Source organism: Argiope bruennichi, chromosome X1 (genome assembly GCF_947563725.1).
Source record: "Argiope bruennichi chromosome X1, qqArgBrue1.1, whole genome shotgun sequence".
Taxonomy (NCBI): Eukaryota; Metazoa; Arthropoda; class Arachnida; order Araneae; family Araneidae; genus Argiope; species Argiope bruennichi.
The window spans coordinates 85,947,608-86,091,786 of NC_079162.1; the positions used below are offsets into that span (position 1 = coordinate 85,947,608).

At 29.8% G+C, this 144,179-nt stretch overlaps 2 protein-coding genes across 7 annotated transcripts; both read left to right on the forward strand.

The window, feature by feature from the left end:
* The first annotated feature begins 9,833 nt into the window (after nucleotides 1-9,833).
* Nucleotides 9,834-82,012, forward strand: LOC129958174 (FRAS1-related extracellular matrix protein 1-like). 4 transcript variants are annotated; one of them, XM_056070427.1, is made up of 19 exons: nucleotides 9,834-10,051; nucleotides 23,806-24,048; nucleotides 29,568-31,052; nucleotides 35,839-36,112; nucleotides 39,296-39,537; nucleotides 40,828-41,045; nucleotides 43,071-43,260; nucleotides 46,887-47,024; nucleotides 51,514-51,926; nucleotides 53,403-54,089; nucleotides 54,706-55,497; nucleotides 58,590-58,937; nucleotides 66,357-66,559; nucleotides 68,619-68,771; nucleotides 68,908-69,002; nucleotides 71,175-71,237; nucleotides 74,208-74,460; nucleotides 74,599-74,769; nucleotides 81,202-82,012. In XM_056070427.1, exons 2-19 carry the CDS (start codon nucleotides 23,833-23,835, stop codon nucleotides 81,420-81,422), a joined length of 6,162 nt encoding a protein of 2,053 aa, XP_055926402.1. In that variant the 5' UTR covers nucleotides 9,834-10,051; nucleotides 23,806-23,832; the 3' UTR covers nucleotides 81,423-82,012. The 4 variants fall into 4 exon arrangements, with proteins under 4 accessions (XP_055926402.1, XP_055926403.1, XP_055926404.1 ...); XM_056070428.1 differs by having other exon boundaries at nucleotides 71,190-71,237; XM_056070429.1 differs by lacking the exons at nucleotides 74,208-74,460; nucleotides 74,599-74,769; nucleotides 81,202-82,012 and adding an exon at nucleotides 73,103-74,162.
* Nucleotides 82,013-96,293: 14,281 nt separating this feature from the next.
* On the forward strand, nucleotides 96,294-135,121 carry LOC129958724 (calcyphosin-like protein). Of its 3 annotated transcripts, none has more exons than XM_056071379.1 (5): nucleotides 96,294-96,417; nucleotides 123,561-123,818; nucleotides 129,311-129,494; nucleotides 132,615-132,824; nucleotides 134,345-135,121. In XM_056071379.1, exons 2-5 carry the CDS (start codon nucleotides 123,670-123,672, stop codon nucleotides 134,444-134,446), a joined length of 645 nt encoding a protein of 214 aa, XP_055927354.1. In that variant the 5' UTR covers nucleotides 96,294-96,417; nucleotides 123,561-123,669; the 3' UTR covers nucleotides 134,447-135,121. The 3 variants fall into 3 exon arrangements, with proteins under 3 accessions (XP_055927354.1, XP_055927355.1, XP_055927352.1); XM_056071380.1 differs by lacking the exon at nucleotides 96,294-96,417 and adding an exon at nucleotides 96,470-96,488; XM_056071377.1 differs by lacking the exon at nucleotides 96,294-96,417 and adding an exon at nucleotides 122,359-122,795.
* Nucleotides 135,122-144,179: the final 9,058 nt, after the last annotated feature.

The window sequence follows — 144,179 nt, forward strand, 5'->3', positions numbered from 1 at the left end:
ATGCCCAATTCTAATTTTCGAATTTTTAATTCTGTTTATATGATTTATTAGCACAATTTGTATTTACTGAATTATTCGATTAAACATACAAAAATTTCCATTATTAGGAGTTTCTATTATTTTCATGGTTTCCACGAAATGAAAGGTTATTACATGATAAATATAGAATCATAAAAACAATTCTTTAAAACAGTAATTCAAGTCGTCCCCCCCCCCTTTTTTTTAATTGCTTGTTTGGTTTTCATCAACAGTAAAACATAATTTTAGTCTAATCAATAATTCTTTCCAACCAATAAAGGAATTAAAGTGACAAATAAAACATTCATGCTTTTGAATTACAATTTCAGCTTTCACCAGCTATTATAGCCACCTATAAATAGTGTAGATTGTTCATTTCCATTTTTTTTTTTTTTTTTTTTTTTTTTTTTTTTTTTTGAAAAATGTCGAGTCTTGAGTTTTCAAATAAATTAACCAGCTGCAAATATAAATTATTTTGTTATTACATGATAAATATATGGAATTGCTCCAATCACTAGTCTCGGATATTTAAGAGGGGCACTTAATAATTTTCCTGATTTCGAATCATATAGACTAGTTTCTCTTTCAATGTCATTTTTTTAAATGTAATTCACAGACCTACAGTAAAGGAAATTATTCGTAAATATTGACTTCCTTTAATGTTTAATTTAAATACAGTAACAAATATACAACATAAAACAATATATAATTATTATTGTTTACTCTCATGCTTTTATCGTTATGTTATATAATAAAACTTTACTATATAAACGTAATTATAGATATAATAGTAAATAAAGCATGTAAACATAATTACGGCAAATATTATAATTATTATTGACAATAATTACAGACATTATTACCTGTATTACGGCATTTTATAAAAACAATTCTTTTCATAATGCACTTGATTAAAATCACGAATAATGGATATTACTGAGCTGTTAAATTTCTAATGTGAGAATAAATGATTTTTCATTTAGAAACATTAAGCATTAGTTTAAAATAATTAAATAAGTTTACCCTACTATGCTGCGTCGGATAAAATCCTTCACGATGTATGGCACTGAACCATTTCTTTTTAAGCTCTTCATTTTTAGGAAAGGCAAAAACACTTACTCTTGGGCCATTCCTGTAATTTCCATTACAGTTTGGAACACAACAGATCAAAGGCATTTCTATTCCTTATTTTTAGTAATCCAAATGATTTTTCTTGCAAATAAGAAATGGCTCTTCCTGTCTACTCAAACACAGGAGGGCCACTGGCTAAAACATGGCGTGGGAGGAAAAGAGTTCGTTTCTTATCAGTAAACTTGAAGAGGATGAAATTCCTCCCTCGGTCCCCCAATTCGCACCCACTCTTGTAACCTCTCGGAGCGACGTCATTACTTTCTGTGACGTAAGTTTTCCGGCCTTGTCTAACGGGGGTTGTGGGAAGACACGCTACCCCTATGCCAGCACGCCGACGATACTTGATTTAAAGACTATATTCTAATACTTACAATTTTCTGAAAACATTATTATTCGAAGGAGTGTGATTATAAAGTAAAACAAAGCCTTATAAAGTCCACAAGAGTGCGGTAAGAGGGGTGGATCACTTGCGGTAGTCCCAGCTTGTCTCCACTCCACATGGTGAAAAAGGACAAGCTATATAAAAATAAAAAAAAATAAAAACATATGGACATACTGTCTGTCCACGACAAGAACACTGCTAGACATTCGTCTATGTTTACGGCGGGCGTTATAGAAACAGGTTACTGTAGGAAGAGTTCATTTCGCAGAGGTAGAAATTCATTCAAGTTTCTTACATTGGCACGTTTAGCGCCAAAGTGGCGATATTTGTTATTATTGCATTTAATTCTTGAAAACAAATTGAAAAAAAAATAATTCACTCAGCTGAAAATCATTTGCATACTCGGAATATTGAAAATATCTGGCATTCCTGTCATATGTATACAAAGAACAAAACAAATCAAATAGAAAAACTGAATAAATATTTGTATGTCTAACGACTGCACAAGAAGAAAAAAAATTAAGAAGTAAAATCATGCATGACAAAACATTAATCGTCTTCATTTCATTTGCTTTAAATTTATATAAGTTATTAATATCAAATTCTCAGCAGCAAAAGCGAGGTAATCTAATTTAACATAATTAATCGTAATTTAACATAATTAATCGTAATTATTTCATAAATTTTATAAAAGGCTGCTTTTATTTTGTTTTAAAGTAAAATGCTCATTGTTAAATATGTTTGAAACCTTTCCAAATTTATATTTATTTTTCTGATGTATATACTATTTCCCGAAACACCAAATTAACGATTACCATACTATCAATTTTCAGATTTTTAAAAATCAAACTTTGATTTGTAACTTATTTTCAATATGCACAAGCTTTTTACAGCATAATTAATTTCGCAAAGTTTATATGTAAAAGTATTCTGAATTTGAAGATAATTCAAGTGTTCATTCATGCACGTGCCAGATGTCCCAGACTTAAAGGAACCCAACTAAATAAGCCCAATATCGCTTTACATTATTCTACGAAAAACGCGGTAAAAGTTTGTTTTTGTATTCCAGATTACCATTTATTCATTTCCCCCGGTTTGAAAAAGAAATACAATTATTTCAAAGAAAAATTTTCTCACGAGCTGTCAATTCAAATAAGAGTGATAAATGAGATTTTCCTTTCAATGTATCCTCGAAGCAATAAAGGATCCAAATTCCTGCATGCATTTTATCATTTCGGGGTTGAAAATTCTTCACTCCTAATGTTCTTCACATTTCTATTCAAAGCCTATCAATGCCGTTTGAGAATACATATCTGCTACAGTTTTACTATCACAATCAGTGCACCTGAGTAGAAAGGAATCTCGTTAAATACTTTAATCCTTCTAACTCACATTAACGTGCATAAATTTTTAGATTCTTGGAATCATAGTTAAGAAGGAAAGCTATTGAAACTACAGAGAGGCGAGAAAACAAGTCTGAATAAATGACTATTTTTCTTTATTTTATTGAAAAAAAAGTAATGTGCTACCTATAATATAATATTTTTTCATACCATTATATAGTTGAATAATATTTAGCGATAAAAATTTAATAGAATTACTTCTTAACAATTGCATATACTCATTCAATTCCAGAAAAGAAATTAAATCGTTTTAATCTCTAAATATTTTCATATAACATAATAGAATCACTATTTTTAATTTCAAAGTAATTCTTTTTTTTTAAACTATAAATACAATTTCTCATAATTATTATTTAACACTAAGAGCAAAAGGTTAAAACAACGTTTTTTTCCCCTCCTTCTCATTTTTTTTAATCTTGACAATGATTGTGATAGTAGATAACTAAATTAATTATACTTGTAGATTTAAGGAAATTACTCAATAATTTCTATGAAAATAAAATACTAAATTGTGATATATACTTGTTTAAAAAATAATGGAATTCAAAGTTCCCTGCAAGAACTTTTTTTTAATAAATTTTCAATACACTTTTCAAATAAAAAATTCAAAATCAATGATCAATTAATTTTACTTATACAAACAGCTGAGTATAATTTGCTTTAAAAGTTTCAACTGTGCATTTTTTATAAATATAATCTGAAATGGATTTCTATATTTTCCAGTTCCATATATCGATCAATTCAAAAGGCGATCTTATTTATGTTAAAAAGTTAAATTCTAATTTATGATAATTATTTTATTAAATTTCAGTTTATAACATTAAATAAAAGTTTTTGATCCAGAAAAAGCTATAAAAGTATATATGTAATGATATTTTAAACTCTAATTTCAATTTAATTAATTTCCAAGGTTTTATCTTAATTTAGCCCATAGTAAGTTCATGCTAAAATATTCTATTATTTCCTGATAAATATTAGAATCTATTGTTTCTTTCTTCGTTTCACTTTCTACAATTTAAAGTATTATCATAACAATTATAAAAATTAATTAATCAGCAATTAACTAACTAAATTTCATGCTTTAAATTTAGTAAAATCTGCAAAATAAATAAATAAAACAGACCTTAAAAAATAAGGACAATCAAAACTATGTTAAACTGAAACTTTTGATTATTGACACAAACATGAATGGTAGAAATCAAGAACACATTAATGAAAAAGTAGAAAATAATAACAATGTATCAGAAACAAAATGTATTAGACTAAATACAATTCCATTCTGCTATAATCTATAACTGAATAATGAAAAAGAAATAAAAAAGCAATTTTAAAACTCACTTTTTATTTATAAAATATATTAATTATGATTAAAAGAATGCAAAACTATCTTATTTTAAAATGACAAAACTAGCAGAAACTGGTACGGAAATAAAATGAGGGTCAATTTATCTTTTAGGTTTCCTTAAAAGAACAACATGTCTATATCACGCGAGATGTTTTGTCAACCATAGCCAAACTCTACGATCTGTTTGGATTTATAGGTCCCGTTATCAGTAAGGTAAAAATACTTCTGTAAAGGTTTTGGTTAGAAAAATTAAACTGAGACTATCTACTTTCAGATCAACTTTAAAACGACTGGTATCGGTTTGTTGATAACTTAAAGGAAATAGAAAAGATTAAAACTAATAGGTATATTTCAAATTCGAAACAATTAGATTTCTGAATTTCTCCGACGCCTCTACACATACTTATGGAGCATTGTTTATCTTCACTGCCATCCGGAAGATAGTACTCTATTCTCCAAACTTCTCACAAGCAAATCTATAGTTTCTCCTCTGAAGATAATCTCTATACTTCATCTGGAATTATGTGCAAGCTTGCTGCTTATTAAACTTATAAAAAAGATTCTTCTGTCATTAAAAATGAACATAGACTAGGTAATTTTGTTTTCAGATTCAACAATTGCTTTAACTTGGATAAAACCATCTGCATCATCTTAGGACTTTTGTGAGAATTAAGCTTCTTAATTTCAATCAATGGCAGATCACCATCAGTGGAAACATATTTCTTTTAGTGAAAATCCTGCTGACCTAATATCTCGTAGAGTTGATCTTTCAAACCTCAAGTATGTGTTGGTCAGGGCATTAACTGCTATAAATGAAGCGATCATTGACTTTTTTTTCCAGTGAAGGCAAATTGGACTCTACCGAAAACGAAATATATTTGGTTGAATATAAACAGGTATAGATTCATAACTGTGACCTTTTTGAGAACAGTCAGCGAAACAACATCAACAAAATTATTTCTCAGAGTAATAATTTTCATAAATTAATTAGAATTCTCAGTTTCCTTTACAGATTCCTGTTCAATAGAAAAACTAAAGAAAAAAAGTTGCCTCTGTAACTGTTGAAGAATTTCAGCATGTTAAAAACATTTAATTAGAACAATACAAATAAATGCATTCAATATGGAAATTGATGCCATAAAGAATATGGAAATTTTAAAGGTACCAATGTAAGTAATTTAAATATTTTCCTTGATGATGATAATCTCATTCATGTTGGAGGTAGACTTATTCTGATTTATCATTTGATCGAAAACATCCTATTTTGTATTGCCTCGAAATCATAAGCTAACTACCATTATATCGGAACATTTTAATATAAAAAGTTTTCATGTTTGAACTCGAATTTTACTTCATCTTGTAAGGCAAGTTTGGTCATTAAATGGGAGAAATACTGCAAAGAATCACTTTAATAAATAACTTTTAGAAGCCTTCAAGATCAAGTATCAAGAAGAAATATTGCAATTACTATATTCTAATATTTAAAGGTTTCTAAAAACATCTTTTGTTCTTAAGAGTGTGGTTAATTGAACAAAACAAAACCTACTTCTCCCAGAAGTGCAATAAGCGGTGAGTGAGGGAGATTCCCTTGTGAAGTTTCAGTTCATCACCCCTCCTAATAGTGAAGTAGAGTAAGTTACATAAAAATTAAAAAATAGAAGAGCGGTAAACACATTATTAACGTTATAACGAGATGACGTTACTAGTAAACTATGCAGAGATGCAAAACAGAATAAAATATCGTTTTGATACTGAATGTAAATAGAAATCAAATGAAGATTTTCTTAACATCTATTTTTGTTTCTTATATTAGTTCTTAAAGATCGAACGATAAAATTACAATATAAAATTTAACTTGGCATGAAGTTAAAGTGAAAAATTTAGTAATCCTAACAATTCGAGATGGATTTTTCCTATTGGCTGACTATTAAATTTTTAGACATTATAAAGTTAATTTCTATGGATTTCTTGTGCATATTTAAAATCAATGACTAATGATATCTTGAAACACATATTCTATAATAAACTTTTCTATTCTTATATCCATTTTATGGAAGAATAAATATATGTGTATGCAAAAAGATTTGTATGCTTTTGTTACTTGAACTAGTGATGTTTTCAAATATTTGCAAAATGCCCTGGCAAATGCAAATGAATAGTTAGGTTTCCAAAGAATGTTTTGGCAGAAATTCTTTGGTATTGTTTTGAACAATCTTCAATTTTTCTAATTCACCGTTGTAAAGTTCTTTTTCTCAGAAACTATAGTATTAAGTTAATTTCTATTTAAATTATACATATAAATAACGTTAGAGAAGTATATAATATTCAGAAGTATTCATATGTGTGCAAAAAAAAATTATTTATTTTAGCCGTTGGAGTTTTCATATTAGCGATTTCTTTACACGGTTTTTGGAACTACTTAGAGGACTATCAGGCACTTTTCATGTTTATCATACAATAAAGGATCACTCAATTGACACTTTAACGTGAAAAAAGGTGTCCAAATTTTCTTTGATATTTACACTACTTATCTCTCTTAGGACAGGCACATATTCGTAATTTTTAACTGCAAACGTACCGGTATTTCAACGACATATTACAACTGCCATTAGAAAGTGCTTCATTTGACCTTTCGCGGTAGGTTTAGTGTTAATGGTGTTTGACAATTTAGTTGTAAATAAAAAGTCGTGGGATTAAGTTAGAAGCGCATACATCTAACTCAATAGATGTAAGATTAAACGTTTGGTTAAATGATTAGACAATTATTTAATAGCAAGTTAAAACACATTGGTTCGAGTTTGTATACGGATGTGCTCTACAAAACAATCGTTCATCGCGTCTCATTAGGAGCTGAAGGTCACAGCCAGAGCCCTGAAACTGACAAGCATTATAGCAAATAATACGGTGCTGCTTGAATGAAAAGAAAAGATGACTGTACTATGCTTAAAATCCTTTATTTATGGAAATTTTGAAATTTTACATATGTTTAATAACTTTGTAATTAAAAATCCTAAATGTGCTTTGTGATAGAGTACGTAATTTTAACTAATTCAATCCATTTTTATTGGTAATTCAAATGTTTTGCATTCAATAATTTTAATTTAAAATCCATAATTTGCATACTTAAATATTTATAGAAGTATATTCTAGGAACATAAATATCTGTTTCATGATAGAGAAATTCCTTAATTTTTTTTCCTTGTGAATATTGGTTTGAGCATAACTATTGGAAATTTATTATTTTATAAATAGCCTTCAATAAGTAATAATGCTCAGAGAGATAGTTATTTTGAATGAAATAATTTGAAGTTTGATTTGTAAAAATAAGCGAATGTAATTTATTACTGAATATTGATGCCTATGTAATCCATACATCTTTTCATATATTCTCTCGTCTTTTTCTCTTGAAGAATCACAGTTTATTCCAAACCATTTATCTTTTTCCTTTTTTACACTATTTTAAAAATTTTAAAACTTTGAATTCCTGTACAAAAGGAGGTTTTGCAAAAAAAAAAAAAATTTCTGCAAACTTGTTTCAAGCTGTTTGTATGATAGTGATTTTAACATGAAGGGAGATAAAAAGAATTTTGCTCATATTCTAATTTTTTATTTTCATACCTCTCTAGTTATGCGACTGGTCCTATTTGTCATCTAGTAATAAGAAAAAATAGGTAAATTACCTGCAACTAACGCCAATTGTACTCAAAGGGATTAAGCATTATAGAAACAAATAAAAAATGACAAGGAATTTAACATAAAATAAAACTGAAGTCGGCTTGTGTGGATATTTGTAGTTTAGCTTAGGGGCAGAGACAGTAGAAGAAAAGAAAAGGCAATTTGTTCCCTTTTCACCTGTCGGTGACTGCTTACCCCCATTCAGAGAGAAAATGAATTTTTCGGCAAAAGTCTGTACCGCTTTGAAACTGTAGTATAACGAACAGGGTATATGATAAATTAAAACCCATATCAGAGTTTAAACATTATCAACTATCTCAGCAACCTAGTAGCGGTTTAAGAAGGCAAAATAAATGACCCGGGGTTCTAAGTAAATAAGATGTCACACTTTTGCGGACTATTTTTGTTCGGTCAACTAAGAAATCAATGTGGCTGATGCTGGTGATATTAAATTGACAGATTATCAGACCTATAAATTAGGTGTCCTCCTTTCAGATAGCAATGTCTCAAGTATTAATCCTTTTCTTACAATTTTATTTTGTAGAAACTTTAGTTAATTTTCTTAAAAGTGAACAATCAAGAAAACTTTTTAGTTTATTCAAAATTTCCTTTAATTAAATGTAATTAATAGATTTTAATTAAATTCTATCTTTACTATGATAATGAATCAACAAGAGCATAAACCTATAAAATAAATCTTCGTTTTAGAATTTTTTAAAATTTCATATGACAATAAAGAATTATTTTTAGATGCATATTAAACTTCCTTAGCATATGAACACCTGATAAAAATATCAAATATGATAAAATATCATATTTCATGGCAAATTCTGGTAACAGATTAGCGCTGTTAGCTTAGACAAACCAGAACCAGCAAATGCATTAGCATGATCATCTCAATTGTGGAAATCTATATTAGAAGTTATTGAAATAGTTCCGAATAGGGATGACGAATATTTTCAGAGCGGTTATTACGTAACCAATATCAAAAAGTCACAAATACAAGTGATCAATACTTTTCAAAGAGGGGTGTGATTCAAATCCTTCATACGATCTTACTGATGATATTTCGATTACAGGTTTTGGATCACGATAGAAACTAACAATCGATACGATATCACTGAAATTTGCCGGAGCGGTGACGATACGATCTGTCCAATGGAAGCTCTCGAAAGAAATCTGTGATTGGATTGAAAAGTGAACGGACCGGTTATTGGAATTATCGTATCGTATCATTGAATTGCATATCACTGAAATTTATCGGAGAGGTGATTTCACCGGAAAGTGCGAGGCTTCACTGGAAAGTGCGAAGTCACCGCTCAACTTTACGGGAGTGACCGATATTCGTATTTGATGATGCACTATTCCATACAGATCATTTTTAATTGCTCGTGACATGATTAACTTTGATTAGATGTACTCTGTTTACTGCTGGCGCCATCTATTGGTAGAATATAGGACTAAAGTAAACATTTTAAAGAAATGACATATATTTTTAACTCATCTTTTTCAGAAAATGGTTCACTCTAATAAATTAATTAAATAAATAGTTTTGACAAAAAAAATAAAATTTAAGAAGTAAGCTGAAACAGATAAATTAATTCAATCACACGTTAATTAAATTAGTAAATTAAGTATTAATTACAATTAATAAATTTTATATTTAATATTAAGTAATAATTTTTAATTAATAATATGATTGAAATAACGGATATTTGGAACGCATATTTAAAAATAACAATAGCAATATTATTTGTTATTCAAAAAATCTTGGATTAGGCATCTCTAGTTCCGAAAGGCTGCACCTTCGCTGTGATTGGTTGATATACATATATGACGAAAAATAATCACGTGTTCACTTGAACCAATCACCGGGAAGTTGACCGAGGGCTAGTTATTTCTTCGGAACATTAATTTCAAATTTCACACACACACTATTATCAGTAAAATTAATATTTATTTTTTTGGCAACACTCACTATGTTTGTTTGGGTTAGCAGAAGTATCGAGTGTAGTGGTTTGTTTATAAATTCTGCAGTTCATCATTCATTCCGCGCTTATTTTGTTATCGGGAACACGATAAAATTCTTCTCGTTTGGTATGCTTCACATTTTAATTTTTTTGCTTAAAACAGTGTATAATTTATTTATGTTAAAATTCAGTTGATTTCCTTTAATGTAGGAAATTTTATAATGTATGCTGTATATATCGGTTTAAAAATATTGTTATTTGATGAAATGAATTTACTTATAATTTATTTGTGTTATTATTTGAGTTTCAGTAGCATCATTTTCTATGATGCGAATATCGGTTTCAAGAATTTAATTGCAATCACCACTTTCTTTATTTTTTCACCTTTTTAAAAATTTCTGTTAATGCAGTTCCATAGTAGTTATAGGCTGAGGTGCACAAGGGGTGTAAAATTACAGTATTAATAATAGTTTTTGCGGTTTAGATAATGGATTTGTTGGAAGAATTTGCCAAAAGTTTGAGCAATTATATCTCTAGAATTAACTTGATTTCTTTATATTGTGAGCCTCTATGAATTTGGGAAAATATAAAGAAAGAACTTTAAATATCTTTAGACTTTTCAGAAATATTATTGATCATTCACAGATTTTCAGCACTTTCCATATTTATTTACTATCAGTATATAATCAAATTTCTAGATGAATAGATTTGATTAATCTAATACACTTTTTTCATGTTTCTTTCTTTATATTTGGAGGAATTTGAGTACTGTAATTTTTAGACTGGTAAAAAAAGAAAAGTGGTCAATGCAGATATTAGCTTATTTATTTTAGTATTTACATTTATCCTTATTACATATCTACTCTTACCAGAAAATTACTTTTCATTTGTAGTATCTATAAATGAAGATGGTTTGTACGTTTGCAGACATTATAAATTCCAAGATTTAGTTTATTATTAGAAATCAAACCTGCAACTACTCTCTTAAATCATGATACATTTTTCTTTTGGTTTCAGTTCAAGCACACTTTGAATTTCATTTGCTTTTTCTTTCTGTGTTCTCAGTTGCTATTAGGATTTAAAAAACAAATGTAAAAAATATAAAATGAGAATATGAATTTCCTTTATTAAAATTAAGTTGTTTCATAAAAAATTTATTCTGATGTAAAATATGAAAATTTATTATGATGTAATGGCTTATAACCATTACTTAACTGTTTTTCTCATAAAAAATGCTAAAAAAATATTAAATTTTATTAAAAAAATTCATTTATTTGTATTTATTGTTCATGTCTGTTAGTACCTTGTTGCATGGGTCTGCAATTAAGACATTACTGGTGCATTTAAAATTATACTTTAATAGTTATCAAAATGTGTATGATTTTTATGTAGTATTTATTGTATTCTTTATATTGGAAAAACTTTATTTAATAGATAAGGTGAGACTGTCTTGTCAGTCTGTTGTTGACCCAAGAATGATCTAAATTAAAAACCTATAACTGGGTTACAAACATTGATTGATAACCCAAATAACAGTCTACAAGAAAATAATTCTTACTCTGATTATAGTATTTTTTATTCGAGTATAAAGTACTATTTGTATGTGACCTTTCTTAGTAATTTATGTAAGGTACTTTCATTTTACTATTCTATTTGTATAGTATGAACATGGAGAAATATTTTTGATGAATGACTCCCTTATTAACATATGTTCCTTTATCAAGTTCTTTTCTTAACAGTTAAAATGTAGCCAAATATTCCAGAATATATGAGGGCTATTTTATTTTGTTATAGTTTCAAAATGAATTTCTTTAACTCCCAATCAGATTTTCTTGGCATTTATGATAATTTTTGTAAGTTTGTTTTTACTGTGATAACTTCTAATGATTTCTTCAACTATTTGCTAAAAGAAAATTCATTTTTTAAAGCAGTTTTCTTTTAATTCATCTCTTTTAACTTATATGTTACAGAATATATAAAATATCATCTTTCAACTGATTTATCTAAAATGAGCTCCTCCCTTTTTTTAAAGAGCTGTTATAATTTTTAAAGATCTTAGGCTCTTCAGAATTGTTTTACTGATACCATTTAAGTAACATTCAACATTCTTCATGATTTTAATAATAAATTTCCATTAATTTTTAAATTTTAACTCTCAAATAATGGTAACCATTTAGGTTATTACATATATATAATTTGTAGACATCTTCTAAGAAAACATTACTAATATAAGAAAGCAATCATTTTGTAAATACAAAAAAACTTCTTATTGTAGCGTTCAAATCGTTTTTTAAATGAGGGAAGTATGATGGAAAATTAGATTAATATTTTTTTAAAATTATTTTTCCATCTTATGACCATTTTGAGAAAATCATGATTAAAGCAATTGAAGTTATTGGTAAATGTCAATTGGGAGAAATTAATTATAACTTTAGATGATAGAATATCTGAAATTAAGAATGCAGTTTGATAAGGAATTGCTGATTTTGAATTTTTAGAAATTCACAAAGCTCATTTGAACTACTGATGAAATGGGATAGTAAAAGTTAAAATAATTATAATTTGAAAGGTGTGAACAAAAAAGGAGTTATTACTTATACATAATTAAACTCCTTTGAATATATGACAGTTTTGTCTTTTCATTAAAATTTTAAAATACTTCTAATGATCATTTATTGTAATAATGGTATTAGAAAATGGTTTATTACTTTCATAAGTAAAAGAAAATTATTATTTATGTACATATTTTTTAATAGTTATATTTTTGGAATAAAAGTTTAAAAGAGAAAAAAATAATGATAATGTTTGGGAAGCTTTGCCATTTTCTTAATTATTGTAGATTAATGAGAAATTTTTTCTTAATGATCATTTCACTAGATACTTTTTCGGGTATGCTAGTTCTTACTACTATGATTAAATGTTTCTTTTGAATTTTTGGATATGTTTTTTTATTTGTGTATTTTGAAAAACTGCATGTATAATGACAAAAATCTCCTTCTCCAAATAAAAGACATTCTACGAAGCATTTGATACTCTTCTATCACCACAAGTGTATTTCATTATTATTATTGAAAAAAAAAAAAAAAAGGTATTTGCTTATGCATTTTCAAGCTTTCAGGTATGTTAATGATCTAGTAATCTTTAATCATGAAATATTTAAAACTAAGCCTTTCATAACTAGTTATATGCCATGTTTTCCAATGGCAGTTTCAATTTACTGTTGAGGTATCAATATATTATTATTTGGTAGAATATTTACCCTACAGTTTTGTTTCTTTAAAAAGTTGGGAAAAAACAAATAATTATTCATTTAAAAGATGAACTACAAATTAGTTGAAACCAGATGTATGGATCTAGGCATCAAAGATGACATAACATTTTCACTCGTGTTTACAATAGAAGAGATAATTTAAATTTTATTGTCAATAGATATCCTTCTTATTATCCAATGTTTCAAGAAAAATTTATAGAAACTCCATTCTTAATCATATAATTTAAATAAATATTATTTTCTCTATAAAAGTGTTTTTTCCCAGCAAATTAAAAATTTCAAAGATCAATTATATAAAATAGTATATTTCTAAATCTCACTGACAATTATTTCAATTCTTAAACTTCATCCCCTCCTCCCCCAATATGTTTTTACTTTATTTTTGCCACTCTTCAAAGACAATGTTATCTGAATAAAAACCATTAAATTTGTTTATTCAAATCATGAAGCTTGTGTAGAATTTTGCCACTTTTTGGAAGCATCAAAGTTGTTGATTGTTTTATTGTCCAGCTGCTGTTGATAATGGTGATTGATGAAATTGCATATGTAATTTAGTCTATTGACTGAAATTTAAACACTTTTTTCCTTAACTGTGACTGATTTTGTTGATCATAGCTAATCTTAAACAGAGAATGTTGTGTTTCATATGCTCCCCCCCCCCAAAAAAAAAATGAGAGTGAAATCTAGTGTGTGAGTCACTTATCCTAATAATCTGTCTACCAAAATTCTGTTTAAATAGGCTCTAATATCTTGATAGCATTAAGGAAATGCTTCATCCTGTTTGAAGTATAATTCTTTATTTCTGAGCATTTCTTTAATGTTTACTTACAGCATTCTGGTATATATTGAGGCAAACTTTACTAGTATTAAGAAAAGAAAAGTTAGTTTAATCCAGTCACTGACAAATTACATTTTCCTTTTACACCTAAGTAATATATATGTGTCTCCATTACCAAATGATGATTATTACTTGCCAGTTGCTACTTTTATGACAACTGAGTAATTTAATTTATGAAAAAATATTGAATCAAAGTATAAAAAATGATATGAATTATTATATTAATTAATTTGGTTTTAGAAATTTTCAATATTTTACAGAATTCTGTAATTGCATGGATTGATTTGAGTTATAAAACTTAAATATATGTTGCTTATGTAATAGTTCTTCGAAGTATATATATATATATATATATATATATATATATATATATATATATATATATATATATATATATATATATATATATATATATATATATATATATATATATTAGGACGCTCTCTATGTAATAATTAGCACTGACCATTTGTTTACATTAAAAAATTACCTGTGTTAGTTTCATGGGATAAAACTAACATTTATTAGGTAATTTAAATTTGAACTTAAATATTAATTTATATATATCTTTTTTATATAGAATTATTTTCATAATAAGAATATTTTCTATGAGTATCTACTACGAATTTCTTTATTTCAAAATCGTCTGCGTAAAATTTTCTAAAGAATTAATAAAAATTCAAAGAAAAATTGTACAAATTAGTATCATTAAAAAAAAAACTGAATTTTATCATTAGTTTTATTTATGATGGTATAAATTTTTTTCGGATTAATTTCCTCCGAAATTTCTGTGGGAAAAAGAAAAAAAAAAAAAAAAAAAAAAAAAAAAAGGCAAAATATTGGTTGATTTCTAGCAGGCTAATCCGGTTGCTATCGGTTCACTCCTGTTTCACTTGCTGGCAAAGTCTTTGCATCTCCAGTGTCCGTTTCAGCGATTGACTTATGCTTTCTTTTAGGTATTTTTAAATCAGTACGTTGAAAACCTAGTAAAAAGGTATGTAATCAGATGAAACAGAAATTTAAAAATAGTAGTAGAATAATTCAAGGGTATCTTTAATTTTAATGCGTTTAAATTTCTTTAAAAAGGAATAACAGTTGAAAAAATATTGTGCAAAAATGGAAGTGATATCACTGAAATGACAAAATTTTGACTTTTAAAAATGATATTAAAATATTTCTTGTAAGATTATTTGTTCCGAAGTTACAGTAGAAAAACGATAAATTCGTTGTGGTGGAATGAAGATCATTATGATCGGTGCAGTGGAAGCAAGATGACGTATGTTTTCAGGAACATTTCTTTAATGATCACATTTCACACAAAACAAACAAACACGAAAAGCAAGGCAAGACAAGATATTAACGCGCGTACCTTAACAGAACAGCATCTCAACTCATTATAATTACAATCGCAATGCACTATGGGATGCGTACTAATCAGGCATCACCATCTATTATCCGAAGGAGAAGATAGAGTAATGCAACTGCTACATCGTTTAAATTTTAATTAATTGAATATTCAATTAACTCTTACTATTTGAAAATTTGATGGTATTCTTTTTTTTTTTTTTTTAAATTTGTAAATTTTTTTTTTTTTTTTTGTCTTAACGAATAAGTGTGCAAAATTTGGTTGATATTGGCCTAGTCGTTTATGAGTAGATGCGGAGGAACATGTATATATAATTTTAATATCTTTTAGTCTAATTTAAATGCTAATTAATTTCCTGTTGTTGTTTTTTTAAATCTTAGTCCAAATTACTTTATTCTAAAAATTTTCTGGTATTTCCTGATCTAAATCCCACTTTTTATTTATTTCGCACATGCTCTCTCAGAAATGGATGACTAATACAACTTTTAAAATTTAAGAGCAGAGCTAAAAATTCCCTAACACCTTGGACATTCCTTCCAAAGATGCCGAAGATTCCCATTTCTAAATCCGCTTTTGTCGAAGAAATCTTTATAAACGCACTAAGGGAAAAACTTCTCTAACTTTCGTTCTTGTTCTCTGGTGCGAACAGACGTGTTCTGCCTACGGTTTCCATGTATAAACCATGTCCTCAAATGGAAACAAATAAAAGTTAATGTCAAATTTATCTTCTTGTCAGTCACTCATCAGCAAAATGTTACATACACAAGTAGGCACAATGGATTTATTTATTTATTTATATTCAGATTGCATCTCAATGTATTCAGTGTACAGAAGTAATGAAACTTTTACGAGAGTATCATTATGCTTAATATTTTCATTGAACACGAAAAATTTTACAGTTCTTTTCATTATACAGTGCAGCTAAAAATAGGTTTTAAGGATTAACAAGCAATTTTCTACTATCAAAACCGCATTCAGATTATTGTTGTAAGTATTTGAAAAGTAAGCATTATTCGAGAAAGTAACAAATTACTTTGCTAATGGTCTGAAAACTAAGCACTATTTGGAATTTCATGCACTTTTATAATTAAATTAAGAAATTAAAGATATTTAACTTAATAATAATATAATAATGAAGTCCTTCTATGCAATATGAGACAGGTATTCAAATGGTATCAATATTCAGAGGTGTGCAATATGAGACAAAGGTATTCAAATGGTATCAATATTCAAAGGCACGCACTATGAAACAGAAATATTCAAATGGTATCAATATTCAAATGAGTACAATATGAGACAGAGGTATTCAAATGGTATCAATATTCAGAGGTATGCTCTATGAGACAGAGGTATTCAAATGGTATCAGTATTCAGAGGTATGCAATATGAGACAGAGGTCAGTGTGAATGTTGTTTTTAAAGTGTCAGTAGAACATTGCTCTTTTCCAAATTCCTTTTCCTCTCTACTCTTGGATTTAACCACTGGTTATAACAAAATAAAAAAATATAATCAGATAATAAGTATTCTGTTTAATAAGCTTATTAGAAAATTTATTATTAAAATTTAAAAGTTAAACCTCGTAAAGTAAATAATCTTTCTCATGAAAAAAAGAAAAGGAAATCGTTGGTTTTGATATACATTTTTCAGTGGAATGATTGAATAGTAATCATTAAGTTAGAAAATTTTGGATAGTAGGAATCGTCATAGAGGTAGTTGAACACTAGCGTTCTATTTATTTATAACCACTTAGAATGATTTGAAGTCCAAGTGTGGCCAGCTATGTATTTTCAAATTATATGAAAAGAAGCTGAATTTAAACGCTCATTCGGTTGTAATCTTGTGGATTTTGAAGTTGCGTGAAAAGAAACTGGTTTTATAGCTTGAAAAAAAATGCTCATGTGGCCGTATTCTATAACCAGAATGTCTTATAAACTTGTAAATTCTAAGGAATCTGTAAGGATTTGTAATTTTTAATTTGGAAATAAACCTTAAAATAAGATACAAGATTTTAATTAAAGAAATCTAAGGCGAAGGACGTATAAAGAAAATTAGTCTTAATTTTAGAATGTAAATTTTTTGCTGTAACCTTTCTTTTAGAAACAAAATTATAGCCTAATTTGGAAATTCGAACAGTTGTTTAATTTTATAAATTGTGGATTTAAGAATTATAAATCCATACGTGAGATAGAATACAATTTGTTTAGAAACTCTCATAAAAAAAAAAGAGAAGAAAGAAATCTTTTACCAAACTAAATGTCATTAATTTAGAAGACTTGGCTCTCTTTTTAAAAGTTTTTTTTCTTCTTCTTTTTTTAAAATTACTTGACATTTTTTTTTGTAAGCTAAATTTTTTTTGTGTTTCCAATATTTAATTTTTTTTTTGTCATATGATGTGATTTATTTTGGTATTGGAGAATGAGCAAGGATCTCAAGGAGAGATCCTTGAAATCTTGAAAAAAAATATATAGCTGTGTTGATTCTGATATATAGGATTGCCGCGGTACCGGGAGAACCGGGAAAGTATTGGGAATTTAAAAATCATCTAAAATAAAGGAAAATTGCTGGGAAATGTGAAAAATTCCAAAAATGCGGGGAATTTTAAGTTCCTTAATTCCTTTTTTTTTATTTAAAAAATGCCGATCTCTGAACATAGCAAGAATAAAAGGTCGTAATCATAGCATCAAAAATGGAACTGATCGCCCCTTTTTTACACGTTCCCTCTTTTTTTCTGTATAGATCAGAGTAATTTCGATTTCAGTTACAGATTTATTTCCATAAGATTCCTGGATTGTAGCTAGTAGAATAAATTTCTTCGGCAGAAATAGCAACATTCAATCTGCAGAAGAATCGCAGTGGTGTTTAGTAACTCGCAAGTGAGTTTGTTGAATGGTTTGTTTATTATTTAAAAAATTGTGAGCTTATTCAGAGTAGATTAGAGAACTTTTTGTAAAATAATGAGCTGCTCAGAATCCATATTTAACACAGATTGGACGGATAAAAGCTAGTGGATATGTAATACTACTGATACTTAAAAAAAAAAAGACCCTTTTTAGCAGATTGTTTGGCAATTGTGAAGAATACTAAAAAAAATATATGAACGCATATCCAGAAATGTTACTGTTTTAAAAACAGAATCTTGTTTAAATCCACATTTATTGAAGAATCTTGCTTTTTCCACTTATTAAAATTATGGGGTATTGTTATCCCATTATATCTAGCTCATGAGTGCTATTTGCACATTTCCTCTTATTATTTATATACGTGCAGAGATTTTTTTTTTTCCAGATTTGAGTGGCAATTCTGGATATAAAGTTGCTTTGACGCTTAGCAGGGAAACTAATCTTCCATATACAGTCTGATTTGCGAGTCCTTCAATAATGTTTATGTCAGGTGTGCAGAAGCTAGTCATTTTTCTCGAGAGAAAATGGGATCGTAAACGCAATGGACGACAATTAGTCAGTGGCGGAGGTGATCTAAGGACAAGGAGCGAATTGAAGCCCAGGACTCGGGTCTCTTAGGGCATCATGGTGGCAAAATATTAAATTAAGTATATCATTTTTTGAAATAAAATATCATGAAGGGGCGAAAAAAGGCCATGTTTTGTACGTCTGCTACCCGTTGTACGCCACTGCAATTAGTATCTTCTCGTTTGAAGTGAGTGTATTGAAATTTGCTGCAGAATTATTTGAGGTACATACAGGATTGTTGCATAGATAGGACAGCTAATAATAGTCATAGATGGCATTGATTCATGCAATCTATGAAGTAAAAGAAAACGATCATGCAGCTCAGTGTTTTTATTTCTTATTATCGACAATGCTATCCAAATCGATGAATGCGCTGTCATCAGGCGTTTGGTCATTTGCACCAAAGATTATGTACAAAAGAAAACATTCAGAGTACAGGCACGTTCTGGTGGAGACCGAATGACGCGTTCAACTGTCATAGAAGAAGCGATATTGCGGAAACTTGAACATCCAAATACTAGTGCACTATCTATTTCGCGCGAACTTGACGTTTCGAGTATGCATTGCATAATGAGTCTTTATACTTGTATGGTGTTCAACGTGTCCAATTATTCGGTGCAAGTGATTATCCTCCTGCAACTATCATTTGTAGCTTGTTATTTTCCAAGAGCTTGTAATGCTGATCGACTTTCTAGCTTGGGTTTGTTCCCCTGACGAAGTTGCATTTTCAAAGCACTGCTGTGAATGTACACAACATGCATTTATGGGCGGATGGAAATCCCCGAGCAACAAGTCCACGTGATGCTCAAAAGCGATATATCATAAATGTTTGCACTGAAAGTGTAGGGGATCACCAAACATGGATGAACATTGAACACCCACGTTGACTCTTTCACTGAAGGTTTAGAGCTGATGAGTGAACGAAAGAGTGTTCTTTATCAAATATTTTCGAATGATTTATCTACCTTAATTTCTCTATAACATCTCGACAAGCATATGTGGTTTTAGCATATGAGTACATTTAGCTGAATTGTGCTAAAACCACATACATTTTAGTTGAATTGTGCGACTGTATTTCTTGCTTCTTCTATTTGTTCTTTATACTCTATTTGTAATTAGCATTTATACAAGGGTTATAAATAAAGTGATGGGAATGTAGTCCAGAAAATCTCAAAACATCGTGCATGTTCAAACAGATATCGGAGCAGTGAAGTGGCGCTGTTGTGTGTAGAGCATATAAAATAGGCGATCCAATAGAAAGAATTTCTACGTGGTGTTGAAGTGGATAATGTTTCTACCACTCTAAGCCATGTTTACAAAAAGTGGTCGTGTAATAAAGGCGAGTTTGTACATGGCAAAAATGCATCGCAGTGTTATCAAGGAATATCTGATTCCTGTGGCGAGAATGTGTTATCGTATATGACGGTTGCACGATGGGTCAAAATGTTTAAGGCAAGTCGGATTGAGACTGCGTATTTGCTCCACACAGATCGGCCATCCATTCCTCAACATCACGTTGACATCGTAAGTGATCTCATTCCCATAGATCGTCAATGGACTGTCCCAGAATCATCTTTCGAAGTTGGGCTTGGTTATCAAACGACGGGACACTACTGAAGAAAAGTCTTAACTTGCAGAAAATTGCATTCCTCTGGGTTCCACATCGACTCATTGACGTACGTACAGAAATGATACCGGTATGCACTAGCTGGTATCTACCTCGACAGATGCAGCAATGATGGTATCTCATACATTTCTGCGGTATATTGTAGACATTGATGAGACGAGGGCTCGAGTCTACAAGGCTGAATTAAAGCATCAGTTTAATGAATGGCATCTCCCAGGTTTGCCCGTCCACCATTGTTTCTTCAGGAATCCAGTCGGGTGAAGGTTATGCTGATTGTGGCATACAACTGCGAGGGTGTCGTTCTGACGCATATTGTGCCTCAAGGAGAAACTGTCAACGCAGAATACTATTGCTGATTTTTACTGCACCGTCTGTACGGTGCAAACGTTCACATTTATTGCGAAATATTCTCCTTATAGTGTTGCATGACAATGCCCATTGCATTTTAGACAAGCTGTAAATGGTCTTTTGCGACGGTGGTCTTGGGAGGTGTTGGAATACCCTCCTTTCTCACTTGACACGAGTCTTTGTGCCTACTACCCCTTTTCGAATTTGAAAGAAGGCTTTCGGCGCATCCAGTTTCCTGAAATGCCGTCTGTGAGGCGAGCGGAAGCGTGCTCCTTTGCTGATATGAACAAACAACAACTTGCCAACGATATCTCATGTCTTCTTGACATCTGGAAAAAGGTGCACGACTTTCCTGGTGATGATATTGAAAGAATGTAACGCAATTTTGCTTGTACGTTCATTAAATTTTTTCAGTTATGTTGTCATCACTTTATTTACAGTCCTCGCATGTTACGGTCCTAATTTATTCAGTTTTAAAGTATTTTTATAGGATCTTGGAGCATATTATTTCGTTACGAATTGATTGAAAATCATCATATTAAAAAAAGCTACATGTTATTATTGTTAATATATGAATTTTAATCTTCTAGGTACCCGGACTAACTTTTAATGTCTTTCATGGTTTTTTTCATATCTAGATTAATTCTATATTTAAAAAAAAATTCTATTGATAAAATACTCGTAAGATTTCAGGGTTCGATAATACATCAGAATTCATCCTAAAGGCTCATTTCTCAGAATTTAAAAATGATATGCTAAATAGTTTGCACCTTAAAATATTCCAAGATCGAGGGATATTATCAGTGACGTAAATGGGTGGGGCAGGTTGGGCAAATACCCTGGGCGCCATTACATGGGGCTTAAAATAGATGAATTAACTTATTACATTTAAGAGAAATGTACGTTTATTTAAACTTTTTTTATTTTCCATTATCTTAAAAATTGAAATGTGAGTTCAATTTAATCAGAACAAAATATTTTTTTGAATTCATCCAATCAATTAAAAAAATCCAATTTCAGTTGATTCCCAGGTTAAAAAAAAACAGCCTTTTTAATTTGTATCCTATATGCTCTCTCACATTTGACTGAAATATTCAAGATAATGGAACTTAAATGTTTCAATCAAGTGTGAGAGATCATATAGGATACAACCTAAAAAGGCTGTTTTTTCAACCTCGGGAATCAACTGAAATTGGATTTTCAAAACAAAATAACAAATCGATATCTTTAATAGAAATTTTTGCGCCCAAATTCTCATATGTGAAAGAGAAACTAGCTCAGGTTATTTCCAAATATATGTCTCAGTGAAGGGCGAAGGACATACGTGATCATGATCTCATTTTATCTTTGCTTTAAACAAATAATAATATAATAATTAACTCAACAGGCTATCTCAAAGTTTCTTACAGTAAATATATTATAACTTCCATATTTATACTGAATGGATATCGGTTTTTCTGAAGTTCAAGGCAGATAGTAAGAAAAATGCACCATTCCTTCTTTCAAAAAACAGAGTAAAATGCGGAAAGAAATAATTATTCTCGCTTGGTAATATGTAAAATATTAGTTTTCAATATTTAGAGTTTCTAAAAAAAAGTATTTTTCATTCTCTAGATATATTTAGTTCTGCATTTCGCAGGATTTAATTATATTTCGTTTAGGTGTTAAGACATCTGCTGCAGTTAATTTGTAATTTGTTTGTTATAATGTATTTATTACTTTAACTAGCTAAGCAATAATTAATTATTATATAATATAATTTACATTTAAATTCATAACTGATCAAATTGGTAAATGATTATGATTAAATCTTACACATTTTTGAATTTCGTCTTGTCTAAGGTTTTAAAATAATTAAATATAAAGGTCTAAATCAGTAACGTAATTAGCTACAAAATATTAAGTACGTTTTCATTTTGTTTTTACTTAAAAATTCAGTTCCAACAATTTTACCTTCTTTTTCGTCCACTAGTTCCTCTTCACCTGTATTTTTCAAATATTTCTTGATGTTTTTAGCAATTAATGCTTGCAGCATACAAAAAATTAAAGATGTTCAATAACTAAATTAAAGTTAGCTGCATTATGAAAGTAATGCAGTTAATTTGATAGGTGAACCAACAGGTTGTCGAAGGTTATTAGTGTGCAACATGTATACCGTTACATCTAAAAAATATTTGAGATATTTTTATTAAATTGCAATTTCAATTTTAATATAATAAAATTTAAATGTGGGTGGAGGATTGATATAACGATTGCAGGGGGCGTTATTTTGGTATTTTCCCTGGGCGCACCATTTTATGTATCTTTGCTTCTACGTGCTATGTATGTATTTGAATTTTAATGGAGTGTTAAAATATTTTAATGCATACTACTGCGGCAAATGCTTTCTTTGTAGAAACAGTATTAAAAGATATTCTTGTAATTTTCTTATCACTAATTGACTTAAAACAATTTTATTGTTTTTGATTTTAATGCGCTTTAATATTTAAATTTTGTATTATCAAATAATAAACATAATTTGTGTTTAATATTTTTAAATATCATTTGTTATTAATTAAATATATTTATTTTGAAATTTGCATTCATTTATTTCTCTTTACAAATATTTTTAAAAAGCTAAGTGTAAGATGACATAAAAAAAATAATTACTTAATCTTTTTTTAATTCACATTTATTAAATTTTCTTATTACATAGTTTTGAATTTTTTTGTCAATTTTATTTACTATTTTTCTAATATTTGACTTTGACCCATTTGATATCGTATACAAACCTATTGCTGAACTTTATAATGACATTCCATTTAAGCTAAAACATTGTTGTGCATGAAAAACATTTTGAAGATTATATTGATTTCAAATTCTGGCCTGTTAACAATTAAATGTATATTTGTTGATGTAATATTGTTTTGAAATTTTTTGTATGCTTTCTTATTTTCTGGTGCCTGATAAAAAATTTCTTTGTAGGAGCATTTTGAAATGTAGAACCACAAAATGGAGCTTTATCTTCTGTTTCCTTTGTTTATGTTTGTTCATGCGTCTGGTCACTTGCTGTCAAAAATTGAAGATATTCATGTACTCATTGGAAGGGAGGTATTTTTAAAACCAACGGACATACAGTTTCAAAATTTGACTAATGATTCTGTCTGCAAAATTGAAGTTATTAATAATGAGCCCATGACCCAACAAGTTGGTGTTTTAATCCCTCAGGTAATTATAGTTTTTTTTATGATCATATAGTTTTTATTTTTATGATTAGACTGATTTTTTTTTCTAAACATATTATATATTTAATCAACTTTAAATTTCAAGAACTGTTTTATCTTTGGATTCCATTTTCCTGCTTTTATGACAATTGTAAAGTCTTTTGAAATGGAACTGGTAGCAAGCTCTCTCTCTATCGATATACAGGTTTTTTTTTTTTTTTTTTTTTAACTGACGGTACTGAGAGACCTCTGTAGCTCGAACTATCAGCCGCAAAGCCACCAAATTTTGAACGGGGACTATTGACGACATGGGAAAAAGGAATCCACGAAAAAAAGTTAGTTCGAAAAGCTGCCGATAGGAGGAATGGGACGCTTTTGATTTAAATTTTAAGTTTAACTGCACGATAAAATTTTAAAACGCTACAGTAAACAGATAAATGATTAACAAAGAATTTTTCCACAAATATGCTTTATTCGAAAAAATAACTTCTGTAAATGGTAACAAATTTTTTTTTAAAAAAAGGAGATTCTATTCGATTTCCTTTTTATTCTTTCTTCTTTTGATTTTATTGAGTAGAATCGCTCTCCCGGTTAAGACATCGGCTATTTTCAATATGACCTCCATTTTCTTGGACTAAGCATTGCATTCTATACACCGTATTCTCAACAGCTGAATGCAACATTTCAGGAGACATGTTCATAACAGTCCGTGTTATGTTTTCCTTTAAAACTGATAAGTTCGAGATTCCACCAAGATAAACCTTCGATTTTAAATAACCCCACAGAAAAAAGTCACATGGGGTTAGATACAGGGAGCGAGGTGGCCATGCAACATGAAAACAGCGACTAATGACTCTTTCTTCTGTAAAGTGATGGCTCAACAGTTGCTGTATGGCTGTACCAATATATGGTGGTGCTCCATCCTGTATAAAGACAATTTTATCTAAGCATTGCCTTTGCTGAAGTTGTGGGATAATAAAAATACTCAGCATATCATGATATATTTGAGCGTTTACGGAGCAGGTCTGCGGTCCTGCTTTTGTAATAGTCTCAAAAAAGTATGGTCCGATGATAAAATCTGCTGTAAAACCACACCAAACAGTTGCTTTTTGAGAATTGAGTGGGGTTTCTTGAAATGCATGGGGTTTTTCAGATGCCCACATTCTAGAATTCTGAGTGTTAACAATCTCATTCAATTAAAAATGGGCCTCATCACTCCAGAGAATTGTCCAAGGCCAAGCCTCGTCGACCTCCATCCTGGCAAGAAATGTCAAAGCAAAGGTTAATCGAAGATCATAATCTGTAGGTTTTAATTCAGGCAAAAGGCTAATTTTATATGGTTAAAATTGAAGAATTTTTCTTAAAACTTTCCATACCGTTAAAGCACTAACATCCAGTTGTCGGGCAACTCCACGTGTGCTATTATTACCAGCAGTGCTCGTCTGATTCCTTTCAACGATTGCAGTTGCAGCATCTGTGATCGTATCCTCGTAACGTGATCGGAATTTTGCAATTTTGCCCGTGTTATGCAAAATTTTAGCTGTCTGAAAGTGTAAAGCGCCACATTTCCCCCTATCGGCAACTTTTGGAACTATTTTTTTTTTTTCGGATTTCTTTTTCCCATGTTGTCAATAGTCCCCGAACAAAATTTGGTGGCTTTGCGGCTGATAGTTCAAGCTGCAGAGGTTTCTGAGAAACGTTAGTTAAAAAAAAAAATCCTTGTATATATATATATATATATATATATATATATATATAAGTAATGATATTTTATCTCTAATTTCAATTCCAAATTAATTCCCAAAGTTTCATCGTAATTTAGGCCAAATCAAAGTCATTCTAAAATATACTCTTATTTCCTGACCCCATTCCACTTTTTCTATTTATTAAATTCAAGAGAAGCTTTGTAAAATGCTTTAGTTAGCGGTTCTCACGCTCCGAGTGAAAGGATAAAAATTGCTGATCTAAACAAATTCTTTTTTAAAAAGATCCCTGTGTTTCATTTGCTTGTGATTGACATGTGTCGGAAACCCCTGTCAGCTCCTATCAGAATTTTAATAGTATATTAGTACTGTGAAAAGATATTTTCCCTATCGATATTTCATGTTATATAAGACCAGGGATAATTAATTTCGCCCTCTTCTCGCTTTTTTCGCTTTTGTGCCGCGCTGTGGCCGGACGTGCGTTGTCCGTGCCTCTTGTAAATAAATTATGCCTTTCCGGGATGGATTAAAGCGAATTTAAAAATGCAAAAGTCTTCACTGTCTTAGAAACTGCCTTCTGCTTTTCATAAGAAATTAAATGTTTACATATAATTATATACACACAAAAAATGAATAAATTACTTTTTCAGTTTAGGAAGGAAGTCCAAATCCTTATAACAAATATAAACTCAGAATGAAAACGTTTAGGTAATTTTTTGAGTAGGGAAATCATGGGAGGATAGTTGTATTGCTGCATTAGCGCATTAATTGCTTAGGTTGTTATTTCTGTTAATTAAATTTAATTAATTCTATTAATTTAATTTTGTATCAAACTAATTATTTAAGATTGAAAATCATATTAATTGTCTGCTTTGTGTGGGGAAAAAAGATCTTATTTTCTTTATTGACATAAGGTTTAGAAGGCATTTTATCTTATATAGATTTTTTATTGTTGTTGCTTTCTGATTGTATCATATGTATGACGTAACTAGATGATAGAGCCCAGAAACTTTTTTTTTGGTTGAAAGTTGTATAAAATCAACATATTATTCCAATGCCAAAAGTTTTCTCACATTCTTCGATATTACGCCGACTTTAAAAAAGAAACTCCGTTTCATTGTTTGTAAGCTTCCGTTTACAAAATGATATATATTGTTACACGAAAGTTAAGTCGAAAAAAGAGTGGTAATTAATATTTCGTGTTGTAGAAAATAAGTCCGAATGGAATTTATTGTATATAATAGTAGTTTAGTTCAGATTGTAATTTAGATTATATGATGAGAAAATTGCTTAATTTACAAAATCAACTCCCATTATTAATTATTCTAATTGTTCACTTATATTATATTTAAGTATTGGGTAGGAATGAAATTAAATTCAACATACATGGAGCTTAAAATGATTGAATTGAGCAAAAGGATTTATCTCATGTTAAATTATTTTAAATCTGACAGAAATATCCCCCCCCTCTTCATTAGATCAGTTTTTGGTGAATTATATTTGTTGAAATATACAGGGTTGTTATAATTAAATTTCACCTCTTCATAAGGCTCTAGAGCCTATGACTCTTTAGCATTCTTCTGTCTCCGGAATTCTCAAATAACTAAGATTCTTAACAAAACATAATTTCATTAGCATGTAATGGAAGTGATGTGCTTTTGGAGACCGAAAATATAGTTACATTTTTCATTAACAAGTGGCACTGCGCCAATATCTAAGGGGACTTTTTTCAGACTGTTTTTATTACTGAACCAAAACTGAATAGTTCGTCTGAGTTGTTGTTGTTTTTTAATTACCCTAAAAACAATGAGGAGGATATCTCATTTATTCAAAACTTTGGCTTCGTGGGAGTAGTGATGTCACAACTTTGAAACTCTTAAGTACACTTCATGTCATCGTGCCTGTGATTCGTGTGATACGGAACAATTTTACTGTCGTTGAAAAGCACTAAACTTTACGCCTTGTGAAAAATGTCAACTTTGAAAAAAATATTTACTCCTAAAAAATTTTTTTTCTATCAAAAAATAATAACACTGTTGTAGCTCTTAGAGATTCCAGCAAACAGAAGACTAGTCGTGGCTTCTGCAAAATGAGTAAAAAATTTGAGACAGCAGGAAAACTCGTCATTCTTCCTGGTAGATGACAAAAACAAATGGACAATTCTAGCTTTGAAGATGTTGTCACTGCTCTGTAGCTTTATCAAGCCAACCGCCATATGGAAATGCGAGTCAGCTATTGTTAGTGAAGTCGAAGTGTCGATTTCCATAGTGAAAATAAGTGATGTGTGACTTATTACCCATACAATATTCAGAGAGTGCAACAGCTGCTAAGGATGATAAAGAACTCGATTAACATTCGCCCTACAATTCTAGAATTTAATACTTGAATGTATGTGAATGATTCTTTCCCATGAAATATTCTGTGAAACTCAATGCTCATTTTTATTTAAACGGACATGTAAACATAAAGATGTCGGAATTGAGTGAAAGAGAATCCCGATATTTCTCAAGTTCTATTGCATGCCACAAAAGTGACAATGTGATGTGGTTTTCCTGCTACTTTTATAATGGGGCTATATTTTTAGAGATCAGCACCCACTGGACGCATTTTATGTTCCACAAATATAGATCAAATGCCGCAATACCAGATACTTTCATTTAGAGGTATCTTTCCCTGAAATTAGGGTGAATGAAATGTAAGCCTTGTTAAAATCTTCTTTTGGAATTGTATACAAAGACGTGTGTTATCAAAAGGCGTGCGAATTCATGTCAACGGTGATCATTTTCCCCAATAATTTGCTGATAACTTATTTCAAAAAGGAAATGGAATCTTTACTTCAGATACTCAGGACGAATATATAGTGATGTAAAGTATTGGAAGGATTATGAAAACTCTACAAGAGCTGAACGAAGCAGTGTTTCCAAATGTGGCACAGTTCTTTATCCACCATGCATGGCTCTGTGCCAAACAACAGTTCTTTCCCCAAGAAACGAATATGCCAACGTTATCAGCAATGAACTTTTATAAGATTTGTTTAGTAATGTTCAAATTTACATCATATGTGATTCCAATGTGTCTTGTGATCCAGATACTTACGTAGATATGCATTGCTTGTACTGTTTGATGTCATCGTGCAATATGAGTTGAATGGTGTAACGAAATTTCTGGGCTTAGCAAATTTTGATTGGATGGTATCAATGTATTGATTAATAAATACCACAATGATGTCCAAAACAGTGTCATTGACACTTTATCACAATCTAGATAGTACTTGTCTGGTCTTTCTCAATGATTTTTTTCCCTTTCATATTCTGGAGATGGATTTTCTTTCAGTTGGGCCAATAAAATAGTGATAATCTATTTTATCGGTTATGTTATATTATGTTGTCAAAGACATTTTCTGGAACATTTTCTTCCGGTCCAGTTCTTTGGTTACATAACCCGAAGCCATTTTTAACTGATTTCAATAATGAAAGCAAATTATATTCAAGCTGTTTAAAGATCGTCTGTGCCTAATGGAGAATGAATAATGAATGGATCGTCTGTGCCTAACGGATTAATGTTGAAAGAATTGAATTACTACCACAGCATTTTATTAATGCACAAAATTGTTTGTTCATTATCTTCCTACCAATACCATTTCCAATGGCTCATTGCGATTTTTTTTGTCTTATGTATTAGAAATTTGAACATGAATTCTTATATTCTATTGTATGTAAAAGAAAATTTAATTAGGGATCAAAAAAAGATTGATGCTTTTATGCTTTGATGTATATATATATATTGCTCATTTTTATAATGCTGAACTTTTCTGTTTTAGGTATTTGACTGCGATTTTAACTCCAGAACAGTTAAATATGTGCATCATGGTTCCCCATTACTTTCAAATGACACTGTAAAATTTAGAGCATATAAGCTTCTCGAGCGTGATACAGTTTCAGAATATTTTGATATGCTGATTATCATTGAAAATGATTCATATGAAGTGGTACAACCTGGTCTTCCGTTGGTTATAAAAGAATTCTTTGGTATTACAGATCCAGTGGATGATGCAATTTTAAATTTTAATTTTAGTCGAAAGGATGGTGCTATATGTAAAGTCAGAATGTCTCGCCATATTAGCCATAGGCCAGCTCATGGTCAGGTCATTGTTGGAAGAGAAAGAAGATCTATTGATGTTATTAAAAGACGATGTGATGATTTTTTGCAGTTAGGTCTCCGTTATGAACATTTGAAGCCTCCATCGCCAAATATAGATTTTATATTCATTATAGTCGAAGTAAGTGATCCATATCTCAATGGTGGAGATTTGATTACAGAGTGGTATCAGATTCCAGTAATAATTGAGCCAGGTTTTCCTAACCTTCCTCCTAAAGCATCCTTTTCTGGCATGTATCTTATGGATGTTGACCAGTTTATTATAACGGCAATAACTCCGGCTGTTTTATCAGCTACAGATAGTGAAACTCCATCAGACCAGCTTGTTTTCAATATTTCAAAGCCTCTGCTTTTGCATCAAGGTAGTATAGTCCACCTCTCTGATCATACTAGACCAATAAATTCTTTTAAGCAGAGTGATTTAAACAATTTTGATATCGCATATAAACCACCAGCCAGATCTTTTAAAGATAGGCAAATGTTTGAAATTGGTTTTATTATTCGGGATCCAGATTTTGCATTTAGTGAGCCATTTACAATGCATATTGCCATTCGTCCAGCAATTACTACAGCTCCCAGAGTATCTATGAATGTAGGAATGGTTCTTTTAGAAGGACAATCAAGACCCCTTAGAATAAATAATTTGGAAGTTGTTGACAGTGATAATATTCATGATGTTAAAATTTTTGTCACTGGGGGTTTACATCATGGCCGTTTGGAAGTTAACGGAAAGCCTGCCGTGTCTTTCACGCAACAAGATGTTACATCCGAAGCTGTGGTGTATTACCATGATGACAGCGATTCTGTAAGAGACAGCATTCATTTGCGCATTTATGATGGATTCCATTCAACGCATGTGAAATTTCCAATAACTATTATTCCGAAAGATGACAATTATCCCTCTTTAGTAATCAATGTAGGATTAAAAATGAGAGAAGGAAGTGAAGTGCAGATTACCCCATCTTTACTTCGTGCTATAGATCAAGATACAACAGATGAGCATGTCAAGTTTGTTATTACTAAGCCACCATCAACTGGTACGATTTGGAAGAAGTTTTCATGGGAAAAAGCTGGAAATGATATTTTTGCATTCACCCAACAAGATTTGAACAAAGGAATAATATATTATCACCATAACGGCGATGAGGTATTTTTCATTAAATTATACCATTTTTGAAGTTTATTTCCAATATTAATGTATATTTTCTTTCAGAAGTTGAGATTTCGAATCCGAAAATGATACATCAGGAAAGGACGACGGAGATATTCATTTATACAGATTGGCAGCTGCTTAGGGCCACTGGACTGAGAATAATCGTCACAGACGGTGGTTGACGATTATATATAATGATTGTTAGAATTGTTTTTTTTTTACATATTTATTTATCAACTGTACTTATGACACTTTTTAATCGCCCTGCTTGGGATTAGTAGAGGTCCTAAGCTGCCACCAATTTGCATAATTGAAAATCTACCTCTGATGTAATTTCTATCTTTTCATATCCTGTGTCTAGACTTTTATCAATTTTTTTACTTTCTTTTTCATTTTATTGATTAATGATAATCTTTATTTTGAATAAATTGAATTGCATTAATCCTTTAAATGGCAAATAGTAAAAAGTTGCAGGAAAAGTATTTTTGGGTTCACTCACTAAGTAAGTAGAATATGTATATATTGTGTTTACATGTTCTTAGAAATTTATTTTTATTAATTTATTTTAATTATTAACTCAGAAATCCGTGTATAAAAGCATGCTTAAATTACCAGAATAGCCAGCCTAGAGGAAAAAGCCGCGAATCGTCAGGGCATTCCGGGAGATCGGGAAAAATCAGAGAAATTTATTACCAAACTGGAAATTTTTTTATAAATCGGTAATTTTTTATCAAACATGATAACTTGCTGGTATTTTTTCATAAGTAGAATGAAACATCGTTGTCAACTAATGAATATCAAACTTTTACTGATAGTCTAAAACAGAAAAGAAAGATTAACTACCATATCTAATATATTGCATATAGTATGCGTAAATATATATTTCCTCCGAAAGTTTTTATTTGCTTTTTTTTTCAGAACGTCAAGTTATCGACATAATTAGCGAAAATGGTTTTACGTGCTATGGAAAAAGGCAGTCTAACTAAAACCCAGCCTCAGTTACTATTATGATGTTAAGCTTTAATGTGTCTCTTTTATTTAAAAAGATATATAGAGAGCTCCCTCCCCCCCTTTCTTTCTTTCTTCGAATGTCAAATGGATCATACCATGTGTTACGAGAACGAAAGTATAAATTGCGGGTGTTAATATTCAAAACTGGATTATAATATTTACCCATTATTATAATTCTGAAACAATTTATTTTAATTAAATATTGACAATAATTATTTTCCCCCTCTTCTCGGAGATCTTTTTGTTGAATTACAAAGTATCGGACGTTATTGTTATTATTTCAGTAAAACATTTTTTTTGTTTATTTTTAAACATTATGAATACAGATTTACTAAATTCTTCATATGGATGGATGTTCGGACGGCGTTAATGAAATGGACGTTATTTCCAATATTTTCTTTTAACATTTTTTTTAATTTTGTGTTTGTTTGAAATTCCCATGCATTCAATAAAATGCTCCATAATTTAAAAATAATATTAAACACGAGAAATTTATTTGCTTGATACATTATAAGTACACATGCATTTTATAAATTTCTCAAAAAAAATTTTTTTAAAGAGAAGGGCAGCACTTTTCTTATGTATTTTGATGGTATATGAAACTGTTTGCCACAAAAATTTACAAAATTCATTCATGCTATCTTTTTCGAAATTTGTACCTCTGAAACATTTTTTTTGATGCAATAAAGAAAAAGATGATACGGAACAATTTTCTACTTTTCCCCCTCTATTTTACGAGTTAAGTATTCAGTCAGCATACAGGCGATTTTTTTTTTCTTTTGATAGTTTTGTGACTAAAAGTCAGTGCAATTTTGATATCATTGAAGAATTTTTCTCATTTTGTATTTGTAAATGCATTTTTTTTTCTGCTTGTAAAATTATTGTTCAGTTCTGATTGGCGTGTTGTTAAACAATACGGATAAAGTTGATCCCACTAAAAGGAAACAAATCATTCGATTCTTAAGCACTTCACCAATGTGCATATATTTTTGTACTGCATTTTTCGTGAGTAAATTTGACAAACAGTTCTGAGATATGACTGGTTGGTTAAAAGTCGGATAACATATTTAAAGGGTAAGAAAAGATAAACGGAAGGTCTTTACATAATTGAAGGTCATTTGAAATTCAGTAAGTTAAAATGATGGTTTTTTTTCTTCTGAGCATTAAATTTTATTTTACATTGATTTTAATTAAAAGAGTAGAAGAATTTTTCAAATCCAGTTAACAACGTATTGTGCAATAATTAAAGAGAATAAAATAAAGCGGCATCATTCTGAAGATATTAGAAACACCCGAAAAAAGTCGGGGGAGTTTCTTAAAAAACCTGGAAATGTCAGGGAAATTCAAACAGCAGAAATGCTGGCCACCCTGAATACCCAGGTAAAGCCTTTGGTGTTGTAGATCTCCCACAAGTCAATGAAAACGCATATTGCCTCTGAGCAACAGTGCCCAAATAAAGAGTTAATTAGTTGATTATAGAAATTATTTTTCAATATATTTGGTTTCTTTCTGCCTCTTCTGCTGAGAATAACATTACCTATAAAAATAACTGTATTTTTTTCATAAATGTTGAAGGAAATGTTATATTAAAGGCGCATGCTGATGTAACATGATAGTTGTTTAGAGACTTTCATGATTTTAAATCTCAATCCTCTGACAAGGTTTTGAGTTTAAAAAATATTATTTAGGACAAAAGTCAAATCATTCAATCTTTTGTTGAATGATTATGTAGAATAATTATTTGGTTATAAAGAGCATTCACTTTGTATTTATTTATATGAATTAAAGACACTTTTAAATTTATCTCAAAAGTGAACATAAAACCAGGTATATGATTATTCCGCGGGTCCGTGATTTTCCATTTGCATGTGTGTGTGTGGGGGGGGATTTCATCTTTTTCCTCTTTTTTAACGACGACAACAACAACAATAACATAAAGATACATTTATCGCTAATAGGAATTTTCTACTGCGGAGAGAAAGTAGAAAGGTTTGATTGCTGCTCATTCTGCCACACCTTATTTGGCAAAGCTGTCAAGTTGCAGATAAATATTTATCAAAAAAGAATGAGGCGCCAGGTCTCAAAAATTTATTTCACATCTGAATCTTGTACACAAAATGAAGCTGATTGTAGTGCCAATGTGACTGATGTTCAAACTGTGAAACGCTGATTGAGTCATGCTAATGAACGCGTTGTAAAATTTAAAAAAAACAACAACAACCAGTAATGTATCTGAGATTTGCGCAAAGATACATAACCCATTAAGGACATGTTTGCTGAAGTGTGCTAGTGAGATAAGTTATTATAAAATTCTGGCTTTCCCAACATATTTATTGTCATACTTTTAAATTTGCCCTAACAATATTCTTTTTAAAGTTTCTTTGTGACAATCATTTCCGAAATTGATTTGCTGTTGATTTCTTACCATAAATATTTTGAAATGAATATGAAGCCTTTGGGCTGTAGTTTTGATAATTTTTCCTGTGCATTAATTGTTTAATTCATACTTTTTGCATGTTTTTCCTTCGTGCATTGTTTCGTGACACATTTTCATACTTCCTCTTTTTTTACCTTTTGTGTAGTCACATTGCTGCATACAAATTTCTTTGGAAACAATTCAGTAATTGTTATAAAATCTACGAGCATTTAGGGAGAATTTGTCTTCAGTGTACACGTCATTCATAAAGATTTTGAATTTATATGGTATGTTATTTAAATTTTATTTATCAAAGCATTGATTCCGCTTTAACTGCTGCATGGCAATTTCGGAGTTCGAAAAGAATTTGAACAGGTGTAATCATTGCTAATGGATCAAAAAAAAAAAAAAAAAAAAAAAAAATTTTTTTTTTTTTTTTTTTTTTTTTTTTTTTTTTTTTTTTTTGAAGAAACTGGACCATTGTTCATACTGGAAGAGGAAGAAAATTCGTTTGAGAAGTGGTAGAGAAAATTACTTTGAAGTAGAGGAAGACAGAACTTCAAAGCACAATAGATTCTCCTCTAATGTTTGTTGAGGCTGCGGTGACCTGGTGGTAAGGTTTCGGCTTCGGAACCGGAGGGTTTCAGGTTCGAGACCTGATTCCACCGAAGAACCGTCGTGTAAGGGGGTCTGTTTCACGTTAAATCCGTCCTGACCAAACGTCCTCCCGCTGGTGTGGTGTGGAGAGGGGGGGGGGGCAGCTCAGGTGTCGTCCTCGTCATCTGACCGTGGTTCAAAATTACGAGGTCCGTCCCAAAATAGACCTAGTTTTGCTTCAAAGGGACGTTAATATAACTAAACTAAACTAATGTTTGTAAGTTTTATATAAAAAAATCACAGAGGGGGAGGTAAATTATCTATACTATTTGTTTTCCTGGTGATACTCTCACTGTTAGCCATATTGAATAGTTTTTTTAACTCATTGAATGTGCCCCTTCATATCTTTATTTAGCTCTCCACAAAATTTCCCATTTTTTTATGAATAATTTTGACTGTAAGCAGCTAAGAATAGGAAAAAATTAACTATTGATGACTTATATATAGACCATTCTGGAATATTGCATAAATACACTGCATGTTGTAGGCTTTTCATTTGCAATTAATTTGTTAATCTTAGTTATTTATTTTGAAAATATCTCCGTATTTTTTAGTAGCTATTTTTGCGATTCAGAAATGGTCGTAAATTATCAGAAATATAAAGAAACTATTTAATAATTTGAATTGAATTGCAGAATGTTGGTATATAAATACACCAGTTTAATGTGAGTGTGATCTAATAATTTTTTTTTGTAGGTATTTACAGATTCTTTTGAAATTATTCTACAAGATGCAAATAATCCTCCAAATGTATCCCCAACTTATACTGTGTTTGTCAGGATTATGCCAGTTGGGGATGACCCTCCAAAAAGAGATCCTGCCAGTTCATTTAGTCTTGAGGTTAAGGAAGTTGATATTGGCCATTTCAGCAGTCGTAATTTGCACTTCATGGATATAGATTCTCTTGACAATGAAATAGTGTTTACAATAACTACTTCTCCAAGATTTATTGGCTCGTTTGCACATTCAGGTATGTACAGTTAATTTATTATGCAAGAATTATATTTCTTTTATGCTTATTGTATTCTACTCGTGTGTCTGTGGATTTTAACATAATGATCATTATCATTGAATTACCTGCAATATCAAACGTTAGGATAATTTGAAATGTGTACTAATTGATTAAATGGAGGAATACTAGACCAGTGCATTCATTGAGGCAGAGTAATTTCTTTTATTATTATTTGGGTATATTAATTTCCCTTTATTTTATGTTTATTTCTTAATGATTGAGACTTCTTGAATTTATATTTCTCTTTAAACGCGATGAGAGTAAAATTTTCATTCGTGATTAAAACTGCGCGCATATGATGCGTAATTGAAATGGCATTATGAAAGCCGCTAGGAAGAGAGCCAAGTGTGTAACATTTCTGAGGGGCCCTTACTGTAAGAATAATAAGTGTAAAACCTAATGCATTCATGCTGTGTATTAGATACAAAACATAAGTTATAAAAAAATGCCATGTTTTATTTTTTCTATGAGACTCATATTACCTCATTTTACGAACAAATCTCGATAATAACTGGTGAATTTTGTATGACTGAGTATATAAGGGGAAATAGAAAAAATTATTTTGATTGCAATTCATATTTCTGGCTATCAAAAATTGGATTAATTCCATATATACAGTGGCGAATTTTGACCTTTTGCGGCTTAGGCAATACACATAATGAAGGTTCTCTTTAAAAGTCAATTTAGTCACATTTCAATATAGTTTAAAATAAAAATGCTAATAATGTATTTTTTATGTTAATAACTGTGAAAATGTATGTTTTTATTTATTATGAATTGTGACATCTGCGTTAGTTTACAATTATATTTAAGCAAACACTTGGTGTTTAAAAACGAAGACTGAAAATGAATGAAGCAGTAAATGCCAAATTGCAAAATCTATCTCCAGATCACTCACTACTGTACTTATGCCCCTGAAGTCATCTATCAATGCTTTTTGGAGCTAATCAGTGTTTTGCGGGCATTCACGTAGTTTCTCAGTTTGAAAATCTTAAGTTTTACCACGTTTTTGATGCGGAAAAACAAAATTTTGGCTATTACTGTAATTTCCGTTTTTATATTCGAATATTATAATAACTAAGTGAATGTGATGAACATGATCAAATTTACTCGACATAATGTAAATAGAATCCAAATATTTTATTGTTTATAGAATTTTCTTATAAATTTACTCTTTTGGCCACGAGGATAATGTATTTTAATAGGTGTGGCTGCACCCTCCTTCTTGCCCGGTGACAATTAGTAGCTGCATAATCGGAGATATGCAGAATTTTCTTATAAATTTACTCTTTTGGCCACGAGAATAAGGTTTTTTAATGGGTGTGACAATTAGTAGCTGCATAATCGGAGATATGCAGAATTTTCTTATAAATTTACTCTTTTGGTCACGAGAATAATGTATTTTAATAGATGTGGCTGTGACCTCCTCCTTGCCCCGTGACAATTAGTAGCTGCATAATCGGAGATATGCCACTGCAAATATAACAATTGGGGGAGAAGACAAATAACCATAGATTCTCCTTGGGGTTTTATGTCAATTTTGCTTGGAGAAATTCAGGGCCTCTTCTAAACTTTCTCAAATAGCATCCAAATTTAATAATTATGATCCTACTGTTCCAGCGGCATGAAATGGCTTTACCATTGATATTGTATTCATGCGATATCGAAACAGCGTAGTTCGAAATCATTTGTAACGAACTTTAGTAATCACAAAACCATTGTAAAATTCAGACATCACTGGAAGAAACTGTAGAAGTGGTTGCAATTCCAGATGAATAAATTGACTAGATTTCATATAAAAATAAACTTTTAAATATTTTTATATTGGATTAGAAAGTAAATATTTTTAATATCTAATTAAAGTCTTATCAATCGTATTTACTTTATCCGTCTTCCCTTTTATTCTCATATTTTGCAGGAAATTTTAGCATGTTAAATTTTAATTTATCGATTACACCAATGAAATCCAACTTCTGACTTGTATGTATAACTGCATGCTTTTTTTGTTATTTTTATATCTTTGCATTCATTCATTGCTTTGGTTTTTATTTATTTCCCTTTTTACAGCATATATGAAGCATTTTGAAATATTTGAAATATTTATTTTTTATGTGCATAAAAATATATTTATTTATTTTATATCTCTCTAGCATTATGTCTTCAATATTCTAATTTCAATTTTTCATTCAAATTTATGCTACAGCATAAATATTTATTCTCCATTATTTCTTTATTATGTTACTTAAATAATACTAGGTTTCGTTGCAAGTTTGATTTTCTGTATTATTTTTAACAGTTAATAGAAATGTTTTCGGTGTTTTTAAAAATATCCAAGGAAGTTTTCAAAATCAGTTTAGGGTATAAATTCTTTTTCGTATAAAATGCGAAGAACTTTTAAAGAATAAGGTGCATAAAACGAAAAGAGTATCATTTCAGTATACACTATTATTTGAGGAATAATAAACCCAAAAGTATTGTCGATTTTCATCTAGCTGTAGCATTTTTAAAGTTAATGTCAATACTAGTAGTGATCCTTATAGTGTTGAGAATTAAGATAGTTATTAAATGTCTTGGATTTATCTGCTTAAATGTGCATATTTCCAAAATTTACATGTAAATTGAAGAAATAACTGAAATTAAACTTAACCTGATGGCTTAATATATAAAAGCATTTTATTATTAATCCTTCATTTAACATCGTATGCATTATTTAATTCTGAAGAGTGTATTTGTTTCATTAAAAAATCTTAAGTGAAAGAAATTTGAATTGGAAATATATTAATCATATTCATCAATAATCATATCTTGAACCATCGTTTAAGGATGGTGTCTTATCAGTGTAAAAATATGTCGAAATTATTAAAAATTCTGTAATCAGTCGTTATTGTATAAAATGTCTGCAGATTCTGAATTTTTAATTCAGTTGTCAGTCTAGACTTTTCATATATTTATTGAGTTCACACAAATACAAAATTTACATATTGATGTTTTATTACATAAAAAAATATTGAATTGCACATGAATTTTTTTTAAATCATTATTTTTTTCCATATAGATTAATGATACTTTTCATGAAATGCTTTGTTTTATCTGAAACCTTTCTATGTAATTTAATCTATTTATATATTTTGTATTTGCTAGATCCTGGAAAAATTGTTGCCTTGCCAAATGATGCAGTAATTGCTGACGTTTTCAACATGAGTGCTATTAAGTCTTTTACTCAAGAGCAAATAAATCATCAGAAAATTGCTTATTTACCGCCAGCTGAAGAAATTGGCCCAAATCCATTATATTTGCAGTTTATGTTTTCTGTTACTGATAAAGATAAAAATACTGTTACAGATCAAGTTTTTAATATTACGATTTTACCAGTAAACAACCAGGTGAGCCATTTATTTTTTATTTAAGACTATATTACCTTACAATATAAATAAAAACCACTGTGGCTTTGTGTATATATATAAAGCATTAATTTTTGAAGGCAGAGTCGTGGCTGAAGACAGAAAAGACACTTTGAATTTTTAACTTCGTTTTATTTCATCTCGGGAGGCATGTTTTATTTTCAAGAAACGCGGACACAGAACACGTCCGTCCACAGCGCGGCACGAGAGCAGATTAACGTAAAAGAGAGGGTAAATAATTTTCCCAATGCTTATAAGCTATAAGATTTTGGTAGGGATTTCTTACACGTGTCGCTTTTGATAAAAGAAACATAGGGATCTTTTAAAAGAATGTTCTAGGCTTGCCATTTTTTATCCCTTCACTCGGAGCGTGTGAAAGTGTAACTTTAAGCATTCACTGCGCTTCTGTTGAATTAATTAAATATAAAAAGTGGAATGGGATCAGAAAATAAGATAGTATTTTAGAATGAAGTTAAATATGGGCTAAATTAAGACAAAACTTTGAAATTAATTAGAATGGAAATTAGGTTTTAAAATATCATTACACACACACACACACACACACACACACACACACAAATTTCATCTGCACCCCACATCTTCTTAACAACTAGGTCAATTTCAATCGCATTCAACATGAGAACGAATACTGTCGATTTTTCCAAGCACAGAAATTTATTAAATATTTATTTAATTAGAAATTAACAAAACATTTATCTTTTTTACACTTTGAGTTGGTATATCACAATTTTTTTTAATTTTTCGTTTATTTTAATATATCTTTTAATAATACCTTTATTGTTATTAAAGTAATGATTTAACTATGCTTAAAATTAAGTTTTAGTCAATTTTTCTTATACTTCAACATTTGTCAGCACAATTTGTGATACTAATATAGCAAATATTAATAATTTATGAAGAAAAGTAGCTAGCTACCAGTGGCTTTTAAAATCGTCTAGCTCAATTGTTATTCTAACTTTAATTAAAAGCAGACGATTAAAGGCTTTTCTAAAGGTTTTTTCTTTGATATTTTAACTATTATGAAATATATCTGAATTAGTTTATATCCCATTAAATGGCTTATTCTTTCCATTAAATGAAATATTTTATTTCCTTCTTGTTTGAAAAAAAATTCTAATTCTAACAAAAAATTTCTTAGTTAATTTAAGTTATGAAATGATAATTCTGTAACTGGTAAATGTAAATGCTCATTTAATAGCTTATGAAATGGAATGTTCTTAATTTTCTTTGTTATAGAATTTTGTTTCATAGGTTCCTCAACTTCATACTGGCGAATTACTTGTTGAAGAAGGTTCATCTACCTTGCTGTCAACAAATGAACTCTCTGTGTATGATCCAGATACACTATCTTCCGATTTGCAGATGAGTTTGTTTACAGTTCCTCTTTATGGTTCAATACGGAGAAGTGAACAGCCTCTTCGAGTTGGAGATTTATTGTCTCTTGATGACATTCTTACTTTGAGATTGGAGTAAGTTTCTGTTTCATTTTTTAAAATTTAGTTTTTACTTGTATGTGCTGTGCTTTAGTTATTAAAACTTGTTTGTAATAAATACGCATGTTCTGCATATTTAAGCAGTGGCGTTGCGAGGCAAGTGGCGCTATAGACATAAGATAATTGTTTCACCCCTATTGCTTTTGGTAGTGTTAGTGACATCCCAGGTAATGGCAGTATCTTTTCATCCTATCATAATATTTTACTCTAAAAAGTGGCACAAACGGACTAATGTTGGGACTCCATGGTGCTCTGCAGATTTAAGCCTGGGTTATCTTATGTCTCCTTTCCTTCTAGTCACTATTTTACTGTTTGTAATTTTTTTAATCTGAGATGCTTCTTTATGTAACATTACAAAATCATTGACTGTCTAGTTATAATCCCAAATCATATTACTTCTTTTAACATAGCTCTAATTATATATTTTTTTCGCTCAAAATTAAAGTAAAATCAGAATAGCAAATTTTTAGAGCTTCAGTCCAATCAGCCTATTAGATAAGGTGACCCTGATTATTATTGTTTTATTAAATTATGTGATATATCTAAATATAAAAATTCTGCTTCCTTGAATTATGCTCTTCTTATAATTAAAATGAATTTATTTTTGAATAGTTTGTTTTACACTTAAGATTATTTAACTAAGTACGAAGTGGTTGTATATGCTTTATTATATTAATAAAATTGGGTTTTTCATTTTTTTCAAACAATTAGCGAATTTTTCAATTAAAAAGTAAAATATCATTATCTTGAAAAGTATCATTATCTGCAGATGGTTTTTTTAATAGTTTCATTTTTTAGTACTTTTTCAATAATGATGTAAGTAAATTCCTATATTTTCATGAAAAAAAGGCGCTGTAAATTTTTTGGAGTTTTTGGGTTTTTGAATATGGCAAAATATTCTTTTAAGAATATCCTTAAATAAGATTGGTGAAAATGCAAACGAAACTGTGAAAATAACATTCAGAAACCTCCAATGAAATCTAATTAATGCTTAAAAAATATTTGTAAGCAGTGTAATAATTAATAAAAGAGTTTGTTAACACTTTAGTATGTGTACATATTTGTGGATTCATTTTTATAATTTCAAGTAAACAGTTTTAGTAAACAGTTTATTTTAATTTATAAACTTCTTTGGCATTCATTTATTGCTGATTCACGGTTAATTTTAGTTTTATCTATATATTTTTATTTTGTCATATTCATTGCATTAAAAAAGCAACCCTTAAATAATTTATAGCTTGTACTATTGAAGTCAAAATTTTTAAAAAATCCTTATAGTAATAAAAAAATTATAACATTATAGTGAATTTTTGACACCCTTCTCCCTAGTAAACTCATTGAGTAAGACGGCTCTGACTAGGTCACAGAAAATTTTAGCTGGGCTTTCAGTAATCTCATTTCAGCGAGAAGTCGTGAATCCTGCTAATGTCACTGATATCATTGAAGAGTTTTCATCGTCAGTCGCTAATCGGATATCTTTGTGAAAAAAACGGAGGAAAAAATCTATATTCTTGCATGAAGTAACTAGTTTTTATCACAAAGATTTTTTAATATTTTATGTTTTAACAGATTTTTCTGTACAGAGCATTGAATGAAGATAATGGAAAATACGTATTGCATTTTGACTTCATAGAAATTAAAAAAAAAAAAAAAAAAAATCCTAAAGACTGCCCCCCCCCTTTCCCTCGAGTGCTACGTCTATTTATATTTTCTTTTGTCAATTTTTTATAAATTTGAATTTTAAAATCTTCAAAACACGCTCAGAAGCTTAAAATATTTATAAAAATTAGGTTACACCCCACCTCCCCCGAGGACTTTTCAGAGGTTCCTGTTCATTTGTAGAATTCATGATATGCTTTCTCTGTTAAGTTGTTGCTTCATTTTATAAGTGATGAAAAAATTATAGTTAATAAAATTAATGAATTTGTCGATTTTATTATAATTTTTTATGACTATTCCAACTGTGAAAATCTGATTAAAATACTCAGTATATTTTTATAGGTACACTCATGATAATTCAGAAAATTTTAAGGACAGTTTTAAAGTTGGTGTCAATGATGGACTTCATTTTGTTTCTGGAGATGTTTTGGTATCGATTGATCCTGTTGATGATGAGAAGCCTGTGTGGAAGAGAGATTTGCAGCCACAAATTTCTGTAACAGAAGGTGGAAAAGTTCTGTTGACTTCTGAGGTAATTTTATCTTCTCACTTCCGAAATATTTTGTTTGTCAAAATATATTAAATATTGACATTCATTATTAAATTTTGAATTATTTGCTTGTAGTATGTATACGATTTGAAATGTTAGTTTTAGGTACTATGAAATTCAATAATGTTTCTGTAGGAATTTCGAAATATTCTTTTTGTACTTGACATGAAATTTAGTTTTCCAAGGGGTGAGTTTCCGAGTTTCGCCGAATGTTATGTGTTTGGTTTCCACTGAATTAGGTTTTCACTTCTAGTGTTTCAACTTTTGATTTAATTTGCTAGAGATTATATATTTAGTGAAGCTTTCAGTGGTAAAATTGTATTCCTTTACAAATTATTGATAACAACTAAATTTCTAATCCTTACTTTCTCCGCTAGCTTTTACGATATAAAATTCATCGCAACTGAGTTTTAAACAACTTTATTCAGCTGTCGAAGGCTGAAATTCAATAGCTTAAAAAGTTTACATTTGTTTAAACTAACTGAAAGAATATTGAATTAATAACCGTTAAAAATTAGGAAGCCAAAAGAACTAAATAACTCCTGACAACTTCAAACCAAGTCCGAATAGCTTGGTTAGTATGGCGCTTATTTACTGATTTGAAGGTCTTTTTATCCTCTGCTATTTGGTGTATTTGAGAAATTGAATTTTAGCGTATTTGTTTTAAAAACTCTGTAAAATTCAATATTTTATTCGATTCTGTTGATTTTTCCAAACTTAGTTCATTTTCAGCCATGCTAAAAAGCTTCTTTCCCATTCTCTCATGCTTGCATTTTTATAGAAGTTAATATATCCTCCCAAAGTTTTTTTATTTATTTAAACATGTGAAATTACAAAAAGAAGGTGTATATATTTGTTTTGAGGGCCTCTCGCTTATTTTTATAGAAGAGAAATTAAATGTTACTTATAAATCGCATTTTGTCTAAGCAAATAGCTGTATTATTAAAAATAAACAGCATTTCCATCCCTCAGTTTTTAACAATGATTAAAAACAAACGATTAAATACTTGTAGAAACGATTTAATTCGAAGCACAATAAAACTGTTGTTGAAAATTACATTTAATATTTTAAGTTATTAAAGTTAAGGGAACATTTCAAGAGAGACTAATTATTCAGCGGTGAAGAACGTTTATTCTCAAGTGCTTGGAAGGAATTCCACTTGATCATATTTAAATAGCTAAGTACTCATAAGACCAGTACCTCAAAAGCATGGTGTGCTCTCAAGACGGCCACTTACTCTTCTTGAGCGCTGTTTCATCTGATAACTGCTTAACTATGTTGTCAAACGAGAATCAATTCATGATCTTTGAGTTCTTGAATATGTAAAAGAATGTTTTAAGTGTAGTTGCAGTACCTGCAGATAATGTTATCCAATGGATTAATTGTGAGTTATGTACTGCCAGAATATACTGATCTGAGTAGTTAGTATTATTGAGAAGAACGGTGAAAGGAAAAATGGAGTAGGGGATCACTTCACAATAAAATATTTTTGCATTTTAAAAATGTTTCTCTATTTTATATAGGTGTAGAAATCGTGTAAGAATAAAATATCAATATTGAAAAAAAATGCATATTTTGAAATTATTATTTCAAATTGTGTTTTTGAGTATGCATTAACATAATGCCTATTGTAATTGAGGGTATGAGTATAATAAAAAAATATTAAAGGATAATTTTTAAAAATTTAAATTAATTTAGTTCAACAAAACTTCAGATCTTATGTAGTATATCAATTATGTCAGTATTGGATATTTTTGAACTCTATAACCTGAGAAAATAGGTAACTGTATAGGTATCTATATTTATCTTTCTAAAATTAGTCTCTTGCAAAAAATATTTTCTAAGAGCTACATTACGAAATGCTCCTTCATAATGTTACCAGCTGTATTGTTAGTCATCTCTTTCTACCAACACAATAAATTATAGAAATGTAACATTTAACATGAGTTGAAGATTTTGTGAAAGACTATGCTCTTCTAGTCTGTTTATTGATTTGGAAATTGCATTCTTTAAATATGCTATAATTGTGTGTAGACTCTACTAACTTCGCTGAACTTATTACTCCATTATCATGAATGGGTGTATTCTTACTTCTCTTTATAAAATATCATGTAACTTCTATATTTTTTATACAAAATAATATTTTGCATGAAGTGCTGATATATAATATATGTATATCAAATCTGTATATTAAATATATATACGTATGTCAAATTTTTAAAATTATTTTTCAAAATATTATTCTTTTTTACTTTTATTATATGTATTGTTATGTGCATTTCCTTTTAAAGTTAAAAAAAACTTCTAGCAATTTTTTATCATAACTTTTTATGAATGTAAATCTAATCTGAAAGTTGTTAAAACTATTTTCAGTGAAGGAAATATTGAGTACATCTGATCAAAAAATTGCAAGTTATAATTTTCGGATAAATGTATTGCTATATACGATATTGAATATATTTTTAATTATTTCACTTATGTATTTTGTGGATGAATTGCATGTACAACATAGATGTAGTATATAACATATTGCTTTTCATAATTTTTTTTAGTTTTAATTAAATAATTCTAGTTATTTATTAAAATTTTAGTAATTATTTTTGAGACACTTTATTAGTGCTTACAATCAATGATTTGTATGTTTATTGACGTTTCCTAATATTTATTGCACGTATAAATCTTTCTACGCCAAGATAAAGTATGATATTTTCCCCCTTTAAAGAATAGCTTATCTCATTTACTTCTGTAATAAATGTTCTTTTTTGTTCTAGTGTCCAACTGAACTGATGTCTCATCATGTCAAGGAACATTTATTACAGAAGTAAGTCTTTAAACTTTACTTTATTCTTGCATAAATTTCTTTATCCCTTTCATTACCAAGTACTGATTATGTAGATTTTTTTAAAATGGGATTTGTATTTTAATAATATTAGAGGTATTACGTTCATGAGAAACACGATCATAATTAAGTAAAAAAAAATTAATTGTTAAACATTTAGTTTTAGTTAATTAATTCCACTAAGCTCTATTTATTAGTTGTTTTCTCTACGGCTTAGTTGTTTGTAAATTCAAAGTTATGTGCAAAACGAAATAAATTGTAAATGCTGTACCCTTGTTAAAATAGTCAGTTACTATGATTTGTATAATTTAGTTTCTTATCGCCCTTTCAGGACACTATATACCCTGTGTATTTTTCTGCTGCATTTCATCTTTTAGCTCGAAAATTTTTGTTACGCATTCAAAATTCATCTTCTTGTTTTTTTGAGAACATTATAGTGTATTGCGAGAAAATATTGCAGAAATTTAACTAAATGTAAAGTATACAGATTTTAAACTGAATCATCATGAAGGTTATGTAAAACTCTCGTAAACCAAAAAGGCTTTCTTTTCTTTGCATCGTATTCCTTTGTCCTACTCACAAGTGAGTAAGTACAGGAAGCCTAGGTCTGCTTTTATTACTTCCTAGGTCTGCTTTTATGCAACTGACTTCAGGAAATTTAGTACTGCTGACTTAAAAAATGTCATGTTATGACTGTAGTTAATGTGTACCTAATGATTCCAAAAATTAATCCTGTATATTGTTTAATTATTATTTTTTCTTTTTAAGGTTTTAGCTGCTACAGATGTAGACACTGACGATACTTTGTTATATTTTATCTTGACTGAATCACCGCAGTTTGGAAATGTGATGCTTGATAAACGTAAAACAAATCGCTTCACACAGATGGACATTTTCAACAAAGAAGTAAGTTTCGTTTATTATAAAAAGCTTTGTTTAGAAACTGTGTTAAATATTTTTCGCATTAAGATTCCTGTAATTGTTATAAAATTTTATTTTTACTATATTAGTTTTTTGAGTCAAAAGATATCTGGCAATTGGAGGAGGGGTGACTTTTTGCAAATTAAATAACTTGTACTCTTTAGAATTGTCTTATGAAGGCTTATTACAGAGTTGCCACGACACTGGAAGAACCAGGTAAACCCAGGGAAATTAAAAATTGTCTAAAAAAATGCAGGGAAATTTACTACTTTTCATAAAAACGAGGAAAATACAGGGAATTTCAATTTCCGTAGTGATTTTTTTAGCATCTTTTTGGATGCTGAAAAAATCATCAAAAAGAGCGGGATTTTTCAAAATCGCGATATCTAAAGATTCCAAGAATAAAAGATCGTACTCATTGCTTTCAAAACGAATATTATTTCGCTTTTGGAAGCTATGAGATTCGTTCGCGATTGTTTAAAGCGGAAATTTACCACTTTTCTACTCTCCCCCCTTTTTTTGTATAGATCAGTCCAATTTCGATATGCGAGACAGATTTCTTTTACTGTGCGATTCCCGAATTGCAGCTAATCAACATGCGCGAGGCTTCTGTAATTGCGTGAAAGAATAGAAAACATTTCTGTGCGGAAGCAGCGTTTAGGCTATCGAGTTTATTAAATAGTTCGTTTATTATTTGAGAAATTATGAGTTTATTCAGAGTATATTAGAGAATTTTTTTAAAACAATGAGGTGCTCAAAATCCGTATTTAATACTAATTGGACAGATAAAAAAAATCAGTCCTGATTTTACTAAATGGGTTAAAGAAGCTCCGCAAAATCCATTTGTTGCGTACTTCTCTCTTTGTAAGAAAGTAATAAACCTAAGTAGCGTGGGAAAACAGGTACTTACTAGTTATGTCGAAAGAGGAAAATGTACATTGCCTGCCAGTTCAAGAAAATCATCGAGTTCAAAAGAGTGATGTTGGACTTAGTATCTAAAAGGAGTACATGATAAGATGGCCTGTCAAATCCGAAGACGTAAATTTGATCACCGAAAATAAACCGATTTCGAACGTTTTAGTTAAGAACAATCATTAAAACTTGTTCCGTCACATTCGTCCTTTAATGCATTCAATGATATGTAGGTAATATATCCCCCCCCCGTATTATATAAATTTTATCTTGTTAGATTCTAGATAATAATTAAAGGGAATTTTTTTGTATGTAAATAAATACCTTTTATTATGTTATTATTTCGGATAATGTTAAATTGTTGTTTCTTTTCCTTGCTTTTTCCATTCCTTAAAATCATATTGCATTATAACTAGCACGAGTGCTATTTGCGCATTTCCTCGTATCATGAATATACGTACAGGGAAAATACAGGGAATTGTTTTTCCAAATTTGAGTGGCAACCCTGTTAATAGCTTTAATCGCCGTGAACATGGAAAGAAAAGGTTTTGTGTGAAGCAGAAGAAAATAAAATAACTTTAAATTCTTGTTTAGGCAAATATTGTATGTATTGAAAACTCTAAAATTAGTTTATCTAACTATTTTCAAAAATTTACAAGTGTATGTACGTCAATCAAACTTACTTAAAATTTAATTTTATTAATGAATTCTGGAGAGATTTTTCTGGCTAAATTAAAAGGTAAAATATTTAAAATAACTTATTGTAATGTGAAAATATTTAAGCGTTCAAAAATAATGTGTTGTGATAAAAACATAACGCTTCATATATCTGTTCTGCATCGCATAGGGTTTATGTCAAATGTGGGTTCTGTCTGCCTCGTATATGGGTTAGAGTGAATGGGTGGAAAGCTAACATATACTAAATAAATTAAAACTGAGCATCATTTAGAAAATTAAATTTATTGATCGTTAGATATACATTAACAACTTTTACATTAAAAGTTAAATCAAGAAACCTGTGTATTCCACCTTTATTTAATTGCTTAGGGGATGGGATAATTTTAACAGTGTTAGGACAATCAAACAAAGAAACAAAAAATTCTGGGTTTCAATGAATTTTCTAGGATAAATTTGATCCTCGTATAAAACCAATACATAGTTGTTGGTGACTACTGTAATTTTTTTCAGCACTACGTTTTGGATTTTGAAACCCAGCACAAATTCGATGTATGGTTAACAATAAATAAAATAATGAATTAATACTTAATCATTAACTTTTAATACAGGATTAAATACATAATATTTTTTCGTATTTCAACTTAGTACTTATGTAATAATAATTACTTCTCTAATATAATCTTTTATAAATATAATTTCTTTAAGATAATCTAGTTATTTTTATTATAATTATAAAATTAAGATCACCAGACAGCTTGAATGGAGTAGTCTCTAAAATTGTAAGCAGCCCAGTTTCTTCTTTTTCATTTTCATTATTGTAAAGTAGTTGGTGATCTGCTATTGTTTTGTAGGAAAGACATACTGAATGTTTGCAATTTATAATTTTCAAACTTCTTTTATCCATATTTTTAAAAAAATACAAAGGAGATATCTAGGTGCTCCGTGTATTCAAGTACTCCACTTTTATCGTATGCACTGGTTTACCTTATGTTTTTTTTCTGTTTAATTAAAGATAGAGGGGGATTATAATTAAAGTTGCTCTTTCAAAAGGTTTTAAAAAAAGAACTATACTTACTAACTGATCTGATATTTCATCTGAGTAAATGAGAAGCAATGGCAGTTTGTTTGAACAATAGATGGCGTTGTACTCATAAGATGCTAGTTAAAAGAAATGACATGTTATGACACTCTTTGTTCAAGCCTATCCACCTCTTCAAGATGGTGCCTGAAGGAGAGATTGGTTTTTAATTGATCCGAGACCAAAAACCATAGAAAAAGCAAAAACTGATGAAACCGTCTAAGAAAGGTAGTCGGCCACGATTTGCTTAAGGAGTAGTCAGTCTGCTGTTCACCGTTTTCTGCTGCGAGCTGAAAACGCAAAACAGCATGTTCCAAAATAGATGAGAATTTTCCAGTGGTGATATTGTGAATTGTTACGCAATGCATGTTTTCGATTCACTTAAGTCCGAAATCAGTCTCCTGTATGCAATATTTTTTGGGCAACCCTACAACTGGAAGTCGCAATTGGCATTGAATCGTGGCGGCCAGGCTGTTGGGAAATGGCGATTTATAATTCTGTCATTTTCAAAATGCAGACTCAGCTTTTTTTCACTGGTGTTGCTTCGCGAAGTTTCATTTTACATAAAAATTATGCTATCCATACATCCGCGCTGTCGCAGTGCTGGAATGAGCTAGTTGCTTAAAAGAGTTTCATAATGTGTCCCATTGACTTTACAGGTTGTAGAACCCAAAGGACCAATCTCCTCGAAAAAGAGAAGGCCAACGCTAAATGCTGCCTTAAATCCGGGCCACGTAGTGATCTGTTGAAAATGAAGAGTCATTGGTTACATTTAGAACTATTCTTTCTTGTCCATATTCTGCAGTTTTGAGTATTGATAGAACCTTGGAGATGGAAATGAGCTTCGTCTGTCCACAAAATATTCCATGGCCATGCACTGTCCCCTTCCAATTGAGCAAGAAATTGCAGGGCGAAAGCTTCTAATTTTGGCAAGTCGAATGGATGTAAGTCCTCAACATGCTTAACTTTGAATGAATTGCATTGCAGGATGTTTAGCAAAATTTTACGAACCGTATTCATAGGCATAATTATTAAAGTTTGGGAAATTCCCCTTGCACTGGACCTTTTCAAAATACCGCTTGACGTTTCCTGCAGTGCTGTAATTCACATCCTTCACTAACGTCGAAACAATTGCTTTCTTCCATCTGGGAAATTTCATATCAAATGTATCTGTCTCTTCTAATTTGTCAATCATCTTCTTCAAACCGAATGCAGTCATAGGACTATAACCGCTTCTTAAACATTTAAATGTCTAGAATTTCCTCAAAGCAATTGCCACACAGTCTTTGTTATTGTTAAAAAGCTTCACTAGCAGAATTCAATCCTTCAATAATAGACATTACTACCTTCTCAGACATAGAATTATGGGAACTCTTTCTACCAGCCTTTTTATCAAAAGTGTAATGTGCGTTCTGCATGTCTCATCTTGGGATTAACATCTTAAAAGTAACATATCTTTCAAACCTTTCGTTTTTTAGCATTTTATGACTATTACACCGCCGTCTTTCGGTAAACTTTTGAATTTTTTCCTTTGTAAAACAAATTTCCATTGCTTCACATTTACTCAGATGAAATATCAGGGCATTATAACCAGTAGTTTTTTATAGCATTTTGAAAGTGCAACTTTAATTATCACACTGTATATATATATTATGCAAATTTTCTTTTCATTGTTTTGTTTATTTTTTTTACCGATGAGGGTTTTTTTTTTGTATAGTGATGGATTGAAAAATTGTTTTCGTATGAAATGTATCGTTTTCTCAAATTACATCCTTAGTTCTTATTTTGCCTTTCTTCTTCTTTAAGGTATTCTATGTTCACAATAATCAAGAAATTGGACCTAATCCTAAGGAAGATTCCATGACGTTTATTGTAACTGATAAAGCATTTCCACGTTTGATGCCTCACAATAGTCATAAAGTTTTTGTAACTATTCTGCCACAAAACACTCAGTCACCAAGATTATATTTTAAAAGGGCTATTCTTGTTGAAGAAGGGCAGCGTTCAGCCATAACAGAAGAAAATCTATCTGCTACTGATGATGACACATTTTCTGGCGAATTACTAATTGTTATTACTAAACAGCCGGAATATGGATATATTGAAAACTCGAGACCATCTCCCGGGTATGAAAAGAGCAAAATAAGTAAAAAGATAAGTGCCTTTCCTCTGCAGGATGTAAAAGATGGTTTTATCACTTTTGTGCAGCATAACCACAGGTAACTATTTATTAAAATTTGCATCTTCTTTTTAATTGCTAAATGCTTCTTGGTAATATACTCTTAGTTTTAGTGTTAAAAAACAATTGTTGATTGTGTAGGTTTTCTAGATGTACAAGAGTGTAGTTTGGTTTTAGCTGATCAGTGGGGAAAATGCTAAGTCTATAATTTTTAGCATTGGCGCTTCAGTTACTTTCATTTGCTTGCTAAATATTATAAGCAAAAGTTTCTGGAACTGATATCGAGAAAGTTTTTGATTAAACGTCCTTATTCTGGTGTGGCATAGAACTTAAGAAAATAAATTGGAATTATGCTTAGGTTATTTTCATATCCGAAACTGAATTCCAAATATTGAAATCTAAATCAGTAGTCCTTTCACAATTTTTTTTTCTTTTTTTTTTTTACAAAGAAATTTTTTAATTAAACATTGGGAAGGAAAAGGATAAACACCTTCTGACGAAGTCAAAGGCCAAGCAGGGATAATAGATGATATCGCCTTAAAGTAACCCCACGTAGCAGAAAGACACAAACGACACTTGTCAATACCGAACATCGGAAACCAACTTAAATTCCAAAGCCCTCTAGAAAAACACCCAAATGTCTCAAGTAGAGAAACTGCCACTAAACTAAATCAACATATTCAACATAAAGGTCACCTGCTTCTCCTGGAAATATTTAGTTAAACAAATATAACAATAGTAATAATAACAATAATACAACACTAACAATTCCGATAAAATAATAGTTATATGATAAAATTATACTATGCACAATAATAAAATACTATAAAGATATACAAAAACAAAATTATGCAATAAAGTCACTCAATTTCAATCAGTCAAGGTTGAAATTAGTATGTAGAATTTTAATAATTACATGCTTCGAAGAAGATGATTGGTTGCATTGTAATTTATTGGTGCAAGAGCCATTCTGTTAACATTGCGATAAATGTTAAAGTTTTTGAAAACTTCTGAAATAGTTATGGGTTTTAGACGGAAGCACTTCTTTATTGATTTTCCTATGCTGTAGTAATTCTTTATAAGAATTCCAAGATATATTTCTGGCTATTTAAAATTTTGGATTTAAGCATATTTAAAAAATGCTTATTTGATCTTATTTGAACATATAATCTTATTTGAACATAACTTTTTGAGCAGATAATGAAGAAATTGACTAGAGATATGCATGAGAGATAAAAGAGCTTGCAAGGCTAGAAAATAATTGCATCATCAGACAAAGGTCATGTTCTGTGATTTAAGGCTTTGCATAGTAGCCACATTTATGCGATACAAAATATTGTGACTTTTTGTCAATCGCTTTTTACTATAATTTGTGTGGTATTTTAAAAAAAATGCTACGAAATGGTAATTTTGATATTCTTCTCTGTGAAGTTGAGATTTTTTTTAAAGTTTTTTTTTTACTGTTTTGATTAATTATTAAATTTGTGTTATAATTGTATTTTATCTTTCTTTATAGTGGTATAGAACCTGAATCTGATGATTTTGAAGTATTTGTCACTGATGGAGTGCATAATTCTACAGCAGTGCTTGTTTACGTTAGTATCGTGTTGCTGAATGATGAAGTACCTTACTTTTCCCTGTCAAATATTACAGTCGATGAAGGTGCTTTATACCTTATGAATAATGAATCTGTTATTGCTGGTGATCGAGATTATCCAGGAGATATTTTAGTTCTCAGTGTTAGGAATAAACCAAGACATGGGTCACTAACTCATTTCTTACAAGCTGTGAACAATGGCCCTTTATTAGAAATCCCTTTCAATCAGTTGACATTAGAAAATTTTGAAAAAATTGTATACCATCATGATGGTTCAGAAAATTTTGCTGATTCTTTTACTTTGTCATTAAATGACGGAGTGCATTCTGTCACCAGAACTTGCTTCGTAGATGTTAATCCAGTTAATGATGAACCTCCAGTGCTGAAAAAAAACATAGCTGCTAAAAATGTTGAATTGCAAGGAAGTTACGTTTTATCTAATGCTGTTCTGTATTCTGAAGATGCTGATTCAAATTCCTCAGAAATATTGTACAAAATTATTCAAACTGTTGCTTTTGGCAACTTAGAAAAGAATTCAGATGGTGAATGGGTTTTGTTGAATCCTTTGGAGTTTTCTCAGGAAGAAATCAATTTAAATTTGATAAGGTAAGAACATTTTATTCTTATTTCTATAATAATAAAAAGAAATTGAGATAATTTTATAGATTTTCTATTTACATGGTTTCTTTTTCTGACTGAATAAATTTATTAAATGTATATCTAAATTTTTATTTAGTTGCCAAAATGTTATATTGTAGTATAATAGAATTTTAATTAGCAAAATATTTGTTTTTCAATAATGTAAGTTAACCATAACTTTCTGCCAAATTGGATTTTTAAATGCTGTGAAGTTATTTTTATGTTTAAAGTCATGGAAATCCTGATTGGATAATAAAAGGCCTTTCATTTTGTAGCTTATTCATATTGTACTATTTTTCGTAATGTTTAGTGTTAATCTATTACCACACTCACAAAAAAATTTAACTTGTATACATCTTTTTTTTTCATTAGGAAAATTAATTCAAATATTTATTTTCAATCTGAAATATAAAAATTTTGTTATTTTCAAAAACCATGAACTGTTATTGATTTTTTAACATATTAGCTAAGTAATTCTGAATTTTGCTCTTTTGTTGTTTATTATTATTTAGTTTTTTTTCCTGTTTAATTAATGATTCTTCTGCAGAAATAAAGTGCTGTTTTTTTTCTTCTCTTTCTCTAGATATCGCCAAATTTCCAAGCCTTCTTCTGTATATGAAGATAGTTTTACTTTTTACTTATATGATGGTCTTCACAAATCGCCAACTTCTACATATTTGTTAAATTTAGTTGATTATGGAAAAAGCAGTTTAAATGTAGTGATTGAAAAATTTATTGTTGAATTTGGTAACCGGGCAGTGTTAAATTCTAGTTTTTTAATGGCATTTGACAATAGTTCTAGAACAGAAGATATTTTATTCCATGTAATAAAACCACCATCATATGGAAATTTAATTTTCAACACCAATACATCCACGTTTGCAGAAAATTTCACCATCTTTAATCTCATGAATAATCAATTGTCTTACAAGCATAATGATTCATTTAATGCAAAAAATGATAGCTTTGAGTTGATGATTACAAATGGTGTTATAGTTAAAAATCTTACATTCAGCATTTCGATTTCAAATGCAAACAATGTTCCTGTTCTAGAAAAATTATCTCCATTGTTTGTTAATATGCTTGAAAATAAGTCGAACATAATCACTTCTGAAAATTTATTATTTAGTGAACCATCTTTACTTCCAATTAAAATTTTGTACTCGGTAATAGAACAACCCAAGTATGGATATTTGATATATAATCAAAATTTTCCTTACCCCAAAAAATTCACTCAGGAGGATGTTGACAAAGGATTAGTTTCATATTGGGCTCATTCAAACTTCTCTAGTAGTGACAGATTTATTTTCAGAGTGTCAGTTGACAAGAAAGACATTGATGAGCAGAAAGGCAATCAACTCATAGGTTCGAATGTGTAAGTAATTTCATTAGTTAAAATGCTTATTATTATTTCGTATTGAAGAAATTATTTTGAATTTTTTATGCGTCTTAAAATTGCTAGAAATATCTGATATTTCAATTAACTTTCATTAATTTTTAAAATTCAATTTGAAACAGAAAACAAAAATTATAAGCGATGCATGTAATCAAAGTAATGAAAAATCTCCACAAGATTCATGGAAAAGATTTAAATTATTTTCAAATAAATGTACAGAAGCTTTAGAAGTTTATTTACAATGTGTTGCTACGAATGCTTTCACCATTTGTTAATTAAATTAGCACTAGTAAATAAAATTAGTCTTGCAATAATTTTATGAAAACGTATTTTATAAAAATTCTCTCGTTCTAAAAGTTTGCTAAAATTTTTCTGTCATAAGCGTTTTTTTAAAAAAAATCAAAACCTTGTTTATGAACATTCTTTCATGATGACCGAAACATTTTAATTCTTTCTTCTATAATTCTAGTTATTCAAAACTATCACGAATTAAATTTTTTTCCACTATATGAATGAATATAATTGATGTAGAACAGATTTTTAAAGCAGTATTTTTTTGGAAAGAAAACTTAGAATAAAAATGACCTACCATTGTGAAATGTCTAGAATTTCATGATCCAAGTTTTTTGCATCCTTAACTTTTACATTTATTCATTTTTCAATTTATTCAAGATTTTTCAATCTATGTTTTTAGGTCACTTATAGTTTTTAAAACATTTATCTCTGACAGGAGTAAGCTATTATATAAAATCATTAAAAGCCAGAACATTAATTTATAAAACTGAAAGGCATAAGACGTTTTTTTAAAAAAATTACAGCTCTATTATTTCCTGAATTTTTGTAATAGCTATTAAAAAATGCATAATTTTATTTTTAAATACTTTAGAAAAAAAAAAAACTTAACAAAATATATACATGTAAAGTATAATGCCGGAGTATCGTATCAAAGGCTAATTCCGTTGATTGTTTGGACTGACAGTTTTACTTTAGTGTTAATTTTTATGTATGTAATAAATTTTTTTAAATGTAATCGGTTTTTTAAAAATTTTGTTGTTTTTTCAAATACTTTTAAGCTCAAAGCAATGCTTTCATTGAAACAAATATTGTGTTTTTAAATTTATTCTAAAATTTTATATTCACATTTCCATATAATTGATTACAAATAAAAATCAATTTTGTATGTAGAAGACTAGGTAACAGTTACTGTTTGAATTAAAAATGACTTTGATACAAGACATCAATTTGTGGTTTATTTTTGATGTCAAAGGTTTTGATATGACATGGTTAAGACATATGAGAAAGTTTACAGTGACATTTAATAAAATATATGTATGATTAGTAAAGGTTTTTATCAAGTTATCTATTCATTTGGTAATTTCATGACATGCTTGATTTTTAATAATTCTTCAAAAGTATTGGTAGGGTTAGGAAACAATTTAAGCCTGAAAAACAAAGAAACTAATGAATATGTGTATGTTTTGAGTATCTCAAAAATTAGGGATATCTTTGTTAATAACACTTCTAATATCTAACATGATTTATATAAGCTTAAGAGATTATATAAGATTTATATAAGAGAAGCACAACACTGTTCTTATTTTGATTGTTTCATCACAAAAGCAAAGAGATTGTGAAGAGTCAACCTAAAGGGGCATTCTCAATACATTTTTTGTTTTCATAAAGGAGGAAATTAGCAAAGAATAGAAAAAAAATGGGATGGAAAGTAACGCCTCAGTTACTTCTAAGTTTTTAAATATATTGTTGATATGTGCTTAATTTAATATAATGAGTCAGATAATTTTAAGAAATTATTCGTGATATTGGTTAAAGTATACACCTAAATACTTTTACTAAATTTTACTTTTACTTACCTAATACTACTTAAATACTTTTTTTTTTGTTCGTATTCGAAAATCGAATTTAAAATATTCATTGCAAAATAGTGAATGAAAATATTAGTAACCTTCAAAGAGAGTTTTATTTTATTCAGTGTAATAATCCTTTGGTTTGAAAGAGAATTTAAACCTTTTCTATTGATAATGTAACTATTTTCACTCAGTTTTTGTTTCAGTTTTGTTCTGTGTACTATTGATCTATATTTAGTTAAATTTCACATGGAGTTCAGTTTAATTTTACTCATTGTTTGAGGCCTGTGATCAGAGCTTTTAAATACTGTAGGAAAACTTCCAAATCCATATGAAACAATTGTAATGTTCCATAATTTACAATTTACCTGCCATCTCAAGTTTAATCAAACTCAGTTAGAAAATCTTTCAAAAGAAAATTCTGTACATTAGAACTTGAATAGTTCGAAGTTAAATTCTTTTAAAAGTATTTTGAAGTGTAGTTTCTTTCTTGGTTATATCATTCTAGATGCTTACTTTCATGTATTCAATGCTTATGTGCTAAATTTATTTTCTGCCTTAACTTGAAAAATTTTTTTTTTAACGAACGCTTTTATTTTACTCTCATTCTATAATTTGAAAAACTATTTCTGTAATGCTTTCGAATATTTGTATTCATCATCATAGGTGACATTTTCTTTTTTTCCAAAAGTTCAGTCAACACCTTTTTAAAAATTGCTGTGATATTTTGTAATTTTTTATATAGATTCTGTAATTCTCTTTATTTCTCTTATAAGGATTATAGACGTGAATCTACATGCTATCATTTTATTTTTGGTATCAATAAATAACATAATTGATTGGTAGTTATATTTCTTTTTATTTTAAAATTTGCCTGCAATGATGTCTGCAAACTCTTTTTAACTGCTTTTATTATATCTTTTTTACTTGACTAATAATTAACTTGGTTGTTATCTGAAATACCGATGCGTCATTAAATTTAAAACAATTCCAATAAAAAAGTTTTCTATACCGTGCTTTTTGTTCTCTAACGTTTTTTTTTTTGTATACTTTATTTTTATTCTTTTCTATTTTAAGTGATGGGAGAAATATTTTTTTATCATATTATATTTATGGGAAAGTATTAATGATTGATAATTTTTTGTTATTTGTCTATGCAACATTTCATTTTTACTTCCAGCCTTTTTATGTATTTATTTTCTTTAGATTTCAAATATTTAGCAAATTTGTGGAAGAATCTCCATCAGTGTTCATAAATTCGCCGACCAATTTGGATAATGTGTGGCATAGCCATCTTGGATTTTCTATCAACAGTTATAATCTGAAAGCCACTTATTTTAATTCCTCTGCAAAAATGGTGAAATTCACTGTAGTAAAATATTTAGACCATGGATACTTATTCCATCTGAGAGATGAAAAAATTGTTCGAACATTTTCTCAAGAAGATATTAACGAGCAGCTAATTATAATAATATTAAAGAATGGAATGGAGACCTACGATTATTTTACATTCAGAGTTTCTGTGAATGAATCAACCTTCTCGAAAGAATACAGGTAAGAAATTATGTTGCGTATGAATTTTTAGTTTTTATTTAGAATTCAAATTATAAATACTTTTGCATTTTGTTAGATCTGACATTTGATGTGTTTTTTTGCCATAGTTTTTATGCATTTTGAACTAATTATAGATCTGAATAATTTTACCAATGAAACAAAGAGAGTGGAGTTACAATCTTGAGGGGGAGAATCTGCTAGTTTTTGATATCTGTAAATATATACTGGATTTACCAAAAAAGTAGAAAAAGTTTTTACTGTGTTAATTATTGCACCGAGAGTTATACTTCGAATACACGAAGTTTCATTAAATAACGTGGCCAATCGTATAAAAATACTGTCTATTGTAGTGATTGATAGCAAAAAAAAAAAAAAAAAAAAAAAAAAAAAAAAAAAAGAGATTAATTTTTTGAATGTCCCTCCCATAGTGTAAAATTGTCAATTAGTAGAATGCTCCTCTTATTCTCATGTGTGAACACAGTTTCAGGCTTTTATATGTATATTTTCATTCCTTTGATTAGTGTATGATCGAGTCCTTTACTGTATAATTCAGGGGTTATATACATATAATACAGAGTGCGTAGCATCATGAAGAATGTTTAAAAAGGACTTAAATTTGAAAATTTTCCAGTACAAAAGTATTTAATTAAAAAAAGACCTTAAAAGTGCTTAATTTTCTCGTGAAGTGCAAGGGAAACTATTTCTTTATCTAGACGCTGTATACTCGAATACATGGTCTTAAAGGATGTATCAAGAAGGAAAAACAAACCAAAGAGAAGAATTCATAGAAAGGATTCACAGTGACATAAATTCAGAAGTGCCAAGACATTAAAATAACGCTTAATGGCCTCTCCCACCTCCAGACCCTCTTACTTCAACTGTGTGCATTGCCGCTTTTTGAAATACTGGGAAATAAAATCCCCTAGAGGGATAGTATGTATACGTACTGTGTAATTGTTACGACTCGAAAAACATTCGAACTTTGATTTATAGATGGTGGAGATTTTATTTTAGTTATGCCTGATAAATGTATGTTTAACTTTTATGTACTGTTAAACAAGAATACGCAAATTGGTCAGTTGAAAATAAGAATACAGTGGTATGAATTTGATGCACCAACGAAATACATCGAATATGGGAGAAGCTTCTATAAAAACACTTAACTTTGGAACCTCTTTACATTCAATCATCATTCTCGTTAATATGTATTTTTTGATTAATCCTTTGGACGATCTATTAAAGGTATTTTACTATACTATGTTTAATTCATTGTAGTGTGTAATTACTTTAATCGATTGCATAAAATCCAATGTGATGAAATTTTAACTTGAAACTGTAGGTTTTCAATGATTTTATGTTTTTTCACTTAGTTTTTAAATAAAAGCCCCTATTCATTCGAAAGCTATTATTTGTTGGACCAATCTCGCAAAATTTTGGTTTTTATTTAAAAAAGTCGCTAGCTTTGGTACTTAAAATTAAATTTTTTTTTTTAAATTCTAAATTTTTATTCTTTACGGTTCAAATTCTATAATTTTTTGACGCTTTTTGATTTTTATCTTTTTAAGCTCTTACATATTCTCTCCTCCCTACTGAAATCTCTCTGCAGATATTGTTAAAGGAATCCCTACACTAAGTTCGTAAAATCAGTGTATTTGCTTGTAGTGGGTGAACAGTCAGCAGGCCCCAATAACAAATAACCCCATTTATTAATACGAAGACACAAATACACAGACTACAGAATACAGCCGAGGCGAACACAAGCAATAAACTGCAGAGCTGCAAACTACAGAGCGCTAAGCAGCACAACAGTGATAAGCAGCTCAGAGAGATAGAACTCGTTCAACTAATAACTTAAGCTGAACTCTAATGACTGACTCTAGATAAGTCTCACGGCCTATTGTAGTTCCCGAGACAGGGCAAAGAAGATTCTCGAAAGATTATCATAATTCGCGTCCTAATGGATCTATAGTAAAAATTCTTGAAGATTCTAATATTATCCATTTTATCACCAAGCCCAGTGTCATTGATCTGACATCCGATCAGTTTCCAGTAGATTCCTTCAAAGGAAATATCTGCGCAGGGAAGCAGCTTCTTGAGCATTAGCGGCATATTTTTCAAAATTTTAGTGAGAAGTTTAATAAAGAAAATTAAAAAAAGAACCTTTATGTATTAACACCTAATATCAAAGCATATAATCGCACAAAATTATTTTTACACTACTTTAAATGTTAAAAAAAAGTGGCTCTTCATTTATACCATTTATGTTTTGAATGAATGCATTTTTTGTTTCGTTTTAGTAATTTTTGAAAAATTAGTTTTGGACACAGTTTGTAACAGTGATTTTTATTTTAATGAAATTCAAAACAATATTATTGCTTCATTGAATGTTTGAATCACTTTAAACGTGTTTACGTTGTAACGCTATTAATTTTGTGATAAAAAACAAACAAAGTTATTTTCCCCTTAATTTAAATTGAAAAACTTTAAAAGAATTCAGTGAATAAGATTCTTTACTTGATGAGCGCTGTTAGATTTAGAGGCAATGTATTATATATTGTCTCGTGCTAGCTTCAAAAATAATTTTAAAAAAATGTATGAACAGCTATTTTTTTTAAATTTGCATTATGCTTCTAAGTACAGAGCTAGTATCTTTTTAGCTTCATGAATTTGTTTCTTTTTATGAAAACTAGGAATTATTAAATTATTTTCATTTCTTCGTAAAATATGCGATCAATCTTTTCTGCAATTCTTTTAAAGCTAAAGTAAGATTTTTTTTTTTTTTTTTTTTTTTTTTTTTTTTTTTTTTTTTTGCATAAAGACTAAAAATTAGGTTTTTTTTAAAATTAAATTTTCGAAATGTGAAATATTTTTAAAAAAATCTCATTATTAAGCTTTAGAAGTAAGAAGTGATAAGACAATTTCTTATAGTTTGACTGTTTCTAAATACTGCCATGTCTTTGTATTAAAAGAAGTTTTCGAAGAAACTCAAAGTAGGGCATTGTGTTATCGTCAGTTTTATAGCAGTTTTGCCAATCTTATAATAGTAACCATTCTGGAATGCTTTAGCTCTTAGTTTTATGACGATGCAAATAAAATGTTCTAGATTGCTAAATATGATGAGTTAGCGCAGATGAATGTTTATACTTTTTGTTCCTAGCCATGTCGAATCTTATTTGTAGATGCTTATGTGAGAATCAATTGCAAAATTTTTGGTCATGCTATTCATCCACATTGTCGACATTATCCATCGAAACAGGTAATTGGTAATTTTAAGAAATGTTGAAAAAGATAACAGATTTTTATTGTTAATCTTATAAAAGTTAATTTAATTTTTTAGTAATTGTAGCAGTTGCATTGCTTTATCTTCTCTTTTGGATAACAGATAGCGATATCTGATTAGGTACGCATCCCATAGTGCATTGCGATTGTAATGAAAATGAAATGATATGCTGTTCTGTTAAGCTGCATGCTTGAATGTCTTGTCTTGTGTTTGTATTTGTTTAGTGTGAATGTGAATGAGGTTTTTTCTCCCCCCCCCCTCCCATTTTTATGTTTTTGTCAGAACCAAAAAGACATTTGTTTATAATAGAAGGTGTTGTGCTTCTGTTGTGTCGCAGAAATAGATATTAAAATATTAAAATATATACAATTAAAATTAGCAAAAAAAAAAAAAAAATTACTTTCTATAGGAAGACATCATTATGATACAGAAACAATCTTATGCGTAAAAAATATGCAAATTTATCTGTATATGAATGCAATAAGGTGCTTAATTTGTTTTGACTAAGGAACTTAAAAAGTCCTTAGTTTTTACAGTAATTTTTCACTATGAACCTGCTGATAGCTTATTTGAAGGGAAGAATCAGAAAAGAATAATACCTGTAATAACTCTTTTAAATTAAAAAAACATTAAATGGAGAATATACAAAACTTCTTTAAAATGTGTAACTTAGGTAACTATTCACTATTATGTTCTTGACGCAGTGACTGCTCATCTTAGAAAAATATAAATACTTTGCTACAAATGTATTTTTGTTAATACAATTTTACATAAACCTGAATATCTACATATATATATTTCTGAATGCAGTTGAAATGCAATTAGTTTAAAACTTTACCTTTAAATAGCACACATTGTAATTGTTATTATCTGAACTTTATTTTAGAAATTTATTACGAACTGTTTATTAGAAATTTATACGTATCTTTTTACCAAGAATGAATTTTAACAAAAGAAAATGAATACTTACAACTGCGTTTCCGTCGAAACTATATGAAAGCAAAACTGAAAAAAGAAAAGTAATTGAAAGAAATCGAAAACAAAATGTATGAAGGCAGACCTTGCGTTTGAAGTAAGGCGAGAAAAAGAAAGAAAAATAGCGTCAAGTTGTAAGGCGCAACTCTATCTAAACTGAATATTAAGATAGTAAAGTTTATTTTTCGCCTTCACACATATCGCTCATTTGCGCATTGAGTGAATTTTGGTGCATTCCAAAGATATTTAGTATCCAGCTCCATCCTACATTGGTCTTATTTGATTAATTCCCTTTGTGTTTTTTTCACGTTTATGTTATCTTTTCATTTTCGTTGATCATCTAACTCTCACAGTGAAAAAAATAAGCTAATACAATTGAAAAGATAAGTGCGAGTTTTAAAAATAAATTCAGCAAATAACAACAACAACAACAACAAAAAAAAATCGACAACACTTTGGAAAAGCTGTCTCTGCCGTTGGTAAAGCTTAATATTACGCATACTATTATAAACAAGAATTTTGCATTCTTGTTTGGTATTGTTCTTTTTCTAAGATGGCTAAAATTTTCATTTTCTTTTCTTTTTTTTATAAAGTTAGTCACAACGATTAAAAGTCAAGCTCTTCTTTTCCCTCCAATCCATGATGGTTGAAAGATGAACCGATCGATAAATATTAGCATTCCACGGTTTTTCTCTATTGAATAAATTTGCAATTCTATGATAAATAACTTCATTTAAATTTATAATAAGAGACTTTAAATTTAGAAATATACATATCTTTACAAATTTTGCTGATAGAAATTAAAACTTTGTGTTCTTAGATGAGTATATAAGAAACATTTTAATTATTTTTACTTTTACGTTGTTAGGACAACATAAAAATTTAATTTTTTAAAGCTTTATTTCTAACCTCTGCAAAATTTTCTCCACTTCCACTTATAACCACAACTTCCGCTTCTCACCTTATTTTATATACCTTTATAATTGGAAGTATATGTCTAGGCGTAATATGTAATGAAATAAATGTATGTTCCTCTTGGGCCACCCTCTCAGTGGCGTAGCGAACGTAGATGGCGCTTGGGATATAACATATTTGTACCCCTATCGTCATCATTGGTTTCCGTATTAACATACGATATTGTAAGACATTTCCACTATGTGTTCGATATTCTGAATGCGGGAATTATTGTGTCGATAACAATAATAATTTGAGCTTAATTTATGAAACAAAATTCTAAAAATGACTTTCGATGAACTCTCAGAATAAAATATTTTGTAAAAATCAGTATAAATTAACTGATGTTTATCAGCAAACAGTTGATGTATTATCAGTGCAGTTATTTTGTATTAGTAGCATTTGCGACTAAAACTAAAAGGCCACTATTATTTTTTCGATTTTTGAATGTTCTGTTTTTAATTATTCTCATCCCAAAGTTGATTTGGATGATTGAAAGCTTCTGAATTGGAGTTCTACTACAGTAACTGTTGAATTTTTAGGAGAAAGCCTGTACATTTTAGCCTAACTATGTCGTATTCCTGAAAAGTATACATAGTACAGATGACAACATTATAAACCAAACAGCGAAAAATTTTACATTTTATGAGATAACCGAAACATAAAAATTATGTCCTAAATAACTGATATATTAGAAATAAATTATATATTTTTTTGTGTAATTTTGTGTAATATATTTTTTCTATACTTCTGTTATCCATGATAAAGAAAAGAACGTTATTATTCTTAAACTTCTATTATCATAAGTTATAAATAGATAATTATTCCAATTTTTTTCCCGATTGGTAATAAATCTTCTTTACTTTGTACGTTTCCTTGATAGAATGTATACATTCGCTTTTGCATATATACCCATACGAATATATTTGATTGTTTGAACTGTTGTGATTTTAATATTTGACTAAAGAACAGTCTTTTTATTTCTGTATTTATCCCTATTTCTCTTTTGTCTACTCATGTTTGTAATGAATGATCTCTGGTGGAGAGGAAACCCACCTATAAATATGTGGATTAGAAAACAAGCTGAATGTTTTGTGTAAGAATTGGGAGATTTTATGTTATTGCTTTAAAATTGTTATGCTTTTCAAGTTAATGAACTGAATTTCATATCATACTAAGAGTTTTTTTTAATTAGATAGTGTTGCTTTGAATACTTATATGAAATGTGATATGTTATTATATCTTTGTATAAGAAAGATCTTTCTAATAAGATCATTTGGTTAATAGTTGTTTGAACATTATTCTTGCATTTTCGAATTATTTTACCGTACCTGCTTAAGAAATATAGCTGCATGAGTATTTTTTAAGTCTGAAGACATGGGTTGATAACTGTTTTTTGAAGTTACTTTACTTATTCAAACTATTGATGCAAAAATTGTTGCTGTTTTCATACCTAATTTGTTAAAAAGTGAATTTCAAGATATCTTTTATTGTGTTAAATGAGTAAATCAGGTGGAATTTTGTATTGATTAATTGAATTACTAAGATAAACATTCACAAGTATTTTAGGGTATGAAGGACGAGGCTCTCTTGTTCTCATTTGATTCGTTACATTTTGTGACAAAACAGTTTTAATAGGTCTTGATAATTTTTAGTATCAGTGAGCTTTCTTTACTAGTAATATAGGGAATTGCTAATTTCTTTGTCTGATTTTTCAGGATAAATTGATAAATAGAGAACTTATTATAGCTTATAAGTGAAATGATTTTTGATGACTAGATGATCTCAGAAATTTCAGTATGTTTTGGATCATATCGACATCATTGTTAAATTTGAAAATAATGAAAACGAAATCTATCGTTTTGCAAGATTTTTGAAAATTTTTTAAAGATAAGAACTTTAAAAAAGGAGCAAAATCGTGGAATTATTTTTTTACATGGATTAGTAAAAGTTGCAGATAAAAAAAAAAGTTTACTGGAGTATATATATATGATATAATTATTGAACTGGAGAAATTTTAAAAACTGTTAACAGAAGGTTATCTTCACTGTTTCTGTATGAATTGTATTCTTCTATGAAGTTTGTCAAATTATGTTTTAATCAGAAGTAGCTAAGCACTTCTATGCTTATTTCTGTATGAAAATATACTTCTTATGAAAGTGTCCTAGCTGTATGGCAGTTGAACCTTACATTTTTTTAAAATTTAACAGAATGGATTTTCAATGGGCTGTTGTTTTTTTCCCGTATGCTGAATATTCTGTATGTGAAGATAGCGGATCGCTTAACATCGCGATTCAGCGGTCTGGAAATGTTAATATATCTTCATATGTAACGATTTCCGCCATTGAACAAACTGCCAAAGAAGGGCTTGATTATGTATCAAGACGTGTAAGCAAGATACAGTTTGATCCAGGTAATATGATTTTTTTTTCTTAAATTCCAGTCAATGTTTCCTGTAATTATATCGTTTTGTTTTTAAGTTATTACCGAATTTATGTAGAAAAAAGTCACATTAATATTCTTTTCTGTATTCAGATAGGCAGCATATGAAGGAAAAAAAATGGACAACTTATTTGAACTAAGAAACAGTTTTAAAGAGTAAATCAATAAGAGATAAGTTTATGGATACTTAAAACTGGAATAAAAAACATGAGGTGTCCATTTCAAAGAATTCAGAATGCTTTATAACATGAATTTAAAACTCTTCTTACCAAAATTCCTTGCTTATATTTTATTAATAGAAATTATTGATGTAATTTGAAGGAAGCTGCCACATAAAAAAGACTTTTTAATCGTAAATTTAATTTTGATGAGGTTTACTTAAAAATATGTTCAATCATCGTTCTTGGTTTTGTATCCTCAGTTTTAAAATTCATATTTCACATAACATAGGCAGAAGAGTATATGGATACTTAAAACTGAAATAGAAAACATGAGGTATCTATTTATTCATGTTTTAGTCAGTACACTATTTCTTATAGATGTTTCAATAGGTTTAGCATAACTTTTGTAAGAGAGCTATCGATTATTGACATATTAAATGCATGTAAAGGAAATTGACGACTCAAAGTAAATTTTAAGCTGTTTATACTTTAGTGATACTATTGAAAAATGCATTATTCAGAAATATAATAATTTTCATTAAAAATGCTGATTTATATGTATTTAGAATTAAAATCTTTTCTTAATATATAATAGAATAAATTATTTTTCATTTGTCTTGTTTTTACCATTGTCCTTTATTAAAATCGTATTAACTTTAGAGTACAGTATTTTTTTTTTTTTTTTGTTCAATTGGAATTCATATCAGAAATCTAGGTGCAAAAATACATGTTCTGAAAATGTTTGCATTCTGCAGTATTCTTCCTATGTAATTAATCCTTGAACATTAAAAACGTATTTAATACATGAAACATTTTTGATTGAAAATGTGTTGAAGAATCGGTTTTTACCTCTTATTTTACTAATTTAGAATTTTCATATTAAACCCATAAAGTTAATTTGAAATTTAAATTCTAACATGATTATTCTTTGTGTTACTGTATAAACAAATAAAAATTTCATTATTCGTTTTTCCTTTAATTTTTTTTATTGTGTGTAACATCCAGATTTATTAATTCTTTGATTTGTAAAAAAATTGTTTAAAAAAGGAACCTTATTTGAATTTGAATTTAAAGTTTCTTCAAAGCTTCACTCAAAGAGCCTTAGGAGAGATAAGTGCATGAATAAGAGTCATATTTGCGCAGTAATAGGTTTGTAACTATGTCCTCTATCTTCCATCCAAATTCCTTTCTGGAATTTCGAGATATTCTGCATATATGCAATACATAGCATTTTACATTTATCACTTGTAAAATAATAGCTGTTCATTAATGATAATCAATTTGAAGTTGGTATATACTTTATAGAAATGAATTTAAGATACTAGTAGCATTATAATGCAGACTTAGAATCTTTTATCCTTTTATTTTACATGAGAAAATTTATATTATCACAATTTTTACTTTATACACATCATTTTGTTTTCTGCATTGATTAAAATTTCATACATTTCAGAATTGTCGCTGTTCATTTTGTCTCTTAAAGATCTGGCCTAATTGCATGACATATAGCAATAAAAGGCTGTTTTTGTGATTTGTGTATAAGTTGCATTTAAAAAATGTTTTATTTTCCAAATTTCTAACAATCGTTTCTAAATCTTGTAAAAGTTTGTGCTAGTAAAATTGTTACTTTTTTCTTCTTTAAGGAAAAGATTAGCAGCACATTAATCTCTATTTTAAAGTTAATTAGTAAGTGTACATATTTGAGTTGACTGTGTTAAATACTTCCTTAGTAATCTAAATATTTTTCAGATTTTGAATATGAATACAAATTATGGATGAATTAGTTGACTGAAATTTCCAAATAGCTTAATTTACTAGTTAGATCTTACTGATGTATTATTTAATCTGATTGCTTTAATAACGTCATAGGCAAAACTGATACTACCTGGAAAATCGTAATTGTTAAAGATGATCTTGAAGAAGCACCTATTGAGCAAATGCAAGTAACTCTGACAGATCCTGAAAACTGTATTATCATTAATCACAACAGAACTATCGTCAGCATCTATGATTTGAATAGAGGTAAGTTTATTGTATTTAAATTTTAAAATCACAATTTTATGTGGATTTGAATTGTTGTTTTACATGCTGAATTTACCTGCTGTATTACTTTCTTTTGCATATATGAAATTAAGAATTGATGGTAATGTATTTGTAGGTTCATGTTCACAGATACCTGTTGGAGACCCTCGTGGGAGCAAAGTAGCTAATAGTAACTTTCCTGCTTCTTTTGATAGTAGTGATGATAGTGAAGTAAGTTAAGTTTTGTTGATTGTTGTTTCATCTTATGAAAATGGTTTTAATAAAAAATAAATAAAAATGTATTTAAAAGTGCATTCGAATGGGCGTTGAAATATGTCTGTTGCTTTAAGTATCTTTTCTTTATTTTTTTTTACTTATTATACTATATTATCTTTACACAATAAATATGTAACATCCCCCTTAAGTATAAAATATTTTCTCGCCTTATTTCTGATTTTTTTTGTTTAAGAAGAAAAGGTTATCCTTCCATGAGGTGGGAAACATTCGTAAAAATAATGTGTCTGAATAAAATTAATGATATTTAAAGTAACTAAATTGACTGTATATTTACTCTGTGATCATCAGAATAGAAATGAACATAAAATATTAGAAAGGACCAATAAGAATAATTAAACAACATTCAGCTTTCAAGAAAGCATCATCAACAAACTATTCAATGTGTTTAACGAATGAAGATTGTCGATGTCTTCACAGACTGCTAGGTGACATTGGTAAAGCTAAAGCTATGTAATGAAGTTTCTTTCTATTGAACTTGCTTGAACTAAACGGCCACAGCATAACGTAACTACGACGACCCACCTACCAGAAAGAATTGGAAGTCAATGGGTACAAAAAAAGTCTTCAGGAGAAGCAGGAGGTATTCAGTTCCCTGATGAAATTTATTTTCTTATTGAAAAGCTTTCAAACAATGCTAGAAAATGGGTGGTACTTAAGAATATACTCTATAATTTATTTAACAAATTAAAGTAACTAATTATAAAAAAACAGACAAGTCCACACTGTAGTTAAGCGATATAATGTTAAACATTACTTAAAAAATATTTAATATCCATAAATATTTTATTTTTCGGATTAACATTCTTGTAATTTAACTTTTCAAAATTTATATCTGAAATTTGTGTGAATGTTCACTTAAGTATCAAAAGAATAATTGTAGAATTTGCTCCCCTCCCCTTTATTTTTCAAACGAAATTATTTTTGGAATGAATAAGTAACTATTTTCTACATAACATATGATGAGCCTAAAGCTCAATGATAGTAATATTATATATAATAACCCTCAAGAAATGCAATATAATTGAATAAATGGTCCAACATTTTCATTCTATTTTCGTTTCATTCTCTTCTCTTAAATAACCAAATCTTATAACCAATAAAATATTTCCTTTTTATTAGTTATTAATTTTTTTGGTATAAATTCATGTATTCCAAACAAAATTTCTCTACAAAGTTATTTTAAACGGGGTTGTTAAACAGATCATAATAAAGCATTTCTAGATTATTTGAAAACACAATAAAAGATACGAGTCCAGATTATTATCATTAATCATTTATAGCTAGTTAAGTATGTCTTTACCATGTACATAAAATATAATCAAATTGTAAGAACCACCACAGAAAATAATTTGAATGGAACATGAATTTGATTTAAAAAAATACTCAGAAATTCTGAAATACAAGCACTTAAATTGAAAAGCTATGGTCATTTTAATAAACAGCTAGCGTCTTGCATTTATGAACTTAAAAAAATTTTGGTAATGCAATTTTTAAACAATAAACAATTACTTTCCAGTTTTTGATATATTATATAAGTAGAGGCCCGTCCAGTGGATCACGCCCATTAAGGCTGCAGAGATGCAGCCTTAATGGGCGAGTATCTTGCAATTATTTTTTGAAGTTGCGTTTCTGTTTTTTATCTAATTTACTTACTTTTTCACTTTCGTTTTTTTTCAAATTATAATTTTATGTACAGGCCCACCCTACACCGAATAAAAATAGTTCAAAAGCATTTTCACGTTGATTTGGTTCCTTTTACTTTCCTATTGCTGATAATGGGGTTTACTATATTTATAAAATATGAATCGTTTTTTTGTTTCCTGCCACCGTTATTAATCAACTTGGACAAAAATATATATATTTTCATGAGCAATTAATTTAACTCGTAATTAATTTCCTGTGTTTTCTACTTCATTCAGATTTGTTTTTTTAGCTTGCTTTCTTCTAAATCTGAATCAAAATTTTGTAAATTGTTTATCAATTTTAATTAAAAAAAAAGATTTGTATAAAAGATAACAATTGTTATTCTTTGAAATTAGGTTTATATATTGATATACATTTTCAGAAATTTCTGGTGCTACATTTTGTGCTTCACATTATGTATAGTTTTTGTCTTTTCAGGAGGGTAATGGAGATGGTAAAAATACAAATATCTTAAATTTTCCGATGGTGAGTATTGAAGTATTTTTCAGTAACTATTTAAATTTTGCTACGTTTTATAAAATTTTAAATGATATTCTTTCATAAAAGGAGAAAAAGTGCACAAAGATTGATCTGCTTCTGCAGTAAATGAAAATTGGAAGAAATTTATGACTTTAATTAAAGGAGATTTATGCAAATAATTATGTTTCATTTAGAAAGCTCTTGTTGCATTTCTGTTTAATCAATTATTGATTAGCTTATTTGTTGTTTTGGGATAAATTGTTTTCTGTGTAATTTCTTTGATTAAGAATTATCTGGAAATAGATTTTTTTAGCTTGTGGTCTTACATTTTACTGAATTTCATATATTTAAGATTAGTGTGTGCAATAATGACAGTTTAATGCCTTTTTTTTGTTTGACAACTGATACGGATAAAAAAAGTTTCTCTTTTCATTAATTACCTAAATGTTCTAAACAGTGCACTAGATTACGCTAATTCGATTTTAAAATAAATTTGATCCTAGGCCCGTGGCAGGCCAAAGACCAAGAGAGTATGGGAAGAATTCCTACTAATGTATACGGCAGTTAAAACATTTGGACTTCCAGAAGCTCTATAAAATGTTTTTTTTACATAAAAAATAACAACACTCTTATTTAAAGTTATATAATTTAAAATTAATTGATGGAGTAAGATATTAAAGTAGAAATAATCAGCTACATTGCAAACTACACTATAATGTTAAAATCTCAAGCTGAAAAAGGAAATCTGGTAAGGACTGCAGGCAAGTTTGCTTGATTGCTAGTACACAAGCCACTATGGAGAGTTCAGATGCACTGTACGCCAGACTTACTTGGGAAAGGGGGCGCAGCAATCTAGAAGTATAAGATGGGGGGGGGGGAAGTGGAGATATTTAAATTTTATATCCTGAACTATTTTTCTCTCAACACTTCTGATAATATCAGATTTTAAAGATTTTTTTTTTTTTTGTATTAACCTGAAGAAATATGGAAGATTTAAAAATAATGTTCTTGACCTGCATACATTATGGCATTCAAAGCTGGATTTTAGGCGGCTGTTAAATGTAGTATCATCTTAATTTTGAAAATCAGATAATGATAAATTTTTATGGGAGAATGACATTTAAATTATTAACAGTCGCATCGTATAATTTAGTTTCTGAGAATTGGAGAGATTCTTTGCAAAGTTTGCAAAGCTGTTGTTATATTTTATGTTATTCATCAAGAATATGATAATATATTCTGTTATGTTGTAATTTGTATTAATGTAATTTAAAAACACCTATTATTTTGTCTATTCAACCAATTTTTAAACTTGCATTTGTTGAATAACATGCAAATATATTGAAAAAAAAAACAACTAGCCAACATGGTTTGTTATTGGTATGAAATTAAAAACATTCCGAAAATTAATTTTTCTCTAAATATAGGAGAGAAACATAAAAAACGACTCTTGTTAAAAATTCATGAATTTTATAATTTAGTTTTTTTATCCTCTAAATATATCAAGAGTAAATATTTATTATTATTATTATTATTATACCTTTAGAAGGAGAATCCTCTTAGAAGGGTTTGTCATATTTTATAAGCAAACTTAAAATTCATGTTTGTGTAGTAAAACAATAAATGCTTATATCATTTCAAATGTTATTGTTTTGAACAACATTATGAAATCTTTCTAACATGGCAATCAAATTAGCCTGTACTTTGTGAGGGACAGAGACTTCATTCATACTTTCAAGAAAGAAGCAAGGAATGAATATTTTTCTATAGTTGTTAAGTTTTCTTTGATTTATCAAATTTAGTGTATATGTACACTGAAAAGCCAAAATTTCATGGCCATCCAACTTGAAATCCTGTTATTTAAATTATAGGTAAGGATTCCAGCTCTGCGTTCATGGATTATCTAGATGGGTTTCTTATATATGTGTGTATCAAATGTCCAAGCGTAGGTCTGTTAATTCGCTTATATTTTCTCGGTGGTGGATTGTATTAATATTCAGAGAATTTGATCTACTGAACAATAGATTTAACTGTGCATTATGCGGACGCAATCTTAACTTTGTGTGGGGATATTGTCTTGTTGAAACATTCTATTGCCACTTAGGAAAACTGACGTTACGATTGAATGTAACTAGTTCACAGTTACGTTGTGGTAGTCCATAAATTTCTTGGTGTTGTTTATGATAATCTTAGGACCTAGGGTTAGTCATATAAATCTGCCTCACGTTATCATTGAGGTGCCCCCTTCTGAATAACCGATAAATTTTGATTCTGTCCTCGATGCAATGCAAGAGAAGTCGGGTTTCATTTGCCCAGGTAACACATTTCCTTTGATCAGGGACCGATGTTGATGCAAGCGTAAATGGTGATGATGATGATTTGTAATCAACAGAGGAATCTTGGAACACTATTAATTCATTTTCTGTAGTTACTACTTACTGTTGCAGAGAAAAAAATCACCAAGATTCCCCTTTTCCAAAGTACTAGATCCAAGGCTTCTGATCCTGACAATATATTCTTTATTAAAATTACTTAAAACTCAGCCTTTTTTCACGAAGAGAAAGTTTTCAGATTTCTGGCTGTAATTGAGTTTGGATTTGGTTGCATTTCTGTGGTCGTCACTTCATATTATCAGGCTACTCCCAAGGTTTTAGTGTATAGTTAATCGTGTTTCTTTTCCTTCAGTGTTTAATGCGCAGCTTATTTGATTCAGTGGATATTTGATAATATTTTATTCAGGGTATTTCTAAAAGACTGATACCTATACCGAATACTGTGGATTATTGATAATATAAAATTGGTTAGATTTCATTGCAAAATATATTTTATTAATACTGAATTATTTAATTACTTATTTTTGCTACTATCTATATGATATTCAAATAGATTCAACTTTGTTACATGTTGTATGACACAAGAATTAAAAACAACGCCCATTTCTTTATATCATATTTAATCATTAAATCTTTATTGCAGGAGTGTAGTCAGTATATATATGGTCTGTTACATTTTGAGACGTTCTCTCAAAGTTTATATCAATGTGATGGTGAAAAGTGGGTTCAATGGCATCCAAAAGTTTTTAATACCCAAACTAATGCCGAAATTTTCCCATTGGATCCATCGTTGGATCTGGACATCCCAGAAAAAGAAAGCACTATTGCAGAGGAATTAACTTCAATAGAAGAAATCACAACACTTTCCACCTTTGAAGCGGATAGTTGTATGAAAGGTAAAATAACTTTGGCTATTCATTTTTTTTTTTTTTTTTGCATACCTTTTAAGTTATAAGCCAGAAAGCTTTTATTGTGAAGTACATGAATATTAATATTTGTAAACTTTTTTGAGATGAGTGAAATTATACATCCAGGTTGGCAGATGTTTGAAAATAAATGCTACAAATGGCACCGACCTTCTGCTACTTGGAATAAAGCTTCAGAAGTGTGCAAAAGCTACCAGTCGGGCGATTTAGTAATAGTAGAGTCCCTTGAACATAATAGTTGGCTTCTCCAGCTTGCTCGGAATAAACCTTTTTGGATTGGTATGTGTTAATCATCTTACATTTTTGTTATACACTTATGTTCCCATCCCTGCAAATATACGTGCATTTCAATATTTTTTGATGTTATGTTTTATTATATATTTGGGGTATCATTTATTTTTAACTGACAGAACAAATAGTTCCTTAAACAGAATAATTACAGTTTTGTTTAATGAAAATGCTATAATAAACGAATTTTCCAAAAATATTTTATTTGTTCATTGAATCAATAAATTTTATGGATTATCTTCAGAAGTTTCTATAAATTTATCTTAATTTTGTTTGCTATGAGCGGTGCATGTTATTCATAAAAAATATCTTGAATTAATTTTTCTTTTTATTATGAAAGGAAAGTACCCTCTATTTCATTTTGATTTGTATATGCAAGCTTTTATATTTTCTTTTCCTTATTTAAAAAAAACAAAAACATTTCGGAAGTTCTTGTGTGTATTTTTGTTCAAACTTGATAAATTGACTTATTTAACGATACTAGTTTCATAATTGTCAATTTCACTCTAAATTTATTCATTAATTTTTCTGTTTTTAAAACTATTATTTATGTATTATTCTGATTCTTAGTTTAAAAGGTGGTTTTTGCTTACCTACAGGAGTATTTCGTGTGTGCAATAACTTATATCCTTAAAAAAAGATTCAAAATGAATATTTTTTTACTTCTCTTTGGATAGTTTTCATTTTTTTTTTGGTATATAGTTCTTTTCTTGCATTTACAAACTTGCTTTTAATTTTTATTTAAATATTTACAACATTTTTTTTTTTTTTGCTTCTTTAGCGGTAACCCGTGAACGCGGCTCCCGCAAGATAGAATTTCCTCTTATTTACACCACTATTATTTTAGCCCTTTGAAAAGCTTTTTAGCCTTTTGAGTTAAAGATATCATAAAACTTTTCTCATTCTTTTTACGATTTTTTATTCTAAAAATTCATAATTTATTCATAAATTCATAATTAATATTTATACTTTTTCATATTTTGAAATTTTTTGGGGTATTTTACTTCTAAAAGTGGAAAAGATGTTTTTATAACTAAGACTGATTATCTGTTTTGATTATTCTTTTAAAAATAAAATATTTCTGTTGTAAAATTATATCTTCTACAAAGCATTTTAATCTGTTATATTATATAGCTAAAATTTACACGTAATTTTTTTTTTCAGAAGACATAATATAATTGTAAGTTACTTTTTCACTATTAATTTTTTTCTTTGTCTTTGTGAGAATTTTTAAGTTTGTTATCCATTGAAAGGGTATGTCTGCTGATATTTTTGCTTTTATTTTAATGAATGAGTGTGTCTGAAAAAAGACATGGTCAGTGTTTAGGAGCTTGTTTATTGTTGTCTTTTTCTGTTAATTAGAAGTAAATTTGGCAAATAAGTAGATAATAATTGTGATGCTTTAAGAATAGCGTTATTTGCAGGTACAGTATTTTATGGATAAACGTTTTATGCTGGTACATTACCCGTACGGCCGGTTCTCGTTTGATCCTGCAGTTAAGCTGCTTCTGTGCGGTCAGTACCCAGAAGGGGAGCATCTTAGATACTCTGTGCTTTTGGTATCTCTATTAAGTCTTTGACTCATGGACTTGGTTAGTTGCACTAGATCAAGTGGAATTAGTCACTGCAGGTAGAGCTCATATGGATGAAACGAATTTGCAGTTTCAAAATGATTACATAATTATGAATTTGTCTTAAATTTTAATAATTAAAAATATTTTTAATAATTTCCAACATGGTTTTTCATTGTGTTTTGGTTCTAACTATTTCCATTACTTTAACAAGTATTATATTAATCCATTTTTAAAAACTGTGGGTTGAATTTTTTTTTTTTTTTTTTGAAAAATGTTATCTGCAAGTTCTGTGTTATTGGATAAAAAGCTATGGAGCAGTTGTAAAATTCTCGATGCAAATATTTTAAAATTTCAAGTTGAAAGTAGGGATAGGAGTCGCTTTAAATATGTCTTAAAATTAAGTAAGTATGGAAAAAGAACCAAAATTTAATAAAATACTGAATTTTGCTGGCAATTTTTTTTTTTAAATTATCAGCCAAAATTCAAATTCTCGAACAGATCAGTTATTCGAGAAGGAACTTGATGGAACTTCTTAACTTGATGGCTCGAATCGTATCTGTGACGTTGAAATCAGAACGCAAGTACTTTGACGAACACCTCATAGTTTCTTGATATGAAATGGTAGGGGCTGTTTAGTTTCTTTTTTTCCCCCCGTTTGTTAAAATTTCTCACAATAGTTAAATCTGCCTTTTTTTTCAATGAAAATTCCCATTTTCTCAATGTGATCATAAGTAGACTTAAACAATTGATTTTTGACTTCCGTAGCTGCGTATAGTTATTCAAAATTCATATAGAATGACTTTTGTGTTTATGGAATTCGTCAGAGTTGGTAATTTTTTATCAGAAATTTTCCAAGAAATTCAATTTTATTCTTGAAAGATTTAACAAATATAGCGCCATTGTTTTCAGGTAAAAGTCGATAATATTCCGATTTGGAGATATTCACCTTATAATCGTCTCCAATTATTGTTGGTAAAAATTGGTAATAGATTGGTAGAAACTGTTAAATCCTTTTAATTTCCGTTGCTGAGAAACAGAAATGTCCATATTTTACTAAGATCTATAAAGACTTATATCATCAAAGAACTAAGTCCATATAATGATTTTTAGCAGGTTTATTGTCGATGTATATAAACCTGCCTCTGATCTCGGAGAAGATTTAGTCAATCCTCTCTTTATGATAATTAGTCTCAGTAGCCGTTAAAGGTGAACTGGTAGCCAAATGTTGGGAAGTAATTTGTAACGCAGTGGGATGGCTGCAAGTGAAATTTTGTATTGTACGAGATTTTCCCGAAATTTAATTGGTGATTGGGTCTCTGTCCAAATTCATTTGGGGCCAGAGACTTTGAAATTATACTATGGAACATCCTTCTAATGGGATCAAGATGGTTGTGATCAGAAAATGTAACACTAATATATTTGGTTCAAACCTCTCATATTGAAATTATTCAGCTGAAATTTCTGCATTGCAGACATTCAGTGATAGAGTTTATTAGGGTACTGGTTGTTATTAAATCTCAGAAAAAATACATGTCACAATGCTTAACGAGATGAGCCTTTTCAAGGCAGCTTCCTCCACTAGGAGCCGAAAGAATGTTTTTCCATATTCCGACAAGAATGTGAGCCATTATTTCCTTTATTTTTTCATGTATATTTATATAGAATAAAACAAAGAATGCTAAATCTAATAAAGTAAACTAGTCGAAAGTAAAACGATTCCATGTTGAATAAACTGGCTGGATCAATGTTTTCCTAACATGGTCATTCAGGAAATTACTCAAAAATCTTTGTCAATAGCCGAGAACGTTTAAAGACTCCTATAACTTCTTCTTTTTCATTCTCAGAATAGAAGCATAGTGACATGATTTGGTTATGTAAAAAAGAGTGATACTACAAGAGTTTTATTCTTGAATTTAATTCCCTCCAAGTTCAAAGAATTCTAAAAATCTAAATCTGGATAAATTCTAGGAAAATTATTTAGAAAATTAAGATGATTTTGTTTAGAAATAATTTTAAGGCATCAATAAAGTAAATATTTGTTTTTGCCAATGCTTTTTATGAACAGATTTTGTGATAAATTCCAATGGCAACTTTCAAGTAAATATTTCCTGAAGTACAATTACTTACAATATGAATAAAATTTTACAACTTGTATACTAACTAAAATGAATCAAATTGAGAATATAAGCAAAGGACTTCAATTCAATAATCATCTCTAATTCAAAAGAAGACACAAAAGTAGTTTACATTTTGGCAAGTAAAATTTACTAAGTCAATAAAAAAACTTTTGACAGGCTACTGCAGACTGGAACTTCCAATTAATTTTTTTCATATTATAAGCCAGCTATCAGATCATCAGTAAGTCCAATTTGTTGGAATTAAAAAATTAATAAAACACAAGGTTAATACATAAAATAACTTTCCCTCTTGGGTGGCGGCATTTGCAGCTAAAACGAATGAACGAAGTGAAAACGAAAGAATCACATTTCAAATACAGACTGTGGAAGGCATGGAAAGATAAATTCTGAAGGGGGGGGGGGAAAGAAAGAAAAGAAATTAGTATCAAAAGTTGCTAATGGGGGAATACTTTCGCTGTGGGCGTACAGTTATAAATGAATTTATTAAATTCACAGAAAATAAACTTTTATTGATCAACATTAGGGTTTTCTGGACGCCTTTTCAATAAGCTGTCCTTCCTTCTGTACAATAAATTGCATACGGTGTATGATGTTTTCTATTGCTGCCTGTAAACTATCAGTTTCGATGTTCATAGCAGCTCGTCTTTTGTTCTGTTTCAAGACATACAGATTTGGAATGCCACTAGCGTACACTATGGATTTCAGGTACCCCTAAAGCCAAAAGTCATACGGGTAATGTCCGGGGAACGGAGTGACCATGCCGCCTCAAAATATTGACTGATAGTTACTCTTAAATATTGACTGACTCTTAGTACCGAATTGCTGTCTTAAAAGGCTCTGTACTGAACAATGAATAATATGTGGCTGTGCTCCATCTTGCATAAAAATTATTGAGTCCAAGCATTGTCTTTGCTGCAATTGCGGAATAACAAAAGTTTGTAGAATTTGCCCATATTTTTCGCCATTAATGGTGCAAGTAGTAGGACCTGTTTGAAGGATATTTTCAAAAAAGTACGGCCGATTATGAAATTGGCCTAGAAACCGCACCACATGGTCAGCTTTGGGGAATGCAATGACATTTCTTGGATCACTGTGAGATTCACGTGCCCAAATACGGCAGTTTTGAGTATTGACAGACCCATTCAAATAAAAACGAACCTCATATCCCCATACTATTTTCCAAGGCACAGTCAATGTCGATTTCCATTCGGGCAAGAAACATTAAGCCAAAAGTGAAGCGCTTTTCATGATCTGTGATTTGTAATGCTTGCACACAATTGCTTTTATACGGATAGAAATGCCACATTTTGCATAAGATTTTCAATATAGTAGCACAGGGCATATCGTTTTGGCTGGCGAGTAATTCCACGAGCGCTTGGACTACTTCTAGTCCCCGTGTGGTCAAACACCGCTGTAGAAACATCTGTTACTGCATCGTCTGGTACCGCATTTCGCCCTCTGTCAGCTCTAAGTCCCAGCCTTCCTTGAATTTTTTAATCATTGCTCTCAGTGCTACAGCAGACATCGGACCTTTACGCAGGTTATGAAGGTTTCGAAATTGCTTAAGAGTTGCCACGGCATTGCCACTGTCTAATGTTGAACAGTTTTAAAAGTAAAGCACGCTGAGGTAAGGTAGGACCCATATTAAGCACACATCAGCAGTTAATCACAAAGAACTGTCAAGAAAACATCATTTATCAAGGACGAACTACTAACAGTTCGCTACTCTTCCCTTTTTACAAGGAATGCATGGCACTGTTGTTACGCACGCACTAAGAATTTTACATAATCCCTTTCGAAATGCAATTTTTCTTGTTCGCACGTGAGAGCAGCGCCAATATTTCTCGTATCGACCACTTTTGGTGCTGATTTTTTTCCCTGCGGAACCATCTTCCCATACCTCCTTCCACAGTCTATATATGAATGGGGTTTCATTTCGTTCATTCGAATACCGCCAAACAGGGAAGATTATTTTATGACCAGCCTGTAATTTTTATATTCTAAAAAATTTAAATAATAATAGTTATATAAAATAATTTTTACTATACTTCATAAAAAATCAACGTGTTCAATTGGCGGTATCTCAAAACTGTGGTGTTGAACTTATTGATGTTTACCTGAACGACGATTATATTGTCTAATAAATTAAATCAAACGAACTGGAAAGCAACATTTCAAACTAAATTAAACGGAAATTACAAAACATCGTATGTTGCCAACAAACATTGAAAATCTCACGAAGTTTTTCTGCTAATAATCTTATAAACGATCTCAAGTACAAAAATTACATTTCAAAATTCATATAGAAGCGGTATATTAAATTTTAGAAAATCTGCAAATAACATTTTAATTCTTAGTTACAATGTACCCACAAACAACATTTTAATCATAAATGCAGTGCCTGCAACTAATCATTTCCATATTTTATACGTCTGTTAATGAAATCCCACTCTGATCTACTGTCCAAAGTATATATAATCTGATTGAGTTGAAAGAAGGAATTAAATTATGCAAATTCAAATTTTTCATGATTTGATGATCGAAGTTTGCATTTTATCCAGATTTAAATGGTATTGAACAACATGCTGTTTTTCATTTTTAAATAAATTGATGTTACCGACTTAAATATATGTAACATAATTCCAATTATTTATGCAAAATAAGTTTTTTATTGAAATTACCATAATCAGAAGTCTTAACTTTCATTTCAGGTTTGCATACTAAAGAAGGAACAAATTACTGGAGCTATAAGATGCCTAATGATGCTTCTTTTTTGAACTGGAAGAAAGGATTCCCTCGTGCAGATACAAAACTTAGATGTACTCTGGTGCGTGGATCTGGCTTATGGATAAATAAGAACTGTGAAACTCATGAGCATAGTTATATTTGTTCTATGCCTCTGTATGTTATAGATAGTCATGTGGTCAAGTAGTGAAGTGATTTGCTGAACGATTAAAATGTTCTATGACCAAAGCTGTTTTTGTGTATATGTATATACACATATTGAATTTAGGATACATAAAAGTATCATTGTAATTGTTACTTTTTGATATTTAATGCAGCATTAATATTGAAAGCTGTTTGATACTTCGTTAATATATGATAGATGGATAATTTTATGAAATATATCTTCCATTGAGCTTTCTGGTATCTTTAATTAGTTTGAAATTGCATTTTTCTTTTAGTTTCCTATTATTACCGAGTTCTTTGATTCAAGCAATTAAGCTACCAGTACAAGCAAAATATGAAGGCTGTTGAACTTAATATAAATTTAATGTTTGTGTGAAAAATATATTTATCGACCGTTGCCAAGCAATGAAGTGCAGTAAAGCAATAATAATCTGTAAAAAAATAAATAAATAAATAAAATGGAGTTTTAGATGGAATTTTCTTACAAATAATTTCAAATTTAATTCTAGTCGATTTATTGAAATTTATTTGTTATAGTTTTGTAAGCTTTTATGCCCTTTTTTTACTAGTTATTGTTTTAGTTCTAAATATCATTTCCTGTATGTTTTTTTGTATGGCAAGTAAGTTGAATAAATATTTTTATTAAATTTGAAGAAGGTCATGTTTTTTATCTCACCATTAATTATCATTAAAGTATTAGTGTAGACTCCTGTTTGAACAAACATAGATACAGATATACATTATTGTTTGAATTTTTATTATTTTCGGAACTTATTTTTAATATAAAAGGGAAAGATTTATAAAAACTCGTATTATATCACATACGGAAATGTTGTACAATTACACCTATGCTAATGGCTGTTTCTTGGTGTGAAAACTCACATTAGCTTGGTAATACTTTTAATCGATTTTTGGTGAAACGGTTGCCTTTTCTGTAGAATCACGTTTAATACTCCACTGGATGTCATTGGAATATAAAACCTTGCAACCATTGAAGTCGAATGTAATCTGAGAAACATTTTCATGATTTGCTCTACAAACATTCTTCTGTGGATGGGACTATGAGACAATTTAACTATGCATAAATATTTTTTTTCTGTGTAAAATTTTCTTGCTATTCCAAATGTCCCTGTAAATAAGGACAATAATCTGATAAAATGAATTAAAATTTTAATAGTGTAGTGGTGTATTATGATTGTGTTAGGGGGACCGAGAATACATACAATCTTTTGTTAGATCGAAACAAAGAATTGTCTGATATAATTTTGAGTCAATGATGCTGCCTTTTCCATTACCAATGGCTTATTGATCAAATCCGGATGTTTTTATTTACAAAAATTGGAAATTCCATTTTTTGACACCCTTCAAGGAATGTTGTAATGGCTTGATTAAATGGTGATTAGAAGATTATATGGGTGGTAAATAAGATGCGTGAATCGACATCTCCCCATCCAGATATATTTTATTTAGAGAATTCCCTGTGTGGTGTTGCATGTTCTTCTATAAAATGATACTTTTTTTTTTTTTTGTTAATAAAGATCGGATACTTTTGAATCAAAGCTGGATTTACTATATCTAATTGTTCTGAATAAAGATTTGCGGTTATGATTGAAACTGGTTTTAATAACTCAAAAATTGATTATGTTCCTGGCATTACCCTAAACAGACAACAATATCTTTCCAGATGTTAACCTGAGTCTGGGACATATATTGGCCTTTGATTAGAAGATAGCCAGGATTTTCTACGTTTGGGTTGTATTAGAGGAGCCATTTCGCTGAATATCCATTGTCGTATGTTGTCATATTCAATCAACACATGATAAGAAATGCTACTACATTGTATAATTAACCCTTTGGGTACATTTGACGGCTGAGACTCGTCATGCATTTATTTTGCCTTAGTTAAGAATGATGAATTTAATCCGTCATTCATAATTACAAAGTCTACTGTCTAGATTTTTACGAATTGTGTGTACCGTTTTTTTCTCCCCCACATTTGGGATACTATTTGAAAGAAAGAATTACAGGAATTCTTAACAGATTCAGGTAAAGAAGAAATAAAAGACGTGTTTTTTCAGGTAATTCGAAATGAAGAACGTCACAACTTACTCCAGCAAGAAGTTGGGTAAGTCTGAATGAAATTATTGTGCGACATGTAAGTAATTAATTACTATTCTATAAAATACTTCTGTCACTACTTTAGTGAACGGCAGTTCTTATTTGAATTAATGATGTTCCTGTGGAATGGCTTTTGAATTTTAAGGAACCTATAATTTATATAGATCACTATATCAAAACTTTCAAGTGATATAATTTCGAAATCCAGCTGCGTAAATACTGATACCTTCTCTAGAACACTTTGTATTGAGAGCTGTAAACACTGTTCGAATGCCGAGAAAAAGTTTGAACTGGAAACAGATTTTTCAAATCAGTAATACTTTCCCTTTAATTTCATTACTTTCCTTTTAAAGCTTACAGAGTGCGCTTTATTTGTGGCAGAAGATAACTGCTCACTTTCGTAATTTTGTTTACTTTTCTGTAATAAACATAAAATCGTGTCGGAGATTCTTTCTTCTTAGCAAGTATAGTAGACGACGATTGCTCTGTTATTCCATTACCGGATGTTCATCTTTCTTTACAAGAGATAAAAGTCTTGAATACCTTTTGTTTGATGGATGATCACCTGTATTAATTTTATGTTATGTTATATTACTATGTGCTATATCGAGCATCACAGATGAAAAACAATCTCAGAAATTCTTTAAATAACTTACGTATTGCTTTCAAAACTCTTCGCAAAATCTTAGAGGTCGTCAGAAGATAGTACGTTCCAGAATAAGTGATGTTATTGACTATTTGTCCAAATGTTGCATTAACAGGTTTTTAGTCTACAGTCTTGGGTTTATTGTCCAAATTCAGAACTGAAAAGGGAATGGTATCCTCTCAAATATACGAGTTTTTCCGATGATATTTTTGGACAGGAAAATCCGTTAAAGCATACGTGAATTGTTCAGAATTTTTAGGAAATCTTAGAATAAGACATTCTGATCTGGCTGATAATATAGCCCTCTCTTTTGTAATTATAGACCATGATTGTATAACTCTATACTAGTTGAAAATAAGGGAATTAACTCTCTTCATGTCTGTATTTCAATCTTCTCCAGATCCAAAATGAAGTTAAATTTTTGAATAAAATCCAGCGTGAATATGCATGAGTCAATGATATCAATTTTGAAGATCCTGTAATAAAATTTTCTTCGTTCTCATTCAATTGATGCATTCACTTTCCTTTGTAGCTCAATTTTTTCAAGTATGGAAATTTTTAATGAAATAGTGGGGGCGAGGTAAGTTTGTTGCACTTTTAGTTATTTGGTCAAGAACGGCTTCTTTATTAGCACCAGCTAAAATATTAAGTAAACAATATTACAGATCCGTAGCAATATACAATTCTATGTATCATTTAATTCAATCCTTTCCTAACGCAAAAATCCTTTTAAATAAATCAGTGCCCAGAGGGTTAAAACAAAAAATTGCAAGTAGTTAAAGTTTGTGCTTTTCTAGCTTTTAGATATGGAACCCATTTTTTTTTTTTTTTTTTTTTTCTTCTGATTGAGGTGCACAAAGACCAAAAATTACTCTGTCTTGAATCTTTGGCATTTACGGACTTCTGATGGGCCCAGATTAGCAACAAAAATGTTTTTGTAGTTTTTATTGCATCAGTATCGTAACGAAACTCGAATACCAAGAGATTTTGAATATACAGTTCTTTTGGGTTTTGGATTTCAAACAGGGATGTTATAAAAATGAACATTTATAAAACAACGGATAGGAAATTGATTTTGTTTTAAAAATATCTTGTACAATTTCGGCGTGTTTAATCAGCGAGCAGAATTAAATAAATATTGACGCGGGCTATTCTATTTTTTCTACAGCTCCTCTAATATTATCAAATGTCTTTAATCATGATTTCCCCCTAATTGTATCATTTTATTCATGTTGATATGTCCAACGAAATTATGAGAAGAATGGAGCACTTACCTGTCATTAGGCTAATTTTTCCTTTCTATATTATAATGCGAATTTTGAAAGGTTGGACAGCAAATTCCGCTGCACTCTGTGCTCTCTAGCGGGTAACCCATCGGTATAGTACTATAATGCATAATACATTGGTATATAGCAAGCATTAGTTATACATCGTCGACGTCCAGCATAGTTGGTGGAAGTTTTTTTTTTTTTTTTTTTCTTTTTTTTTTTTCTAATTCTGGTAATAAATAGTTTGGCTCTTGTGCATGCTATTATGTTAAAAGTACTCCTTAATCCTCCATCTTTTATGGTCTTGATACACTTCACGCAGACCCGTCTACCAGAAAAGGTATAAGACCTTAGAGGTGAGAATAGAGTCATTATTTACCGAAAGGTTTATAAAATCGCCAAGCCTTGGGTGGTAATTACAGATATACAATATAGTTTGATGAAAGTAAAATACCTAATTTAATTAATAAACAAGTCGAAGGATAGTCAAGAGACACAAATTAAAGTTTTATATTTTAAAGTAAAAAAACGAAAAAGAAAAGAGCTAATCTATAATGCCATCATCGAAGGTTTTTCATATTTTGAAGAAGTGCACTGTAACACCAAACAAAGACTATTTAAAATACTATAAATTAAATAAAATTAGTGAATGAAAGAAAAAAAAATGAAATATGGTAGCTTGGGCAACCAAAATATATTGTCGCCACCAATCGTAAAATAAAACTGCAACGACATCAAAACAAAATAATGAAAAACTTATACTGTATTAAAAAAAAAAAATACAAATAATTGGTACAAAGAATGTGAGCAGTTAAATTAGTTAAACTCTAATACAGTCAGGACAAGAAAGTAATGAAAAAAAATGAGCGTAATTAAACAGTTAAAGACAACATTATTATTATTTTATTAAACAAAGCTCTCCCTTTATAAATGAGCCACCAGAAACCGGGGGAAAAGTAAAACAACAGTAAAAGTGACAGGCAAATAATTCGAGAAAAAAAAATGCTTCTCGCCCCTTTGAATTTCTTCGCAATCTCTTCTGAAATATCGGCAATTTTTCTTACCCTACTCAGCGATGTGTATTTCCTGAGTACATTTAGGTACCTGTGAGGTTTATTTTAATTACAGAGTCGGGCGAGGTGATACGATCAGGTATTGGTACATTTGAAACGAAAGTAGTTAGGATCTCTCTTACTGTTGCCGAAGAATTACTTAAAATAAGAAATCTTTGTTGTAAAAAGGAAAGGATCATGCCTCGAAACAAAATGTACCATGTACTTGTTATACTTTAAAACTTTAATTTTAAACGAAGTATATCCTCCAACTAATACACCTTTATCAGAGTCGTCTCGATATTGTTGCCATTTATGTGGCACCCCTCCACTCCATAAAAATTGTTATACAGGGCTGGAAAGTTGAAATTAAGCCTAAATAATTATATATCAAACATTTTTGAAGTAATATGACCTAGTAACTGTCCAATATATCTTAATTATTCAAACCGATTTGTTAAACTATTTATAAAAATCAAATATCATGGTAGTTATAAAGGCAATTATTAACAAAAATATAGTTAAAATGTGTAACAGCTATTGAAATTGTATTTTCAAAGAAAATGAAATGTTCATTACATGCGATTATTTCAGAGTGTTCTTCCCCAAGAATGCCAATGTCAGGGACATTCAGCAAGCCTATTCCGACTCAGACGGGATTAATGGAATTCATAATGATTTCATATTTTTGCAAACTGATAAAAATTTTTACACAAATAACAGCTCGAATTTCTTATTTAAATATTTTTTAGGAATATAAACTATGAATATATGAATAATTTCCAGAAAAATTTCATTAAAAACTTTGAAACGATTGTAAAATCTGTGAATACTAAAAACATAAATGTCTCGTGTATCTGTCTGTTATTGCATTGCAAGCGAAACTGTTAATATTAATGTTACAAAAATTGACATAAATTTTCTTTGGAGGATGGGAGTGTGTATTTCAAAGCAATTTTTTGACGCTTGAATTAGTTTTAATTAATCAAAAATGATCCAATGTTTTTAGCGATAACATCTGAGAATATTATCTCGGACCAAAATAATTACCGATACTATAATCTTAAAATTCAAAAAAAATTTAGACTAACAGAGGATTTAAACGCTTATCTTTTCAATAATATGTTTTGTGCAGTTTTCCAACAATTTTAATAAATTTTTAAAAATATTTCTAGGTAGAATGGGCAACAATAGTTTCATTTGTTGAAATTTGACTAATTTCCTTGTTTTATCAAACCTTTAAATCTTTGATTTTCTTCAGTTGTATAAGTTCAGATAACTTTTTAAATCAAGAATTTTACATTACTTTTAAACAATAAAAAGATAGCAAGTGATTTAATGGCTCAAAAAATGTTAATTTCTCTCTCTCTCTGCTTTATCTTAAGCATAAGGTGACGTTTGTTGCAGGATTAGATTTTTCTTGACATATTTACTAAAAGTACATAAATTATTTAGGAGATTTTCATAATTTCTGAAGCTATAGATTTTTACTGTCTCATGTACGTTGTAACATTCCCCGTTTCCCAGTACTGATAAGACATTTACAGCCAGCTGTGTCGTCGCTGTTAATTACTGAACTCCTCGAGATAGCCAGATGGTGGATCTTTTCACCCTGGTGGTTTCACATCTGTTCATTAGGGACTACAGTGAAAGATCACATGTGGGAATTCCTTGTCCAAGATATATTGATAATACCTTCAAAGAGAAAGGGGTGTCCAAACATCTGGATGCTAAATGTTTCTCATTGTGAAAGGACTATGATAACTCCGTGTTCCGGAATAGTCAGTTATGAAAGGTGCATCACTAAAAGGACCTTCCCACGATCGACTGGCGCCGCTGAGAGAGCATATTGCTGAACCTCGATTGGCCGAAAGAGAACTCAAATGACCAATGTAAATTAAGAGGCGGAGATTGTCGCCGAAATAAAGTGCGGAGATTTTTTTTTAGGGAGAGGAGAAGAAACGAATTGCAGACAGACGGTTGAACTACGCCCACGATTTCGGAGTCCGAGAACTACCCCTGGAGTGGTCGTGTTGACTAACAACCTGTTAGTTCCCTGTGGTGTTGTTTCTCCATATTGATGGAGAACTGAGTTTCAAGATAAACCTTCGACTTCGACTGCTGTGTCTCCAACTACAGTGTAAATAACTACTTATTTAACCAAGATTAGAATAAGTTGTTCTTTGTATATATAAGGCTGTAAAATAAAGAATTGTCTGGAAATTCTGCTGCGTTATTTGATCAGTCTAGATTAAGACATTACAACGTAGTATAGAGACAATATAGTAATCGTCAAAAAATTCGAACTCGAGTTTTTGACGAATCTCCACGTTTTAGCTCCCGGGTTCAAAAAACACATTTGTGGAAGATATCTGTCCGTCTGTCTTTGGCAAAGATAACTCAAAAATTATTTAAGCTGGACGGTTGGAATTTGGTACACGGTTTTTAAACCAAATTTGCAGATTCCTATCATAATATAAGTTAACACGATAACCACAAAACGAAGAGAGCTAGATAGATAAGATTCGGTACTCAGATTTAACATCTATAGAATAGACACCCCAAATTTTGAGCCAAGTCCATAGGTAAAAGCTGTAATTCAAAAACGCAATGACTTAAATATATCAAATTATTTATGAGAATTTTTAACTAAAAGTGTAGTTTTGTGTCAATTTCTTATTTCAGTCGGTTGAGAAAAACATGTCTAATACAAAAATTAGATTTTGGGATATTATTAACGCATGTCAGGGATTAATCGCCAAATAACCTTCAAGGATGACACGATACATTTAGTAAAAATGCTAAATTCACATCAGAAGTTATATTTCGTTGCTATTGTATGTCAGTACCATGTAAGGCGTTCTCTGGCCTGACAAATTTATTAGAAAGTATGCGAGAAAGTTTTGGGAAGACCACTGTCGCTGGTCTAAACTATTCATTTCATAAGCAAATAGCAATGGCGCAGTATGGCCAAATATGGCTCCTTCGCCAATAAACCACACAAACCAAACCAAAACCGTAAATAGCAAATTTTTTATTTGGGGATTTAAAAAGTCTGTTGATATTAATTTATATTATCAACTATTATATCATATTATTGTTATTATTATAGATATTCAATTATTCTATAGATCAGATCAATTATATAATTTATAAACATCTGATAATGCTCATGCTCATTCCAGAAAATGTTTAATTCTTTAAAAAAATAATTTTAATTGTGTGAAACATCGTTTAGGAGTTTTACAAACAGAGATGAAAAAAATTTAGTATCAAAAATTGAAATTTAAATAATTTTTGGAAATTATTTAAATTAATTAATTTTTTTTTATTATAAATTAAGAAATCTGTGGTAAAATAATTTTGAATAAAGCACGAAATATATCTTTGATTTTAATTTTAAATATGGTTATATATGAAACTGAAGAATGTAGAGATACAATTCAAGAGAATGTTTTAAATAATTAAAATAGAAGTTTTTATCAAATTAGAATCAGTAGTTGGTAAAATAAAATGTAAACTGATAATTAATATCGGATTCCTTTTACTTAAGCACTGAGTTGAAGATTTAACTAGGGTAAGCTTTCAAAAGAACCTTTGAGATGCGTTGTTTTAAAAAGATATATACTTCAAAATTCGGAAACTAGTTTTTCATCGTCTTAAATTTAAGAAAATAACGCAACATTAAATTGAATTTAAGAAATAGCTCCTAATTATTGAAAAATATAAAAATAAGAATCGAATACTGATTAAAATCTTTAATTTATAAAGAAGTAACTGATCTTAAGTAATTTTTTTTATAAAAATTAAAAAATATTACTTTGAAATCAAATGAAGACAGTAAATAAATATACTGCATTTAAAAAAATGAAACTAAGATTTCAGCACTCACCTTTTAAAAAAATGAAAATATTTTGAATTTATATAAAATTTATATCTGTTCTGGAATTTAATGAAATTAAATTCCAGAATTTCTCCCCCTAACAGCAGAGGAGTTGTTCGACAAATTATTCAATGGTAAATATTATGAAGCAACTATATGATTAATGGCTGTAAGAATTTTTCAAACCGAATCAGTTTGTAGAATAGAGCTTAACTTCGGCGAAAAATTCATTTTTAAATGCAACGCTTTGAATCAGAACAGCCAAAAAAGAAGCTAAGGTTTCTTTTTTAGCTATTCTGATTCAAATTTACAACACAATAAATTCATTCCAACTTCAAAATATGGTATCTAATTACTTTATCTGCACATATACCAACACGCTATTTTTTTTTTTTTTGCTTATAATTTCTGTATCTGACATTTTTATTATTAAAAAGCACGTTCTGAACGTTATACTTTTCTAGGTTTAATTTGCACTAAGGGTGAACTTAATATTTCATTTTGCATTTATCTCAACTTGATGGCAAACTGATAAAAGCTAATTTTTCCCACGTACCTCATAAAATGCTCTTGCAGGTTAAATTTTATATTCAATTTGTGCGAAATAAATTGTTGTGAAATATAATTAAAATATTTTCTTTAAAAAAATTCATTAAAAACAAAAACTTAATTTATAGGTGAAAATATTGGTATCATTGAAAAGAATTGTTTTTAGAGCTCTGAATAATATAAAAATCAGTTCTGTGCTGTAATATTTTCGGAAATTGCGGGTAAACGTCAGAATTTCGTTTAATTTTTAATTAATTAAAATTCTAACACTAATCTTTATTATAACACAATTTGATTAGATTATGTTATAATTATATTATTATAACATAATCTTATCGCACACACTAATCTTTAGTATAAGTATATATGAAATTTATTCCCGCTTCTTCTCATTTTGTTTAGTTTAAAGCAATTCTAAAAATTCTATTAGGTATTTCAAAACATAAATCAGTATTTTGCAGATTGTTAAGAAAATGAAGAGAATAAAAATGTGATTTTCCGAGTTTATTTGCATTAATTTCACGTTGAGAGTAGTTTATCAAATACTACTTATATGATTTGTTTATATTATAGAATTATATTTACCTTTACTTATTAATAAAAAAAAATATTTTCAAAACGTACATGACTCATTTATGTATGTCAGAAATGATGTTTGCGTATGGAACTTAAATAATGGTTGGAATTTCAGAATTATTCGAAATTATATATATATAAAGAATTTTGTATAATTTCGTTATATAACATTAAATATATATCATATATAATTTCATCATTATGAAATATAATCATCATATGATGATCATATCATATATAATCATATATTATATCATATATAATCATATATTATATCATATATAATCATATATTATATCATATATAATTTCGTTTTTAAGAAATTTTATTATACTTCTGATTAATACGTTAAAAAAAGTACTTTTATTAAATTCAACTAAATTTTTCTATAGTATTACGCCCCTTGCTAATGGCTTCCAGAATACTTGTCCTGCCTGCTCCATCCCCTAGTTACGCCACTGCCTCTAGTTCTATTATTTTTTATTTTTTACACATGTGTGTAAAACATTAATATTTGCGTTTATGATCCATATGAGATATTACGATGCTATATTGTGAGGTTAATTTTTATTTTAATTTCAACTATGTATGAAAACAATTTGTATATAATACACTTCTGAATTTTTGAATTGCCTATTTTTGACCGTGAAAGGCATTTTTTAAAAATAATGAAATTTGTAGATTTTATCTGATCCACATTTTTTCAGTTTGGTTTAAAATTCTTAAAATAATAATATACTTTCAGAATAATAGTTTGCTGTACATCCAACAAAAACTTATCAAATTCAATCATAAAACTATTTCTATTTAGTATTTTTTAATTATATGAGCAGAACATGTATATTGTAATTCGTAATGTGCATAACATATTTTTAGATTATATTAATTTTGAATTATTGATGTTTATTTGCCTTTTTTCCAAAATACGTTTATTGTAAAATTCACAGCAAAATCGCTTTGTTTAAATTCATATATTTTTTGAAAATATTTTCAAAAGCCGTAATCCATTGCCAATCACTACTAGATGACTCGGAAAAAGGATAATAAAATTTGAAGAAAGGAGAGTGTCTTTGAAGACGAAGAAAACCTTTTACGGCAAAGATAACAGAGAAGTTTGTAATTCAAATGAAAAAAGATAAAATTTCATCCTTTGAATTCAACACCAGTATCATCGTGTAAGCAATGGCTTTTCAATTGTGTAGAAGAACCTGCGAAATGCCCATTGATTTTAACAGAAAAAATTTATACTTCTGTAGTAATTGCTCTGTCATGATTTTGACACGACTCCAACTCTCTCTCTCTCTCACGCTACAGTTTCTTTTTCTCTGAAAAGATAATTCAAAATGATTCTGGAATTTCTTCTAGACAGACGTGAGTTACGTGAGTTCCATGAATACTCATAACTGCCAAACTTGGGATTCACAAAATTCACGATTCGATTTTGACACGAGTCCAACTCGCTCTCTTTCTCCCACACATACTCAACAGTTTCTTTTTCTCTGAAAAGTTGATTCAAAATGATTTTGAGACTTCTAGACAGACCTGAGTATCATTGAATGCTGTCAAACTTGGGATTCACAAAATCTGCATCCGTACGATCCGATTTTGACATGAATCCAGCAACTCTCTCACACACACTGTATAGTTTCTTTTTCTTTTAAAAGTTAATTCACAATGATTTTGGGACTTCTAGACAGACGTGAGTTCCATGAATACTCACAACTGCTATACTTGGAATTCACAAAATCTGCAATCCGATTTTGACGCAACTTCAGCTCTCTCTCTTTCTCTCACACACATACACACACTACAGTTTCTTTTTCTCTGAAAAGTTCTTTCTATGAATTCCATGAATACTCACAACTGCCCAACTTGGGATTCACAAAATCCGAGCTCAATCTAGATGTTTCGTTACATCTCCTAAAAGTGAACGTATAGCTTAAATTTTGTGCCTAATTTATTCTAAGCCCATATTTCAAGGAATTAACTTCGACAGATTCAATGATATTCTTGATCACATGGCAGCAATACGCATCATTGTTAGTTTACACAATTGTTCCAGCTCTACAAGCATATAAGTACCTTTCAAATACAATCTTCATGCAAGACTCATAGTTTGTTGTGCTAAATATAGCTTGAAAAGACATTTTACTGCAGAGTGTGCTATCGGCCGGCGCATTCACCATATGTGACCTCTCCGATTTCTTGACCATAATCGAGATTTTCGGATTTGAAGTAATTTGAAATATTTGGTAATCATGAAAATTCAATATCTTTACCTTATCTTCAAGGTAGTATTTCAGGCTCCTACTCAACATTTCCAATCACACATTTCGCTCAAATGTGGAGCATGCGATCTCGTGATATCAGTTGGTAGCCGACGATGATGGACATTATGTGAACATGTTCAATTAAAATCAGATTTATACAAGAAAAAAGTGTAGCTAAAGGAGTAATGCATTAATAAAACTTTCGTTGGTGGTCATGTTTTGAACTCAAAACGCAAAAACTTTTCTCAAAGCTATTATTTCACAGCACATGCTTAACATTCTTAATCGCACACTTCGTTCAATTATAGAACATGCGATTTTAGCTCGTAGCTGTTAGTGATGGCCATCATGTGAACATGCTTTGTTAGAATCATAGCTGTATTAGTAAAATTTATAGCCAAGGGTATAATATGTAAGTAAACTCTCTTACAGGCTATAATTCGAACTAATTTTTTCCCCTCTTTATTAAATTATCCACGAAGTTTCACATATTTCTGAAGAATGATTACAGCTGTAGTGATAACTTCTATTACTGGGATAACTTCTATTATGGATTCTAGTCGATAAAAAAATCTGCAGAATTTAGAAAGGCAAAACTCAAAAAAAAAAAAAAAATTAAATTATCGGGTTGTTTGTGTAAGCTCATTTAAAAATTTCCTTGAAACTATTACTGATTCTTTTTAATTGAATACTTTCCTTGAAACAAAAATCCAATTTTTTTTTTCAATTTTAGTCTCTAGACTATCTTATATTCACAATATTTTAGACAAAATGCAAAAAGCAATTTAAATTGCAATAAACTTAACTTTTTACGAAAAGGCTCGGAGCGTTAAACATTACCCATACATTAAGAAATAATCAATAATATAAAGCTTATCATAATATTTACTATAGATTTTAGTGCTACATAGAAGCGACAGATCTATTTCCTAATCATATAACTTATCTTACTCAATATGATAATGAGCCTTTTCTTTTAAAAAATGGGGAACAATTTAAGATTTCTTGGCAAAATAATAGTAGTGTAAGCAAAATATATAGGCAAATTAATTTTGTCATGCTGCGTATATTTATGACATCGAAAATGAGTGGTTTTTTTTTTAGAAATATCGAATCTTATGCATATTTCTATATATGTGGGTGATAGTTTAAGAAACTTTTTGTCATGTAGACTTTTAGAGGACCATATATTCTTTGACTTTGTACCTTTTGCTTAAATGTAAATTGAATGTTGCCAGAATAATGCTTAGTGTTTCATGATTTTCCCGGGCTATTTCCCTTTCTTAGAGGGATAGCTGCATGGAACCTACAACAATGGACTTCTCTTTTGCAGGAGACGTGGAGACTTTACGTTTATTTGGATAACCTGCCATTCATGAATTTTGAGTGTTGCTATTAGTGGGTTATAAATTTTATTTATGGTTGATATCGTCTCCATCAGGAGGCACCCCAGATATGGGAAAGAGAAGTTTTCCTTATGATGATTGGTTTTTGGTTTTCTGTTGAGTATAGAAATGATATGGAGTCAAGTGACTGCCACACCGAGGACGGGACATACCTCTTACTGGAAGAATTGCATCATGACCAGTGATGGTTATTAAAATACAGTCGTATTTCCCTCCTCCGTGCTTTTGCGGTGACAGTCATTCAATTCAATTTCTGATTTTTTGGCAGGGTGAGAGTAACTCCAATGTAGGTGTGGTTAATATCGTTATGCGCTGTAAGGAACTCAAAAGTTTTTCCACCAAATGGTAAGCCTTTCTAATAAAAAAGCTAAATCATGTCTAAATCAGTCTGAAAAATGTATCTACACTCACAGGAAGCTGCTGAGCATAAAATCGCATACAGTTTTAAGTATATTCATACCAAAGGCAACATGTAATTCATACCAAAAGTCATAGTCTTTTTTGAAGAACACCAACAGGCCATTTTCCATAAATTCAATGCATGAATCTTTCCGAAAATAAATAACTTTTAATGCTGGAAATCGGAATCGAGAAATAAAATGGGAAACACTTTAAATAATTAATTAATTTAATTCAACTAATCATTTATCAATTTCAGAAAAAAGTGATCATGAGTTGAAAATTTATGTTATTTTTAATTTTTAGCACGCATGCTTAATTTGTAAAATTTGAGAAAAAATATTCTTAAGTTTTGTATTATTCAGTTTGTTGCCATTTGAAATTTATAGCTCTTAAATTTGTTTCGTTTTATCATTAATTTTTCCTTTACAAAATTTATCTACTTAATTAAAGGTGCCGCTTAATAGAAAAAAAGAAATTTTGAAGAAAATAATCCTTACTACAATAAATAAGACAATTCCTGATTTATCATAATTTTCTACCCTTTAAAAATCTTATTAACAAAGAACCATATATTTGGCGCAGTACAGCCAAATCTGGCTCTTTAGCTATCAAACTCGACCAACCCACAACCGTCATTAGCAAATAAATCGAAAAAGCTGCACTTTTGAGTCTCTTGACAATAATAGAAAAAAGAAGTCGAAAATAGGAGAAAACGACTTTTCGCGAGTAGCTGATCTGCTGCCACCTCGCGGCTAAATTTTTCTTTTCCTCTTGACTAGCATACCGTGCAGAATAACTACAATTACAGTTGGAAGGCCAACGTAGTACGTTTCGTCAGAACCGGCAGGTGAGCAGTATTTTTACTTGTGCACATTCATGTTTCTCAGATGACATGTCTATTTACCAGTCTATTATATGGTAATTATTGAAAAATGTGAAACAATTATTTTAATCAGTGGTTTATAGATGTCCTATTATTCCTTTGTTCAATGCAAAGGAATTTGCGCATTATATACTAAAATGTGCTTTGATTAAACAATATCTCAGTTAAATTAATCAATGTAATAATTTTATTTGAAAGATTATTATTGCATATCTTTCATGTTTCTTACATTTTATGGAGGTTTTCAATTTGCATCTTTGTTTCGAAACTTAAGTAATTCATAATTTTCTTCATCAAATCACTATACTCATAACTTGTTACTAAAATCAAAATCAACTGTTGTATATAACCCTAAAGAAAACTTTCTTAAATGGAAATTCTTCTTGATTGACATTTAAAAAAGTAACTATTATTAAGTATTTGGTAAATTTATACAATTGACAAATGGAAACTTTTAAAAATTATATAAATTACTATCTTAGTTTAATATATATTATTAGTTGAAACAATCGATGCAATAATTTTATTTGAAAAATTATTATTGCAAATCTTTTATGCTTCTTACATTTTATGGAGAAATGCAATTTGCCTTTTTGTTTCGAATCTTAAGTAATTCATAATTTTCTTCATCAAATCATGATACTCATAACTTGTTACTGAAATCGAAATGAACTGTTGTATATAATCATAAGAAAAACTTTCTTAAGCGGAAATTCTTATTAATTAAAAAAAAAAAGTAATTATTTTTAAGTATTTAATAATCTTGTACAACTGACAAGTGCAAAATTTTAAAAGTTATAAAAATTGCTACCTAAGTTTAATATATAACTGAATATATAAAGTATTTATGGCCCAAATTAGACAATAATTTATTTTTATTGTAACATATTTTAAAATTTCATGAAATTGAAAATTCTCTAATCATATTAAATTCCAATCAATTGTATTTCTAGTGCAAACAAATTAATAAGTCATAATGATTATCATTTGGTCATGTTTATTAACATATACCGCAATACTTATTATGATACTATTTCTATAACAATATATATTAATTTTATTAACTAATATCCATAATTCTGGACGGCAAATTTTCATAAGTCATTCTTCGCTAAAATTTGAGTTTCCACATTTTGGTGTCTATTAAAGTTTAAAAAGTGGCAAAATGTCATATGTAATGTTGGTAACGCGTTTGATAATGTAATATAAATTATTTATTTTTCGTGACATTTTAAGATTCAAGACGTCACGAATAACAAAGTTGCTGCTGTCAGATAAAATTTTTAAAAAGTGACTTATAACCTTTTACGATCTGAGTATTGAATTATATTTCCTATTATTAATAATAATTAATAATACAGGCCAGCCTATTTTGATTCCGGGAGTTTTTGATTGATCTTATAGGTATTTGATGTGTTGAAAGCAAAATGCCAATATTTTCCCGATAGTGGATATGACAGTAACGTCATATCTATCAATATAGCTATGACACTACTGTTTATAGGATACGACAGTAGTGTCATAGTAATTCATTCATGCAGTAAACTGGGCTTAAGGTATAGTAATTTTTTTGACAGAAAAATATTTTAGTTACTTGAAAAGGTACAGTAAAATTCCAGTAAATTTACAATAGCTTAATTAGAAATGAGAAGAATAAAATAATGAAAAAATATTTTTTTACACTCCAAAAGCTTCTATTATTGGATATTCTTGAGCGAACTTTGCTTCCACTAAGGCTTTTCAGATTCCAACAATAATCTACCATTATATGAGTTTCTTATCTGTTTTGGTGTAGGTCCTCGGAGGTCTATATGTTCTAAGGAAATCATTCATCTTGTTCTTCGCTGGTATCGTCAAAATGGTTGCGGAAGTCGTGACTTATTTGCAGATATTACACCCAAGGTCTCTGCAGCTATTAAGCACTAATGCATATAGAATGATTGCCAGCCTTGTGGTTGCCCAAAGAGTTCTTAACAGCAAGATGAAAACATATCCTAGATTTTAACATTATCTTATTTAAGGAATTTAGGAAATGATCATTTATGAGCTGTCTGATTTGGAGACGATAAAAAAGTTCGGTTTTAGTTTTTAAATTTTTCTGACCTTATTTCAGGCGTCCATTTATATATGAGAAATAAAGTCTATTCTGATCGACCATTTTCATAAACTGATTTATTTTTCCTAGCTTTATATACAGCAGAAACAATATAATTTTTCCTCTTTCGACTAAAGGTTAACAAATTTTTTTCTCCATTAACTGTATTTTCTCTAGCCGATTAATATATTTTTCTCTCTCGTATACAAATTACAGAGGGATTATTCTAATCGTTAAAAAATTTGAACTCGAGATTTTGACGAATTTTACGTCCTCTTTCAGTGAATAAGATAACTCCAAAACGCTTTTAACTGGATGGATGAAATTTGGTATATGGACTTCTGATAAATTTTGTAAATATCTATCAAATTTTGAACGAAATACATCCATAGGAAGTCTATTTGTCCGGCTGTTCGAGTACCAGTGAACTCGTTAACTATAAAAGCTAGGTAGATGGAATTTGGCACACAGGTTTAACATATAAGATATAGTTTATTATCAAATTTTGAACCAATCAGAGGATCAACTTTCTGTTGGTCTGTATTTTCGCATGTATATGAACACATTAACTCATAAACTCAATGACTATAATGAATATAATCCAATGATTAGAAATGACTCAATGACTTGATCTATTCTATGTCAAATTTTAACATAGAATAAAAGACTGACATATTGATAGATAAAAAGGCGTACAAAATGCATAAAGTCAGTAAAAATGCTACATTCACAATAAATATCTATATTTCGTAACTATTGTTCGAAAATGCTGTGTAAGGCATTAAAGGCCCTACCCAAATCTGCAATTTTATGCAGGAATGAGGGGGGGGGGGTTAAACCTTTATTGGACAGTATGCGAGGAAGTTTAGGGGATATCACTTCCGCTGGTTTATACAGTGGCATTGCCATCCTCCAGGCAGAAGAAGCAAGAATATTTCATGTCCTCTTCTTATTGACCAAAATGATAGTTAACCAAATTTAGTCCTCACAAATCACCCACTGCATTCATGAAACTTATTTTTTGCAACACAACAGTTATGGCAAATTCTTCTTTCATACATTGCATGACTTCATGTGAAACAGCAGATGTTAATATTCTATCTTGGCGAATATTTTAATGCTAATATTTTTTGTTATTCATCTATTAAAGAACTAAGTTGTTGTTTTTTTAATTTTTAAATTTTATAATTTACTAAGCTGAATCTCAAGAAGTAGAGCTCATAGGAAAAAATTGTTTTCATAATTGAAATCAGTCCATTAGATATAGTCAAAATCAGTTAAAAAATACCATGCACCAAGCCTTTTATAATGTCTGATTTCATATGTGATGTGTTTTTTTCTTGTTAGCATTAATACTCAAAAAATTAGAAGAATTTTAGGAAATGAGCATTTATTTTGTAATTATTTAAAATTTTAATCTTAAGTAAAAAAGTTTACTGTCTTTAATGACAGTGTTTATTAATATCAAATTTTTGAATTGACTAGATTTTTTAATTCACTTTGAGTCCGAATAAGAAAATTCACTGAAAGTGAATAACACAAAACAGAGAGTGAATATATTTATAAAAGTACAATGAAAATAACAATTTTATATATTTACTGACTTAAAAATATGTTAAGTATGAATCTCTGTCTTTAACCACAAATTAAAAAAAAAATTCATAAAAGAAAAAAGGTTTACAAAAACTCTCAACCGGTTAAAAGAATGGTTAGCTTAAAAATGAATAGAAATCATAAGAAGTTGATTTCTCATTTCCAACATGGCTATTTCCAAAATAGCCAATTGAATCCAAGAAATAGATTCATATTATTTTTTGAATTGATCCATTAATGCCAATTACTGCTAAAGTATGTCATAATTTTTGAAACCGAAAGCTTATATTGAATGTAATGATTGAAATATTTTGTAATAAAGTCTTAAATGGAAATGAATTTGAAGTGGTGTGCGAAAAAATAAATCTATTGCTATAAAAAAAAATATTATAATTTCAGGATCTCTTAACAACGCCTAATAAGTTCTGTCTTTAATCCTTCCTGGAATGTAAAACTGATTATCTTTGACACCTCCTTTATGCTAAATCTCTCTTTACACTCTACTAAGTACGAACATTAAGGAACGAATAGAAATAATGCATTTTAAACAGGTTCTATAGCAGATGAAAATGGAAATAACATTTGAGAAATTGTGAAGTAAAAAATATGAAATGCAACTTTCCAAGGAAGCATAAAGAAAACCAATAAATATGATAATTTTTTACTTAACGAATTCTCTATAATATCAAGAATCAATTGAAAAATTGTCTAAAATCTTAAAAAACAGAAAAAAATATTATCGAAGCTTTATAGTAATACAGATACAAAAAGCAAACCATTAAAAGTTTTTCAAAAACATACGAAATTAAACAAATTTAATGTAATTGGAGAAAACTGCTATTTTATTCCTTCTTAAATATATAAAGACTTAATTTAAATTTATATAAAACCACGTAATTGGATTTTTTTATAGTCTCTGTATTTTCAATAGGCGGTTCAAGGTCACATTTTCTACCTCGTTATTGGTTGTCTGGCACCAGTAACGCGGTAGAAAATGTGACCTTGAACCGCCTGCAGAAAATACACAGACTATAGTTGATGTATTGGAACAATAAAAAGAAATGAATTTAAATTATAATTGATCTGTGCTTGATATGCGGTTTTCTGTGATACTCATCTCAAACCTGCTTTCTGATTGCATTGAATAAAAATCTTACTTTAAATGATATTCTTATGAATTAATGATTCGTCGGTAATTTATATAGAGCCGTTCTACAATGGCATAAATTTCTGAATTTAGATTTGTTGAAAAATATTTTAAAAGTAAAGAATTATAGATTTCACAGTTTTAAATCGCCAGTTCTCTTCACATTGCTCAGAATTTTGCTCTACTGAAAATGTTCTTTTTTTTTATTCTTGTAGAGCAAGCAATTTTGCATCTGTTTAATGAATATTTTCTCTATATTTTTTATTTTTTGACATTTAAATGTCATCATAGAAAGAATATTAAAAATAAAATTTTCCCTCTCTTAAATAGTAATATGCAAATAAAATAGCAATAATAATATTATGAAGTATTTATACATGAAAAATCAGTTCTGGTTACTTATTTATTTAATGCTGCCATTTTTGTAATATAATTTAAGTGTTCCCGTTATTTTTTAAGAAGAAATTAGTTTTGGTTCTAAATAATTACGCATTGTTCCGAATCGTAGATTCACTTTTTTTTCCCACTGAAGAGCATGATTAGATAAGTTAAATTTTCCAGGAAACTTTATTTGGATTACAATTGTATCAATGAACAAATGTATTATGTTCTGGATGGCTTTTAATATGCATTTATAAGAAAAGTTTAAAACAGGATGATTGTAAGAAAAATTCGTATCACAAACATGTTTAATATACCGGATTAAGATTTCAATTGCAGCTTGTTGAAACGTTTACACCCCTCAAGGTCCAAGCTTTTCTGCCCGAGGGTGCTGTGTCCCCCTCGGGGTTTTGTTTGTCTTAGTCAGTCTTGTTGTGTACATTATAGAGTCATGTTGTACTGCTTTGTCTTTGTGCGCTTTGCTGTATAAATGCTGTGTGTTCCTGTTTCCTGCTGTGTGTGAGTAAAATGCGAAAAATCCACTAGTTGCCTCCAGTTCCTTTCTGACAGGTAAGAGCTTTTCGAATCCATTGCTAATTGAATTGAATTATGAAATTGAAGTGAAGTCTAATCACAGCGTGGTTGCATTTACAAGCGAGGAGCTGAATCTGCTACATAAAGTGCGAAATAAAAAAATAAAATAAAAAAAAAATCTCAAAGAGCTGTCAGGGATATTGAAATAATTATAAATCTAATTCGGAGATGTATGAGAACTCCTTAATTGTATGGATATAAGGTTAATTTGCTTTCTAAATGGATGCATACATTTCCCCGTTTATTTGCATCTTTTTGTGATTTTAAACTCCTCATTCTGTGTCTGAGTTGAAGTCGGGGGGTCTCATTTTATTGTCTGTTTGAATTCCCTCGTATCCAAACATATAAAAAAAACCCGTTGCCTTTGTAAAAGTGTTGTTTCAAAATATAAGTAAAAAAAAATCCCAATGTCTCTGAATATATGTTATATTTATGGTATCCTGAAATCGTAACTTTACCTTATTTTTGCTACTAGAAATATTTATTACTTCTGTATTTTAAATATATTATAGCAGTGTTTTAATTTGATATACAGATTTATTGATGTTTTAACTTATAATTTTAATTAATGGCTTTGATATTAATACTAGGAGAATTTTGAAGCTTTAAATTTAAAAGAGAGATGTAGTTTTTAATGCCGAAATTATTTTAGTTACTAGACCTAAAGTTGTCCATATTTGGCTATCGATTTCATTTATAATTCAAAGCTCTACTATGAATTTTGAAGCTTTAAATTTAAAAGCGAGATGGAATTTTTTAATTATGAAGGTATTTTAGTTATTGGAAATAAGGTTGTCTACACTTGGCCATCGATTTAATTTATAATCTAAAGCTCTACTATGGGACAGTCAAGTTTTTCGGGCTTCCACAACCTTTTTCCCTGTTGCCCCTTTACTAGCATACAATTACACACATGTATATAAAAGATTAGGCAGCACATATAAAGACATCGAGCTTTCCTGTTGTTATATATGATCTTTCATTTTTTAAATATTCTTTCATTGTCATCATTTAAATTATTTTTTATTTACGTCATTCAAGTATTCATGAAACATTTTAATATTTTCATAAATTCGTGCATAGTATATGTTGTTTGCAACCATGGGAAATATATTCATTTGTAATCGTGAGGAAAATATTCAATCACGGGAAATATTTCATAAAGTTGAAATGGAAAATTTATAGTGTTTCTGTTACGGTGATTATTATTGAATTCTTTCTTGAATTTTCAACTCGGAAAAGACTAAGATTTTATTCTCATTGTGAATATTATATGATTTTTCAGTTGAATTTATTGCATTTGATAAAATTTAAGATAACTGTTGCAATCATGAGAGATTTCTCATCTTTAATTCGAACTTAACAGATCAGTTCTTGAACTCGATTAACAATACCTTCACTTGTTTGATATCATAATTGACGATTTGACCGACTCTATTCGGGGGAAAAAAATAGAGTCTTTTATTTTCAGGATTTAAAAAGGAAAGATTGGCGTATTGGATGTTCAAAGTAAGCGATGCAATCTTTATTTTAATACTTTGAACTCTACAATGACTTTTTGAAATCAAAAAGAATAGGAATGAATGGGTACTAAAGGAAAACGATCTACTTAAGAAATTTCATTATAATAATAAATTACATGCAAATTCAATCACAGGAACCCTTAATAAGTTATTTTCTGTCACCTATTTATGATGCTATTCCATAAAATCAAAGACATAACGGCATACATTTTACCATAAATTAAATGAAATAACAAAAGGAATTATTTTCAACTAAAGATGGGCCGTGGTGGCCTGGTGGTAAGATCTCGGCTTGTGAGTCGTAGGTTTTCAGGTTCGAGACCCGATTCCACCGAAGAACCGCCGTGTAATGGGGTCTGTTGCACGATAAATCTGTCAGGGCCAAACGTCCTCCCGTTGGTGTGGTGTGGTGTGGAGAGGGGTGCCAGCTCAGGTGTCGTCATCGTTATCTGACCATGGTTCAAAATGACGAGGTCCGTCCCAAAATAGCCCTAATGTTGCTTTAAACGGGACGTTAATATAACTAAACTAAAACTTCAATTGTAGATATTGAAGGAAAAAAACTGCTGTTACTGCCGCAATCTATAGAAACATTGTCATGTATCCAAAAAGAAAAAGCGAGATTTTTTTTTTTGTGTTGTATGTTGAAAATCTAATTTGCCTATGAGTTTTTTTACTCCAGTCGTAACATGACGAATTCTAATTCTAAAACGAGAGCAGTGGATCAAAATACGCGAAAAATAATGGCGCTTGCTGCTTCAATCAATATCTATTCCTGATCTTGTCTTTGAACTATTCGTTTCGAATACAAATACGGGTACTTATCAGATTCATAAAAGAAACATTAAATGTACATTTTTTATTTACGTGAGAAAAAATTTTGACTTCTCAGGCTGTATGACATTTAGATCACGTTTAAAACCCTGTTGCCATCAGCAATGATAATATTTTACTCAAAATACGAAAAAGAGTTTTATTTTCTAACTCTCAGCTATTTCTATTTTTTATAGATGATAATAAAAAGTCCAAAATTTCCACTTTGCAAATACTATAATCATATTTAACCCTTTACACTCGGAAAAGTAATCCGATGCATAATTATTCACCTAATACAAGGGCTTATTTATTGTTCAGAAAAATAAATATATATATAATTGTTTTAAGCTGAAATTCCCTGAACAATTATTCTGCATCGTTTTACCATTAAGTAGGCGTTTTTAACAATCAAAATAAATAAATAAATAAAATGTCAAAATGATGCACCATCTTGAATAGTGAGTGAGAAGCACCATCCGAGTGCAAAAGGTTAAGAGATAAATTATAGACAAATAAATATAATGTAGATTTACTGGTACAAATATATACAAAGTGAAAAATTAAGAACTCTAGTTTTGGTTAAATAGTTAAATACCTAGAGCTCCAACATTGTAAAATAAATTTTCAGATACGTCTTTAAAACAGCTTGAGCATATGAAAAATCTTTTTCCATCAGTTTTATTTATATTGACGATTTCAAATGCTGGTTCACAGAATTTGAGAAAGAAATATTTTTCAATTTCAATAACCGAATGTTTATAAAATGAAAACCCAAATTACTTCAGAATAATTCCTTGTTGCTTGAATTTAATTGAAATCCTTTGGATTATCTTCTAATTCACATGTGAATCGAGATTTACACAGTATGTCCACTCTAATCGTGGTCAGAGGCAAATTTCTTAGTCGTTAGAGACAAATCAATTTTCAAATAAGAGAAATGTTTTAAATAAAATAAATAATTATATTTTATTTCACTTGAATAAACAAATGTATGACTGAAGAAGTTATGAAGAATTTTAACACAATCCATCAGTCATATTTAGAAAAATATTTTTAATTCACTAATATATTAAACAAAAATGTTTCACCTTTCTGCATTTAAAATTGTCCGAATTACAATGTTTCGAATTTCAATATTTTAAGTCAATTAACGCTGGCAGTTGATTGGTGGATCTTCTTCAAAATAATCTTTTAATTGGTCAAAAATTGTCTAAAATAGCTATTTTTTTACATAATTTAAAATATTTTTCCAACAAAAAATATATACTTATCTCCAAGAGCTGAGAAATTAGCTATTGAGCAACTATCAGAGTGAGAAATCTATATTAAAAAAATGTACATTTAAAAAAATTCATATTTAAGGATAATTATAATTAAATATTCATTACCTCGGAAATCTATGAAAAATCGTATTTTTTCTTTGGGGGTAGGTGAGGATTCTGAAAATGATTTTTACTTTAATTTTCTTAATTCAGAATCGCGATCATATGCTTCAACCACTTTATTACTTTCTCATAATCTTGACAGAAGCCATTTTTAAACTTTTATGTTTATGTTTCGGATGCATTCAAGCAGATAATTCCATTGAGTTTAATATCCAAATTCGAAATGTAAGCGAAACTTACTCAAGAAGATCATTTATAATATTTACGGATTGTTGACAGCATTTTCTACACTTTCAGTTATATTAACTTCCAATATGGAAGCAACACTAGAACTATTTTGGGGCGGAATTCATACTTTTGAAGCCAAAATCCAATGACGAGGAAGGCGCCTGAGCTAACGCTCTTCTTCTCCAAGCTCTCGCACTAAACCAGCTTTAAAAAATTGACTTGCAAAAGCGAAGGCTAGGCTAGGACAGTTATATTAACGTCCCGTTTTAAGCAACACTAGGGCTATTTTGCGACGGACCTCGTAATTTTGAACCGTGGTCAGATGACGAGGATGACACCTGAGTTGGCACCCCCCTCTCCACACCAGCGGGAGGACGTTTGGCCTTGCCGGATTTAACGTGCAACAGACCCCCTTACACGACGGCTTTTCGGTGGAATCGGGTCCCGAACCTGAAACCCTACGGCTCACGAGCTGAGACCTTACCACCAGGCTACCGCGGCCCTACGCAAAAGTGGAAGATCATTAGTAGAAACGGGTTTCGATTCTGATGACCACCGGCTACGAGTCGAGACCTTACCACTAAGGCCTATATTCTGCCCGAAGCATATACTTTCGAAAAAAATCTTAAAATAAATAAATGGAAAAATTCGAAAACAGTTGTCGACAGCCTCGACTCCATTACTGGCTGAGGCTACATGGCAGAAAAATATTTCAATGAATATTTGAAAGAATGTTGCATATTCTCTTACCAAAAATATTACAAACACTGTAGATATTGTTCTTAAAATTGAGAAGTTTATTAACATGATATTTCAACATTATCTTAGTCAAGACCGATTTAAAAAAGGGAAAAATTTTTATTTTCTCGTATAGGAAGTATACAAAGAGAAAATATTGTAACCATAAAAAAATTCGAATTCGTGATTTTGACGAATCAAACCTGTAAGTCTCAGATCTCCTCGAATCCGAAAATTTTTTTTTGGAATTATGTTTGTCTGTCTTTAAACACAGTAGCTTAAAAACGCTTTGAGCTAGATGGACGAAATTTGGTGTATGGTTTCAACTCACATTTTGAATGAAATCCATTCAGAGGAATGAAATCTTCTGAAGATTCAGAAGAATGAATGAATGAAATCCATCCATTCCACAGTATGGCATCAGAAAATATGTCCGTTGTCCAAATATAAGTTGAACTTTGGCATCAGAGAATATGTCCGTTGTCCAAATATAAGTTGGACTTTGGCATCAGAGAATATGTCCGTTGTCCAAATATAAGTTTGTGCCTGTCATGCCTGTCCGTTTGTCCAAATATAAGTTCGTACGATAACTACAAAACGAAGAGAGTTAAATGGATAAAATTTGGTACACATACTCAACATCGAAAGTGTAGAAAAGTATCAAATTTGAAACCAAATTTGTCAAAGAGTTGACAGTCTGTCGGTGTGCACTTTTATAAACATATAAACGCGATAACTCAAACAAGTAATGGCTAAAATGTATGAAATTTGGTATGCATTTTTGTGACAGCAATTCTAGTAGTATGACACATTTTGGTTTTAATTGGTTGGAAAAAAATTTGTCCAAAATACAATCGTTTTTATTTTGTGATGCTTGCGCATTAACAGTATTTCAGCGATTAATCGCGAAACACACCTCCCCCAAATATCACCTTTTAATAGGCTCTTTCATAACTATTGTTGGCCAATAGCATATGGTTAATAATACACAAGTACATTATAAGAGAAAATTCTGGGAGGGCCACTCCCGCCAGTTTTTGATATAACAATTGAAGACATTGCGCTAGAAGTAAACTGATGTAACAATTGAAGACGTTGCGCTAGAAGTAAACCGTAGCATCAACAAATCAATCACTAGATAGCTTTTAATGTTGCTGCTAAGGTAATGTACTGAAATGGCAAAAACGAATGCAAATATGGAAATAAATAATTAACATTTTAATAAAGAAAATTATACTGAAAATGGTTGCGATTAAGTTTTCTTTCTTAAATAAACTTTAGCAATCTAAATATATTAGTTGCAATAGAATAATGTGAAAGCAAATTTTAAATCTTTTGATTGCATAAACGTTTGCATTCCTGTTATAAAAACATATTCAGTGGATTCTTTTGCCTGGTAATAAGGTCTTGGCTTTGGTATCAGAGAATATAAGCATGAGCTAACGAATGAGTGAAATGTCAGAATTAAATATGTGGGAAAAAGCTGAGGTAGCTACAATAACGGAATCGGAACGTTCAACTCTTTCCTGATCATAGTAAACATTGAATCCGAAATTATTAAAATTTATGATTTAGTAAGGTCACTGAATATTAACTCCCTTTGACATTCAAAAAGTTTTCTGGTTTTTGTATTCGTTCGTGAAGTTGTATCTTTCAGGCTTCTTTACAAACTGTTCCAGTACTGTTTCCTGAATTTATATGTAAAACAGAGGAAGAGTTGCTTTGATTTTTCTTGGCAAAATGTGTTCCATCTTCAGGTTTCTTATATAACAAGTTCTTCCAACTTTTGGAAGAGGATTAGCTATTACGTTCCTTTTATTAACAGAACAAGGAATCCATCTTTCATCCCTTCAAAGCTAGAGTATATAATCCCTTAACTGCCTTGTTTTCTCTATTATCGAATTAGATTATAACTTCGATTTTGAGACTGTGCTGTTCCGTTGAACCAACTAAGAATACATTGAATATTTGACGTGTGTGATGAGATGATGTGCAATTTTTGTATCGAATTACGTCATCTTAGATACATTTAATTTTAGCTTAGAAATTTGAGTCACAATATTAGATGCACATTTAACACAGGGACACGACGGTTCGAATTCTCATAATGGTCCACGATGTACATGCTCTCATTTTTCTGGGCAATTGTTTTTAAGAAATGGAATCTCTATCACAGAACTGAAAAATGCGGACATATCATGGGCAACACCCATTTTAACTTTGAACTCTTGTTTTATCTCAGCATCTGGAAGCGAGATTTGACCCTTTGTAACATAAACGAACAATTTGGCGTTCCTACTACAAGAATACACCAAACCATAAAAACGCACAAAAGGAGCACCTTTTCACATTTAGCGATTCATTTAAACATTGCGTTATGATTTCCTATGATGAAACAGGAAGTAACTGAAAATAGAACAAAAGTTGACAGAGACACAGAAAAATGTCTATGAAGGAACATTTTACAACTTTGAAAAAGTGCATCAACCTAATGAATGGGCAACTTCATTAGGTTGATGCACTTTTTCTCATATGCAGAAACTTTCCATTCATCTCCAGTGTTTTCTAAAAGTAGTACCGTTATTGTCCGCTCTTTAGATCATTCACCTGTATTTGTTTATTCCATTTCATTTGTTGATGCAGTTGAATGCATGTGCAGCAAGCTTATGACAATCTTAATGAAAGAAGCAGATACCCCACTTTCATTCATTGGACAACTCGCTTTTATGAATTCTTTTGAATTTAATCGGAATTCACGCTTTAAATTAACTTTTATTTAATTTTCTCTTTTGTATCTCTGGATGGCAGCATTGTCATAAAAATATGAGTAAGCAATTGTTATAAGAATCGTATTTGAAATAAATGCCTTCGTTCAAAAGAATAACTGTATTATTTATTAATATTCATGATATTCATCTTATTCAATTTAAATGTAATTTTTATAAAAGTTACTCGAAATGAATTAAATTAGGACTCTTTTGTGATAATTATCTCAAAGGGGCTATTTCAAATGCAGGGATAATCAACCTGTATCCTAATTAATTGGAATTCTGATTTACCAGCAACATCGAAAAGATAAAACTAGTTAATGATAACTTTTCTGATAAGATGTTCTGATGACATTTTTGGTGCATTTAATTTAGTTTAGTTACATTAATGTTGTGTTTGTAAGATAGAAAAGGATTAACTTGGAATGGTCCTCCCACTTTTGAACCGTGGTTACTTGACGAAGTTGGTACCTTCAGTTCACCAAGCTTTCATACCACACGAATAGGTGGCACATATGACTTTGGACGACATATATAGCATCTTTCCAAACATAATGTGGATTCTTGATAGCTTTGGGTTTCAAATTGTTCTTACTGCAAATGCCTGATTTATGAGCCACCACAGGGTGACTACATAGCTAATTGGAATGTTCATAAGTATTAGGTCAAAAGTCTTTCTTAATGGCCTAAATTCTTAACTCAGCTTCGATAACTGTAGTATTTATTTCCCCAAGGTTTTTTATTTAGAATTTAAGGCAGAAAAGTTTTAATTCACTTAGTTGAAAGCAGACAGATATGATCAAAATAATTTTATTTAACCTCTTTGCAGGAATTAGTGAAAACAGAATTTATTTTCGAGCTTAAAATTATGTTTTTTCTCTTTTTAGAGAGTCAGATTCTAGAATCTTGCATTTTGCTTTATTGAATGAAATGAAAACTATAAACTCTCAGCAACTTATCAAGTTTTTTTATTGTTTTCATTTTGCTGAAGAATGGATGATCGGATATCAAGTTTTAGTTGGATTTCATTTTGTTTTATTTAAGAATTTGCTCAAAATAATACTAGAATAAAGAAATAGTGCTTTGAATGTCCTGAATCCCTCCCGGAGTTGACTTAATTTATTTCCTGTGTAACATATTTTTAAATTTATACTTGCTAGATATATATTCCTAGTAGCATGAGAATTAAAACTGGCAATGCAATCAATTTATGATTGAGGTAATAATGAGAATGTATTGAAATGCCTTTGAATGTAATTGATTGTTTTTCATCCTTGAAAAATTTGTTCTATTTTGGATACTTTTTAATGAGAGAAGTTTCGTTCCCCCTTTTTCATAATTTAAATTGTTACCTAAAGGCTGTTGAAAGCTAGATATCTACTAGAGGCTCTATGCTGAAAGAGAGCTTTGAAATAAGAGAGGCTTATATATTTAAAATTTCCATTTTTAATAATCCAAATTTATTCAATGGTCTTCATATTATCTGCGTTCTTGATCTTCATATCATCTTCATTTTTAATCTTCATATCACCTTCATTTTTAATCTTCATATCATTTTCATATTTAATCTTCATATCATCTTCATTCTTAATCTTCAGATTCCTTTCTATCTAACAAAAGAAAATGCTTAGCTCAAAGTGATTGTTTTAACCCGATTGATTCAATGGTCTTCATATTATCTTCATTCTTGATTTTCATATTATCTTCATTCTTGATTTTCATATTATCTTCATTCTTTATCTTAATATTCCTTTGTATCTAACAAAAGAAATGATTAGCTCAGAGTGATTTTTTTAAAATCATTTTCATTCATTTTTCTAGGTTTAAGGAAATGACTCACTCTCCATAAAAACAGCATTGTCTCACAAAATTCTCATTCCAGTGATTAGAGAGAACATAAACTTTCATTTTCAAGGATTGTCACATATTTCAATAGTCATTGATATTAATTTATCATTTCAATAGATAAGTCTAATTACGGTATATCCAGATCACGGCGTTGCCATGGTGGAAATAGAAAATCCTTTATTCACGATTTCCATATGTTCCAAGTCAAATTTTACTTAAAAGTCTCCTCAGTGTAATTTCAGAATATTCCCTTATGGTTCCTAACATTTTTTTATTGAAAATAAAAAAAAAAGTTCATATCTGAGAGAAAAAAAATTTGTCAAGGCAGGAAATATTCTAGAGGTTTTGGATTATGTTATAATGAGGAAGTTTTTCGCTTATTATAAACATGGATACATTTGAGAAGAGGCTCTGTATGAAACTGAACGGCGAAGATATAAACCTTGACAAATTTTTAATTTACATACATTGAAAAAGGAAAAAGTTGCTGCGTTATGTGCTATTATTTATAAGCGAGTTTTCTTTGTTGTTTATACAGCTGTTTGACAAATTGATTAATTCATAATAGGTTTTATGATCAATAAATTAAGTTTTGTTTAATATAAAATTTTAACACTGCATAATATTTTGCAGTAAGTATTAAAATTATTGAAAATTTCTGTATTACTGTACAAGCCCATTTATTCCATAAAAAGATGTGAAATCGCATAAATGTCATAAAAATATCAAATACAGGATGAATTAGAAGTCTGAAGTAATTTAAAAATTAATTAACCTCCAAACGAATGAAGACAGAAAGGTTTTGTTTTTACATAATGTATTGGGAAAAAAATTTGCTGTTTCTTATGAAGAAATCAGAAATTACTGGAAGCGCGGTTTACAATTTGAAACATCAGATGGTTTTCAAATTATCGAGGAAAAGTAGGACAAGATGCAGGTATGAAAATGTTTTATTAGCGAATTCAAAGAATTTTTCCAACATAAAAAAATCTCGATTAAAAATCTTAAATAATACAATTTACTTGTATTAAGTATAATGAAATAACTGTTACCAACACATTCAGTCTTGAATATCGTTAGAATATAAGGACTCTCTTGTTTTCTGAGCTAAAGAATAAATGGATATTATTGTAGTTTCAACCTATGATTAATTGAAATAAATGATATAAGCATCTAGAATAATTTTGATAGATACGTGGCCGAGAAAATGACATTTTTGGAATTTAGCTTCGATTTATTGTTTCACAGGGGGCATAATTTATACGCAGGGACAAAGGCGGAACGTTCCATTTGCATCAGAAGACAGCAGCAAAGTGACAGGAACTTTTTCCTTTAGTGATTTTATTAAGAGATTTTGATAAGGATTTCTTTGACATGTGTCGACTTAGGAAAGGGAATCTCAAGTATCTTCGAAAGAATGCTGTATTCGTTAGGGATTTTTATACCTTCGCTTGAGGCGTGAGAAATGCAATAGTCATCAATTTTTCAGAGCGCGTGTTAGAAATAATTAATTAAAAAATGGGACTTGGATCAGGAAATAAGAGAAAATTTAAAAATAAAGTAACAAGGACTAATTATGGTAACGTTAAGGTTAACAAAGACTAATTTAAGATAAAAACAGGAAATTAATAAAGATTTAAATTAAATTACAATATATCATTATCTGCATATTGACAAGTATACAGTCATTAAAACACCATTTATCGACTACATCCTCGGTAATTACCCAACAATCCATTCTCCTCCAACTTGAATTATAGTTGCACGTGTGACCCAATTAAATTCTCCTCATTCTGTCATGAATGAAATATATAAAGTTTGTACTCTCATTGTGGCCAAGAGCTAATTTCTAAACCGTTAGACATAAGCATATATCAGATTTTTCACTCTCACAACAACAGCTGCATTCTGAACGGTTTGTAGACTCATAGAAGGCTGGTCAGTCTCCATTGATGTGACTCATTTTTTTTTTAATCAACACCATTTTTAAATGGGTTGAAACACTCTTTAATTTGTGTTACTCCCATATCATCGTCTCCAAATACCTTCTAAATCTTACGAATTGTTTCATTTTGAGAATCACAAAGCTTTTGATTGAGTTTGATTTAGGGTCTGAGCTCAATTCATTCAGTTATCGTGAGTAAAATTAAAAAATTTGATGAATACTTGTAACAGCAACTCACTCAGTGGTCCAAAACAGCGATTCTTGAACACGGAGAAAAAAATTCAAGCATGCGCATTAAGGTATCTTAGTTCTCTGTGCCCCGTGGCGCCAATTTAGTATCACTACTGTGCGTGGGAAAATTCAAGGTCGGATACTTTTTATATAATCCTCAAAATGCACACTATAGACAGGCAAATAATCTTATTTTGTGCAAACGCTATTTTTTCTATTCGTAAATAAAAATGAGCCATAGAGGTTTAAATGAGAAACTGTAATATGCTGTACCTTTGACTACCAAGATATGTTGTTCCCTTTATCAGGTCAGAGGTACAATATATCCTGCTTAGAGAAAACTAGGGATGCTCTATACAAGGTCATTTTCACCGATTGTGAAGAGGACTGTAATTTATGTATGTCATATTTATTTGACCATCGGCCATATGGTCTATAGCAAGAAATTTCCCTTCAGGTCTTGCGCATTCAGGTCAATCATTGCAACTGAGAGAAGGTAAAGCTGGTTTGAGAAGAACATTTACTCTTTTTATTTCCCTGTGGATTGGAAGTTTTCTCTTGAAAGAATGATTAATTTGAATATTTCTGAGTTTTAAACATATGTCAATCTATAATTTAATGTATGATATTGTACAATATCTTGATTTTAAGTGGTTTAATTACTTTAAGACAATCTGTATTTTCTCACGAGATAACTTTTCAACTTTTAGATTATTTATCGATCTTCAAAATACTTAACAAAATTATTTTTTTTCAATTATTTAAGCACATTATCGATCATACCCTACCAAGTCCTGAAGACCCTGCATTGTTGGTCCGGGGCAACCTCAAAACTCATGTAACTATTCCTTTTATTGATATGACATAAAAAAGATGGTGTGATTATCATGATAATTCATTTTCACAACAATTATTACATGTACCAGTTTGGCAGGAATGCATTTGGCCCATTCAAATCTTATTAGAAATAAGCGATGAGCAACTAAATGTTAACACAAAGTAACAGTGGTAAACTTATTACCATATGTGATGTCACTGAATTAGCTTACTAAATTTGACTCCAAAAATGTTATAGATTTTGTTCCTTTTAATAAAAATGTCTTTATTCGTAATATGTTTCTGTTACCATTTGTAAATAACAGGGCGATGATTCATTCATTCTCATGCATGATTCAGCCATTGCAATTCGTCAACACAGATTCTCGCCCGAAGTCATTTTCACTCTAAATATATTATTGACTTCCGCAGGAATGTCCCCTGAAAATGTGGGGCCTTTCCCTAAACTCCAGGGAAGTATGCGAATAAATAAAGGCCAAAAGTTAAAGATTATCATAAATCTTCCTGAAAAACTAGTCTTACAAGTATTGAGATCAAATGATGCTCCCAAAGCTATAAAAACAGAAAAGAACAAAAAAGAATCTCTGTTGCTTTAACAAGGGGGAAAAAAACATTTTGAAAGTAGTGATAATTTTTCTTCTTCAAACTAATAATTTCAATAAAGATTTTTCTCATTCATTAAACACAACATAATAAATATTTTAAAGGGAGTGAAACTAACGAACTATTATGTGTAAAGATATGAAATTTAATCAAAAGTAACTATCTTAACATTTTATGTGAATGCAATTCCTTTTCTAATTTATGTTTGTTTTTATAAAGACATGCAGGACAAAAGTACAACATCCAGGTCAAAGCACAACAGTATGTTGTACCATGGATCACTATATAAGACTTTATTAAAAAAATAATTAAAAATGTTAAAATTGAAAATTTTGTGTTTTAAAAATATGTAATAAACCCAAAAGTAAGCAAAGTTAAGATCAGTAATCGCAATAAAATTGTGAACATACATACGCAGCCAGCAAAACTTAATATTGAAAATCGATCAAAAGTACAATATTCTTCGGTAAAAAAGTCAAAGGACATGCCTACTTATGTGTTGAGCGGACAGCACATTGGTCAGATATTTACATTGTATCAAGCTACAAATTTTGGCGCCTGTTGATGGTATTACTAGAAAAAGTTAAGTAGAACTGTTAAATATGTATGTGAAGATAAAGTTGGATACCAAGAAAAATTATATTGGAAAGAAAAAAAGTTAAAAAGTTAGAAAGAATCTGGGAAGAATAAACAGTGATTAGAAAATTTTAAAAGAGTGATTACTAAAAAATTCATGTAGAAAAAAGCACTATTAAATTCCTGTAATAAAAATAAACCAAAGTTGAATTAATTTATTTAGCTTATTTATTCTGCTCATCATTTTATTATCATTAATCTATTCTGTTTACCATTTTATAATCATTAATTTATTCTGCTTATCATTTTATTAAAAAATGATAAGGAGGTGAAAAAGCAAAATGTATCAAAGGAATAACAACACAGGCAATTCTCGTTAAAATCGTATCGATTTGTCATTTGGAGGGATACAAACATTTTTCTGTTAAATATGAGGTCACCTTGAGGTTACAAACGATTAGCCAAAAATAAGTGGTAAGTAACGATACTGTGAAAAAAGGAAATCTAATTGAATGTTTTGCTAATCTGTGTAGGATAAAAGTATTTTTAACTATATCGTTATCTTAGGGTGTGAGACTAATGCAATTAAGAAAGAGTGTTCGGAAGTTAATACAATAAGAAACTATTAGAAGTTAAATAAGTAAAAGTTATAGAATGGGGTAATTATAAAGCGGCTAAAAGTGCTCATCTGAGATCTATTAGTTTGGGTGGTCCAACTGCAGTTAAAGCATTTTTACTACTGAAAGAAATATTTTGGATTGTTATTTAAAGGTAATTTTACCTAAAAAGGTTTCATATGTTTTAGTACTTAGGAGACAACAGATTTTTTTCTTAATATTTCTGAGGTCTACAATTTAATTGTTAAAAAAATTATTTAGTTAAAATGGGAGCTTGGATATTCCTTCATTGCTTTTATTAGTTTTATTTTAAATGTAAACAAAATAAAAGACCTCAAAAGACCACAGTTGTAATTAATTTCACAATTTTTTAGAATTTTACTTTGCAACATTAGGGATTGAGATTTTATAAACTACTATAAACTTTATACTTATAGATTTTACATAAAGGATAAACATTGATCAATGACACGCGTCAGTAGATAGTACATGATTTTTTTTTAAAAATTAACACTAGTAAAAAGTTGATTTCTGAATTTTATTTTAAGATATATAAAATTATACCAATCAAAAATTTCCATTTTCCTGAAATTCCATGCTGCAAGGTTAGAATTGCTCACGGTAAGTATTAAATATAATTGGGTTAATTAACGGTCAAACGAATTGACTTAAATTCAAACAGAAAATCATTTCTATTTTAGTTTCCTTTAATATTTTTGCCATCAAACGATTTTTTGGATATGTTGATTTCAATTTCCATTTGCATGTAAATGGCAATTGAAATAACACACTTAAAATGAAATTGAATCAAGAATTTTAATTAAAAATCTGCTCATATTTAAAATGCTGAAATAAGTAATCATTAATATATTTTTAGCATAGCTTTGAAGAGAATAGAATAAACAATTTTGAAAGAAAATTTTAGTTTCTAAGAAGAGTTTTTTGTTGGGAACATATCCATTGTCATAGTTTCTGTTGACTTGCTTGAAATATCCGATTACATTTATAAATCAATACACTTTTAATTTATAATACAATTGAATTTTCACTAATTTTTTTTAAATAAAAGGCTCGTCATTAGAAATTCAACCGAAATTGACTTTTAGGAAAGGAGATATATGTACTATGAATCAGATAAATATCCTAAAAAGACTTTTATAAATCTCAAATGCCTCATCTATGTTTGCTTTAATTCTTCTAAAAACTATTCGAAAAAAGCACAAAAGTGAATAGGACAAGATTATGATAGTTACCCATAAATACCCACTTTGATTTTACCACAAAATGACATTAGAAGATCCACCTGGTCTACTAATACTACTTATAGTTGTTGACTCTTTTATTTAGTTCAAAATAAAATGTTGTTATGAACTATTCATTATATAATGAATTATCATATAAGTAAAAAGGGCTGTCTAGAAGAGTTTTTTGCTTTGTGCAGCAACATTTTGCACATTGAACCACGTTGCAATAAAAAAGAACAGCAGTTGACGCAAAAAATAGAAAAACCATTAGAGTTAGTGGGAAGTAGGCCATCGATTCTATTGTGGTATTGCGTGCAACAATGTGGCTACCGATCACGCCGAGAAACTCTTAGTGTGTTGAGAATGTTGGCTGGAATCGTATTGTGTGAACTAGTAACTACTTATTGTCAGCAACGTCATTTTCAAAAGCATTAGCAATAACAAGTTCATTACCACTAACTTCATCAGAAAAACAAACATTCGACACTGAAAAATATCTAGTGGAAAACTATCATGTTCTGTCAGCTATTGATTGCTATTTGCATTAAGCGATTTCTTCCGTGAATCTGATCAACGTACAAATGTAATCTAGAAGCTTCTTAGGCGTATAAATGACATATTGATTTTAGTATTGATTTCATTTATTTTGTTTCGAGGTGATAATTATCACCGATGCAATCGGACGTTCAGAAGTTAGAAAGTAATAAAAACTTCCTTATCAGAATCTAACAGGAAAAACAAACATTTGACTTTGAAAAATGTCAAATGACAAACTATCAGATTTTTCAGCTATTGATTGCTGTTTGCATTGATCATTTCTTCCAAGAGTCTGATGAAAGTATATATATAATTTAGAAGTTTTTTCTGGCATATAAATAACACACTGATTTCAATATTGTGTTCATTCGTTGTGTTTTGAAGTACACATTATCACTGGCGCATTTGGATGCTTGACAGTTCTACTATATCATTCACCATTTAATGAATGGCTTCTTCAAATATATTAAAGAGTTCGGAATAGTTTTGCTAACTAGTTTATTGCAAAAAAATTGAAATAAATATGGAGTTTTATATGACTCGTAAGACAGCCTACTTAACTCAATGTATAAAATGCTATTATAGAGAACGATATGAAACCAATATTTTCCGATAAGTCCTGCTATACTCTCTCCCTAGGTGATGGAACTTTCAGATAGCATGACAGACATCACGATATATCATTTAAATGTTCCATGCAAACCAAATTTTAGCAACTTTCGCTTCTTTATGTGCTTATCGTTTTTATTTTTTTTAAATAAAATGGATGAACCCTCATTAAATGTTCTACTAAATAGTTCCCAACTGACCCTTGACTTTTAAAGATGTAGATGAAAATATATCGCAAACGATGGAGACAGAAAAAACGTTGCCTACACGCTCATAATGCTTGAAATGTATTTTAGTTGCATCAGCTTATTTAAAAAAATATACATTTTTTTTATTTTTTTACTATATGAGAGATAACTATATGACGCCGTCAATGTATCATTTAAGATTCTAAATAAAATATCTGGAGCAAACGGAACGCATGATGATTCATTTTATCCTTTGGGAAAAATATAATGCTAGGATATAATAGCTTATAGCTAACAAACAAGGACAGTTTTCAAAGTGAGTACTGGTTAAGAAATCTTCCTTGTTAAAAAACAAACATGTTTCGTTTTCATATGGCTAAACTACAAAGCAACAAGTCTGATCATTTCAATAGGTGTCTTCATATGAAAATGCATTGATGAGTAAAGGCAGTAGAAATACATAAGGCAACTTCTTCGCTTGCCTTAAGAAGGTGTACAGGAATAGGAAAGAAAAAATAACTGTCACCTTCATTTTTATGACATTAGTTTATGTGATGACATTATGACATTAATTTATGTGATTATTACATTATCACATAAACTAATGATTATTAGTTTATTTGATTATGACATTAGTTTATGCGATTACAAATTGTTCACTAGAGCAGTTCATCCTATTATAAATTGTTCCCAGTTTTCTGCTGATCCTAATTATTTTCTGTTGTTAATTTCTTCGATGGCAACATTGAGTTCGTTCTCAAAAGGTTGCTTTTCAGTAAAAAATGGGATGTACGTAAATTAAACCCAACCAGACTGTTAATAGCATTTTCCTTTGTTTGTGGGTGTAATGCCAGAACAGAAGTTATTCCACTGGCTGACATTATGCATGTTAATTTTTGGCATAATCCCAGTTTTTTACATTAATAGCTCTACGGCGTATATAAGTGAAAGAGGTCATCAAAAGTCAATATTATTCTACAAATGAACTTAAAATTCTGGAATTTAAACATAACCAATAATGTCAAATATTTTATAAATATAAATAAAACATTTAAAAATGAACGGAAAGCAATTATCTGAAATGTTATTTTTGTTACTGAGATACGATAGGAGCAGGAATGAAAAATTTAGTGAAGAAAAATAGTGCTTGAAATATTCAGAATTTTGCTTGAGAAAGTTGCAAATTACATTAATTATATTATTAATTGACATTAAATCTCTACTAAAGAGCTTGAACTTCAAAAAAAAAAATGGAACTAGATTATATTGACAATTTTGTGACAATTCAGAGGACAACATGAGCAAAGACAGATTTAGCTAGTACAAGACCCTGATGCCGTCATTTTGGGAGCCTGCTGATTGTATCACTAACATGTGTGTGTGTATTTCGATATGGCAGTCAGCTATTACGTTTAAAAATATATTGATAATTTTAAATAATTATAACACGACATTTGTTTATAATAATTCGTGTTATGTTATGTTATTTAATTTTAGTTTGCATAATCAGTCTTTGTTGATAGTTAAAGTATTTCAAATTTATAAACGATATTCGTATGTATAAATATTTTTAGAATTAAACAAGTTAACGACTCGTTGTATGAAGAAAAATGTGCTTGGTTTTATTTTTTAACAAAATAAATTGGGTTTAATTATTGAATAATGAATTATTATTTCATATTTCAGTAATGAATGAGTCATTGAGGTGAACAAGATAATTCTTTTTATAATTGAGATATGATGAAATGTGGAGTATATTATTTTTCCAATATGATAAATATTGAAATATGATGAAGCGTGGAGTATATTATTATACATTATATGGAGTATATTAATATTTTAATATATTAAATATTGAAATATGATGAAGTGTGGAATATAAGATAGCAGATATTTATTGGATTTAATGCAATGCAGACAACTCTCAATAATACAATCATCTGTACTACAGCTACAAATTCCCTGGTTGAATCAAGATCCTTGATTGAAATAAAGCAAAACTTTTAGTCACTTATTAGATAATTGAATTATTGGTAACTTTCTTTCATAGAACTTCATACAAAGAAGAAAAGATCATGCTGGTATTATATTAAGACATGCTGCTTCTAATTTTCTTTTTTCTGTCAAAACATATTTAATTTCCTTATATGCAATAAAGGTGCCCCGGGAGTGTAAGCAACAGTGTCAAATGTAAGTTGTCAAGAAGTTTAAAACCGAAAAATTCATACAAAAACAATAAGTTTTCATTTTTTTTAAGAATATCTCTAAAAATTTGAATCAGCATCCATATTCCTTGAAACCTATGCCCATAATATTATTGATATTATTAAACAGTTAAACTGAGTTAAATCAAACTGTCAAAAGTAAAACTGATTTTTAAATAAAGTTTTTTTATCTTCGATTTAGCAGGCAGTCAATTTATTTACATTTCTAATATGAGAAGCCTATTTAACAAGACAAACAATCGTCAAAAGCTATTCTCATCACCTTGACCTGAATGCCAGTGTGTTAGAGAATTAAAGAAATATAACGTAAGTTCTGATCGAATTCAAGGCAATTTAAAAATGTGACTTAAATTATTTCATTTAGTATACTTTTCTGGTAAAAACTAGCATTAAAAAATTGCATTGTACATAGCAGACTTAGAATGATTAAAAGTAGTTTCCTCTGAATTAAAAACCAAATATTCAGAAGATTGCAACGCTATCTCGATTTTTTAAAAACTTTAATGTTGTAATAAAGTTTTATATCACTTTTTTTTCTGTAAGGAGCCTATACATAAGCTGGTACAATTCAACTTATTAAAAAAAAACAAATTTATTATTGAAATGAATCCATTTCTTAAGAATTAGAAAAAAATACAGAAAAACTGTTATTTTTTTCAATCTGTAAAGAAATGCACTCATAAGGAATAACCCTATAAGAGAAGAAAGAGAAAAGAAAAAAAAAATCATATTTGCTATATATAAATTTATAGCTGCATGTTAACTTTGATTTCCACGTATATTCCCTGGAATTGTCTTTGACTTCCACCATGCTCGAGATTTCATGGAATATCATTATCTGCAGTCATATCACCCACGTGACGTTATAAATCCAGGAATTATGGTAATTTATTGATGAAAAAGCAAACTAATTACTCAAGCAAGAAAGCTGATGGAGTTTAAAACGAATTCAATCAATAAAGCCAGGTAGTCAGCTCATAGAAGCATGAGCCAATAAATTATACCTAAAACTTTCGTGCAATCAGAAAGTGCCTAGGAAACGCGCGCATCTTTTGCTGACTAGGTATTTCCACTAAAAAAGACCACGCCTTGAACCAAAGCACAAAACTTTGGGGTAAGGAATGAAATAATTTGGAGGGTAACTGGTTAAATTGAAGGTGGACTGCGTGTCGGAAGTGAAGTCTATTGCACGACGCGGAAGCAATCTGGAGACATCTTTGTGCAATAAAACGTGTCATGCATTTAACATTTCAACCTAATTTGAGGTTTTTAACCTCATCTCCTTTCTTACGATTATTGGGCGCCATCTTTTGCTTTTATGACTTAGTTTTCAACTTGTCTTCATTTATTGCTCACTTGATGTTAGACACCTGTGGAGAAATCAGTCGTCACTTCATTTGGTGATAATCGGTGGTAATCATCAAGTGACAATCAGTGACTTGATTAAATGGCAAAAAGTGACTTTATTAAGTTACCATCATTGGGAATATCATCGTTATTTTATTGACCTCTAATATCTTAAGAAAATAGTTGATGTTTTTATTTGAATTAGCAGTACATGTGGATTTCCCAAGCCATTTACTGCCTTGCCGTTCATGATGAATACTGCATCAAGTAATTGTTTTTAGTTTTTAATATGTTTCACAATAATGATTTCTCCGCCTTTGACGTAGGCATAATCTATTAATAATATGAAGAATGTTATAAGAAAACTTCTAAGAAATTGACTGTATTAAGTAATTCTTTATCATATTTGAAGAAAGTTATTCGATGTTATCATTTTTTTCTCTTACATAACCCACTGTGTACTTGTTGTTTTGTTGATATACTTTCTTTATAAAACTTAATATAAAATGAACTCGAATCGGGTAGAATATTGAATATGTTGAGATTTATTCGTAAATCAATCATGAATAAAATTACTCCTTACCTGAAAAGCACCAGATTTGGAAACGGAAATAAATTTCGTGTTCAGTTTTTCATAACTTATCAGCACACGTTTTCTTTTATTGTTTTTCAACGAACAACACAATAGAGTTTTAATTGGTAATATTTTAAGTTTTTTTCTGCGGCAATAAACAGAAAAAAAAAATACTATCTTTTTTTGCCTAAAATGAAATAGTTTATGGAAAACAAAAAGATGTTTAGTTGAAATTTTTAATTTATTATAGTTATATCATGTTTTGATGTTTATATTATCTTTATAATACATATGAAATAATTTCACAAATTTTTCATGCACAGATACATCTAATATGTTTGTGATTGTTCATAAATATGATATGTAAGTGCTTATTTAAATATATCTATATCTCGGAGACATTATATGCACGGAAATATCTAAATATTTAGAAGTCTAACAACTTTTTTCTTTTTCAGTACCATGAGATGACAATTGTTTGTCTTATAATCACATAACTTGAAGTCATTTCTGGATAAGAAGTTTTCCTTTCTTTAAAAATCGGTGGTTTACCCTAGAATATGAGTCATGTATCGTCCTATGTCCGCACAAACCAGAAACGAAAACTTGATGCGAGCCAGTGCAACCCGGCGGTTAGCAAGAGCTACAGATCCTGTTGAAAAACTTCGACTGCTTTGTTTACAAAGAGGTTCCAGTGGTATACTGGGACTAGGGAGGTTAGTTATTTTATTGCTTTCTTACTTTGCTATAAAATGAAGCCCTCTTCGTTTTCTTGCATTATATTGAAAAATATTTTTGCTTTAAATATATTTGCTAATTTTTTCAAACACTTCAAGTTTTTATGCTCTCAAAGTAGCACATCTTTCAGTATTATATGCACTTATAACCACTTTTAGAAGAGAACAGAATTCTAATTTATTTATGCTTCAGTTTATATCAGTACTTGTTCATTTTATTAAAATATTAAAAAAATGTTGCATTCTGCCCTACTGGTAAATTAAATTTCGAAATATCCTCTTTTCCTTGGATGCCTAGATTGAACTATGCGGTTTTTACATCAAGAGGAATTCAAAATTTTGCAACCCATAATTTGTGATATACATACACAATTTACATAGAGGAAGGAGAAATTGAATATTTAAGATGATATCATGAAATATTTTTCCGGAAATTCTCTTGGAACATGAAAGCAGAATCCAAAATTCCGCAGCACATAATTTGTGATATACATACATAATTTACAGAGAGGAAAGAGAAATTGAATATTTAAAATGATATCATGAAACATTTTTCCGGAAATTCCCTTGGAACATGAAAGCAGAATCCAAAATTTCGCAGCATATAATTTATGATAAACAGACATAATTTACAGAGAGGAAGGATAAACTGAATATTTAAGATGATATCATGAATCTTTTTTCCGGAAATTCTCTTGGAACATGAAAGCAGAATCCAAAATTTCGCAGCATATAATTTATGATAAATAGACATAATTTACAGAGAAGAAGGAGAAATTGAATATTTAAGATGATATCATGAAACATTTTTCCGGAAATTCTCTTGGAACATGAAAGCAGAATCCAAAATTTCGCAGCACATTATTTGTGATTTGCATACGTAATTTACAGAGAGGAAGGATAAACTGAATATTTAAGATGATATCATGAATCTTTTTTCCGGAAATTCTCTTGGAACATGAAAGCAGAATCCAAAATTTCGCAGCATATAATTTGTGATAAACAGACATAATTTACAGAGAGAAAGGAGAAATTGAATATTAAGAAGATGATATAATGAAACATTTTTTCCAGAAATTTTCTTGGAACATGAAAGCAGAATCCAAAGTTTCGCAGCATATAATTTGTGATATACAGACATAATTTACAGAGAGGAAGGAGAAATTGAATATTTAGGATGATATCATGAAATATTTTTCTGGAAATTTTCTTGGAGCATGATAGCAGAACGAAAACTTACATTTTTTGCAACACAAGCTCTGTTGTATACAATGTAATACTTTATCAGATACGCTAAAGACACACTTCATTTTTGTGTTTCAGTTAAAATATTCATAGCAACGGAGCATGATGACATAACATTCAAGAATATTTAGTTCGAAATCGATATTTCAAACTTTGAGAATAAAATTTGAAGTAGGAAAGCGGTGAATAAAATATAAACATTTTCTTCTATTTCAAGTTGAGTTGAGGAAATGTATCGTAATCCATGGAAACGAAAGAGAATTTCTTTTATCTTTTTAATTCAACTTTATTATCAGGGAAGCGAAGTTGAATTTTCCATAAAAGCAAGTAAACTGCAATCGAATAATCACAAGTGAAGGAAAGTATATAGTTTTTTTTAATTAAAAATGGAGAAAGTCTTTAATTTGAATGAATATAATTTAATGTGAAAATATATTGATTTATAATTGATTTGATTACATATTGGCTAAATAGAGAACTGATGCACATAACATAATTCGGCATTCTCCGGAAGCAAGAAGCTTTAAACGATACTAATTTATAATTGATTTGATTACATACTGGCTAAACAGAGAACTGTTGCGCATGAGATAATTCAGTATTCACCGAAAGCAAGAAGCTTTAAAAGATATTGATTTATATTTGATTTGATTACATACTGGCTAAACAGAGAACTGTTGCGCATAAGATAATTCAGCATTCTCCAAAAGCAAGAAGCTTAATACAAAATACTGATAGAAATATTTGTTAATTTTTGTATTAGAAGTTTTAATAATTGAACTATTAGGGAAGTATATCTCTTACAGAGAATTTCTTAACTTCGAAACAAAAGAGCAGCATAGCGCTCAGAAACTCATCGTTGAATTGCTCTTTCTACTTTAATCTCATTTTAGATGAAAAGCTCTGTAACGGAAAACATTTGTTTTTAGATAAATATATTTGAAAGCAATTCAGAGTCCTCATATTTTACAGATGTCGAATATATTAATGGAATTTTTGATCAATCAGTTGGTTAAAAGAAATATACAAAATGTATCAAACTATTCTGGTTTTGACATTTAAATTTGATATTCAATTCTTTAAATTTTAAAATCAGACAACTTCTGGATCTGGAAAGCAATAAGTTTGAAGGGCATTAGAAATATATCGAGGGCATTAACATTCGCTGCAAACATATAGCAAATTAAAGAGTACCTAGGAAGCACTTAGCAATAATTAGAAACAATCCGCCTGTCATATTCCAAGTGCATACGGCATTAATTGCACTGCTTACTTGCATCAATAACTTGTTGGGTTTTTCAGAAGACGAAAAACAAATGATGTATTCTAATGTTACTCATCAAGCAGTTTCATACTCAAAATGATGTATTCTAACGTTACTCATCAAGCAATTTCATACTCAAAATGATGTATTCTAATGTTACTCATCAAGCAGTATCAGCTATCGAGTACTTGATAGCTGTTACTTTTGGGAGTAACTTTTTCTGATTAATTAATTCTTCGTTGCATTTATTTTTACTCGAGCTTCTTTTATGGAAATGAGAATCTATACCCGGTAATCTATTTTAGAAACAACAGCCGGGTACCCGCATTATTGATTCCTTCATTAATAAATAGTAGGTGGTTTTTCCTATTTACTTCCTTTTCCCTCATCTAGTTAGGGTAATTATTCTGATTTTGAATATTCCATAAGATATTCTGCACACTTTCATCCCCCGTCTGGAAGGGCAGATGTCGAGGCAAATACCACAATGATTGTTCTCGTGCTATGCTTCGTTAATGACTATGAATAAAAAATCACATTTTGTAAGCACGTGTCAAACACCTCTTATTCCCTTGTGGTTTATGACCGGTCAGTTCAGAGAACTTCCAATGGACCACACCCCTTTCTGGATGACGGCCAAAAGTGTTTTTAAAGCAGACGCTGCTCATTTCGTGGTCGTATTTTTAGATATCTATTAAGAATTTTTGACATTCTAACTTTTAGTTTATTTCAAAACCAATATAAATGAAAAATTATTGGTATCGTGCTCTGTTGATTGCTGTTTATCGACTAGTTCCAATGTTTATTTCCTAATTTTTATAATAATACAGACCGCAAATGTTGTCTAAAGTTTTGCTTGCGATTTACATTTTGTAAACTGGATATTCAAGGTGAAAGAAACATTAAAACAAGCAAAACATCTCTTTTATGCGTTGAATGGTACATATATAAAAAATACTTCAATAATAGCTTTTAATTAGGTGCATGACATTAACACTTGTCGCATCAATTCTGTAAATCAAATCATTCACTAATCTCATCCAGTAACTCCAGTCAAGTGCAGTTATTGGTCTTTATTAAGACCAGTAACTGCACTTGACTCCAAAGAAGCCTGAATGCTACAGAAACTTTATGATCTTAATTTCACTCTATAAACGTCTGAAATCTTGATGATGGCGCAACATGCACAATAGGATGACCCACATAAAGGAAGAATGATTATTTTTGCTGGTGGTTGGTGTAACAGATCTTAAATCTTCTACAAAACAACCTCTATTTTGCTTACAGCTATGAAAGTCTCTTTTGAAAATCTAGATGGGAGATGGAAAAGTAACATAAAATCAGATATTCTGTGTAATGTTAAACGGAAGAAATTTTTTAAAATCTTTATAACCAGTAACTCGACTGCAGTATAATGAGATATATCGGTAACATATGTAAATATAGTATTATCTTCAGTGACCGACAGAAATACCAAATAAAATTATATTGAAGAAGAATATGAAGACAAAGTAGCTTTGGTTGAAAGAACTCATTTTTAAAATCTAATTTTGTCAACGATATCAATAAAGAAAAGAGGAAACAAAAGACAAAGCATATGACTTTAACCCGATCACATGATTTTTATTTTTGTCTAATATAACCGCAATGCTTTTCACTTCACTCTTTGCTTGCGCTTTTTAATGCGCTTGTAAAAATTTTATATGTGTTTGCTAATGTTTTGTACAACTTTTAAAACACAATCAACACAATCTTGACTATTTTATAACAAGAAGTTATGCAGGCGATAATTTAAAGAACTATGTCTTAAACTCGTTATTAAATTAAAGTAACTAGATTTTCCGAATAAAATTTGACGTGCTCTATACGCCAATTATGTAGGCTCTTTGGTGCGGTGACTAGAAGAGGGAAGGATCCTTGATCAATATAAAAGAATGTAAATAAGTGCATTTAAAAATATAAACATTTCAAAAACAATTAAATAGATTATTAATAAAAAGGCAAAAAGAAATAAAAAGGCATAAATGGTAGAAATAGTCGTATTATTAAGAATATTTAATTAGGGCATTCAAAATAAAATACCTTTCGAATGCACTAATTATTTTTAAATATATTATCTTTTCAGGACTATTTAATTGGCGTAATAATATGTTTTGCATCCTCTTTTTGCACTACCAAGTTAATTTGCTCGATAAAAAAAAAAGAATTTCAATATTCATTCTGTCAAATTAAAATTACTGTTAAGTTAATTTGCTTTAACCTTACTGGAGACGTGTCTTGTAATTTTAAACCTAATCAAAACAGGAGGGCAATATATCTTGGCAGCATACTACATCCATTCTTTAGCACTACATATGATCCGTTGCATCAGGTGTAGCATTTGTCACACCATTTGTGAGACGAATTTTCAGTGAATCGTGTCTCGATATCGCGATTATGACATCGGATTATCATCACTGTCTAATTATGATTTACCCGAAACGATACGTTATAGCTATTATATGCATCAGTTTTGCTTGCTACTAAATTATTTGATTTGCATATTATAGCTCATTAAAATATGAAATTCTCAAAAACCAGATAAAAGATTAATACTGAAATGTTTTATTATCTCTTTTGCACTCGTTTATCATAAGCACGGAGAGAAAAACCTTATATAGAAATGACCTCAGAATGAAGTAACTAATTACAACAGCGTATATAAATATTCTATGTATATTATAGAATCTACTTGCGAGAACTGTGAATGAGCAATGGAACTAATTTTCCAAAATTGTTTGAAGATGCAGCTGTCGTTTGATCAGTATTATAAATTTTGACTTTCTAATTAGATGCCTTTTTTTTTTTTTTTTTTTTGCTATGGCATTTCTTAATAATTCAACCAACATTTACAATTATTTTCTTGAATAAGACTTTGAAAACACTGCATTTCTTCTCATGAGTACCTATCAATAATCTACAGGGTTTTCCGGAGAATGGACGACAATGGAAATGGAGTATTGAGTTTCGAAGAATTCAAGAAAGGTCTTCACGATTCAGGGTTTGATCGAAGCATGGATGATTTTGAAATGGAAGAACTTTTCCAAATGTTTGACAGAGATAACTCAGGTGCCATCAGTTATGATGAATTTTTGAGAGCAATAAGGGTGAGTAATGGAATGATTACTTATATGTATGATGAGTAATAAGGGTGAGTAATGGAATAGTTACTTATATGTATGATGAGTAATTATTTAGATTGCATAGTCATTTTTCAATATAATTTAGTTTTTATTATTGTGTCTTTCCGAGATTTTAGAGGGTAAAACAAGCATGAAAAATTTGGAGACAAATTAACCATCGAAGGCAAAATATATCTAAATATGTATTTCGGGTGGATCCCAGCACAGCCCACCTCTTGGCGTTTTTTTTAATTCTCGCCAAACAAGTGGCGATAACGTCGCCAAGGTGACAACTTAGATGGATTTTTTTATTTATTTTTATTTTATTTATTTTATTTTTTATTATATTTTATTTATTTATTTATTTATTTATTTTTATTATTATTAATTAATTAATTAATTTTATTTTTATTATTATTTATTTATTATTTTATTTTATTTTATTATTATTTATTTATTATATTTATTTTATTTTATTTATTATTATTTCTGGCCTTCAAGTATCGTTTTTTAATTGAAAAATAATAATAATAACAAATATTCAATTAGTAGTCAACTTGGCGAGATTTCAAATAATTCGCCAAGAGGTGGGCCCATCTGGGATTTTACCTGTATTTCAAATATTTTTAAAGGTTTTCCTGCTAAAGAATAGATTTCGAGAAAATGGTATGTAATCGGACCAAATGATTCAGCTAATATAACTAAAAGAATTCGTATTAAATATTTTTGTGTAATAGTTTATTGATATTACTAAGGTACCATTTATTTAATTATTTTTCCGTTTTTGTTTTCAAAAGTGGGACAAAATTCCGTACTTTTTTCTATTAGTTGTCGTCATTCATTATCCTTGGTTGTATTTTAAATGGGACATCCAAAGAAATGTTTCAACATTTTCTGTATATATTTTTGTACAAAGAAATACGTACAAAAATATATGCAGAAAAGTACAAAAATTTAAATTTCTCAAAATCATCGAAGAAAAGAGCAGAATTTTTTTAGAGAGATGGATAATGGCTTCCATTTTAATGCTAATACGTTGTATCTAACTCAGAAAAACATCACTTTGTATATCATCTAGAAAATTCCCCTCTTGATGAAGAACACACACACACACACACACACACACACACACACACACACACACACACACACACACACACACACACACACACACACACACACACACACACACACACACACATATATATTAAAATTATTATGTGTGTGTTTAATCATTTCAATTTATCTATGTTCAAAAATTATTATTTTCTAATCACACAATCCCAATCTTTACTTTAACTTGTAAGCTATTTTTCCATGCTAATTTTAACACGTGCCACACTCAGAATGCTGCTTCAGCAAATTCTTTTCTAAAACTATAAAAGCTCAAAATACTTTCATGCGCTGTGTTTATCCTCTTCTGTGTTAATCCATATTATCTTCATTCTAAAATGGTTTCTTATTTCCTGATCCAATTACTACTTTTTTATTTAATTAATCCTACACGCGCTCTACAAAACTGATGAAATCAACATTTTCTCACCCTCCGAGCGAAGGGATAAAAATTCTTAATGCTTAGCACATTCGTTTAAAGATACCTAAATTTCTCTATCCTATATTGAAATGTGTCAAAGAAATCCCTATCAAAATATCATTGTAAAAACTATTGAAAGGAAAATTTCGGTCTCTTTTGCTCCTCTGCTCTTGTGTCGCGACGTAGAGTGGCGTATCTCGTCGCTTCTTAATTGTACATAATATGCCTTTCGGATGGAATAAATTGAAGTTAAAAATTCAAAAGTGTCTTCTTCTCTGCCACGCATCTGCTAAAATATGTTTTACACACATACACACACACACACGCACACACTTACACACACGCACACACGCATATATAAATGTATAATCAATCCGTAAAAGGGCGATAAATTAATAAGCAAGAACGAAAAAAAAATGGAAAATAGGGACAGAATATCACGAAATATCGTCAGAATATAGAATATCATTTATTATAGTATACGTATGTTGACATTAAGTAAAAAAAAAAAATTCTTTTATGAGTTTTCTTCCCAAATTTATTTTAGTATTTCTCGAATAGGTATCGAACTATGAAATCGTTATCGTATCGTATAAAAATATACAGTCTTTAAATAATCAAATGTTATTGAAGTTTGTCAATTTTAGATATCTTTTAAATTCATTTTTTTTATGCATTGCAAATTCATTCTTTGTGTTTGAAAATGATTTTTTTTTAAATAATGCAGTCCATATCTTATATAAAACATTATATTTTTAGTAGGATTTTGTTCTGAATGTAATAAGGCCGAATACAAAATTGCATGGCCTTTTATCATGATAATGGGCAAACTTGGAAATTGGTCAACTGAAATCAAATATTTTAATATCGTTTCGTTTATCGTTAAGATATCGTTCAAAAATTAGTATTAAACTTGATTAAATGTAACCTTTTTTTGTCATCTCAGTACCTCCATTTCGACGCTTTATCTTTAAAATGCATTCTGCAAGATAAAAAATTGATTTTTTTTTCCTTGCACACTTCCTTGCAATTTTGTCAATGTTTGTGCAGTTCTTCGTATATCTCTACAATATTTAGAGATAATTTATGAACTGCATAATCATTGGCAAATCATCCGAATAGTCTAGGAAGAACTGAACTTTTAATATAATACTTTTCGGTTAGTATAGCGCCAATCGTTGACAAGTACTATTTTATCACCATGTTGGATCTTGACGCTTTAACGACAGTTCCAAGCAAATGTGAAATCACTTGTCGCCAAGCTAAAATATTGGCGTCGGTTTTCTCCAAGCGCTACATTATCGCCAAATATTACTGACAACGTAACATCATAGTATAAAGAGTAGCCAAACGTCGTAGCCAAATATTAACATCAGACACTAGCGCGTTAGTATTAGGTGAATGTAAATGGATAAATATTGATAATATTTTAAGCAATTGCGCACATTATATAGCTTTTAGAAATAAAGTTTAAAAAAATTTTTACAGTGAGTAATTCATACTTATATTACAGAGTCTTATTCATACTTATAATACAGTAACTGATTCATGCTTATATTTTATTTTTTTAGCCAAAAATGTCACAAAATCGTTTAAAAATTGTGGAGAAAGCTTTCAGCAAATTGGACAGAACAGGCGATGGAGTCGTTACCTATCACGATTTGAAAGATGTTTACAATGTCATGTATCATCCTTTCTATCAGAACGGTCAGTTGACTGAAAAGGAACTGTTTCTGCGGTTTTTGGCGAATTTTGAAGTTGGTGGCAATCCAGACGGAATAGTGAGTTAATTACTAAATAATTTTTTATTGATAGTATTTATTTTTATATTTAGTCCTCTATTTCGAGAGGTGCGGAAGTTTAGAGAGTGATGCTGGTTCAGTGTCGTCTTTGTCATCTGATCACGGTTCAAGTCCTTACCAAAAAGTCCTTAAGTTGCTTGAAAATGCGATGCAGATATAATTAAAATATTAAATGGATCGTTTTTTGTTTCAGTTTATTAGAATAAGATCCATGATAATTATATGCTCTGAGGATATGGTGGAACCCTAGCATTCATTAATATATCGAATTCTGGCAATAATTTGAATACGTTTGACGATTTATCATAATGATATACATCATAGGCTAAAAATGGTTAGAACATAAATTAAATTCAAGACAAAATTGCAATTGATTAATGTTAAGGATTTCAATTTTGAAGTAAAATTTTTGTGCACATGTCATCAATCCGAATTTAAAATACAAAATGTAAAATAAAACCATCCATCTTTCAAATAAAGATAGTAAGTTATTATCACTATCTTTGCCTATTCTAAGAAAAAATTTAATCATGATATTTCGATGAATTTTTGATTTTTGAGCTAAAGGAAAACCATTTTTGGTACTATATCTATCTCTCGGTCTATGTGCCTCTGAACACGGTAGTTTAAAACCCCATTAGTATTTGTAACACGGGATTATCTTCAAAATTGAAGATTTGTGACAAATTTTGAAGGAATTCCATCCTAGAGTTGATTGTCTGTCGGTATATCTGCTCGTGTTTAAAAGATCGTGAAAACTCAAAACCCTGCCAAGACAGATACGTGAATTTTAGAGTACAATCACTCCACCAAAATTGAAGATCAGAAAGGAATTAAATGTATCAAAGGAAAAAAGGACTTCCAAACTCTATCATTTTTTAGCAAAGTTTTCCGTTTAAAGAATATTTTCAAATAATTTGTATTTCTGAAGCATGCTTATACAATGAGAGCGAATCATTATCTGGCACCCTATTATAAGTTTAATCTGATTCATAAATCTCATTGCCTGATTCACAGATTAGGGCCATATTTCATAGATTTTTTGTGAAATAGGATCTTAAATCCAGGAATTTCCAGTCGTGAAATCGAAATTCTACCAATAAGCACCACCTCCTTAGCCCAAAGCTTAAAATTTATCAGCCCCGAAATCGAGACTCTGCCACTAGATCACCACTACCTTGTTCTTAGACTTGAAATAGATCAGACCCGAAATCAAGACTCTGCCATTAGATCACCACTACCTTGTTCTTAGACTTGAAATAGATCGGCCCCGAAATCGAGAATCTGCCACTAGATCACCACTACCTTGTTCTTAGACTTGAAATAGATCGGCCCCGAAATCAAGTCTCTGCCACTAAACCTTATCACTTCGACTTAAAATGCTTTAAATTAGTATGCACTTTTTTAGTTAAAAAAATGACATAAAGCATATGCATTTTTATTTTGTCCTCTCCCTGTCGGTAATTCATTTCCTAATCTTGCCTTTTCTTTTTTTACAGGTAACAAAAGAAGAATTCATCGATTACTACACAGGAGTGAGCGCCAGTATAGATGAAGATGCCTATTTTGATCTGATGGTGCGATTGGCGTGGAAGTTGTAAAAATGTGCGGGACAGCCACACACGTTTTTCCTTCACATTTTGGAAGGAAATATATCTCCTTAAAAATGGAAGTTATTCTACCAATATACATAATATGTATTTATGTTATTGCAAGAATCCAATTTTTTTTACGAGAGAAAAACAAAGACAAATTACTCTTGTCACCAGACAAACATTATAAATTTTAACCATTTAATTTGAAAACAAATCATCAGATTACAGAAAGTTTGTAAATCATATACAGAGTCCCAGGAGAAAAATTGTCGTCTAAATGAATATATTATTATATATGCAAAGTGAAATATTGGCTAAGTTCTCATTTTCTTAGGAATGGCATATATTGCATGTATATTTAAAATAATTTGTTGCATTCTTGCTGCAAATGGAATGTTCATTTTTCTTTTCTGTGGATATCAAGCATCACTGGAAAGATATAAAGAATGTTTAAAGAAATGAACATGAAAGAACTGCAATAGAATTTATTGTATCTGCATTGCAAAAAAGTCTTTATACTTTCATTTCACAAGGAAAACGTCTTCTTAAAATTGACTATCTTTGGTGCTTGTGTTAAATGTAGTCAATCATTATTAAATAAGTCGGTTGTAATTTAATGTGAGTTACTCTCATTTGCATTTAGTTATGCGTTTTGCGCATAGAAGTTGCTTTTCTTATAATTTATGCTGATTCTGTAAAATAATAAATGAATAAAGTTGTATTGTAATCGTATTAAATCTGTATTTTTGAATTAATTTTGTAAGCAAATCTAAATGATGGATACTGATTATTCGATAATATCTAATACGATATTATCTAATACGAAATTCAAATTGGTCATAAATCAGAAAACGCGCAACACAATTACCGTGACGTTGGAGTCATATGACAAACGTAGTTACGCATGCCCTCTATCATATATATGCAGCTGGGTTTGTTTCGTCTTTGTTATTTCCTCTTCCTTTCCCATCAACAAGATGAGGACTAGAATATTGAAATAATGCATTTTGTATATATCACATGAAAAGGGTTTTCTTCATTACTTATTAAAACAAGTGTGAGTGGTTTTTCCGAATCATTCTCACATACTTCCTAATAAAGGATTTATCTCTTTCCTCTTGCATAAAATTTCTGAACCTTACGCAAAACTTTACACTATGTGTATTCTGAATTTTATTTTCAGAAATCCACACTTGAGCAATTTATGCTTCTTTGTACAACAACGAGGGGGGGGGAGGGAAGTGAGTGCACATATGGATGCCTGTTTTTCGATTGACCGAAATCAAAAGTTAACACAAAAACTACAATTTTAGTCACAAGATTACATACCAAATTTAATTTATCTGAATAGTTGCAGTTTTGAGTTAGCGCGTTACTATGCATGAGAATATGCAGGATGATAAATGGTCAACCCGAAGACGGATTTAGTTGAAAATTTTACATGGATCTACATTTTAGATTCTAAAATTGTATTACCCATTACCAAAACTGCATTACCCATGAAATATTACTCATCTCGCTCTTTATGTTTAGAAATTATCGTGTTCACTTGCAATCGTACTGACGGACAAATTTCCTCTGAAGGTGAAGGTGAAGGTCATTGAAAATTTGACAGAAATCCACAAATTTAGAACTTTCGTCGGTGAAGCTCAAAGCATTTGTGAGTTAGGTGTTCACAGTCAGAGATAATTTTTTTTTTTTTTTTTTTGACTTTGGGAAGTCTGCATCGTGAAGATTTTCAAAACCTCGAGCTCGAATGTAAATCATGAATACATTCGTCATCAATGGCTTCGATCACATCGAAGAGTGCTTTGCTTTTAACTGGTAGCACAGTTTTGAAAGAATCATTATCAGCCAATGAAGCTTTAAACGTCTGAACATCACTTTTGGATCCGTATATCACGATCATTTGAACAGCTATCTTTAACTTTCATTTTGAATAACTTTCGAAGATAAAATAATCTAAGCAGGTTTAGAGGATCTTATGGTCTTTCGAACTTAAGCCCTTAACTTATCCCGTATTTTTTATTTTTACTGTGAATTTGGATTATATGAAGATGGAATGGGCATTAGTATTGTGCTTACTGTTTTCGTGTTAGCTATTGCTCGAGACGCGGCTCTCTGGAATGATTCTTCAGTAGTGGAGCTTGGTTGAAAAAGGTTTCATGCGAGGAGGCAGCGTTGGAAGCTGACATGGAGTCTTCTAGCCATACTCATGTGAGATCGCTTTGCTATGTCCTCGCTAGGAGAGAGTACAAATGTTTTAAATAAAAATGAATCAGAGAAACATCAGTCGAGAAAATGTCTCTCAGATTTTGCATCATTCCAGAGAATCTTACTCGAGGCGAGGCTGTTTGAAAGGACTCTTCAGTAAAGAAGCTTGGTTGGAAAAGGTGCGTGCGAGGAGGCAGACTCTGAAACCGACATAGTCTTCTAGCCATACTCATGTGAGATCGCTTTGCTATGTCCTCGCTAGGAGAGAGTACAAATGTTTTAAATAAAAATGAATCAGAGAAACATCAGTCGAGAAAATGTCTCTCAGATTTTGCATCATTCCAGAGAATCTTACTCGAGGCGAGGCTGTTTGAAAGGACTCTTCAGTAAAGAAGCTTGGTTGGAAAAGGTGCGTGCGAGGAGGCAGACTCTGAAACTGACATAGTCTTCTAGCCATACTCATGTAAGATCGCTTTATTGTGTCTTCGTTTGGAGGAATAGCAAATGTTTTAAATGAAAATGAATCAGAGAAGTAACTGTGGAGAAAATGTCTCTCAGATTTTGCGTCATTCCAGAGAGTCTTACTCGAGACAAGGCTGTTTGGAATGGCTCTTCAATAAGGAAGCTTTGCTGAAAAAGGTGCACACGAGGAGGCAGACTCTGAAACTGACATAGGAGAGTCGTCCGCTATGCTCGTGTAAGATAGCTTTGCCCTTTCTTTGCTGGGGGAGAGTGCATATGCTCTAAATGAAAATGGACTGAGAAAATAACTGTTGACGAAATGATGTCTCTCAGATCTTGCATCATTCCACATAGTATTACTCGAGGCATAACTCTATGGAATGAATTTTTGGAAAGGGGCTTTGTTGAAAAAATTACATACTAGGAGGCAGCTTTGGAAATTGATGTAGGAAGAGATCACCTAGCCATACTCCTGTAAGTTCGTTTTGCTGCGTCCACGATGAGGAAATGATGTCTCAGATATATTATGAGATCTCTAATAAATTCAGCGATTTTACACGTAATTCTGTGGTTCTTATCTTCAAATATTTTTTTGTTTGTTTGTTTACTGCTGTATAAAATCTTTCTAATACCGGATGGAGTACTGCCATCTTAAGTTCTAGGTGAAGTAGCAAATAATTATACTAAAAGATTAATTAAAGAAAGTTCAACTGCTTGGTAATTAGATTGGAATTCGAAGCACTCGAAGAAAAGTTTGGCAAACAAATGCGGTATGTGAAAAGACCGCCCGAGTAATGCCACACCGCAAAGATTTTATAAATATTTAAATAAATAATTGCAAAAAATCAATAAAGCGTAAATAGAAAAGGAAAATGAATACTTATAAAATGATGAAAACAATCAATTAAGGGTGCGTGAGATAAAATAAGAAATGAAAGAAAATAGAGAAAATACAGTTAAATTATTATCTCGACTTAAAAAGAAATGTAGGGATGATTTCCGGAAACTAAAAGCTTCCAGGAAAAAAATGAGGAAGGATATCTGGAAATTAAAAGCGCCAAATGTGTCCTGGATAAAAGTTAATATGAAAGCTGCGAACAATGAAAGAAATCGTCAATTTTCAAAATGAAATTGATTAAAACACACACGCAAATTCATATTCAAAAGAGTTTAGAAATAATAAGACTTAGGATAAAGTGTAGATAACATGTGCTTATGAAACAAATTGACATCAGTATTAACAGAAACAAAATGAACAATAATAAAAAAGTAGTGAAAAAAAACGAAGAAATGTATCAAAAATAATAAAAATCGATATGTATAACAGCAGTTTTATAATTGCAAAAATTAGAAAAAAAAGTTTAAAAAAGAAGACGTCTTTTAAATTTTTTTCTATAAAAACTTTTTAAGGTAAAAAAAAAAAAAAATGCACAATGATTCACAAGGGGTTTTTTTGAGAGGAAAGAGAGAGTCCATTCAAATCAGAAGGAGTTCATTATTAACTGTTCGAGTACACTTGGTGATACAATATACAGCAATACACATCAAGGCAATAAAGGTTCTGAATAGGAAACAATTAGCGTAAAGCTGAATTTTCCTGCATTAATAAACCACTTTCAAAAGAGCACTTCACCAAAAGTCCTTCAAAATCCTCTTGAAGCTTTCTCCCAAACTCCCCCAAAGATTCAAAATTCCATTATTTACAGAGCAGCCATTATCGCGGTAGCCAATGATCACCTCAAGTTCATTTTTTGTTTTGTTTTGTTTGTTACTAGATGGGCTACACGAGTAGCTTTCTTCATTTTTTTTTGTAATAGCGCTTTTTTAAAATATAAATTTAGAATATATGTGGAAAGAGTAGGATTTTTACAGTGACATTTTTGATTTTGCCTGCAATATTTTTAGGACATAGTACGTAAAGCTCAGTCCTAAAAATGTTACGGCTTTCCCTTTCTTGAGCATCTAGTCGTTACCCATTCAAGCGACTGTTTGGCCCAAGGTCGCAGATTTAACTTGCAAGAGACTCAAACTTTTAACGGAATTCGGTTCAAACCTGAAGCTCATCGGTTCCTAAATCAAGGCCAAAGCAAAGATGTGAGGGTGCATTAGGACTAAGTGGGACGAACAATGGTGTGCAACAACATATAATAGAAAAAAAAGAAGAAAAAAACACCTCACATCTTTACTTTGTACACTGTGCAACTCATAATCCAGTCAAAGTTTAGTTTTAAAAGAAGCTTTTAAAGGAATTAAAAAAACATTGCGAATTTTTCGAAGCAGTCCAACATTTGTTAATGCTTTGGACATAGCATTGTTCGCTGGAAAGAACTGAACACATGTACCACAATGCATCTTGTACCTCACATTCGTCCTAACCATTAAGTCCTAAACATAACTAACTGAGCAGTCGGATATGTTGCAATGTGTGCCATATCACTGGTTTGGTGATGTGTTGAAGCGTCTCAACCATATACAGCCGACTAGACAAAAAAAAAAAAAAAAAAAAAAAAAAAAAAAAAAACAGGGGAAGAAATGAAGTGATACAACTTTAAAAAAAATTGGAAACATTTGATTTCGTCCTGTTCTTAGGTAGCACGATTTTTTAGAATTCTAACATTGTTTCAAAGTCTTTGAAATCTGAAACAAAAGATTTATTATCAGCCGATGGATTATTAGAGAGTAGCGTGTTTAAAATTATTGAAATGGGAAAAAAATTCGATCAGATGTCTACCGCTAAATAGGTCTTTGAGTATTAGGGAAAGTGTTTTGTCAGAATAGGTCTATGAAAGTTAAAAAAAAAAAAAAAGCAATATGTTTAATTATGAATAACCACGAAAGTGAGATGAAGTAGTTAAAAATTATCGAGCTCAAAAAATGAACCTTGATAAAATAATTATTGAGTTTGGCTCCTTCATTTCTGTATGATTCTGCATGACTTCAAATAGCTTATTTATTTTCATTTAACAGAATTGAGCAGATATAATAATAGTATTATTTTCATTACAGAATTGAACAGATATAATAATAGTATTATTTTCATTACAGAATTGAACAGATATAATAATAGTATTATTTTCATTTAACAGAATTGAACAGATATAATAATAGTATTATTTTCATTTAACAGAATTGAACAGATATAATAATAGTATTATTTTCATTTAACAGAATTGAACAGATATAATAATAGTATAATTTTCATTTAACAGAATTGAACAGATATAATAATAGTATTATTTTCATTTAACAGAATTGAAGAGATATAATAATAGTATTATTTTCATTTAACAGAATTGGACAGATATAATAATAGTATTATTTTCATTTAACAGAATTGAACAGATATAATAATAGTATTATTTTCATTTAACAGAATTGAACAGATATAATAATAGTATTATTTTCATTTAACAGAATTGAACAGATATAATAATAGTATTATTTTCATTTAACAGAACTGAACAGATATAATAATAGTATTATTTTCATTTAACAGAATTGAACAGATATAATAATAGTATTATTTTCATTTAACAGAATTGAACAGATATAATAATAGTACAGAGCAACGTGAGATTTATCGATTTTTTTTATTAATTAAAGTCCTTAATTTCATTTAAAGTGTGTAAAGCTATTTTATTCAGAAAAGAATTAACCATAATTAGGAAAATAGTGATTAAAATGAATAAAATGGGATGAGTAACCCATAATCATATACTGCCCCGAGGGCCCTATTTTTCTCGTGATGGATTTCACTAAAGATTTCAGTTAAATATTTAGTGTGCCTTGGTTTTAATAGTTTTCTAAGAAAAAAATTTTTTTTTCTACAAATTTTGATAAACGCGTATCTTATACTTTTTTAGAAGTTGTTCACCGTTCTGTTCATTTTGCTGTGTATTTCTTTAATTTTTTGTCAGTAAATTTGTACATATAATTACATCGCAAGTAGAGCAATAGTATTTAACATGCACGCGCTGTAGAAATTTGTCACCATTCCTTAATTACATGGAAAAATAACTCGAAAAAATTCCCTTAACGCGAAAAATAAGCCTAATCTTTGTATCTTGATCATCATATATTTATTGCATGTTCTCTATGGAAAGGTTTAGGCTCCTTTCTTTTGGATATTTTGATCATCAACAATAGACAAAAGGCCAGTGTAAATTAGTAATAACAATTAAAACGATTTGAATTTTCACTTCAACAATAAAATATATTTAACCCTTTCTAGGGCCGTGGGAAGTATGCTTCCCACCAAATTTATCAATCTTCGTATGAATTTATGTAAGTTGGCATAAGTTCTGACAATTTTTTTTAGAAAGACAGACTATTCATAATTCTTTATTTTACACAAAATGATGTGTCTTGATTTGATACTTAATTATTAATTAACCAAATTAATTAATTAATCAAATTAAATTTATCTAATAAGCTAAATGAATCCCTTTTCTTATTCTAATTTCAAGCCTAAAAATATTTTAACATAATATGACTAGAAAAAAATGGCCCTTTAAAGGGTTAAACCATTTTTTTAATAAATAAATTAAAAATAAATAAATAATAATTAAAAACATATATATATATAACATTATTTTATGTTAAGCAGAATGCAGTTTGAAGACAATGAAGATACTTTTAATTTCGTGACGTCGTTTTATTTCATTTTGAAGAAGCAAGCATATGTATAAGCGATGAGCACAGAAAAGGAATGAGGAAAAAACTCTTGGACATTTTATCCCTGGTCTTATATAACCTATGTTTTTGATAGGGAAAATATAGGGATTTTTGTTACATGGGTGGACAAGGTAGGGGAAACACAGGGAGATTTTAAAAAAGAATTTGCCTGATCAGCGGTATTTTATCTCTTCACGCGCAGTGTGGGAAAGTTAGATTTTAGCTGATTCAAGAATTTAACAAAGCTTCTCTTGAATAAATTAAGTAGCGACAGTGGAATTGGATCACGAAATAAGATAATATTTTAGAATGAAGTTACTATGGGCTAAATTAAGATGAAGTTACTATGAAAATTAATTAAATTGAAATTAGAGTTAAAATATCATTACATATATATATATATATTTATCTTAAGATAATGCAAGAATCATGTTTGTGCTGTAATCTTTTCGGAAAGTATAGCAAAAAGGTAGTTGTATGTAAAATTTCATTAAAAAAACGATGCTCCGAGGTGTACATTTATTCAAAGTTTATTTGTCCACGTTCGATAGCTCAATGCCAGACGATCTGCTCTGCAGAATGCCAACACACACACACACACACACACACACACACATTCATCTTCATTATTAGTAAAGATTGGCCACCTTTATGGAACCGCTAGTTCACTCATCAAGTTAATAGTTTTAATGTCATCCAACGTTAGTATAGTTTTTTTAATTCTTTTTTTTGGTTAGAAATAAAGTAAAAATCCTAAATTTATTAAAAGCAGCGTAAATTTATATAAAGGATAAATAAATGAATTAAATATCGTACAAGGAATCAGATCGCATAAAATGAATTAGTACTCGAACTAAATTTTGACGTATAGACAGAATGATTATGTACTTAATGATTTGCTGATAAAGAATTTAATAATTTAGGTCCTTACTGTCAACTGTTAACTAATGATAGGCAGATTGACTCGCTAAAAATATGAGATTCAATGAATATTATATTTTATTTCGGTGATGCATAAATCTAATTTATGTTACAATAATAACATTTAACTTATTCATAAATGCATAATGTATATCATATGTCAAATGTAATCCTGCAGTAAAAAATATTTTTTTGCTTAAGATCATTCACCTATATAGAGGGGGAAAAGCAAAATTCAAAAGGTATAAAAACATTATATTTTTCTAATTTAAGTGTAATATTAAAATCCTTATTTTAAAAAAATCCGAGATTAATTTTTTTCAACAGAGGGAAAACAAGCTGTTTAAAAATTTGAAGAAATACTAAATTAATTTTAATTTTTATTGTAATATTGAAAAGCATAGCCATATATCAGAATTATACAGATTTTTAAATATTTGCCTAAATTAGGAAAAAACTGCAATGATATCATTAAAAAAAGACTTAACTATTTTCAGTTTTCAGATGACTTAAAAATGATTTTTGCGTAATAATATTTTTGGAAGTTATTCGCGAAAAGCGCTAAAATTTCGCTTAATTTTTTATTTATTAAAAATTTAACTAATAATTTTAGAAAATTCTATCCGACGTGCGTATTTCATACACAGCCACTCATACACAAAAGGAAGAAACATATGAAATGATTAGATAAAAAAAATTAATAAATGAAATATGTGAAATAAGCATTCTTATTCAAAAGTGTAATCAGCGAGCTATAAAAAAGTACTTATTATTTCATTCTTTTGTTTCCCTTGTATTATTGATTTTTACTATATATATATAAAATATTTTTACTTCAATTCATGTAAAAATTATATCCTTTCAAAAAATTTATTTTAAAGTATAGATATGAGTGGACCCACCCATCTCCAGGTTTATATTTTCAGACCCAATTCGCCACTGGGTTCTTCCTCTTCCGATGATGGAATTAACAATATTTAACAAGTAAAATGAATTAAAATCTTTAAATCCCAATAATATTTGGAAATAAACTCTGAAAAGTACTTCTTTTCCTCGACTTCTAAATTCACGAAATTTTTAATGTTCTGACTTTTTATCTTCTTTCATTTTGCCTATAAAGTTAAAAGTACCAATTTCTGTAACTAGATGGCGCAACTGTATCTTCGAAGCTGGAATTTTTTTTTGCACAAGGAGCAACTATATGTCTAAAAGGTCATTCATATTTTCAACCCTAGATGGCGCTACATAACATTCTTTCCCAGTGAGGAGGAGATTCTTATTTATTGAGTTGATTTATTTTTAAATAAAATGTACCTATAATGAACAGATTGTTAAACGATACTGGTACAAACTGTTAAACATAATATTGATTACTCAGATAAATACTCAAGATTAATCACATATTGTTTTGAGAAAATCGTGTAAATTCTCTCTTCGTATACATCAATCTTTGCTTACTAATATGCGA

Coding starts and splice junctions, on each gene's coding strand:
- LOC129958174 (XM_056070427.1), top strand. CDS start 23,833: ATGGAGCTTTATCTTCTGTTTCCTTTGTTTATGTTTGTTCATGCGTCT. Junction 36,113..39,295: donor TGGCTCGTTTGCACATTCAG/GTATGTACAGTT, acceptor TGTATTTGCTAG/ATCCTGGAAAAATTGTTGCC. Junction 66,560..68,618: donor CAAGATACAGTTTGATCCAG/GTAATATGATTT, acceptor ATAACGTCATAG/GCAAAACTGATACTACCTGG.
- LOC129958724 (XM_056071379.1), top strand. CDS start 123,670: ATGTATCGTCCTATGTCCGCACAAACCAGAAACGAAAACTTGATGCGA. Junction 129,495..132,614: donor AATTTTTGAGAGCAATAAGG/GTGAGTAATGGA, acceptor TTATTTTTTTAG/CCAAAAATGTCACAAAATCG. Junction 132,825..134,344: donor GTGGCAATCCAGACGGAATA/GTGAGTTAATTA, acceptor CTTTTTTTACAG/GTAACAAAAGAAGAATTCAT.